The sequence below is a fragment of the Trachurus japonicus genome, chromosome 3, assembly GCF_045865225.1.
Source record: "Trachurus japonicus isolate A0001 chromosome 3, Traja_1.0".
In the NCBI taxonomy this organism is placed as follows: Eukaryota; Metazoa; Chordata; class Actinopteri; order Carangiformes; family Carangidae; genus Trachurus; species Trachurus japonicus.
The window spans coordinates 39,937,322-40,053,817 of record NC_140909.1 but is presented as its reverse complement, the minus strand read 5'-3'; the positions used below and the strand labels follow the sequence as shown (position 1 = coordinate 40,053,817).

Below are 116,496 nucleotides of genomic sequence, written 5' to 3'. Positions count from 1 at the left end.
CCCTCTCGGCACCTGTTTACACCCCCAGGGGACACGACCGGCCAAGACAGCTGGTTTGTTTTGGAGAAGTGTAGGGCGAGACAGGGCGGATATGGGGGTGCAGGATGGGGGATGGGATTACAGATGGGCCCAAGTAGGTGGGGGGTAGGACATCGTATAGAGTGGGGGCCGTGGGGGCTTCTGTGAGAAGAATTACTGAGCACAAAAGGCACGTCAGCAAGACTGAATGGGCAGTGACCACGTACAATCCGATGGATGATAATGACATTGTGCTGGCCTCAACCTCAGGGGACTTGGTCCTGTGTGTGTGTGTGAGTGTGTGATGTCAGCTGGTGTCCCACTGGAGTAGAAGCAGAGAGATTAAACTGTGGGTCTCTGGTCAGATAAGATAAGAACACAGATGACCCAATGTTTGGCTAGATTTAGGGGAAAACTACACTTGATGGGAAGAATATTTTAAAATGTATAATTTCATAAATCAACTGCTAATTTTAGGAAGCTTCAGGATTGGATAATTTAAAAAATCCACTATTTGCAAACTTTACACAATATTATTTAATACACGCTTCCACATAATTAACTCCAGTGTACCCTATCCAGCGTCTTTGAAAAGTTCCAAAGACTTTGATAGGTTTAATATTTTTCAGTGATTGTAGAAATATTAAGATCCTAAAAGTATCCACTTGTTCTTAAATGATCAAAATACACATTACACAACATACTCCTGTTTTTCTTGGATTAATGCAGTACTAATGTGAAACTACAGTAAGTTCTGTTACATACTGTTTATACTATATATTTACAGTTATTCTTCAACAATGCATCATTTTAAAATTTCCTTTTGTGTGTAAGGAAATAGGTAATCTAATAGGTAAACTTTGGAAACTTTGGTTCTGGGATAAAGTACCTAAAATATGAGGTGAAAAATATATAAAACTTGTAGTTTACACCAGTGGTTCTCAAACTTTTTTAGATTAAGGACCCCTAAACTGACACAAATTAGACCACGGACCCCCCATTGGACAACATTTTGAAACAAACACCAGAAATACACAAATATTTGTTCTGAGACTGAATAACGTTACTTTTTTTAGTCAATGTGTGTTCAAATTAGGGCCAGTGGTGTGACATTTTGAAAAGATTTAGAGAAATTTCTGGAAAAAAAAAGTAATACTTATTGAAAAAATAAAGTGGTAAAATTTCAAGAAAAAGTTCGGGACCCCCTTGAACCCTCTCAAGGACCCCTGGGGGTCCCCGAACCACACTTTGAGAACCACTGGTTTACACAACCACAAAGTGTTGGTAAGCCTTGAGGTCGTCCCAAGTTTCTCTTTTGTCTTTTAGTAACACATTTATATTTTTAAAAAATCCCTTTACAGTTTTTAAGCTTAGTATTTCTTTATATTTGTCAAAATTGCAAATTTTGCATACAGTCTGTGTGTGGGATTATTTGGAGATATCTGATTTATGTGTGAAATGCAAGTGGGTGTTATTTCAGGTATGTTTGTGCACGTGGAGTGTACAGCTCCAGGCAATCAACTTAGGACCATATAAAAGTGTTTTTCCCCGATCTCCTTGGCAATAATGCAGTGACACTGTGTTTTCTTTCTGAGAAAGTCATCAATCGCTCAACAGCTCCTGACAGATCCACTGACTGGTAGAGCACATGTTGTACCGGAGGCCCGACATCATAACTGTCACACACGCACACACACACACGCACTTCCACTTGCAGCCAGCCCCTCCCTTCTCACTTCAGTACTCTACAAATGACACTTTGCCTTCCCTTCTTCTCTCTGTTCCACTTTTGTCTGCACTCTTTTTGGAACTTGTTTCACATCTGTGTACACATTTACCTCTGTAAATGTGTATTACACGTGGCCATTGTTTCCACCAGTTAATCCACTTGAGTAGAGGAAACAATTTGTGTTTCACAAGTCCTCAGTGACAAATCTTTTGAAACTTCAGGCTGTTGCACAACTCACTGTGCTGTGAATAACAGGAAGACAGCTATTTTTCCTCTCGCTTTAATTTGCCTGTCACTCAGCAAAAACCTCAGTGGCAACCTGTATAAATATAAGTCACACGTAAAGCTAGGTTTGAAAATTACAAGTCCTATGTATCAGGTTTTGGATTTACAGTAAGAACTCCTGGGAATGGTTCACTTACTGTAAACGTATATTTGTTATGGAGACAGGTTTACTGTGATGGATCAGAGATCAGCTTGCTCACAGCACACACACATTTCTTCTTACTGCTGGATGAAATATAAGGATGTGGTTTGTTTGTCAACTGATCATATTTGGAAATGAGGTTTTTCTGATGTAGAGTACTGATGTAATTAAACTTGTACCAGCATGGGAACCCAGATTGTGGTATTGGGTGTTAGAATTTAGAACTTATGGTAGATGGGACTTATAGATGGATGGATGGATGGATGGATGGATATTAGTCACCTACAGTATATATTATAGTATAATTACTGGTTTGAACAGGACAGCACAATGGAAGGATGGACACAATGTTCATCTGTTCATCTGCAGAAGGTTTGCACCCTCAGCAGCAGCTCTGAGTTGGTAGAGTATGATTGTCAGATGAGCCACAGTGAGGTCAGAGCAGGCTTCCAGCTGTAAACAGGAACAGCACCTCTACTTCAACCCTAACCCTTGGGCCCCTGGGTCTCTGCCCAGTTGGCCCACTCAGGAATCCATCCTCATGTGTGTGTGTGTGTGTGTGTTTGCCTTTTCAGTTTCCAGCAGAGAGCCAACACAATTTCATGCTCTTTTATGAGAGGGAACACTGACAAATACTGTCTCCTTTGTCCTTTTTGTTGGCCTAAAAGTAGACAAAATTAAATATTTCACAAAAAACTAGTGACATCAGTGGGACCATTATTCTGTCTTGTAGATATTTCCAGAAAACACGACCCTTGACCTTTGTGTCCTCAGTGGTATAGTTGCGGCCACGACTCCAGCGCAGTTTCTGTTTTGATTTTTTTAAGAAGGGTTGAGAGGTTGACCCCCTCCCCCACTTGTGAGCGCCGCAAACCCTTGAGGGGAAATAGGTCAGTGTGCGTGTCCTGTAGTAACAGGCTGGCACCGCAGAGTCATATGTTTGTTGCTCACCAGCACTGTGTGACTCTGCTGATGTGACTTTTCCCTGACACCGTGAGCGCACACGCGAGTGGATCAAACACCAACACATGAGTCAGAGCAGGTAGGTCTACTCTCTTCCCATATATAGTCACGGTGACCATAATCTGCGGCTGCAGTGAAAATCTAAGATCAAGTTTATCTCCACTCGAGGGCCGTGACTCACATTGGGAAACAACAATCCCAGAAGACGAGCCAGTGTTCCTACTATGACTGATTATAAAATACAAGCTTGTCTTACAGCCACTACTGTCATGACTTACCTCTGAGTCATGAGTCACTATAAATGGCTGTTGGTCAATCCCTGTGAGAGCAAATTTCCTGTTGTTAGCATGCCTGCATAATCTCATTGATAGCAGACAGGATATTGAGTTGAGGTCATTCGGTTTGAGATGGTGTGCAAAAGGAAAGTAACACAGAGCGCCGAGCCACATATGTGACCATCATTTGGTATCATTTAATAGCACATGCTCTATCAAAGCACTTGCGCTAAATTGGTTACGGATGTTGATTCAGCTGAATTTATAAATCTGTCAAACAGTGGAGCAACAGCCCAAAGTTTTTTTCTGTTATAATATGCACACCGAACAAAATCCTTCTGACAAATGACTCAACTCAACGTGCCCACTGATGAGCTCACTTCACATAGATTTACTGTAATTAGACAGTCAATGGGAGCTTCTTCTCTGCTATTTTTTTAATTAGTTTATTTGAAAAGGGACTGTGTACATTAATAAAACATTGTAAAAACAATTGTACATGTACCTGAGTTAGCAAAAAGGCTAATTTCCATCGTTAGTCCCTCTGCCTGACGTAACCTTCGTCTTGTGTTAGCTTCCTGCAATCTGGTGTTAAGGTCAGTTTTGACTTAAATCAAAAATAAATACACTAAAAACTTTTTTTTTTCATCCAATTTGTTTTTCTTCTCTACATTGTTAGGCTTCCTTCATATTTTTTGGTGTGGGCCCCTGGGCGTTTTTTTTAGTGTACCCCTTGTCTTCAATGTAACCTTCATCTTGTCAGCTTTCTGCTACCATCTATGGTGTCTTAAATCAGCTGTAAAACACACTAAAACAATTATTTATCATCCCATTTGTTTCTAATCTCTTGGTTACATTGTTAGGCTTCCTTGTTCATGAAAAGGTTGGTTTTGCACAACTCTGATTATTGTTCTTATCGTTATAACCGGGTCTAAATTGACCCACACCTCAAATATCATAATTATAACCAGAGCATTTTAGAATTTTGTGAAAATTATTAATATTTTTTGTTTAAATAGAGGTTCCTGACAAAGTCAAAAAGCCTTGATGCTATAAACAAATTTATGTGGTACATCAGGTTTTTATAAAACCTGAGAATGGATCACTGGTGACCTGAAGACAATATTAAAGGGCATCCTATAAAAAAGTCAGCAACAATAAAATACCACATATAAAAAAGGTAAGACATTCTATACACATTATTATATACACAATTGAAAGACAATAACACACACCCATGATTGCATCATGCTCTTATATACTCTAAAAAAAAATCTGTATCAGTGTTCACATTTTTGTTTGTTAACGAGCCATTTCTTTGTATTGGCATAGTATTCTTCATCATGTTAGAGGAACTCAAACAGCAGCATGAACTAATCGACTGAGGTATGTTTTCAGCTGTCCATCGTCAGGGCCTTTTCACAACTGATGCTAAATTTGCTTCACTGCTGAGCTCTCAGCGCAGCCATTGTAATTATCACCACTTAAACAGGTGTCATACTTAAGAGGAAGTCCTGCTTTTATTTTGAAGTGAGACAGAAACAAACTAAAAAGTGACACAATAATGAGCAAGTACAAGCTCATTATTGAGCTTATTGCTCATTACAGAAAAGAAGCAAATGGTGAGTTAATGTATAGATATGTATAGATCTACAGCGAATACACAAATTATATAAAGCACAAAACAAAGCGTATTCAGTCACTTTTCAGAGTTACATCTTTAAGAAGATCAGAGCTGAGTGACATTTTAACATGCAGGTCCGTCACTGCCTCTTGGGATTTGTGACCTCAGACCTCCTGCAGTACTACTGATTATTTTCTACTATCCACGAAGGTTTTCCTTGATGTTGATTTTGTTTTTTGCATCATCATCTATTTTGACATTCACACAGGCTTTCCTAGCTGATCCAAAGATTTAAGCTGGTAACCACACAGCCTTGAGTCATCTCCACTCCTCTAAACTTCACTTAAACATTAAGTAACTCAAGCCTGTCATTGTATCTTAAGAAACTAACTGTGTAGCTTATGTGTCCATCACAAACCAGTGTGATTGTTCAAATAAAAAATGTCATAAGAATAGAATGATTCCTCTTCACAGTAATGTGTCTCAGTCACCACATGCTTCCTTACTGTAAAAGAAAGAAAGAAAGAAAAAAACATCTGTTTTTCCCTACCCTGCTGAATGTGATCATGTGTCATTTTAAGGTCTTTTGGGGGAAAAAAGGGTAAATATCGCCACCCAGTGGTAAGAGTTCCTCTATGTCTATGACAAGCATTTGCACTTGTTAAATATTCTTCACAGTTGGCATAGAGGAGTGTGTTCTCTAACAAAGTCTTTTGATGAACCAAATTCAATCAATCATTGTAACTTTCATCGTACCAGACAAACAATTAGACTTTATCAATCCCGGTTATGAAATTCATCAACCACTCTGTTTTTCTGAGGGAGATTTACTACTGTGATGAGGCCTGACTACTACAGATTACATGCAATAGTAAATGAATTATGTCTAAAATCATCCTACTATGTGGGATCTGTATGATACTGTCCACTGCACATCGCACTATACAGAACACTAAAGAGGATTTGATCGAGTAAAATTCGTTTTTGAGCCGTAATTGCACATTATATCCGGCATACCAGCCTTCCATTTGCATTTTTATGACAACAAAACCCCTCAGTCTCATAACATATGCATAGAAGATCAAGCATTCGGTCACAGACCATTGCTTTTCTTTGTGGCTGATATAATTTCTCATTCTCCTAAGCCCTATTCACACACCCCTTGACAATATGCAAATAATGTCCCTGGGCTACCATTGTATTGCCACACTTGAACAGTATGAGTGAGAGGAACACTATTGTTGCTCGGGTTGTTATCAAATTCCATGAGCCTTTAAAAATGGCAGCAGCTGATCATAATGTAGAGGCGTAAACAAAGAGATCTATGTAATCTGCCTAATGCTGTTTGGAAATGAGAACATGGAAATGAGATACTCACATTTGTGTCACCGATTTTAGTCCACTCCCATTCTGCAGTGACCGTGAGACACAAACCGGCTTAATGTTTATGAAACATAAAGACGACACATGGCAGGCTAACGTGCTCCGTAATAATCATAATAATTACGTAAGACATTTACAACAGATATCCATGGGGTGAGAAGGTCAGTGTTAGTGTGGGTGTTTGGATGACTGACATAACCTGGAGGTGTGGGCTGTGGACAGACTCAGCAGATGACAAGATCTTCTTCTACATGTTTAGTTTCCTCAGGTCGAACAAGTGTATTGATGAAGTTTAGGCTTTTTACTTGTGAGGGTGTTATTGCACTTACAATAACAATTAATGTAGTTCATGTCAGCTCAGCTAATCTTCATGTTATGTGTTCCTGTCACTGCTCTGCAGCGTGTGTGTGTGTCCTCAGTGAACTGTATCTTAAGCTATAAAAACTGCATCTTATAGCTTCCAGCTGCAGGAATCAGTTCAGTTTCTGTTCAGGTCTGACTGAAGGAGGTTTTTGTATGATGCTTTTTCACTGTGTGACACGAACCGACTGTCGATATGGTGTTCACTCTGACAGTAGTAAACTGCAGCATCTTCAGTCTGGACTCCACTGATGCTCAGAGTGAAGTCAGACTTTGATCCTCTGCCTGTAAAACTGATCTGGAATCCCTGATACTCGAGTGCCAACATTGTAAATAAGCAGTTTAGGACTTTCTCCATCTCTCTGTTGGTACCAGGATAAACGGTGGTAGGTGCCATGAATATAAATGTTCTGACTGACCCTACATGTGATGGTGACAGAGCCTCCCACAGCAGATCTCACTGCTCCAGGCTGAGTCACTGTGACCTGACCTCTGGACCCTGAGGACACAGAGACAGAGACATTAAACAGAGTCCTGGTTTTGTTGGCTTCATCTCAGAGGGACAGATGTTGATGGAGGAGTTGGACTCTCTGGAATTTACCTGTGAAGCAGCAGCAGAGGAGAGTCCAGATGAAGACAGAGATCACAGTCATGTTTCTGATGAGGAGGATTTCTGTGTCTTGTGTTGTCATGAAGGACAGCTGTCAATCACCCAGTCTTCAACTCTCAGGACTATAAACTCTCCCAGAGCACTGGAGCATGGTGCTGCTGATGCAAAGTCACTCTCTATGGAAATCATGTGGCTCCTGCAGGGACTTGGATCAATCTGATCATGCAGATCAATCAGTTGATCAGAGTATTAATCAGGATGTGTAAATAAAATATTTTCATGTAGTTTGGTTTTATGCCTTGGTGCAACTGTTGCTAGTATCTCTAATTACAGGAAAAGGTGTATTGTTCTTAATGAATAAATGTGGAATAAAGACAATTTCAAAGTTTGTTTGTTTCAGAGTCAGAGAGCCGTGTCTCTCTATGGTGAGAGGTTTTTGTACGACGGCTCAATGAGTTTGTATCACTGTGGTGGACGTTCGGTGGAGGAACCAGACTGGATGTTGGAAGTAAGTTCATATTTTTTGTTTTTTCTTTATTAATTTGCGACTCATGCAATTTGTCATGAACAGATTAACTTTTCACATCACAACAGCCCATTTTTATTAGTTGACTGTTTTTCATCATTTAACTGTTTCATTTTTTGAATGTCAAAAGAGTAATTCTGAATGTAATCATTTCAACTTTGAGGACAGCTGAGGTTCAAAATAAAAAAAAATAAAAAATAAAAATAATGTTTTAATGCTGAGATAAGATTCAGTTCAGTGTGACAATCAGAGAGCAGTGAGAGGTTTTTGTACGACGACTCAATGAGTTTGTATCACTGTGGTGGACGTTCGGTGGAGGAACCAGACTGGATGTTGGAAGTAAGTTTCTAAACCAAAACAGACATGCAACATTTAAAATTTAATTAGAAAATTGTTGCTGCACATAAAATGTTTGCAACCCTTCTTTTTACGCGTTCTTGTCACAATGAATTTAAGTTAAACAGGAGAAGAAATCAAACTTCAGTTCTTTGTGAATGTTTCCATTTTTAAGATGAATATAGATTAACTTCATTAAAATTACTTTACACATGCGCCTTTATTAAATGTTAGAAGATGTGTTATCTCTCTATTGTGTTTTATATTGTTTCCAATGGTGTTTGAAATCTAATTGATGTGTGTGTAATGGTTTAATTGCCCAGTGGATGGTTGTCAATTTATTTCATGTGTTTGTGTTTCTGTTTAAACTTAAATCATGTTAAATTAATGTGAAAAGATTTCAGACATTATTACTAAATCTTGGTCTGGTATCTCCAGTGTAGTTTGACATGTTTCAGGTCAAACTGTGTGATGATCGTCTGTCTCTGTGCTGATGTGCATGAGCAACTCCTTAAACAGAAGTGAAACAACGTGTGACTGAGTGACTGGTGGACACACGCTGGCAGTCAAGGTGTTTGCTGTTTGATTGACAGTTGTGTGCTCCCTGGTGTCTCCTAGGTGATACCCGCCCCACCCTGACAGTGCTGCCCCCCTCCACTGAGGAGCTGCAGGAGGGGAGGGCTACGGTCATATGCCTGGCCGATAAGGGCTTCCCCTCAGACTGGAGTCTGGTCTGGCTGGTGGACGGCAGCAGCAGCAGCAGCAGCTGCTGGGAGGAGAGCAGGAGCCCCCTGGTGCTGGGGAGGGACGGCCTCTACAGCTGGAGCAGCACCCTGAGGCTCCCTGCAGACCAGTGGAGGAAGCTGGGCTCTGTGACCTGTGAGGCCACCCAGGGCTCCCAGACTCTGGTCTCAGAGACTCTGAGGAGAGACCAGTGTCCCCAGTTCTGACCTGACTCACTGGGACGCCACAATTGGTTTCACTCTGATACTGCTCTATGTCTGCAACTCTCTCTCTCTCTCTCTCTCTCTCAGACCAGTTTCACATTATTCAGTTCTTACTGGTGTTTTCATTGTTGTTGCTGAAGCCGTTGCTTTAAGACAATAAAGATTATCTTCTTCAAACAGATTAATTCTCATGGATTATTTTACACCAACCACATGTTTTTATAACTGCATATTCAGGCTGGTACAAGTTTGATTAACAAACTATGGAATAAAAAAAAACATTTAATTTAACCACTAAATATTTTAGTCAAACCTGACCAGTTTTGCTTGGTTTAGCCAATGCAGATGGAAACAAGGTGTGAATAGAAGGATGGATGGGTACTATCTGTTCTCTACAGACAGAATCCTTACAAAGTTATTTGTACTTTGCCATTTCTCAAAAAACAATGAATAAATAAATAAAACAGTGCATAAAAGATTCATTAAAACTCAGTGTTGATATTTTGTGGTTTTAAAACAAGTAATCAATATAAGCTCTGATCTAAAACTGAGATAAGAACCATGTTACTTCAACATGTTATTATTTCTGATTCCTATAATAGGATCCTATCATTCTAATGTTTATTTATTTTGGATTAAAATCTACCAAAGATAATACACAGATAACAAAGTGACTGACAAGAAAAGAGAGAAGAGATTTGTGGATTCTAAAGTAAGAGACAATAAAATGATTCCCAATCTTAATCTGATTGTTTTACATGTGGAAAACACCTGAGTTTACGCAGCCTATGTCATCCCAATTTATTGAACTGTGGATTCCAAACAATGAATAATGTTTATTGCACATGTCACAAAGGAGAGTGAGGCCAGAAATATTTTTTGCAAATTTGTTAAAAAGGGTGAGAAATGAAAATGAAGACTTTCTGAGTGTGTAAAAGGATGTCATCAGCATACAGGCTGATTTCATCAAGATAACAAATAAATGTTCCATGTAGATGGATTACAGAAAGTATGAAAGTAGCATTTAAATAAAAGTTTAAGACGACTTCCATGTGTGTGTGTGTGTGTGTGTGTGTGTGTGTGTGTGTGTGTGTGTGTGTCATCTGCAGGAGCTTCCTGCTGCAGCTGTCAGTTCAGTTTCTGTTCATCAGACTGAGGGAGGTTTTTGAACGACGCTTTTTCACTGTGTGGACAGAGATCTGCCATTGATGTTGTGATCACTCTGACAGTAGTAAACTGCAGCATCTTCAGTCTGGACTCCACTGATGCTCAGAGTGAAGTCAGCATTTGATCCTCTGGCTATAAAATGATCTGGAATACCTTCTACTCGAGTGGTTGCAAGATAAACAAGGAGTTTGGGAGTTTCTCCATCTCTCTGTCGGTACCAGGCTAAATAGTTAGAATTATAAACATTCTGACTGACCCTACATGTGATTGTGACAGAGCCTCCCACAGCAGATCTCACTGCTCCAGGCTGAGTCACTGTTACCTGACCTCTGGACCCTGAGGACACAGAGACAGAGACATTAAACAGAGTCCTGGTTTTGTTGGCTTCATCTCAGAGGGACAGATGTTGATGGAGGAGTTGGACTCTCTGGACTTTACCTGTGAAGCAGCAGCAGAGGAGAGTCCAGATGAAGACGGAGATCACAGTCATGTTTCTGATGAGGAGGATTTCTGTGTCTTGTGTTGTCATGAAGGACAGCTGTCAATCACCCAGTCTTCAACTCTCAGGACTATAAACTCTCCCAGAGCACTGGAGCATGGTGCTGCTGATGCAAAGTCACTCTCTATGGAAATCTGAGTGTCCCCAAGAGGCACTTGGATCAATTTGATCATGTTTGTTATCAATCAATAATGTGTTTAATAATGTAGAGTGTGTTCATACTTTTTGTTGGAAAATTACAAAAGATTATTGGCCAAATACAGTATAATACACAGCCTATTAGTTTCATTAGTTTCACAGTGAGAGGTTTTTTTAGACCATGTTTGGTGCAGGAACCAGATGTTGGCAATACTGCAGTCAAATGTTTACTTTCAGTCAACTTACCTGTGTTATATTGTTTGTGAATTGCATATTGTAGTGTAGTTTGACATGTTTCAGATAAAACTGTGTAATGATCGTCTCCATGCCGGTGTGCATTAGAGGCTTCATAAAGGGAAGTGAAACAATGTGTGAGGGAGTGAATGACTGGTGGAGCTGAAACACCATCTGACAGAAACCCCCTCAAAAGACTAAATCAACTCTCACACAGTGAAGGTGTCCAGGTGTGAAGGCCAGGGGCTCATCCCTGAGTCTGCAACATTAAAACAAATTTCAGTCACTCACACTGCAACTTAAAGGGGAATTTCCATTTTTTACAATCTGGATTTATTTCTAGCATAAAATACGGTAATTTACCCACTCGTTCAGACGAAATTAGCTCCAGCTGAGAGCCGCATATCCATATAATGCGAGTCTACAGGGCAGCAGAATGCAGCCTCTAAATAACACAATTATCTGCAGCGAAACTCGTTCATTTCACCAATATTTTGTTATGATACGCTAGTGCTATTCCCCTCTGAGTCCGGGGCCGTGCAGTGCCTGGATGTTGATACATACAGGCGCTGCACGGCTCATTCTGATAATAATAGCCAGAGCTTTAGTAGTAGTTGTTGTGGAGAATCCTGTGGAAGCTGAACTTTGTCCAGCTGCTCATTTTGTTCTGACAGTTCGGAAACACGCAGAAACAAACCATAGTATTAGTAGTAGCAACTTTCAGGCGTTCAGAGATGACATCATCCAGGTCAGAGGTTAGTAGGTCAACCTACAGACCCCGGATGTTGATCACGAACACGTAACTCATCTCATAGCATGGTGAATGTGCAGCTCTGCTCCGCCATTCTAAAAACAGCTTGCACCGACAATTAAAGTTAATGAACCTACTCCTACCTATAGGGATTATGGCAATGGGCCAATTTGCCAAAATGTTGAACTATCCTGTTAAGAAGTGCCCCTTTCACTCCAACAGACCTCAGCCTCCTGAGCAGATATTCTGCTTCAACCCTTTTTATTCAGTGCAGTAGTAGGCTATTATCAGCCCAGTCCAGTTTGTTGTGAACACCCAGGTACTTAAGATGTAACATTGTCCCTTCCCTGAATGTTCACTGGTGAAGGAGATGGGTTTTTAACACCTGTGGAAATCCACCACCAGCTCCTTATTAGTCTTCCCCGCAATGATCTGGCACCAGTCTAGTCTACTTGAAGTCCCCGATCAGTTCTCCGAAGCCTAGACTGTGTCATTATGCACACAAAAACAGCAGAGCCAGAGGAACACATGATGCTGTAGTGTAGGACCATAGGTACCACAGCCCAGGTGAGCTGTGGCTGTGAGTCCAGTCCAGTCCACTAGGCGGCGGTAACACCCCTCTGAGGTGGTTTGTTAGCGCCACAGCAGAAGAAGTGGACTAGACGCTCCAATAGCGGCTAACCAGCTAGCAACACGTCATTCATCCTGCTCTGCGTCATCAGAGATGGCGGATGTAGGAAATAGTCGCCACAACAACAACAGCAGCAACTAGTCAAAGAGACGACACGGTTTGCTGCTCAGCTCGGGACTGTTATCTGGAGTCAGAGATGGACGACGTGGAGATCACCGATGTGGACGAAGCCGGCGTGGAGATGGAGAAACCGCCGCTCAAGAACCAGGACCTCGGTTCCGTCAGCGTGTTTGGTAACGTGACGTGACAACATGAGCTGTGTTTACTGCCCGACCAACATGAAAAACAGAAACACGTCTTTACAGATAGCTACACTTTATGGTTGATTGGTTATGTTTCCACTTTATAGCCTACGTGTGTTTGTGTTAGTAACTACTTCTTCAACCTCATTCTTTCCTGCAGTGTTAAGTGAATTTCCCATGGGCGTAATTTATGGGGGGTTAGGGGGGTTATCAAATTCAGCCTTAAATATACCTAATTGCAGTGAATAGAAATATCTCCATGCTGGTAACGTTATGAATAAATGCTCATTTTTACCATTTTTATTTTATTTGCAAGCAACCAAAAATGTATGATATTTTTAATAACCTGACAATGTGTAGCTGGTTGCTAGTTTGCAAGTGGCTATACAGTAGGTAAGGCTAGGGGAGAATGCCACAGAATCAATGTGGTGGTAGGAATACCTTTTACTACTTTTACTAAAATGGGAATGCCGAAATAAAGAGGTAAATTAGCCTTTCCTTTTATCAAAGTTAAAAATGATTTTGCACTCTTCACCTGCACTAAGATACATAAAGTTACATTCCTTGGAATTAGGCCTACCTGTTGTTGGGTCAATAAATACTTATCTTTGATGAATGAAGAATAACTTTTTACCTGGTTTTCTGTTAGGCTAATTATTAATCTAATCCTAGTTTAATTCATATACATGTGATTTGGGTTATTAATCCCCAAATTATTCAACAATTTACTTTGTTATGAGTGTGATCCTGGCTGTCAACTCCTGAATTATTCATCTGTTTCTATCTTTTATCCCTTCTTCCTCAGTTGGGGAGCTTCTCTCCCAGTATGGCTGGCACCTGCTGGTCGTGACTGTGCTGGTCTACGTGCTCATCCAATACCTGAGCAAGAAGAGATCCAGCAAGAGCGGCAACGCTTCACCGCAGACACAGCAAGGTCAGCACCAGTATTTACCTATACGGTTCCAAAAAAGTGCATGACATCAGATACAGAGCTTGTACCTGTTCACTACTAGGCCACGAGAGAGTAGGAGTTTATCATGTCTATCATAATGACTGGATTCTCCATGGTCACTGGGGAACTTTCAGAGAATAGATGTGTGAATGTTGCTGTGGTCTCTCTCTTAATGGGGAGTTTGGAGTTCTTTCAGGTCTTTGTTAGTAAAATGATGGTAAATATTCCATATACAGGTGCATCTCAGTAAAGTAGAATATGATGGAGGGCAGTCCTCTGCATAATACTGGAGCTACTGAACCAGACAGATTGTTTAAAGACTCAGGAAACCCCTGTAGGTGTTTGGAGTTAATCAGCTGATTAGAGTGCGACATAATTAAGTTACAATAGTGAACTTTTTATTCTCATTGTTTGATTTACTGCGTTTTGGGTTTTCATTAAATGTAATCCATAATCATTACAATTAAAAGAAATAAAGACATGAAATATTTCAGTCTGTTTGTAATGAATCTATTCACAATTTGAATTGAACTACTGAACTTTTCAATGATTCTCTAATTTATTGAGATGCACCTGTAATGACAGTTATCAGTTACTGATACTGTCTGCCAACAGGTTCCTTTGTAACATGACTCAGCCCTCTCTTCAATCAAAATAAAAATTCAAGTCCAGCAATTAGCACTTGGCCATGAGGTTAAAACATGAATGTGAAATAACTTTCTCCAGTTGAACCCAAACAAAGCTCTGATCTTAGTTGTTGGTTCCAAGGCCATGATAAAGTAAATCCTGCCCTCTGCTGGTTCCCTGTCAGATCACCATCAAACCAGACGCTAAGAGTTTTTGCAACAGGGTTGATCTGATCTAAATTTTAAGCAGCACACCACAAAACTTGAACAACATGTTTTTATCATCGCTGAACTATTTCTAAAAATCAGATCTTCCTTTTTTACTCCCAGTACGTTGTAGAATAGATTCTGTGGCACCCTAGCTACATCTTAGACCTCTTAGTTCCCTACTCACCTGAGATCCTGGAGCAGAGGCCCTCTGTCTGTCCCAGGGGCCCAGCCAGCTGAATATAAAAGGGGACAACCTGTTTGTAGTCAGGGCTCTGGAACCACCTGCCAGAGATCAGCCACAACATCAAAACTGGTAACTGGTTTCAAAATGTACAGTAGGCTCCAAAAGACTGAGATAATAGACACTTTCCCACAGGAAACCACTGTTGCAAACACATGTTCTGGGCAGTGTGGGGGCACATATACATATTGTATACAGGCTATATGGATTCACAACATTAAAACTGGTAACTGTTTTTAATGTTGTAGTTTTTTTTTAATGATGTCCAATCAAATTTTAGACACTTGCAAGGAGGAACTGGCTCTCAGTTTGAACTGACAAAGCAAAGGGTCTGAATCATTTTTGCGAATGAGAAGTTTGAGTTAGATTTGGATTAAATTCGCCTTTGTAATGTTTTGGGAGTAGATTGATAGGGAAAATTGTCATTTTATCCATATGGAATTAAACCAACAACACAAAGTGCAGGTGCAGTAAATGTAGAGGTCTGAATACTGAAAGCAACAGAAAATCCATGATCTATTGTGAGAATCTCCATGTGTCATTCAATATTTGTGACACAGCCAGAAACAAACATGGCTGTACATGTCACAGAAAGCAGAAACATGTCACTTCAACTGGAGAACCTCAGCTGACAGGGTCTGCATTGTGATTTCTTGTTAATTAGTGAAGGCTAAATGTAACAATTAATCAATGTTTCTTTGTTTTGTGTGAAGATGCTTTGTTAGTGGCACAAAGACAAGAGGCCATGGAAGCAGCTCGGAGGAAGATGCAAGCCGAGCTGGATGCCAAAGCAGCCATGTTCAGAGAGAAACAGCAACAGGTGCGGACTTGAAACAGAAATGTGTGAAACAAATGAGATGAACCACCCTGCTGTGATGTTTGGTGTGGACTGAGTGTGGGATTCATGTTCTCAACAGCAAGAGGAAGAGAAGAGGAGGCAGAAAATAGAGATGTGGGACAGTATGCAACAGGGGAAGAGTTATAAAGGAGGCCCCAAACTTTCTCAGGTGAGTTTTGTGTTGAGTTATTGGTAACTTTGTCTTTTCAAACTAATTATAATTGAACAGAATTCAAAGTTAATAATCCGCACAGAAGAGAGAAATGAACTCCCAGAAACATGCGTCAACAATCTGTGTTAAATGACACAGATTAATAGAGGTAAAAGTTCAGTACATTCATGTAGTGATACATTTAAGAATCACGATGAGCTAATCCTTTATTTATACAGGGAGTAATGGGCACACACCCAGTTTCCTCGATAAACACATTAGTGTGTAATACAGGAGTCTGTACAGAGTTCATGCTACACACCACCTGAGCAGCTTTTCATACAACAGCAGGACAGATGTGTTCAAAGCTGTTGGCCTGCTGAGGAGGTGGAGGTTTGCAGTGTGCCTGCCCCCCCCCGCAGATCAGCGTCTCGCTCTCTTTTTCTCTCCTCTCGTCAGCTCCAAACTCACCCCTCTGCACCACGATTACCGACTCGTGTCAGAATAACAACAGTCTCAGTACAGAGATCAGTGGCCGCTGCCATCTACCAGTTTTTATTTCACTGATACTGAAAACGTCTGATTTTGTCTTAAAGGGATAGTTCATCCAAAATTGAAATTGCACTCATTATCTACTCACCCTCATGTCGACTAAGGGCTGGGAGAAGTTTCAGAGTCCTCCGTGGCTTCTCTGAGTTACAGGGGGTCTCGACATAGCAGTGCATGTCCATATAACGGTTGCAAATGGATACCAACTGTCTTCGTAACAAAAAGACATACCAGAAAACATCCAAATACCTCCATGCTGCTCGTATGTAATGTCCGTCTTGTATTGAAGCCACAAAATGCGAAATTGTCCCGAAAAAAATTAAATAAGTCTATTTTTCAAGCTTGTTTGTAGCGGAAGCTCCTCTTCCCAGTTCGTCCAAATTTGACGAACTGGGAAAAGGAGATTTGAGAAGCTTCCGCTACAAAACAAGCTTGAAATATAGACTTATTTAATAATTTAAATTAATTATTAAACAATTTCGCATTCCGGGGCTTCAATACAAGACGGACATTACATACGAGCAGCATGGAGGTATTTGGATGTTTTTTGGTGTGTCTTTTTGTTAGGAAGACAGTTGGTATCCATTTACAACCGTTATATGGACATGCACTGCTACGCCGAGACCCCCTGTAACTCAGAGAAGCCACGGATAACTCTGAAACTTCTCCCAGCCCTTAGTCGACATGAGGGTGAGTAGATAATGAGTGAAATTTCAATTTTGGGTGAACTATTCCTTTAAAAAGTATTTTTCCAATAACAGGTCTTGAAAAAGGGAGTTGTCTTATATTCAGGGTCGTCTTATATTCGGGTCAATACCGTACTATGGTATTCCCTGCAATACTGTAAACTGCTAAAAACCCTGAGGCTTTGCTGTTTGAACCTTTTACAGTGTGAACCAGACCAACACAGCTGGATAACATTACATTGTTAAAGTCTCAGTGGGACAGGTTTCTCTAAAAAGCCTTGACTGTGTTCTCTGCAGCAGTAGGAGTATGTGTGTGTCTGTGGTGCTGATGAATGTGTGTCATTGCAGACCAGTGAAGAGGCCAGCTCCTCAACAACAGTGCTGAAACCAAAGACGGAGAAGAAGTCGCTTCGCAGTGCTGGTAAGTGTTTTACATATCAGCTTTAAAACATGTGTTACTACTTCCTGCTTTTTGTTTCTTTAAGTGTATGTTCTCAATTGAAAATTGCTGACATAATATTTGCGACAGTAAGCATAACCAAAGAATTGGATTTACAAGAAATAAGTCTAAAAAATCTGGAAAAGCACAATAGGTCCCCTTTAAAGAGGCTAAACAACAGAACAATGTGAAGATGCCAGGGATTTATTAGTAACATTTAAGGCCCACCGATGCTTCACCTGATGAAGATATGTTTTAGTGTTTTCCCTTTTCGCTGGAACAGCCTGGACTGTGGAGATGTGACACTAACCACTCACTCTAAGTTGATGTTGAATCAACAAATGTGTCTACATTGTAGATACATTTACTCCCACTTCTCCCACAGAGCCATAGGAGCCAAGCTGATTGACATTGCCCTTAAAGCAGGGGACACGCTACATGGTTTTCACAGTCGCTGCCGATTTAGAAAAGACTTGGAGTACACACTAACACAGGGGCTCCCAACCACTGGGCAGGGGACCGGTACCGGGCCGCTGAGAGAGAATGAAAAAATATAAAATCATTTGTTTTGTCTAATTTACACTCATCATTTTATTTGGGAAATTTTTCCACTTCCGGCATCTTCCCAGCACTGTACAATTGACAGGCAGGTCCACAAGTGTAAAAAACACACATCGCTAGCAAAAAACCCCCCCAGATAATTAATCTCTCCTAATGAGATGGTTAAAGTTTGGAGACGGCCAATTGGAGATCATCTTCCTAATAGACACGATCTGTAGGCATCTAAAGATAAGGGAGGAAAATTTATTTGCATTGTTTTATTTTTAATTTTAACTACTACTTTTATCTTTTTTAACAATTACAGCTAAAAGTATTATCAGTAGTATCAATATTTATAATCATTTTCAAATGTTGTTTGATTTCTGGAAAATCATCTCGCAACCCCACTCTCTGTGCCTCACGACAGAGCTTGGAACCATTCCTCACAGTTACCATGTTTCCATCTACATGTTTTTATTCGCATTAAGCAATATTGAAGAAACAGTAAAACTCGATTAAATATCATAAATATTGATAAAAGGTATGGTCGATCTCATCGGATTTTCTCTTGATCGATACAAAGTTTATGGGACACATGCTGATGGAAACAGGTCTGTCGGATAAATGTGACTTGCGTTTATGTATTATGTCAATTTCGCTACGTATTCCAGCTGTTCAAAGACACAGCGGGAGTAAACAAAGAAATATGCAGGTGTACAGGCGCTGCCAATCACAAACCACAGGTGACAGGTCCCTCCGTTGTCTGTAGGATTTAACACACGGTGCATCTGCATCTGTATTAAAACAGTGTTTACACGCCACTGTCTTCTGATGACAGGCAAGTCGCATTATAAGTGCCAGTCTAGAACTTGTGCAATATTTACATTTATTTAGCCTATTGGCTGGCGTGCATATGGCTCAGTGGTTTCCAGGCAACGACTCCAGCTGCTCGTCACACTGGGCCTGTGCGCAGCCTCACCTCAGATAATCAGTAAGAGGAAGGATGGATGTCCTGTGATTTAGTGCAAAAATTAATGGAAATGCGCTATGATATGGGTTCCCAAACTTTTCCAACTCAGGGCCCACTTGACAATCTAAAAAATGTCCGCGGCCCACCTTCATCCCTACATCGACCAAATGGTGTGTTCTCAGAGCTTTTTTTATTTAAATTTAATGATAAAGATTGAGGACTGAACTGAAAGCAGGGGGCATGTAGGAAGCTCCACAGTCACTATGGTAACACAGCTGATGCTGCCAGTTGGAGGAGCATCCTGACTAAATCCTGAATAACAGAGAGGCTTCAGTTTGGGAGCATGACATGAGTTCACTTTTATGTTCACTCAGAGTGAGACGGGCCTATTTGGTTTGATTTACATTGTTGTTGTTTTCCTATAACTCTCCAGAAACACAATTCTGTCCATTTCATTTTAAAGAATATTAATATTTTATTTTAATCATATTTTTTTATTCTAATATTTTCATTATAAAGATGTTCATGCCTCTCTGTTCAATGTTAGACTGCATTAGTTAGGACTAGGCTACCTGCAGTGAGAGGGATAGGCAGCTGTACATCTACTACATCTGTTATTTTGGTAAAATGGGATTTCCCTCTATGGATCTTGATGAATATTTAGCTTTTTTACTCTTAAAGTTTTATTGCTCTGACTCACAGTTCACGTCAGCTCAGGTGATCAGCAGGTTGTTGTTTCACTGCTCCGAGGCTCCCGTGTGTGTGTGTGTGTGTGTGTGTGTGTCTTTGTACAGCACTGACACAGACACACACACTGTAACCCTGCATCTACAAGAGCCTGTTCTTCACGCCGTAGACCAGTCAACATGAGACGTGTTACCGCAGAATAAACGACACGAGCAGCTCCGTGTTTCCACAGTCAAGTTTTTTACTCCACTTTCTTACCGAAGTATCATCACGTTGCTCTGACTGCAGTCTGCTCCTCACAGCAGCAGACAAGCTGGCCTCACTGGCCTGCTGCTCCACTGGACACTCAACTCTCTGCCTCCGACACTAATGAAAGTAGGCCTAGCCTACGGTACTTTGCTGGGTCTCCGGTTCGAGGCTTCAAACACGACCCGACACAGGCGAACGGACCGGGTCGGACTGAACCGCTCCAAACGTTCACCGTCACTTTAGCTGCCACTTCTAGTTTCCACTTCTAGTTGCTCCACTTCCACTCTTTTCCAACTTTCACTGTTTCCTTCTTCACTTTAGCTTTAGCTGCTGCAGCTCAAACGACAGCGTTCACACTGGGTTAGGGTTAGGGTTAGGTCCACCAGGGTTACGAGACAGAGTTGTTTTCGAGGTAAATGCAGAGACTGCTTGCTGAAAAACTGCCCCCGACAAGAACGTGCATCAGTGGTTTTGCATGAATTTACCTCTAAAACAACTCTGTCTGGTAACGTTCTGTTATTATCTCATAGCGTGGTGAATGTGCAGGTCACAACTTGTCCACCAGAGCGTTTTGGAGTTGTTGGATTGTGTATTTGATGAGTTTGATGAGGGAAACCAAGAAATCCCACTAGCCTCCGTAGCTCTGAGCAGCTCACGGCTCTGCTCCACCGTTCTAAAAATAGCTTGCACCGACAACTAAAGGTAATGAACCTACTGCTATGACTATAGGGATTATGGCAATGGGCCAATTTGCCAAAATGTTGAACTATCCCTTTAAATTGCAAGAAAACAATTCGACACATATGATCACAAACAGCACATGACGTCATCACACACTGTTTTTTATTAGATTTAAAGGTCTCCGATGGAAACGCAATTGAACCGGCATTCATATTTTTTATCGATCTTGAGATAATTCAATTGACAAGTGGATGGAAACATGGTTAGTGATGTCCTGAACATTCCATCCTTGCACAAAAGTTGCTCCATGTTGGATCAGTTCACAGTCTTAAGTGTGTGTGTGACGTTCATGGGTGGTCTGCATCCTGTTCCTCTGTGTTTTTCAGACTACAATCCCCTGTCTGGAGAGGGAGGAAGTTCCTGCTCCTGGAGACCAGGCAGGAGAGGGCCGTCCTCCGGTGGATGAGGTTAAAGGAGGTCAGAGAGACATCGGTCTGTGTGACCCTTGACCTCTGACCTTTGATGTGCACAAACTGACTGGACCAAGCTGACAATGTCGCCAAGCTCACACTTTACTCTGATTTCTTTCGCTTCATACTTCTTCTGGGTGTTGATCAGTTGTCATTATGAATAGCATACATCCTCTGTTTGATTTCCTGGTGTTCACTCTCAGATTTTATCTTCTGCTGCGTTGTTAAGCATCAAAGGCAATATCATAATCTCGTGAGATTGAAAGCTTGTAATGAAGCCATCCCTGTAAATGGTTCTCCACCACCAGGTTTGGCTGATGAATTTCAGTCAGTGTGTTTTCTCCTGCATTTTAATACATGTACCACCATACATAGCTTCAGAGCTTATATAACTGCAGCAGCTGTAGCTGTCGGGCAGTGGTTAGGTACAAAGAAATGTTACATGTTCTGATTATTGTTCCAACATTTAGATCTACAGACGGTGACAAACTAAAGTAAGACCATGAGTGTAAACTGAGTGGAGGAACAGGCTGACGGTGCCTCCGTCCAGTCAAGGACTGGGTGCTCAATGAATGGTTTGATGAAAATGAACCATCATCAAAACATCCAAAGTGAGTTATCTTTTAGAAGAGTGTGTTCATCCTTCAGTGGAGTTTAGGTACAGTAAAACTGTACCGGCTGCACCTCACTGAGACACTTTATGTTGGCTTTCCTTTAGTTTGTCACCTGGTTCTCATCTAAATGTATGTCCATAGATTTACACACATTTTTATGCAATAAAACACAGATCACCAGAATTGTGTCCTTCATGTTTGTTGTTCAAATATCTTGAATAAGTTTTTGTTATAACATTGAAAATGCTGATTTTTCTTAAAGCTAATAATAATAATATCAAATCAAATCAACTTTATTTATATGGCACTTTTCATACAATGTAACACAAAGTGCCTCACAGAGGATAAAAACAAAACAAAACAATTCAAAACACCGTGAAAACCCCAAACCTCCCACCCCCACAAATATACACACAGATACACAATTACATACACACTCATGCACATACATAGACATACGGACATACATACCCACACACACAAACATACACACACCCACACACATACTGTACACTATCTGTCGCTGAGGAGACATGGCTGGGCACCGAGATCTGAGGTGAGGAAGAAGCTACCTTTGGGGGCCGCGCACACCGAGAGGAATCATGGTCCATGACTGCAGGGGCGCCGACACAGGGACCGCCCCAGCCCAGGCAGACAGGAGGCTCCACACCAAAGTGTAGAGCTATCTAACCATCCGGGCCAGGGCCGTCCACGGGACAGCACTTCCATTGGTGGACCAGAAACAACTCCCGGTGTGGTAGGCCCCCAGGAGGAAACACTGGAAAATCGAGGGACTAAAACAGTAAAATAAGATAAAAGGTATAGAAGCTCAAACTGAAGGAATAAAACAATAGAATGTATAAAATAGGCCATAAATAATGACTAAGATATTGAAATAAAACAATAAAATAATAAAACAGGATAAACTAAACTAAAAATTAATATAAAGTAGAATAATAATAAAAAATGTAAGAACAGGAGTGAGCTTAAAAATTATAAAGAGTTAAACGAGTCAGTTAAAAGCCTGATTAAAAAGATGGGTCTTGAGCCTCTTTTTAAAAACATCAACAGTCTCTGCGGCCCTGATGTTCTCCGGGAGGCTGTTCCACAGTCGGGGGCCATAATAACTGAATGCCGCCTCCCCGTGTGTTCTAGTTCTAACTTGTGGTATTGTTAAAAGGCCAGTGCCTGAGGACCTCAGGGTCCGCGAGGGTTGATAGGGTAAAAGTAATGCAGATAAATAAGAAGGCCCAAGACCATTAAAACACTTAAAAACTAGTAAAAGAACCTTAAAATCAATCCTGAAACGCACGGGGAGCCAATGCAGCGATTTTAAAACAGGTGTAATATGCTCCCGCCCTCTGGTCCTCGTCAGCACCAGGTCAGCACGCGTGCGGCTGAGTTCTGTAATATTTGTAAATTGTACATGCTCTTTTTAGGAAGACCAGAGAGCAGGGCATTACAATAATCTAAACGACAAGAGATAAAAGCATGCATCAGCACCTCTGTGCTGGCCTGAGAGAGAAACGGGCGGACTCTGGCTATATTCTTAAGATGGTAAAAACCTATCTTTGTTATGTTTTTGATGTGTGGAATAAAAGTGAGCTCAGAGTCAAAAATCACGCCCAGATTTTTTACTGATTTTGAGGGTTTAAAATCCTGTAACTTTGGTAAAAGTTTCTCTCTCTGGCCTTCAGGACCAATGACTAAAACCTCTGTTTTGTCCTGGTTGAGCTGTAGGAAGTTTGCTGCCATCCATGACTTGATGTCTAAAATGCAGTTAAAAAGGGCATCAATTGGCCCTGTGTCATCAGGAGACACGGTGATGTACAGTTGCGTATCATCAGCGTAACTATGGAAGCTGATGCCGTGCCTCCTGATGACGTCCCCAAGGGGCAGCATGTACAGATTAAAAAGAGTTGGACCTAAAATTGACCCTTGGGGAACCCCACACTTTATCTAATGGGTTCCTGAGGAACATGTATCCATACTTACAAAGAAACTTCGATCAGTGAGGTAGGATGTGAACCAGTTAAAAACAGTACCAGAGAGGCCGACCAGGTTCCTCAGTCTGTTTAATAAAATGTGATGGTCTACTGTATCGGAGGCGGCGGTTAGATCCAGTAGAACCAAGACTGTAAGTTTATGGTTATCTAAATTACACCTGATGTCATTTAAAATCTTTAAAAGTGCTGTCTCTGTACTGTGGTTCATCCTAAAACCAGACTGATGAGTCTCTAAAATATGTTTTGAGTTTAAAAATTCATTTACTTGATTAAAAACAAGTTTTTCTAAAATTTTACTTAAAAATGGTAAGTTGGATACAGGCCAGTAGTTATTTAAAACATTGGGGTCTAAATCACTCTTCTTCAGAAGGGGCTTCACCACCGCCGTTTTGAAGGAGGTGGGGAAGACACCCGTCTGAAGAGAGCAATTGACCAAATACAGCAGCTGTTCCTCAAAGAACTCATAGAGTGTTTTAAAAAACAGTGTGGGAATTGGATCTAAAAGGCAGGTTGTGGGCTTTACCTGGGAGAAAACTCGACCAAGTGTCCTTGCATCAACCAGGGCAAAACTCTCCAGTGTTTCCTCAGGTAAAAGCAATGATCCAGGTGTTAAAAGCTGTTGGGATAAAAGACTGGATCTGATGTCATTGATTTTTCTTCTGAAGTGGTCTGCAAAATCCTCACAAAGGGCGTTATCTGGTGTCTTGGAGGATCTTTTAAAATTTTTGTTTGTTAAAAGATCGATTGTGGAGAATAAGAATTTGGGGTTATTTTTATGGTCATGGATTAGGTTTTGGAAGTGGGAGATTCTTGCTTGTTTGACTGTGTTATTGTAAATTTTGAGGTGTTGACGTAGTATTTCATAGTGAACTGTCAACTTTGATTTCCTCCATCTCCTTTCAGCACTCCTGCATTCCCTTTTGAGTTTTTTAATTTCTTCAGTTCTCCACGGAGGTGTGGGTCTTGTTTTAATTGTTTTGATAAAAAGTGGAGCCACTGAGTCCAGTGTTGACTTTATTCTATTGTTCAAGTTGTCAGTAAAAGAATCGCAGGGTGCTGATAATAATAAAAAATGTTATTTATAGAGCGCTTTTCACCTGAAGAACAAGTCTCAAAGTGCTTACAATGAAAATTAGAAATAAAATATGAGTAAAAATAGAATAGAAATTAAGTTAAGTTAAAAAAAAAGGGTTAGGGTTAGGTGTAAAAAAAAAAAGAAAAGAAGGCAAACTTAGCCAAACAGAGTGGGAGTCAGGGAAGAGAGAGAGCACAAGTCGGGAAGGTGAGGAAACACTGGACCTTCCTTTAGGAAAAGAGATGAGAAATGATGTCCCACAATTCCTTGCTGCAGCATCAAGACAAATCCTCACTGTATTGAGTTGGTCAGAGCCACATAAATGTAGAAACAACAGAGCAGCTGTTTGATGTTTGAGACCTGATCCAGAACTGATGGAAATCCTCGTCTGATCCACTGTAGCCCAAATCCATGAATACAGATGTGTTCTCTTTAAATGTGTCTAGTTAGGAGCCATCATGGAGGCCAAGCAGCGTGAAATTAGTCATCACTAAATAGTCTCAAATGTCAAATGCACCATTGGCAGAAACTAAACACTTCAAATTTATATCTGAATGTAATTTATTCTGATCTCTTGCTTAGTTCTTTACCTCTATTAAATCCATGTGTGTGTTTTTCTTTCACATGTTCTAAGTGCAGCGATTGTCCTCATGAACTCCTTCACATCCATCCTTGACCTCATCACATTTTCCATCACAGTCGAGGAGAAGTGGTTATAGAGATTATATATAGACTTTTCGACTGCAGCCCATCTGAGCCAATTCCTCCTGCCAACTGAGCTCCACCCATCAGGCTCCTGCAGGGAGGGGTCTGCTTATAAGGGTCATAACACAAACATCTTGTTTTCTTAAGTGCACTAAGCACTCCACAGCTGTGGATCAGTGAAAGACTGTAAAACCACTGATAAGATATGATATGAGATATGATATGATAAATACAGTGAACCTGGACCAACACAGTTGGGTCTCGGCAAAAAGCACCGGTTACAGAGTTTTAATTCTTTGGTAGATTAATTAACAGCAGGTTTGCCTCTGAATCAGAAATACAGTGAGAACAGAAATGATACAGGGTTTTATCCAATTGTGTATTTTAATGCACAGAGTGGGGTGGCCTCAAGTCATTATGATTGATAATAACAGTTAAAACCATTACAGATTCTAATTTTAACAGTCCATCGGTGTCTCTGACTTCAGTCTGGGTGCTTTTACACAGACACGGTTCTGGCTCTGGCTCCATTCTGCAGTCTCAGAACTTTGGTGCTTTCTGGCGAACCAGCCCGCGTTCACACCAGTTTAATCGGAACCAAAGTGGGCATAAATTGTAGCTTTTTTGTTGTCTTTGTAATCCTTTTTCAGTTTTTTTTTCAGTTTTTTAAAGTGAACCCAGCCTTGACCATCTCTTCCCAGAGTTCAAAGATGAGAATGACTTTACTTTATCAAGCCATAAAGGGAAATTCATACAACTTGTTCTTTATTGTTTTGCTTTCTAGCTTTTCTTAAAATTCTGAAGACGCCCAAATCACCATCAAACATTTAATTTCTTTTGCAGACCACTGCAAATTCTTTTTCTCCAGGTCATCAGGCTCTGCCCTCTCCTCCCCCTTACTGCTCATCTTCACAGGCCTAACCCACTGGATGATGTCATGGTTCACAGGAAACAGGCCAACTATTTTTTGGTTCCCCTTGAAGACCAACTTTTCATGTTCAGAACCTGTTATTTTTTCGGTCTGAATGCGCTGGCCGGTGTGAAAGCCCTATCAGTGTTACAGTGGTGCAGTATGTTACTGGAGACCAGTCTGTGCTGGCTCAGTGCTGGTATGAGGAACTGCTAAGCTAACACTTCCTGTGGTCTGGTCACAGTCACTTAACATCTTATCAACATCTTACAACCTCATAAATGAAAACACAGATGTCAGCCATAATCTGATCTTTTTCTGTTACTGATGCTTAGCATGGCAGCAGTGTGTGAGCGTCCGGGGATATGTCTATCATCCAGTGGAGTTAGCAAAATAGATTGTGTTTTGAATTCTCTATTATTAAAAGAGACATATGATCTGTTCTGTCTAATCTTAAGCTCTTCTGTTTCATAAGACAAAGGCTCTGCCCAGTGACAGATGGTATTTGTTTACTTTTTCCCTGTTTCTCTATCCTATTTGTGGCTCTCCGCCCTAAAGCCTTTTTGTTCCTAATGAAGACATAAACCTTTAAAAACAGCTCACAAATACATGTATTGTTTTGAAGCTCATTCATTTCCTAAAACAGTAGATTTTGCTTCAGCAGGAGGAAATATTGCATTTGTGGGGGACTATTTTCAGCAGCCGATTAATCCTCATTTATTCCTCTGGACAATATTTCTGGCAGCAATACGATGTGTGTGGGATCGAGTCAAAATAAACTACAGTGTATGTTTATTTTAATGAACAAACATCTCGCCTAGAGCGACACATTGGCCCATTGCTGTGTTGTAAGTCATTATTGGAGAACAGTAGAAGTCTGGTTCAGGTTTTGGACACATGCACAATACTTGCTTTGTATCTGCTCTTTGATGACAAGAATAAAAAATATGTATCATCACCAATCTCACACTGCTGAAAGCGTGTGCCAGCAGGAAAGCAGACGAGTAGGACCCACCTGTGAGAAATACCTACACACAGTACACATAACACATACTTGGTGTGTATTTACCCTGGTTCTCCTCTGAGTATAACCCACAATTTGTCATGGTTGGCTGCTTCCTAACAGCCCAGGTGCTGATAATTTACTTACTCAGAGCGTCCCTGTTGCTTTGTAGTCTTTGTGACCTGTTACACTTTGCGATCCTCTTATATATCTGTATATCCTCGACAAGTGTACTTTGAATTGTTTTGATTGTACCCTCCTATTTGTCATGGAACTTCTTCCCGGGTTGTTCACCCTGCTATAAAGAAAAACGAGTATGTTAAAGCTCAACTTTAACTTCATCTCTTTGGTTTAGATTCATGTTAAATTCAGTAAAAAAAAAAAATCCTAATACTTACAATCATGTTGCAATCATAATTATTCCACCCCCATTGCATATTACATTGGTTCCCAACCTGGGGTCCAGGCCTCCCTCAGGGGAGCGTCAGAGATTTCAGGGGGTCCACAGAGCTTTGTCTTTTCTGAGGTTGTGAAGTTATCAATATTATATCTGTGCATATTGAAATTTTAAAATCCCAATAACACACCCAATTGGATAATCAAAATCATGTATAAACAAAGAGAATAGGAACAAAAACCTACAACCTACCTGCCCATAGGGACATGATAACAATTATGACACAACAAAGGAAAATGGACAGAAATATAAAATAAAAATAAATAAAATAAAACATAATAGGATAGAATAAGATAGATTCAGAATGGATTCAAACTGTATATGGGGCTCCTCATTGTAATTACATACCCTGTCAGGGATCCACCTTTTGTCAACAGTTTACTTTTGCAAATAAAAGTTTGTATCACATTATGGTTGGTTGAATAGCAAAAATTTCAGCTGTTTGCAATGAACAAATTACACAAGAACAGTTTAAATAGTTAAATAAAACTAATATTACAAGCCTTTTATCCAAATGTCTACACAAAATGCCACTTTTGATGAATACTGCAGTCTCAAAATAATTCAACAACCTGAGTAGAATTCCTCATAAGAGCTCACATTTGCAAATACTGTAAAAATGTGAACTCAAGCACATCTGATGCAACTAATCAAGGGCTTTATTAATTGAGACAGGACACCACACTCAGAAATACCTGGACTGTGGACAGCGACGTTTGATGATTATTAGAAATATGGCTAAGTCAACAGAATTGCCCAAAAAGTTCAGAGAAGAGATCAGTGCCTTGCACAAATAGAGTAAATGATTGAGAGAGATAGCAATGGCACTTAGGGTGACATCAGGTAAATTGGGCCATCAGGTAAAATGAGCCAGTTAAGGTTTGAGCCTCCTAGCTTTTTAAGTTTTAACAGGCAATGGCTGTAAATGATTTCAAATTGTTGCTACAACTGTACTTGACAAAAAACAATTGATTTGAGTGGTCTCTGGTTGTTGTTGTGGGTGGGACAATGCTTTATATCCAGCCTGCTGAGGAGAAGTGTGCGAAAAGTGGCCTGGCAAACAAATTTCACTTGAAACTGATAAGGTTGATAACTCCGTAAAAAAACAGATCTACAATAAAAAATGTGATTTATAATACATATTGTGATTCCCCCCATTGGATAGAATGCAAAATTCTTGCTAAGCTTACTTATTTTTAATTTAAATGCATTTTTTGTGGGTGGCTCAATTTACCTTAATGCATCATGGTAAATTGAGCCATGCATTTCAGCTAAAATGGGCCACAAACAAAACACAGTCTCACACTGAAGTTACACAGAGATTGAGGCTGCAAAACATGTTCAAAGTTAGATATATATCCAAGGTTGGTCAGTGCCACTCATGGTGCCATTAGCACTGTGGGGGAAAAAATGGCATCTATAATGCCACACACACACATACACACACAGTAAAAGAGCCTATAACATAGTCAGTTAACAAAGAGCATAGCAACAACATGATCATGCAATTTTAAAATGCATTTTAAGATTAAAAAATGTCTTCAACCTCTTATGTATTCACTGTTAATGTTAAGTTTAGTGTTGTAGTTTAGTAGTAGTGTCAATTAATTATTAAAATTTAAATGATTTCTGCTAAAATTACTGTGTTGTTCTCTCTTGGCCCAATTTAACTGAACGGCTGGCCCATTTTACCTGAACCTTCATCGTACCTCGAGAGGGAATATCCCGATACTTTAACTCTCATAATTCCAAAATAATTATACTTTTTAATTTTTTTTTCACACAGAAACATTTAAGAGACCTATGTCGATTTTTAAAAATATCAATGGATTTCATGCATAGCGTTTTTGATGGTCTTATTAATCGTTTACCAAAAAGTGGCCCATTTTACCTGACTTCACCCTAGAGATAGGCAGTTTGAGGCGAAATTTGCAAGTTCAAAGTTAGAGGAACAGTGGCTATACCTGGAGGTGGCAGAAAGAGGAAGCTGTCAACGGCTGCCACCAGAATTCTGAGGAGGCAGGTGGTCAAAAATTGTCAAGTGACTGCAAAAGATCTGCAGCAAGACTTGGTGGCAGCAGGCACTGAGGTTTCAGTTTGTACAGTAAGTAAATGCTGAAGAGCTCCATGCCCAAACTCCAAGATGTACACCACTACTGACCCAAAAGCACAAGAAATGTCGGTTCCAGTTTTCTCAAAAGCATATAAATAAGCCAAGCAGGTTTTGGGAGTTTGTTCTGTGGAACAATGAAACACAACTGCAACTTTTCGGGCCTATGGATCAGCAGTATGTCTGGAGGAGGAAGAATGAGGCATGCGAATGAGCACCCGCCTACAGTTACTGTAGGCGGGTGCTCAACGCACCATGCTTTAGGGTACTGTACCCTAAAGCATGGTGGGTCTTTGATGCTCTGGGGCTGCTTTGCTTCCTCTGGACCTGGAAACCTGCAGCATGTGGAGGGCAAGATGCATATCAGGAAATCCTAAGAAAACGTCATGCCTTGCCGTCTGCAATGAAGCTGAAGCTTAGGCGCCATTAGACCGTCCAACAGGACAATGATCTCAAGCATACCTGAAAGTCCACCAAGGCTTGGTTTCAGAAGACCTGGAAGATACTAGAGTGGCCGTCACAGTCGCCTGACTTCAACCCTATAGACAACCTCTGGTGGGATTTGAAAAAGATAGTTGAAGCATGCAAATCCAAGGATAGTCAACTAGAGGCTATTGCCTATGAGGAATGGGCTAAGATTCCTCAGAAACGCTGCCAGAAGCTGGTGTCTGGCTATGCATCATGTTTGCAGCAGGTCATAACAGCAAAAGAGTGATCTAAGTAGCTACAAAAGATGCTTGTAATGAAGGGTTGAAATAATTTTGATACTGCAGTAGTCATTAAAAGTAGCATTTTGTGTTGAAATCGGATTAAATCGTTGTATTATTAGTTTTCTGTAATTAGGCTACTGAAACTGTTCTTGTAAAATTTGTTTGTTGCAAGCAGCTGAATTATTTTAGATTTTGCACATAAACCTAATATGCAATGACGGTTTAATGATTTTTATTGCAACTGTATATTCATCCAGGTGTTAAATGAATAAGGTTTTATATGCACTTGTGGGGACACAAAACAGGTCAAGACAGGGGGTCTATGGGTGAGTCATAAAAAGATAAAAAGTGTTAACGTCAAGATGAAAACCACGCGAGGGAGCTCGAGACCAGAGAGCTGGGTGAGAGACGTGCTGCGTTCGCGAACCTTCAACCTGGAAATACTTTGTTGTGACGTTTTCTATCATGTAACACAAAAGTACTATTTTGATCTATTTGTATAAATAAGTGTAACATTGGCGTAACAATAACAGTAGTAATAATAACTGTTAATAATTAAAACATTGGCATCATAAATATATATTTTTGTCCAAAGAACTTTGATGGAAAAAGACAAATGGAAATGCATGTTCAACTACAAACAATGCAAAATGCAGCTTTAATATTAGTGGTATGATTATCATTGTTATTTGTTGCCTTTGTGTTTGTTATGTTATTGAAAGAGCTTTAATAATTGTCACAGACAGCAGCTCAAGTTATGCACTGAAACTCCAGTATTCGGTGGTCCTGTGCAGCGGAATTTTCCCAGATCACGTGAACGCCGCATAGTTAAGTCCAATGGCTCGAAGGGATTCATCCAGCCAGCCAGTCAGATCGCTGCTACGGAAATTCCGTTGGGTCAAATCAATGTGAAAGCCTTCGCGAACACCCCTCTCGATGTCTGACATCCTTCCAATGGCGAGATAATGGCGAAAATGTGTCCGCTGTTCAAGGCAAAGAGAGGAGGTGCTGCATTTGTCGACTGGCGTTGAAGTTTTGCCGATGGTCTGTCGCGACGGACAGTTTGATGAGCGAAGGGAAAGCGACGGAGAAAACGGTTCAGGTGGCGGCTTCAAGGAGACTGCTGTGATGCTACGTAGGCAACTGGAAGAAAAGGGCTTTTCTACCATGAGAGAGTGTGTGTGAGCCCAGTTTGCTGGAGACACGGGAGCTCTACCGATTCGTTTTTTTTGTTTTGTTTGTTTGTTGTTGTTGTTTTAGTTTCATTTTTATTTTGTTTATTTGTTTGCTTTCCGTCGTTCAGGATACAGTGAAGATACGCGGCGGTTCTGGTGAAGTTTTGGGGAATGGCAGGTCGAAGCCGAAGAGCATGGTTTAGTGTTCTGCTGGGACTGGTTGTCGGGTTCACCCTGGCTTCCAGACTCATTTTACCCAAGGCAACCGAGTTGAAGAAAGCCGGACAGAAACGAAAAGCTAACCCCGCCGGCTGCGGCTTGAACGGGGGTCTGAGGAAGGAATACGGCGGAGTGTTATGGCCACCGCAAGATAACGGTTCGCCGGTGACCGAGAAACCCGGCTCCCGGTCCAGCAATTTCCTCTTCGTCGGCGTCATGACTGCCCAGAAGTACCTGAACAGCCGAGCCGTGGCGGCGTACAGGTATGTGATGTGTCGGTGATGAATGTCGGGTTTTTTTTTTCCTCTTTTTTTTTTTTTTCACCCATCTCTCTATGGAAGGTAACGGTCCGCCAATCTGAATTTAAAGCGGCAGCACTTTAGACGTGGCTTTCATTATAATTGTACCTGGAAGGGCATCGGGTAAAACACTGTTATTAGGTCGCCAGCTAGCAGCAGTGATTTCTAACACTGGCCCACAGTGACTGCTGCCTGCCTGCCTGCCTGCCACCCAGCTCACAGCCTCTACGTCGTGCTTTACGAGTTGATGTGCTGAAATGAGCAGAACAGCCCAGTGGTTTGTTTAAATCTCAAGTCAAACGTTAGCTATGTGCTGTAAAATCCTCATTAAAACCCATGAAGGTCTAGCCTCCCTTTTGAGTAGTTTTAAGTTGGGTGAAATAATGTCATTCCACTGTCATAAACATTATGCATTATCATGGAAGCCATACTGTATGATGTTAACACACAGTGAGGCTCCACAAATCCATCAAATGGAAAGATGTTGGCTGACCAACAGTACAAAACCTATAGTATCAGCTACAGCTGCATTGATTTATTTTCTCCTCAATGACAAATTTCTTTACTGTAGTGTTTTCCCCTCTGCTCTAGTTTAGTATTAATTCTTTGACCTGTGTTTAGCTGGATGGGATGAGTGTAAGAGGTTAACCAGGGCTACTTGAAGTGTCACATCTGTTCCAGTGTGCACAACGGTGATATATTGGTTCTGCTGGTGCTGCTATGAGGACTTACAGATCTACCCAGAGCTCGGCTTCTCATCTCAGGAGCTGCCTGGTGGAATCACATCAGAGGTCAGACTGACTGATGGGGTTTCCTCTCTGCAGTCACATTCAGTCAGAACCTGGTGTGTTTCTAGAGAGAGGCATCCTCTGGACATGTCACGACACCGCAGACAGGTCATTAATGACTCCTGGACTGGTGATAGATGTTCAAACTCCGGAAATAAACTGTTGCCTTCCTCAAAATAAATCACAATACAACTTAGAGAAGCCAAGACCTGCAGCGTGTCCATATTCCTTCCTGTGTGAAGTAGAGTTTTAATAAGTCTCTCCAGCTTTATAAAGGTGGTGGAGGATCAAAACAAACTGAGCGTATTGTTTAATCTGGAGCTGGAGTATCTGATAACCGGAGCTTTTTGATCTCTGTTGTTTATGGAGGTTAGGATAAATGTGATTTCACAAAATTAAAAATAATCAGAACAGAAGTGAAATAGTTTTTTTAATGCAGGTATAGTGTAGAAAATGAAAAAACAGTACAAAATCTTTAAAGGGTTCTACAAGTTTGAATTTAAGGATGTCAACAAGTCCATTGATGTACAGTAGAGTGCTGTCAAGTGAAGGGCTTTCCGTTGGGAGTCCAGCGATTAAATGTCAATATTTAACACTCTATTTGAAGTTGTAACATATCCATAAAATACATGTGTCCTTCTACTGTGGTCAGGTTCACTGTGAAGTTTTGCTCAGCACATAGGGTAATGATAGGATCTGATTATAGATACAATCGCCCAGCACTACCATTAACCCCTACCTAAAGTAGTTTTTATTGATATCGCATAGAGTAAGTCAGTGGCTCTCAAACTTTTTTACATCAACGACCCCTAAATTGACACACGGACCCCCCATTGGACAACATTTTGAAACAAACATCAGAAATATACAAATATTTGTTCTGAGACTGAAAAACTTTTTTAGTCAATGTACGTTCAAATTAGGGCCAGTGGTGTGAATTTTTGGAAAGATTTAGAGAAATTTCTGGAAAAAATGAAAAATTGGTAAATGGTAAAATTTTGAGAAAAAGTTGGGGACCCCCTTTAACCCTCTTAGGGACCCCTGGGGGTCCCCGGACCCCACTTTGAGAACCACTGCAGTATGTATTGTAACCACCACCACCTGCAGTGAATTGTAACAGCAACAACACTGGCAGAATGTATTCAGTGTGACACTGATGGAGGACTGCAGCTGCTGCACACAGGCTGCTGGAGTGATGCAGCCTGTGTGTGTACAGGAGGTTTCACTCCTCACCCATAGAGAGATGAGTGTCCACTGCTTTTGGGTGAAATATGAATCAACTAGACACTATATACTATGATACAACCTCAGGACCCTGCTCGGCTTATGTGAAAGTTAAATTTAATCAGCTGTGCATGTCATTATCCAGAATTTACGACTGCGCTCTGTCCTCACTGCACTGTCACATGCACATGACTGCCTGAGCATCCCCATGTCTGTGACTGCTTTGTGTTATTGCATTTTTTTATTGCAGGTCGTCACATGCTACAGATAATACCACACATCTGACCTTTTGCTGACTCCATTTGTGTGTGTGTGTGTGTGTTTACAGGACGTGGGCACAGACAATCCCAGGTCACGTGGAGTTCTTCTCCAGCGAGGGCTCCGACACCTCCATACCCATTCCCATAGTGGCTCTCAGGAACGTGGACGACTCGTACCCGCCCCAGAAGAAGTCCTTCATGATGCTCAAGTACATGCACGACCACTATCTGGACCGGTACGAGTGGTTCATGAGGGCCGACGACGACGTCTACATCAAGAGCGAGAAGCTGGAGGGCTTCCTGCGCAGCCTCAACAGCAGCGAGGCCATCTTCCTGGGCCAGACGGGCATGGGGGCCCGGGACGAGCTGGGGAAACTGGCCCTGGAGCCGGGGGAAAACTTCTGCATGGGGGGGCCGGGGGTCATCATGAGCCGCGAAGTCCTCAAGAGGATGGTGCCCCACATCCGAGAGTGTCTGCAGGAGATGTACACCACCCATGAAGACGTGGAGGTCGGCCGCTGTGTCCGGAGGTTTGCTGGGGTCCAGTGCGTGTGGTCTTATGAGGTAATTCTGTTTTTATACCATATTTTTATATCTCATTGACTCCAAAACGCACATTTCGGGGACACGGGGTCCAAACACGTTTAAGATTTTTGATGAAATTTCCAACATTCTGCTGCAGCATTTTTAGCCATTTGAGCACTTCTCAATAACAGCTTGAGGCAGACCTGAAAACAAGAGCCCAGTTTTGTTGATGTTGTGTATAATCTGCTGATTATAACACTGGCTAGGATCAAATGTGACACTGATATTCTTGGCTGTTAGTGTTTCAGAAATCACACATTTGCTTAGAGTCGATGTTTCCTGATTAAATCGTCTATGACAGGCCAGATCAATGAACAGCATCTCAGTCTTATCAGAATTTAGGAGGAGGGAATCAATTGTTGTCCAATTTGTGCCTCAGGTGGCACGGTGGTTAGCAGTGTTACCTCTCAGCCTCTGGGTTTGATTCCCAGTGCATGTTTTTGCATGTTGTGCCCCATGTTGCCTGGGATTGGTTCCATCCCCTGTGACACTGCACGGATAAATGGTCTAGACTATGGATTAATGACTGGATGGATGACAGGCCTCTAATGTCATTATCTGAGAATCACCAAGCAAGTCTTATCATCAGGAAGTTATCACATGAATGTGTCATTTATCTCTGATGTGTAATAAAAAGAGGAGGAAAACTGGGCCAAGAACAGAGCCATGAAGTACTCCACTCTTACATCAGAACAAGTGTTACTATAGAAAACACACAGTGTAAATTAATCTGATCGTCTGCGCTGTCGACATATTAACTAACCTGGTGAACTCCCAGCCAACACTACTATGAACCCAGCTCAATAGTAGGAGCAGTCTTCAGAAAGAACGCCACTTTCCAACAAAAGCAAATCCCTGTCCCAAACAGTGACAAGGCAGCAAGACGTTCAGTAAGGTTGGACGTTGAAGGACAATAGCACAGCTCCAGAAGATTGTCCTTGGACTGCAGTACATCTACTTTTATTTAAAGCTGTGGTCAGGTGTACCACTCCGTTTGTCTGCTGACATCCACAGCGGAGTGATCAGTGGTCAGCCTCCTCTTTAGTCATTATTTACAGTGCATTTTGCGTGGGATATTTGTTTGTCCTTTTGAGTGGGACAACAGATCAAAGACGGTTTGAATCACACTGTAACACAGTGCTCCAGAATAACGTTTTTTTACTAGTAGGAGCACCCTGGCCCCTAACTTAAAATTGTAGGAGCACTTGCAGAAAATTGAGGGATTCATGCTGTAATTATTCACATTTTCTTTTCATTCATGATCCTCACACACATTGGCCTGTCACCTGTAACGACAGATACCAGAGTCTTTGAGTTGTCTCTCTACGTTTTACCAGTGTTAAAAGAAAAAAAAACACCTGCAAATTTACTGGTTGCACAGTCTGAGCAGCTATCGATCACCATTAGATCACAGTGCCACCGTCTGTGTGTGTGTCGGCCACGACCTGCGGGCTGACCTCTGACTGAGTCACGTTTACAGAATAGCATTCCACCGGCTGGCATGCTGTCTGATGTTTACATGACAAGGTTTCGCTTTGTTTGAATTGCGACACTTGCGCCATAGAAAATATATATATAAATCTCATTAAATACACAACGCTCATTGCTTAACAATTACAATTACAAACACAAACATGAAGTTCAAATATTGTAAATCTGAATCTAGTATCTAGTATAATATTAGTTAAGGGTGGAAAAAGCCTAAAATGGCATGTGTCCAATATTTCACAGAGCAAAGTGGTGTGAATGTGAGAAAGGAGCGCTCGCACAAAGTCTCTTCCTCATTGGGAGGTTTCTCTGTAGTTAGTGTGTATGGATGCACGGTGCCAGCTGGAGTTTATGGCGATCGGCGGTCGTCGAGAGTGTTGTCATCGTTGGCCATGTCCATAACCTGCTGGCCAAATAATGAAAAAGATACAGTTAACCTAATTAGCCCACCACAGCTGCCCCGTAGTAGAGTCAGAAAGGAAGAAATGCAGCGGCAGCCTTATTGTCAGTTTTGCTTGTGTGTGTGTGTGTGTGCGTGTGTTTGCCCTATTTGACTATTTCCTCAAACCTGTTTTTTGACATGTCTAGACTCGGCTGTGCCACACAGCCCAGTTGCTCATATACATGACTTCCCTTTGATTCAGGGCCTTTTCAAAGCAACGTGGATTACACGGTAATGTGGGGGTTTAATGACATGTCTGAATGAGCTACACTTTCCCCATGGTTGATTGCTTTTTTTTTCCCCATGGGGAGCCGGCAGGGGCTACGGGAGTGTATCAAGATAAATGGGATATTATATTTTGATTTAATTTTGCACTTAACATTACCAGTATTGATCATATAGAGTAAAGAAGGGTATTTCAGCCAATATGCATCAGAGCTGTGCTTGTTTGGGGGGCGTGGCAGTAAAGCCACAATGATAGGGGAAACACAGAGGTGCTAGGAGAACTGTGAATGAATGAGTCACCGTGCTCGCAGCATGTGTGTGCTCTGTCAGATGAGAAGAGGAACTGTAGAGATGCACACTCTGCCTTGAGTTTACATGCAGGTGAGCTGGAATACACAATCACATATGCTGTAAATCCATCCAGGGATGGTACAGGAACTTGTAAAAATGAAACACGGAGCTGCCATCGCTTGTATCGGAGGAGAGGCAGACGGATGAGGCCGGGCAGCTATATCGCACCCACACAGCACATCACCAGCCCGTTAGCCCGTTAGCCTCCACATCACAGCAGTCAGACAAAGAGGTCTGACTCTTGAAATCTGAACTCCATCTCAGATTACGACCTCTGGTTCTGTCAACGTGTTCTCAGTTTCTGCTTTTGCTTCACATGTTGTTTGCATGAAGGGGTTCCTGTCTGGCAGCTTAGTCGAAAAGTACTTTTTATTTCCGCCACAGCAGCTCAGGAAGTCTCAGACATTCAACAGGAAACTAGGCCAAACTTTTTTTTTTCTTTTTGTCTTCTAAATAATCAATTAATTAGAATATCATTACACTTTTTTACTACAACTCAGAATCATTAAACTGAATGTGTTGTTAGAAATATTGAGTAATAACTTCCAAAATGTATTAGATTTAAGTGCTGACAAAGACTAGACAATGTGTGAAGCCTGTTCTAAGAAATGAAGGTATATGGACTCATTTAGGTTTTTCTTTTTTATTTATCTTTATTTTTCCAACTCTATTTATTGATTTTCCTCATTTTGAATATAAAACATAACAGTAATACAGACACCATACACATTTATAAATAGACAGATGATTATTCATCTTTTTTTTTATAACTAAATCTCCTTCATCCTTCTCTACAAACAAGAGGACAGTTTATAAGCTTGTGTGCTGCCGGGTGAGGTTGTCGTTGGGCCTCTGTGGAACACAGGTGATGGAGTGTGAAACCTGACTGAGCGAAATCACAAGTATTCAGTGTCATGTATTTTAACCTAGAACATTTTTTAGCTCAGTGTGGTTCAGGTAATGTTTGGAAGAGACATTGTCAGTGAACGTGAGGAACATCTTCAGAAGCGGGATCAGTAGAGGGTGGCGGGTTTGCCACAGAGTGACTGTAAAAGCCCCATCTTTTTTTCTTTTTTTTATTTGTTGCCATGGTAGCCACGTCCCACTGTAATGATGGAAAGTAGTTGAGGAATAAAATGTGTTTAAAATGAGAGCAGCAGCTTGACAGAGAGACACACCGACAGGTTCCTTTGGTTCTGTAATCGAAGTTCGGTCGATACCCCGCAGGTTGACCGTGGTCTCTCCCAGCATGCACTGGGTCCAGAGGCGTAAAGAGAGAGCTGAGGATGTAATGGGGTGAAACTACTCCCAGTAATCCTCTCTGACATCAAATGGTGGGCAGGTCTCTGTTTCACCCAGTTTGTAACTCCCTGAAATTGACAATTCGCACCCGTCTCATGCTGTGATGGGCTGGCTGTGGACCTCTCAGTCACTTCTTACACCATTGTTTGTGGCACTTTTGTGTGTGCGTGTAATTGAGTCCAACACTTTGGCTGATTCCTAGTCTGTAAATGTGTGCTGCTGTCCCCATTTCTAAATGATATCACCTTTCCTTCCTTTACAACGGCTGGTTTATCTCCAGCTTTGAGGCCTTGAAGATGAAGAGTTACAGGTTCAGGCACAACCGCTTCTGATGTCCAACATGGTTTTACAAACTGGTTTTGACAGAGGATTAACCAGCGACCAGTCAGGGTGTTTAAAGCAGATGGTGTCAACTAATGCAATACGACCACTTATGACCAGTGACTGACTGAAAGAGGGTTGGTCAAGGAACTGAGTTTCAGTGTTTGACCAGTGCAGTCTGACTTCTGTGATCAGGTTTCATTTTTGGAATTAAAACAGGATAATGTAGAATACAATCATCTTCTCTTCTATGGGTTGATAACACATTACATTCAGGAAGTTCTGATTTGTTTATGTTAAACACTGATTGTTGCTGCTTACATGAATTAAACTACAATCTGAATAAATTACTGTATCGTTAATTGATCAAATTTACAATTATACACATCAATCTAGACAAAAATACGTACAAATTCTCAGAAATCTGTAAATTACAAATGCATTCTGACCCTAAATTCAGCTCCTTGTTGAACCCTGTTTGGCAGCAGAGTTCAGTCTTCCCGGGCAAGTCTCTACAAGCCTTTGCACACCTGGATTTGGGAAGTTCATCCCATTCTTCTTGACAGATCCTCTCAACCTCTGGCGGACTGGCTGGGAAGCGCCTGTGAACTGCCGTCCCCCAGACCCCTCCACAAATGTTGCATGGGTTTTAATTCAGGGCTCAAGAACTTGGTCCAGTGTTGTCTTGACTTCTTGCTTCAGGTCACATTGGTGTGCTGAGTGTGAGCAGAGTCTCTGTATCTGGCTCCATGGATCATTCCTTCAGAGCCTGTCAGTCCCTGTTGCTGATAAACCCAATATTCATGCCGTGATGTGTACACTACCATTCCTCACTATAGGGACAGACGGCGCTAGCCAGGTGATGAGCAGCGCCTATTGCGAATTCATGAAGTCATAGTTCTGCCCTGAGGGCTTCATTTTTGTTTCATCAGATCACAGAATGTTTTCCCTCACGCTAGGCGGTCTTTAAATGTTGTTTGGCAAGAGTGGATTGATGTTTCACTTACGTTTTCGTCGCCATTAAGGCGTGACATCATGACAGAACCACTGAGTCGCTCTGTAGATCACATTGCGTTGCATCTGATCACACCTCTGCTCTTCATTATGAGCTTTTCAAGACAATCAAACCTCATCTCTGATCATGGAACCAAGATACAGTACATCATTGTCGGTGCAAGCTGTTTTTCGATCGGCGGGGCAGAGATATGAGCTGCTCAGCTAACACCATGCAGGCATATTTCCGCCTTTCCCTCATCAAAGTCATCAAATACACGATCCAACAACTCCAAAACACTCTTGATGACAAGACCTGCACATTCACCACGCTATGAGATAATAATGGAATGTTATGAGACAGAGTTGTTTTAGAGGTAAATACAGTACGTAACCGAAACTACATTTCAGACACGGCTGCTGGGCAGAGTGACTTCAAAAGCGCAAGTAGTTCAGAGTATTTGCTTCATGTGTCGTAATGTTACATAATCATACGTTATTATCTCATAGTGTGGTGAATGTGCAGGTCACAACTTCTCCACGAGAGTGTTTTGGAGTTGTTGGATTGTGTATTTAGTTTGATAAGGGAAACGTGAAAGTACCGTGCAACTCGCGTCTCTGCCCCGCCAATCTCATAACAGCTTGCACTGACAATTAAAGGTAACAAACCTACTCCTAAAACTATAGGGATTATGGCAACAGGCAAATTTGCCAAAATGTTGAAATATCCCTTTAACTTTGGAGTAAAGGTGGGAAGAAATGTTTTATGTTGTAATTGATCATCAACAACCATGTGGAGCATCCTCCATTGTTTTGACAACATACCTGCATGCTGCAGTCACATTCACAGTCCACATTGATTTTTGTAGGCGTGAGGACCTTGGACCCTGCAGGGCAGATTCACACAGGAGCAACGTGTCTTGTCTACAGACATGATGACATGTGAACAGTGTTTCCCTGTGGATTTCCTAGTTTCTCCTAGATTTTTTTTTCTTTTGTACGGTAATAGTTTTTTCAGGTTTCAGGTTTTTGTTTTCTGGAGGCCTAGTCATGCTTTCTAATGCTAGACCAGTGCACAGGAAGTCAGCCGCCCACACTCGAGAGCAAAGCCTCAACATGCTCCGGTCTCTGTGACTCCCCCGCCCGGCCCTGTCACTCTCTCTGTCACAGTTGAGATGTGGGAAGCCACTGGTTCTTAAAATATACTCTCCATTGTAAATTCTGACTGCACTGTTTCTTACAGTAGCAACATACAGTAACAACACAGGACACACTAACAACACTGTTGGATATGTCCTCGCCTTCAGTTTTGTCAAGTCATGATTTCTCCATTTGATATAATCACCACGAACCTGAACGACCTTTATGGAGAAGAAGCCAGTCAGAGAAATGAAATACATCGTCATAGTTACTGAATTCATTAAAGAGTGGTCCAGAATCTGAAAGTGATTTAATGTTGGTATGAAGCTTCCCGCTATCTGCACATCACACAGAAATGCACATTGGGAGTTTTGTGAGGGCTTCAGAAAGTATTCAGACCCTTTCTCCTTTTTCCACAGCAAATTGGTTTGTAGATTTAACTGATTGATGATTAATTCAATCTCAGCAAAGGCTGACTTTTGCACATGGGATGGCTGCCTAGCCCATACCATAGTCTGATGTAGAAATCCCTAGAAATGTAACTACAGTTTTGTAGTTATGGATCTCAGTGGACTGACAGACAGTGGTTAGGAGGAAGAATGTGGACTAGTTGGCTGGTTATGTCTTTAATCAAGAAGACAGTACTCCAGCAGCATCACACCTATGGTATGGGGGCACATCATATTTAGCATATGAATGAGAGAGAGAGAGAAAGAGTTGTGAGTGTGTGTGCAACTGTTGCAGTCATGTGGTCATATCATACATTACTGTGGCATGCAAATTTAAGCTAGCATGTTACTACATTAATGGGAAAACAAGTCAAATATCTTCTTGTCGATCACCGATATCGTCATCCATTAGTGCAACACTATAATATAGGTGCTCACAGCCGTAAGTGGCCACTTGCAAAGGCTACAGCAAAGTCTCTGTGAAATGATTTCTTATTAGGCCACTTATTGACCATTTTATCGCTGATACTAATCCATCTGAAGTTCCCATATTTATTGATGAACTCAATGTATTTACTAGACTGTACAGATGATATTCTTTCACTGGTCTATAACCAACTTCAACAGTTTTAGCATCATAGTTGTTCCACATGTTTCTTTTTATGTTTTTATTACTGCTTGTAGATAATTAGAGGATTAATGGTTGCTCCCCATGTCGGTGGACTGTGTGTGTGCGTGTGTGTGCGTGTGTGTCTGCGCTACCGTGGAGGAACTGGCCCGACATGTGGTGATGATCCTTGTGTATTTTCAGACGCTGGCGGCCTTCGCTCCGTGTGCCTCTCCTCCGTCTCTCTGCGGCGCGCTAAAAGTCGGCCCCCGCCAGCGAGGCCCGACGAGCAAATAAATGTTTACACCCAGAGATTCAGAAAATAAACAGGAATGGAAAGCTTGAGTGCTGAATTAGCATGAATTACAGCGCTGCAGCATGAAGCGCAGGGTGTGTGTGGCTGCTGCAGCCGTCAGCCGGAATGCAGGATTGTCACAATTTATTTATTTATTTATTTTTGTGTGTGTGAATAAGGTAGAGGTTTCAGCGATGACTGAAACCTGTCTTCATTCCTACTTTCATACAGGGCTCCACTCCAGACTAACTTTTTATTTTTTTTATTTATTTTTTTTACAAAGTGCACGGGTCCTCCATATTGAAAAATTTGAAAAAGTGTTGAAAACTTGCTTCCCCTCTCATAGAACACGTCACCCTGTGGGGGGGGGGGCTGTTACTTTAGTTGACTAATCATTCCTGGACTCTTCCCCTCCCACACACATTAATGGACTCATTTCCTCCTTGTTCTTGGAAGAAAAAAGTTGGTTAATTTGCAGGTTGTAAAGAAAATACACACATTCCACATTTTCTGTTTTTTATCTGTTATCACATAGACTTTCTCTTTGTCTAAGTATTTTTGGGCTTTTATGCCTTTAATTGAAAGGATAGTCAGAGAGAGACAGGAATAGGGGAGACGGAGAGGGGGAATGACATGCAGCAACATGCTGCCGGGGGATTCGAACCAGGACTATAGTGAGGACTATAGCTTCAGTAAATGGGTCGCCTGCTCTACCCAGTGAGCTATACGACTTAGAGCTTGTCTTGGTGTTTTGCACATACAGCAGCACACTGGTGTGACCAGGTTGCCAGCTGTGGACCCCCTCATCAGATACACACCATACTGCTGCCTGCCACTATATATTTCAATATCATGTCTGAATTATTATCTGAGGCAAAGCTTTCATGTCAAAGACCAAATGACAAATGATGAGGTCAGACATGTCTGGAGTGAATGCTGTGTGAGGCTAGCACAGCATTACATCGTCTGAGTACATTTCCTGAACGGCCTTTTAAGAGTGTGGTATTAGATGTATCACTTAATTACCGTCTCTTAGTCCAGAAAGTAAGTGAATTTATATTAATAAACCATAAAACACTCTAGATGACTCAGTTGCTTTCATTTGATCAGCCAATGAAAATGTTGCTCCAGTCACAGTGACTCTGCAGTCTGCCATGCCTCACAGTAAATTGGTAAGTGTACCATCACTTCATAGTGAAATGAATACTTGATATAATTAGTTGCTAGTGACTAATGCTGATTAAACTGATCATTAGCTGCAGCCTTATTATAACCCAGAATATTTTACATGCACTACAGATACCAGACCACACCAAACCATCTTTTTTTTGTTTTTTTAAACCTGCAGTTACAGGTCAGTGTAAATGCACACACACAGAAATGTGTTATGGGCAATTGTACATCACACAGGCTTTCCCGTTGGGATGATCCTACGTCTGTTCTGATAGGAGGCTGCTTCCACACCAGATTAACAGTATTAAATAGCTATACAGATGTGTTTGTGTGATGCCAGTTTACACGCAGGCCGTCGGTGTTAACATGTCGCTCCTGGAGACAGGACGGACGATGTGAAGCCAGAGTCAAACTCCAGCGGGTGCATAGGAGAATGTAGAAACGTCCGTCAGACTGAAACATGAATCAGTGGAGTTGTGGTGTGTTGTGCGTCTTACCAGGTTCAGAGGTGATGGAGTCTGTCTGGTTATGAACAACAATCGGTGTAATTGGTCTAATCAGACTCACTCCATCCGCTCCGCCTTCACAGCGGTGGTCACCTCCGCTGTGATGTGGCGTGTCTTTGCTGCCAGATGTTTTTTTGTGATCAACTTTTTTTAATTTCATTTGTTTTAGAAATGACAGAACATACATACAAATCATTATCAAAATGTTACATAAAAACGTACAAACAACAAAACCCCTCAACAAACTAATAAAGGAATAAAGAGGAAGAGGAATAAAAAAGCAGCCAGATGTTGTCATCAGCTGGAGTGTGTTCCAGTCCGGCTCAGACACCATCAGCCAGTTTACAGAAGTAATGACAAGTTTTGTAACAGCCCTGGACTGATGAGTTGTTTCCTTACCGCAAACCATGGACTGATGGATCCATTCATCTGGGCATGTTGCTGCTCATCCCTCAGACCTTAAACTCAGACAGCAGACCTGCTCTACAGGTCCAGATAGGTTACGTCTATCATCATTATCTTAATTATTATTATTACCACAGTGACCTTTAGTGCTGCCTCCTCCACATCACTCCATACGAAGAGAAATATGCACATGTGATACACAAATCAATGTAAGTCTAACTGCTGATGGAAAAAAAAAAAGTATATATATATTTATTTTGAACATGTAAAACAAGGCACAATTTCAGTTTGTTTCTTCATGTTAATAACATTAACAAGCTGAAGTACCAAAAGCATAATCATACTCGAAAAAGAGTGAGAAGAAGAGCTGTGTTGCTGTATTGAATCCCACCCTTTTCCACAAATCATAAAAAGATCGATTACTTGTCCCACTTCATTAATTGCCCTTCGTTCCATTGTTAGAATAAAAGAGAAAATGAAAAAAGATAAGGTAAATAAAGATTTAAAAAAGTAAGTACTTGTAGTTGAGCTTTTCAGCATCTTCCCTGTACCGCTCCAGAGTTATGTTTTTGTACTTGCTTTAATTCATTCTTTAGACTGTTCCATAGTTTCACCCCATGTGGACACGCAGAAACTTTTCTTGTTGTTCTTACTTTTGCTTTCGTGAAGTAAAACAATCCCCGTGAGTTATATTTTCCTTCCCTCTGACTGAACATGCTCTGAATGTTTCCTGGTAACTGATTATTTTTTTGCTTTGAACATGATTTTTGCTGTTTGATCCCTGAGTTTTAGTATCCTTGATTGTAAAAACAGTAGATGTGTATGGTCCCTGTAGCCAGCTGTTTTTATTATCCTGGTGGCTCTTTTCTGTAGAATGTATAGAGATTATAGTGAATTCCTGTAATTGTGATAAAAATCTAAAATAAAGAGCCCAAGCATCCAGCCCAGCCTACCTGAACCTCCTGTGAGGTGAGCGGTAGCCCTGCTTTGCTCAGCGGCACTGCGGACCGTTCCATCAGCAGCAGCACCCTGCATGCCAAGCTGAAAAACAAGCTCCAACAGAGCTAATGGGAATCACAAGGCTGCATTGCTGAGAGCTATGGGTCCACTTCCTAATCCTAATTTCTCCTGAGTGGCCTGCAGGCCTGCCAAACCTGCGGCCCGACCCACTCGCTGCGCACGTGCGGCATGTGCTCTCGTTCTGCCAACAACAGCACCATTGTATTCTTGCCTTAATAACGCTTTTCTTCAGGACTAACCGCTTTCCCATTTCTCCCCTTCTATCTCATTCCAATGCGAACACACTAATTGGCTTCCACAGTCATGTTCACATTACTTTATAAATAGTCAAAAAAAAAATAAAAAATTGTCTGTTGCCATGTCCACATGAGTACATTTTCATTTTAAGATGTAAACAAACTCCATGTGAACTGGCCTCCTTTCAGAATATCACACCTGAATACACACACATAGCCTACACCATAATGATTTCTGTGTACTGAGCCAGTGGGAACTGGAAGCGGATTGTTGTCACTCTGCAGGTGATTAGTTGCAGAAATAACCATGAACGGGCCAATAGCAATGACAGTTGTAGCATTAAACAACAACTATAAGCAGTAGAGGTGTTATCATCATTATTGAGTTGTCATAATGGATATGTGCAGTGGATTCTAAGTGGATAGAAAACACAACATCTGAGGCACTAGAAATCTAAAAAGTTGAAGTGATGATTTCAGTCACTGCATGGATGTAATGTCGCACCAGTAAAATAATCATTTAAGCACACACTATTTTTTTTAACACAATTTATTATTAAAATAGATTTATCAAGATATTTTATTGGTATTTTTGCCTTTAATTGACAGGAAAGTGAGGAAAGGGGACTGGGGGAATGACACGCAGTACAGTTCGGCATAGTCGGGAATCAATCCGACGATTGCCGTTGGGACGTGCTCTTAACCACTCAAACACTGAGCGCCCCGTTTATAGTAGATGCCTTATATGGAGTTATCTTTTTAGGGAGAGTTTGTATAAGATGATACAGGGACATCTGAATATTCCCATTTAATGTGTTGATATATGAACTGGTGTGTGTGTATGTGCTTGTTGGTGTGTGTGTGTGTGTGTGTGAGTGACCACATTCTCTCCAGAGAGTGATGTAGATAGAGGTGGAGTAGGCAAACTCACCTTTGTGTGTCTGTTTAAAGAGGACAGTGTCACCAGGCAGTTTATTTCTCACTGCATCAAAAACAAAGCTTTGGATATTTGCTCGTTTTGTTATTTGGAATTATTTTTCTTATTCTCATTTATCTTCAGGAGCAGTAGTTTGATGTTTTCTGTAATCAGAACATGCGTGCACATTTGCATGAATGCTCCTTAACCTTAACTTAATTTTTTATACCTGGTTACCCTGATTGACTAATGCTTTCAGGCTGAATCAGTGATGGTTGGCATGAAGGAAAACAGCAGTGTGCCCCCCCCCGCCCCCCCATTCAGACTGGCTGCCCAGACATGATGGCGTTTCCCGCAACCACAGTTGAAACTTGCTTGATTAAGACGGGTTCATTTAATGTTTTGGCTTGTTTTCCCCCAAACGGCTTTTATTCCCAACATGTTCATCACGCCCTGGTAGGAGCTTGCATAAGAGGATCACAACACGCAGCATGACGAAGCACTCTGGAGCCGGAAGGCAGCCTGCGGTCCAGTCCACCAGGCACATCACAGCTCCGTCTCCCAGCCATTAGCCTGGCCCCGGGCCCTGAAACTAACCACGCCAGGTTTTACTGAAATATGGAGTCCGTTTTGGCCGCTGAGTTAAAAAAAAAAAAAAAGCATGTTTTTGTGGAGTCAGCACCATTCAGCGCTACCAAGTGAATCCCAGTAGGGTCTGGCACATTGGAAAGTATGACCTTGAAAGCAGACACTACATCAGCAGGAGCTGTGGCTCTGGAATCACAATGTAGACCAGGTTCCCAACATCCTGCAAAGATTCAAGGATTAATAAAACATTTATGAACTTGTTCTAATCCCCCACATGAGTGCTGAGTTGGGTTTAGGGCCATATACATATAAACCTCCAACTGGCCTCAGATCTTTCACAGCAGCATCATTAAAGTTTGATGCGTCTGTCACAAACCTGCTCTAAGTGACCATCTGCCTCGCTCGGCAGCTCCTGCCTCACGTCCACCTGGCTGCTCTCAGACCAGCGCTGATGAGTCATAATGTGTCATTTTAGAATCTTCCCAGTTAGTCGTCTAGTAGTTACCCTTTTCATTTCTATTCCTACACCTGTTTTGAAAACCCCTATCAGATCCAAACAGTGATGGTGCAGTTTTCTTTTACTTCAAGATGATTAACGATGATGTAATTGAAGAGTCATTTGATCGCTCCACTGCATGATTACAGCACATACAGTGGTCTCTACTGCTGCGCTATATCAGCTCATTTTGTATAAAAATATATTGCCAAGACTTTTAGAATTTATTTAGTTTATTACAGATGCTGATCAGTTAATTGAACCATTAATAGCTTTTACCCTTCGATGCCAAACTAAACCGGGGAGGAGCAACAAACTTGAACAACCATTACCTCGCTGAACATGTCCAATGTCAAGACGTCGGCGAAGGTACTAGTGCCACCCCCCCTTACCTTGTCTAAAGCCTGGTACACACACAAAGATGATCCGGCTTATTTTGGCCCGATTATTTTATGACTGTTAAGATGATCCTACAAGATTCTCCTGTGGTGTGAGGGGTGTTAAGAGTCAAATTCTCCCGACAACTGGCTTGAAAACGGTCGGGGCCGACAATCGTAAATATTAAACATGTTCAATATTTCTTCATACTTATCTGGGTTTGGTCTTATCTGAAGTTATTTGGGTTAATTATTTTGTATGCGTTACTCTACCTAGCTACAATCTCCTGGAAATTATTTGGTAACATAATGGCATACACATTCAGATAAATGAAAACAAACGATTAATTGCATCATTTATTTATCTAATTACTTTTTTACTGAGAAGTCTGGAAATTAGGGTCTGGAAAAAGTGTGGAGTTTTGAAATTTCAAATGTTTAGGGACCCTGTGATTATCAATCAATCTTCCAAATAAGTCGATATTGAGAAAGAATCATTAGTTCCAGCTCTGTTTTTGTCCACCCGCATCTCCAGTGGGTTACGGTCCACTCTCACAGGATCATTACACTCAGCAACATGAAGCCAGGACTTCTCTCTGGCCTTCAGTACAGCATAGAAGGCAGCAGCCAGTGGAACACCACACACGGCCCTCTGAAGCTCCGCTCAGTAAGAAAGGCATAAGTTTCGCCAGGATCAGTGTAGACAGAGTCGGCCTCCTACCGTCGGAGTGTCTGCCCGAAGTCTGCGTCTCACCCCCGCGGGTCGCCCTCTCCGCCTTCGTCTTTGCTGACTCCTCTGCTACATTCCCTTGGCAGCTCCACAAATACATTGTTATGATCGTCCTCCTCCGTCTCTACACCAGTCAGCGAGCCGGTCAGAGCCAGCAGCAACAGGTGGACAGCAAACATCAGTCAACACAGATTTAGTACACACATCTATGATATACCTGATATACTTCAGATTTGATCAAGTTAATGAAACCGGAGGTAGAGAAGTCTAGCAGCTGATTGGACAATGGAATGCCTTCCATAGATAAGACAGATACATTTATTACAGACTGTAGGTCCAGTTAAGAATAAATACAAAAAGGAAAAAACAAAACAAACAAGAAACAAAAAAAACAGGGTGAAGTTGGTTAGTGTGGGATGTTTTTTTTTTATTATTATTTATTGTACTGCAGTGAATGGAAGGTGGGGACATTGACTGGGGCCTGGCCTGGTTTATAGCCCGGTCCAAAGTAGGTTATCAGATCAGCCTGGTGCTACTTTGATTATGTCCGTTTCATTGTGGAGGGTATCTGGTTCGCAAAGTGTTGAATGAGTGCGTGTTAGTGTCTGTTGTGCTGTTGTTTCCCTGGAGCTGAGGCAGAACCCACACGAGCATCAACAGAAACAAGACCCTGCGTCCCCTGTGAAAATGCTCTATTCAATTATATAATCAGTGAATGGTGAAAATAAAGCACACTGCTTCCTGCATGCTCTTTTTCCTTTTTTTTTTTCTTCCAAAGCTCTGGTCTCCCACTGTCTATTTGATGTGGCACAGTGCAACATGGGGATATGTTTTGAACAGATGAAAGCATTAGCAGCTGTCACTGGGCCTCTCTCTAGACCAACTTGTATGAGCAAATGAGTTCTTCAGTGTAGCAGTGGAAGAAAATATCGATACTAATATTTTGTATCAATATTCAAAAGCACTGTGTTGATATTTTATTAACATTTTACATTCACGTCGGTGGTTCATTTAAAACTCTGACTGCAGGTTGGCAGCTGTCATTCAACCATCGACTCCTCCGCTCCGACAGAACAATGAGCTCTCAGAGAGTACAGATCTGTGGCTCAAGCTCAAGCGTTAGCGAATTTAGCACAGTCCAAAAAAAAGGAAAAAAAATGGAATATACAGTATCATCTTGCTTATAGTATCACAATATATCATATTGTTGCCCTGTATGTAGCGTATCGCCATATCCCTGCCTCATGTTACCTGTAGTGATTATTCCTACTCATCATTCCTGCTTGATGCAGTTTGGAAGTGACAGTTAAATCGAATGAAACAAAACACAAGTTAGACAAGCCTAATGCCAAATTAATATTCTGCTCATCTTATCGTCAACAGACATGCCAATTTGCTTTGAGTTCTTTTTTTTTTTTTTTTAGATATCTTTTGGCACGGCAACTTAAATAGTTTAAAAGCCATTAGGAAACTTCTCCTGCTCTGACAGCTGCCTCAGGGTCTTTGTGCTGGTCCCTGTTCAGTTAAACCTCGCCTGCTTTAGGTGATGAGATTCTCTCACAGAGCTCCCCTGTCTGATCTCTCGTAGCGTTAGGAGAAATATTTTATCAATGCCCCTTATTGGTCCCGTACTTGATCAATATTTCATGTTAACACATTTTGTGCAAGTATAGATAGATGCTTTGTTCATACCAACCCCTGGGAAATGATTGTGATACAGCAGCTTTCACATTAGTGCAAAGAGAGAATAAGAAGAATGAAATAGAAACAGTTTGAATAAGAATACATCTACAAATCTATAATAAAAGAAATCTATAAAAGAAATCTATAATAAAATATCCATCTAAAATATCATGGTGCAATGATGCAGGAAGTGTCAGTCCAGTGTGTTCTCTATATTGGACAAGGATGAACCATTATCAAGTGTGTAGTGATCATGGCCCCTCCCACTGATGCTACGTGAGCCACGGCTGAAAGTGGTGTTGTTTGTTATTCGGTTGCACTCTACCTGCAGGTTCAACACACGTAACAATCCGTTTAGCTGTTGCCACACTTGGACTGGACGTAGGGACAGATCCCATGTGGCCAGCAGGACGTAAACACATCCATGAAGGGTTTTTACCTCTCACCTCTGTGTGCCTGTCATTCAGTGCTGGGTTGGCAATGACACTTGAATGCATCAGGCTGTGAGGTGTGTTGATTGTTACCATGCTGAAGCATAAAAGGGGCAGGATCACACGATATCTCACAAGCACACCTACCTTTTTAACCTTTTACTTTTTGTAGGCGTATTTAATTATTTCCTTACTCATCTATATATATCTATTTTTGAACTTAGTTTTTACTCAAATGACAGCACAGTCAGGTGGGTGTAGTCAGGATTTTCTTTCACTGCTTGTTGTAAGTGTACACAATAACTATGCATGTGACAAATAAAGTATATTCTGGTTTTGAAGGCTGCTACTAATGATTATTTTCATTATCAATTAATCTGCCGATTATTTACACCATTAATCGATTAGTTGTTTGGTCAATAAAATGTTAAGAAATGTTGAAAAGTGTCAGTAAGTGTTTGCCAAACCACAAGATGACGTCCTCAGATGTCTTGTTCTGTCCAAAAACCAAAGAGAGACTCAATTTATCATCATAAAAGAACAAAGAAACCAGAAATATTCACATTTAAGAAGCTAAAATGTGAGAATTTAGACTTTTTTTCTTAATAAGATCATCAAAATAGTCGACAATTAATTTAATAATCGATTATTGTGCGATTAATCAATTACTGTTGCAGCTCATCAGTGATTGTACGGCCTGTATGGTTTTGGTGCTTCAGTTTAGAGCAGACAAACCTTATAGATAGATGTGGAGTCGGTGCGGGGATCAGAGTATGGAAATGTGTTTGCATGAGGCGCATTATGTCTGGTTCTTCTTGAAAAGCCTTTCTCCAGGCCAGTTCCTTAATCCCAGGCTGAGGTTAACCCCGCTGGGCAAGCCTGCCTGGCTCAGTGGCTTCAGCCAGAGAGAGAGAGGGAAAGAGAGAGGGACAGAGCTGCAGAGCGGAGCCAGGCTCCTCCTCTCTGTCCAGCCCACTGCCAGTTCATGCTTCTTCTTGCTATCTTTTTTCTTTTTTTTTTTACACCACCTCCCTTTTTTCCTCTCTAATTGTATGCTTACCAACTCTGCCAGCCCTGGTGAAGTAGAATACTGGAATTTTTTCTCCTTTCTCGTCCCCATTCACACAAAACCTCGATTTTTCACATCTTTTATGTGTTAAACTGGTTTAAAGGTGTAGGTGAAGGGATACAGCACAGTACCTCATTAATACTGCCAGAAAAAAAAACTAAGTATAAATGCAACCAAGATATAATTATGATATGAATTAAAATAGAACTAGGAGAATATTAAAGACATGTTCTATCCAGATGTTATCACTGGATCAGTTAGTAGTCTGCGACAGTGACAGGCAGTCATTAATTTCACTACTCGCAGCACTACCAAATATTCTCCTCTTCATTTTCAGCCTCAAAGCTGCTTCATCAGCCACCGAGTCCGTCTGTCACTCATCCATCTTCAGGTGCCCGGCGGCTGGGCCGCGTTAAGAAGAACAGATATCCAGGAATATCAGACAGGTTTCGGGTGATTGAGGATAGCTAAATGTGGCTAATTGTGAAAGAATCTGTTCTAATCATATCTGATGTGGCACACATGGAATGAGGAGCGAGTGAATGGAGCCTTTGTCCCGTCTGCAGCTGTGCACCGTCAGAGACACTTCAGCTTCTCATAGAGGAGATGATTTCAGAGCACATTGAGTGAATGTTGCCCATCCATGAGATTTAATATTAAATATTGAACCCAATCTTCTGCAGCAGTGTTTAAACAACTCTTACTTTTTCACACTTTCCCCCTCAGATCTTTGTCCCTGTCCTGTGCGACCGTCTACTTTCTCCCCCTCCTCCTACCCCTTTTTTTTGCATCTCTTGTACCCGGCAGCTTTCTCCTCTTTCCTGTCTGCTTGGCCAAAGCTGCTGGCATTTACTGGCACTCTAAAGCTCTCTAAAGCTCTGCCACTGTAGGCCTTAGTCATGCTCCTGGCCTCCTCCTCCTCCTCCTCCTCTTCCTCCTCCTCCTCTTCTCATAACATTCTTCTTCCTCCCTCATTCGACTCTGACAAAGCTTGGACAAGAATGAAACCATAGGGTAAACAGTGACCGCCGTGAAATCGAGGAGAATTGTAGAGAATGTTAGGACGAAAAAAAAAAAATCATATCATCCTGACTCTGGACAGTCCATAGAGTCACACAGCAGGGACGGTCCAGGTCCAGGTCCAGGTCCAGGTCCAGGTCCAGGCCCAGCGTGGCGAGGAGGTTTTTCTCTTCACAGTATGTCCACGGTTAGCCCAGGGCCAATTTGATCAAGCCATTCTGGTAAATGGGCTTGTTAAAGGCCTGGCCAGCAGCCCAGTGGGAGGACCAGCCTCTCTCTGCCATCTGCTGACTGCAGAGTCATCCTCTGCCCAGAACCAGGTGGCCCCGCTCTCCCCCTTTTTCCCCCTGCATTCAAAGAGAAGACGCGATGCAGACAAGTGAAGCCGCCAGTAGACGGATGGATTTTTCTAAAACTCTTAACTGATGAGGCCGGGTAATTCTTTCACAATGTTTTTGTTATTGGTCACCAAAGCATTGAGTGTTGGAAACCTGTAGTGTAAAAGCACATCTTTGCAGTGTCATCTTTCCTCTTTCTAAAAAAAATGTGGACTTGGATGTTTATCCAGAAATTGCTCCACAGACTAGTGGTGACCATCACCGTCGCCAGTCTGTACTGTAGACGTGTGATCACAGACAGAACTGCAGTGCTGTTATTTTTCATAATCATCATGTCACCCACTGTGGCTCACTGATGTGTTTAACCTAAATCATGCTTTTAGTGCACAACACATCAGAAGAACCTTCTTTTTCTTTCAGTTGATTGAAATTTTGCTGCTCTAGGAAATGAACTGATTTTCAGTTTAAAGTATAAACTCTAGATCGATTCCTTCTGGCCGCAGTCTTTTACTTTGTGGATCTCACAGTGAAAATAGAAAGATACGTTTGATGTGACTGTAGACAGAGAGCTGCTCAGGTGTGCTGCTGAGCTGCCGGCCGTGGGTGGATCAGCAGGTCGGATGTTTGCGGAGGAGGCTGAAGCAGACATGAGGTGTCAGACGCTGCCGTAGATGAGTGATGCTCTATCTTGACTCAGCAGCAGGCTCTTCATCCCACCTTCTTAGACTGTTGATTGCAGACATGGTCAGACAAGAAAGGATTTTATTTACTTTTTAACTTTTAATTATGTGTTTATTTTCACAGGGACAGTGCACACTAATTGACTAATTCAGAAGCTAGTTTCCAACTGGAGTTCCTCTGCAAGGTCTTAACTGCCAACCTGTAATAAAACAACCTTTCATGCGTTACATACTACAAATTACATGGTGCATCACAAAAATAATACTACCCAAAAGCACATATGTCACTTAAATAGAAACATATCGGTGCACATAAAATAGAGTCACATAGGGGTGTAGCACATAAAAGCAGGTAGCATGCAAAAGATCAACATCAACATGTTTTAAATTTTACTTGACAAAATGACAATACAAAACAAACAAACCAATTTTAAAGAAACAAACAAAAAATAGTGCAAACAAAACAAGAAGAAATAAATATTTGAAGGATTACTTCAGCATTTAACATCATAAGATCAAGAGATATGTGCACACTCTGCTAGCACTGAACTCGTATTGTACTGTGTAACTTTATAATGATGTGTAGCATTTTTCCCACCAGAAACACATGGCTTCACAGTGTTTTTTTTTTATTACATAGATTCATATTAGTTCTTGAGCTTTAAATATAAATATTCAACCTCTGTGAATTATTTTATGTGATATTTAAAGGCTGCAGCTTTAAATATTAATACAAGATTTTCTACTCGTTAGCATTTTCAGTGTGTTGGCGTTCTCTTTCATGTGACTCTGATCCTAAGCTCAGCCCAGATTGCCTGTGTTCATATCTGACCGATCCATTTCTTCCGATTTGACAAATCACTGCTGTCATTTTAAAGCCAATCATTATTTTCTTGTAGAAATATGTGCAGATTGGCTCAGCGGGCAGTTATCTCCCTGTGTTGGTGTTTAGCGGAGGATTAGCCCATTCAGTTTGGTTAATTGGGCTGAGCAGTTTGTCAGCGTGCGGTTGGCTCGGCCTGGCTGCCATTATTCCTCATTATGTGTTTCTGTGTCGGTCTTTTAATGTCGGAGGCATTAACACAACTAAAACAATATGGAGCCAAAGCTATACGGAGCGCCCCGCGGAGAGCTGAACCACGTCTGCAAAAGGTTCCGACCAAACCCAAACTAATGAATCAACCTGAATTTCTCCTGCAGCTGCTCAGCCAGCACTTTTGCTCATTTATAGCTCGTTGATAGTTACTGTTGGGTCACACAGAGGTTTTGCACAAAACCACTAACAACTCTGCAAAAGCTCTGAAATACACGTAAAGCAAATAATGAATCTCAGATTTTTCAATGTAAAAGTATATTAGAATAAGAGGAAAACTCAGTCAGCAGTTGATTTTTTTTTTTTTTTTTTCCACTTTTGTTGACTGATCACAGCTACAGTGTTAAAAGTTATTAGGTTGGAAGATGTAGGTATTACTGCATCTCTTACATCACTCCTCCTTGAGGGGGATTTACAATAAACCTGCTGCAAATGACAGTCAGATGGAATTTTTTTTTTTCTTTGGAGGGATGTTTACTAAGAATCTAACTGAGCCTGGTGCCGTTTAATGTGATTTGCATGAAATACCACTAAATCAGATTGATGTTGACACACACATGTTGTGAATGCCTGGAGAGGAAAGACAAACAGAAGATCTCTCTTGCTGCTGAGTTTAGAGGACACGTGGTTCACCTGGTGTTCAACAAGACGACCAGAGAGTGGTAGATAGTTTTTTAAATCCTCATTCTCCTCTTCCCATATTTTCCTGCACCATCTTGAAAGAATTTAAGAATCTTTGGTCGGTGTTCGTCTCAGTAGCTATGTTTCCATCTGCTTGTCAAGGGAATTATCTGAAGATCACTAAAAATATTAATGTGAATAAAGCCGGTGGGTAACACTTCATAATAGGGCTGGGCGATATGGCAAAAAACGTTATCACGATATGTTTTTCCATATTGATCGATTCTCGATATCGTCTCGATATGTATTTTTTGCTGCCGCTGCCAGTTCAAGCAGCATCCTGACTGAATCCTGAAGAAACCAGAGAATGTGTTCAGTTTGGGAGGATGACATGAGTTCACTTTAATGTTCATTAAGGGTGGAACAGTTCAATAATCCACAGTTTGATTTGATTTACATTGTTGTTGCTGTTGTTTTCTGTTGTCTTTTTTCTACCATACATCAGCTCTAAAATGTGTCAATCATGAGGCTTTAGTCTTTCTAGTTATTTGAACAGGTTGTAGACAAATATTTAGCTATTTAGCTGCTCTGACACCAGGCTTTATGCCGAGCCCACTCTGATGAATCCAGGTGTGTCTGACTCTGACCTCAGTAGTCACAACAACTGTCAGACACACCTGGATTCATCAGTTTGTCCAATAATGTAAGACAGGAAGGAAAGGAGCCTGTTTGAGCTCAGGAAGTAGTGGAGCTGTGCATAAAGCCTATTTATTGATCTGACTCGGTAACCACGAGCGCAGTTCACGTCAACTCAGGTGATCTGCAGGTTGTTGTTTCACTTCACCGCTCCGACGCGACGCTCCGTGTGTGTGTGCGCGCGGCGCTGACAGAGAGAGAGGGAGGGAGAGAGGCTGTCGGCGCATACTGTGAGTGGATTTGACTCCGCGCGCACTGTCCGCGGACTTTTGCGGTTTCATAGGCAAGCATACAGTATCACATTTGAAACAGATTGAGTCCGCGCGGTCATAAAAATTGAGCTTTGCACGGAAGGGACCGGCGGACGCCCGCTTTGGGTCCTCGTCTGCCTCGAGTGCGCGCGGACATCCGCGGAGTCAAATACGCATAGCTAGCGCATGTTCTTCACACTGTACATGAGCAAACAGACATGTTACCGCAGAATAAACGTCACAAGCAGCTCCGTGTTTCCTCCACTTTCTGACCGTGGTAGGCTATCATCAGGTTGCTCTGACTCCACACTGACAGGCTTCTTTAGCCGGGACAGACGAACTGATGCTCCACACGTTCACAATCGCTTCAGTTGCCATCGGCTCCACCTCCACTCATTTCCTCCCTCTTTTACAACTTTCACTTTATCACAGCTTGGGATCAATAAAGTATATCTATCTATCTATCTATCCATCTTATCCTTCCTCCCTTTAGCTGCAGCAGCTCAAACAAGCTCTGCATGCTCAGGACAGGAGGCGGAGTATCAGACGGAAGTGTGGCCGGCTGCTGTCGCGCATATTTACTTTCATGTGATATCGAGGAATAGGGCCATAGCTTATTATCGAAATCGTTCAAAGATTTATCGCGATCCCGTATCGAGATCGTTATATCGCCCAGCCCTACTTCATAATAAGTACACACTAATAAGCATTGGTTAAGCATTAACGCATGAATACTCATTAGTATGTAGTTTATAAACAGTTAGTGCTTATCAATGATGAGTAAAATTTTTTAACTGTTTATAAACTACATACCAACGAGTATTTTTGTGTTATAAATGAAGAATTCAGTATCTATTAATGCTTAACTAATGCTTAATTGTGTTATACAGTGTTACCGGCCGATTAAAGTGTGTTTCCATCTAAGAGCTTTAAATTGAATACACATTTTATGCGTAATGATGCCACATGCTGTTTTGTGATCAAATTGGTGGACCGGACACCTTACACCATTTCCACTTCCATTCATTTTTGCATATGGCAAAACCGAATGCGCGTAAGCCAAGTGTGACGAGCCGCTGGAGTCGTTGCCTGGAAACCACTGAGCGATACAAACGGTAGCCAAGTTGATTTAACTTTTAGCAAACATGGAACACATCCACCAACAAATGGTAAATACTACACAAATTAAAGTGCCAACTAATGGTGACATACCAAGCTATCATCAACGGAACGTTGCGAGATGGAGTTATTTTCGAGGCAAATGCAGAGACGCATCAGCTGTTTTGCATGAATTTACCTCTAAAACAACTCTGTCTGGTAACGCTCCATTATTATCTCATATAGCGTGGTGAATGTGCAGGTCACAATTTGTCCACCAGAGCGTTTTGGAGTTGTTGGATTGTGTATTTGATGAGTTTGATGAGGGAAACCATGAAATCCCATGAGCCTCCGTAGTGTAGCTCTGAGCAGTCTGCGGCTCTGCTCCGCTGTTCTAAAAATAGCTTGCACCGACAATTAAAGGGCCCATATTATGCAAAATCCACTTTCTACAGGTTTTGTAGTGGTCCTATGTGTTCCCGTGGCCTTTCTATGACGCCTGGAGGTGAAAAAAGTCTGTTCACTCCCTTAATTGATTTCTACACTTTTTTGAGATCGTGTCTCCAAACGGGCGAATTGGAAGTGCTGGCAGACTTGACGTCAGGATGCGCTGAACTCAAGTGACTCCACCTCCCGGTACTTCCTTATACTCCCCCTGGGCCAGTCTGGAAAAACGTGAGCTCCGCCCGCGGACACTTTTCCGGTACAGAGACCCCCCCGACCCCCCCCCCCACACACATGCCCTTCCCCCCCCCCCCCCCCCCCGTCCGTCATTTGACATGAAGATGCGGTAGATACGGGAGGAGCGGTCGGTACCGCGGCCGCCAGATGATCCTTTTGAATCATTGACTGAAAAACAGCCGCCTGTCATTAAAAATGAAATCGCGGATCAGAGAATATTGGGATGATACCGCTTCTCCTCTCCCGGCGCAAAACCACCTCAATATTCTCATCAGTCCATACAACAGTGCACAGTTTGTGCTGCGCTCCTCAGTTTCACTTGTTTTTTTTATTTGACAGTTTCACACAGAACTTTCTGATGGTAGTAGGAGTCTCTCCATGTTTCTCCTTCTGCCAGATGCCAGTCTCAGAATTTTTTTTCTTTTTTTTTTCGGAAATCAATGCCCGACCCCTGTCCCAATGTCAACACTGGCACATGTACCTGTAGTGCAAACCACACCCTCTCCCCGTGACAGGTGTGGAGTGGACGTGGTTTACACATCTTATTTGCATTTGAAGGTGCAGACACAGAAATGGCTCGTTCGCAGGAGAGCTCTGGAGAGCCACTTTTAGATTACTGAGATGTAGAGCTGCAGATTGATTTGGGGACAATACACTAGGAATACTATATGGTTGGACAACTTAGAACCATGTGAAATAGTTGAAAAACAGCATAATATGGGACCTTTAAAGGAAACAAACCTACTCCTAAGACTGTAGGGGTTATGGCAATGGGCCAATTTGCCAAAATGTTGAACTATCCCTTTAATCAAATTTTACTGTTGCCATAAGGCATTTTTAATTCTATATAACTTAATGTGCATAAAAGCGTGCAGATGGAAACATACTGAGTGTCGTAGTCAACTCCTCTACACAGTCCCAGTACTGTCTGGCTTTTATTTCACACATTTCCTGTTTCCCAGAGGTGTTAAGGTTTTGAAATAGCGACATAATACATAGTGTTGGCCGATGCCCTGCTAAGGCTGAGAGAGTTACACATTAAATGTCAAAGGCATTGATATCCTTTAAAACACTCATTCATAGCAAACTCCCAGGCTACTTTGACCTAAAACTCAGCCTTTGTGTTGTTTGTCATCAGAGCAGTGGGAATACGTCCACCCAGAGGAAGATGATTATCAGTCATCTCAGATGAGCCTCGGCCAAATTTGGGGCTCAAGTCAGACACTTCCAAGCCCATGTCAGATTAGGGCAAAATATCATCTGGATTAGAGCCCATTAATCTGAATACACATGACCTTCATGTCATCCACAGTGACAGAGTGACAGGTCAAACAGGCTCACCCAAATGGCTACAGCTGCTCTCTCTCCCTCCCTCTCTCTCTCCTTATATGTGTGAGTGTGAGTGTATGTATGTGTATGCGTGTGTGATTACACATCTGGCGCCACATAGAAGCGAGTGAATGTGTCATCAATTGAAGTAGTTGCGAGTTGATTCGTGAATGTGGTGGGGGTCCACATCGCCTCAGGCCTGGTGTGTGTATATGTGTGTGTGTGTGTGTCCTTCAATCAGTGTCCAGGCAGGGGGTCCTGGGCAGGTTTGGACAGCAGTCAGCAGATCTGAGAGCCATTGTTCTCTGCTCTCCTTCAGATTTTCCTCCTTAGGGCTAGTCTCTTTTCAGTCAGTTTTTTTTTCCTTTCAGTTTGTTTTGACCTCCAGCTCCACCAGTTGAAATCTTAGCAGACCGTGTGTCTACCTTCACCTCAACTCAACTTACTAACTTCAAAATGATCACCAACGTCATGTTTAATTCTCTTCTTTCAACACCTTACTTTGTTAAAAATACACAATACGTTCACAAAATCCTTCAAATACTGCCTGGGCACTTAACAGCTGTATAAAAAACCTTCCCATTCTACTTGAATGGAAAAGTGGTCACCCTCTGTATTAAAGCCCTCTTGCTCTGAAACCTCAGGAGCACATGTTCTCCTCAGCAGAAGTCCACATCACACGGTGGAACTGCAGCTCCTATAAAAACAGCTTAGTAACCCAGATTCTTTAACGGCTTCCACATGATGCAGTTGCATGTTGTTTGTGAGTGGCCTGACGGGCAGTTTTACATGTGCAAGCATTTAAAATGCACTGTCTTATGGCAAGCGGATTTAACATTTAAAATCTAAGTTTGACTATCCGGAATTAACATTGTAGATATCAACAACGTCTTTCTGACTTGTCGTAATTACATTTTGATTAGTTGGATTTTTCATTCAAGATATCTGTAATTCAGTTTGAGATCACAGTTTGAGATGTCTTCAACGTCATTTTGACTTGTCATAATTCCAGTTCAAGATATCTACAACGTCATTTCCCCTAGTCAAAACTTAATTTAAGATTAAGACCTGAAAAGGGACATGTAGATATCTTTAATTGAGGTGAATTAAAGATATCTTGAACTGGAATTATGACTAGTCAGAATCAAATTGTAGATATCTCAAACTGGTATTAGTATTAGTCGTAATTCAGTTACAGACGTCCATAATTCACATGCCGGATATCTGCAACTGAATTAGATATCTGTAATGACAAACCCCATACACATGAATGGCAAAAGTGACATCATTTGTCCTAGGAAGAACGTAGTTGTGGATATCTAAAATATTCTTTTTGACGAGGCAAAACTGAATTACAGAAATCTGCAACACATATCCAGTCTGGCTTTTAAATGTTAAAATGGTTTGCCATGATACTGTCTCTTACTGTTGAATATGAAGTGATGCAGTCCTCTTGATTTACACCAGCAGCAGGATCACTGGAGTGTTGCCGCTTCTTGAGATCCTCACTGAGGGAAGTGAGGTTAATCTTGGCGGTTTTTGTAATTGTTTCATTTATATTTCATTTGCCACTCATCTTTCTTACTCTTGTTGGATAATGTGGTGTAGAATGTCTGCTGTGGTTCTGTCAGTCAGTTTGTTTGGAGGATGAACAGGAAGGTGCATCGTACGTGGAATGTAAAATATGTTAGTGGCTCCAGCAAAGGTGTCTCAGGTAGTTGTGATGTACCTCAGTGACTTTTACATAACAACCACAACAACGTTTGTACAAGGTCTGACTTCTAAACATGCAGATGGAGAGAGGTATGTTTAAGAGACAGTCAGCACCTACACATAAACAATGTGGAGGGTTGAGTTTTAAATAGTCAAGATCTGACTCAGATCTAAAAGTTAACAGTGGAAAAAAAACTAAAGTGATACACAGCAATATACTTTACATCCACCATGTGAACAAAGAAGAATAAAATCAAGTCCCAAACTAACGCCATAAATCATTCGATGTTTGTGTAGGTGTGAAAATGTTTTAGTGGATTTCTGTGGGAAAAGCGGGTGAACACCCCTCACACCCACAGCAATCCTATGTCAAGTACGTTTTACCAGCCGTCAGTGATGAAGTTTGTGAGAGAATGAACACAATCCTCTTCTAGGGACGGGTACGGACACTTTTTATTGATAAGTTCCACTGGTATTGGTTGAGCCCTCTGAAAATGAAAGATTCAAGAAAACTGATTTTCAGTTTATTATTGCAACAAGATTTTCCAACATATTTGATCTCACCACCTCCATTTCTGATAAAGACATTCTTCTTTGATGCGCTGACAAAAATCCAAGTGCAGTGCAGCACCATGCATAGTGACAGAACTGAGAGAACTTGTGTGCCAGCAGTCTGAACTGAACATGTTTGAAAGTAATTAAATACAGCACATATAGCAATAAATGTATTTCTTTCTGTGTTTCTTTTAAAGCAGGGGTCTCAAACTCAAATGAGCTGGGGGCCACTGCTGGCACTGTCATCTCAGTGGAGGGCCATTAAAGTTTTCAAGACGAATATAAAAAAAAATCACAAATATTTCTGAAAACGGGGTCTATTTTCAAATATTGTACGATAATTAGGGCTGTCAAACGATTAAAATTTTAATCCTTTAATTTCCTGAGTTAATCACATAGTATTTTTCTTTTTTGCTTGAAATACCAGCAAGATGAATGGAAAGCATAAGAAACATCCAGATCTGGACGTTTCTTATGCTTTCCAAATACTTGGTATTATCAGCTGTCAGAGAGAGAGAGCAGCCTCGTTTGGTGACAAGAAGAACAAGTTCTCTAGTGTAGGAACATGAGGAGAAAAAACACAAGTTTTCTGCATCATAAGACCCCCCCCCCCCTCCCACACGCACACACACACCACCCCCCTCCACCCCTCCCTCCCTCACCAGGCTGAATGAATGGGAGATTGGGGAAAAAAAAAAAAACTTGCTAGTCGAAGCGGCAGCTCTACGTCGCGCACAACCACAACAACGGCAACAACAGCAACATGTTGCAGTGGATTATCACTGTTTGTGTATGAGACACCGGGACCACGGGGCAGAGCGACTCCTCACAGTACAAATGTACGATGGTCGGTGTGACGACTCCTCAGTCCATGAGTTTCATGTCTCAGACTGGATCATGTGAATCCAGCTGCAGAAATATCCGGGGGACAGGAGCGTTGCGCTAACCGTAGTAACTCACACACACAGACACACACACTGCCTACCTGTGATCACGTCTGGAGAAGGCAGCTTCTCTGTTTCCCCAAACTACGAGCGGCCCGAGGTTAGCGCATTAATTGCGCATTAAAAAAAAATAGGGCCGTTAAAAGCATTTTGCATTAAGGCATTAACTTTGACAGCCTTTCCTACTTTTCACGTCAAGACGCGGGCCAGATGTGGGGGGGCCGCGGGCCGGATGTGGCCCCCGGGCCGGGAGTTTGAGACCCCTGTTTTAAAGAATAACAAAAAGTTTGATAAAATGTACCATTAAAGTACTGGATCATTAAGCTGGTTTTGTAGTGTTAAAACATTCCTCTGTCTGAATGGCATCACTTTGACAGAGGTGATGCTGCATGTTCCATATTGAAGGATGGAGGAAGTTGCAGCACTGTCTGGTCGTCTCTTCCTCCTCATCTTCAGAGCAGCTCTCTGCCCACCACAGGAACTGCTGCTTGTCTACCCAGCAGATAAACCAGACTTAAGCTCTGCTGCTGACGTTGGCCTACATTAGGGGCTGTGCACTGACCAGTAAGCCATAATCTTTATCCATCCATGCTAGGATGCAGTTGCCTGTCTCTGTGTCAGTCCACTCCCCGGTTCTGTCTCTCTGAGCAGATTTCTCCGGTCTGAAACAGAATTTGAAGAAACAACATCTATTTAATTGCTGTGTTGACAGAGTAGTATGCAAATGCAGAACACAACCGAAATACAGACACACCCCTCCACACCCCCAAAAGTCGTAGGATCGCCTCGCTAAAGCAACGGTGCAATGGTGGAATGTAGAGCATCTCACACAGTGTGGAAGTGGACACATCAAATTGTGACCCATTGGCTCTGTGAAACACAGCACAGTTAATGTTACCCCCCCCCCAGCCCCAAGACCCCGTAAAGCAGAAACATACCTTTCATGCCTTTCAACTCTCTGAGGTCTCTCCATCATTGTTGAGACAAATCCTGGTTGTCAAAACATCCATGGAAGTTTTTACCGGCCCCCCTGTATGTGTGTGTCTGTAATTCACATAAAATCCAACGGTACCACATTTTGGTACCTGAACGCACCCTTGTGTCTGTGAGATAGACGGTGGGTTTGGGTTTTAATTTCCAGACCCTTTAGGAGCTCTACTGTCTGTGAACAGCTCCTCCTCTCCCTGCACACTCTGAAGTTTTAAACAGAGATCCCACTGTTGCATGAAATAAGACCTCCCATTAAGCCAATAAATAATGATTAAAAAAAAAAATTAAAACCGAACTGGGTATCGGTACCGTATTGGTTTAAATGTGAAAGCTACCCATCCCTAGTCCAGTTAATATTCCACACAGTTTGCCAGTGATGGGACAGTGGACTGCTCTGACTCCTGTCCTTTGTGATACTTTAATTGGCACTATCTGTTAACAGTTAGCTGACAATGAGGATACATTCATTGAATTTACTCCACTGTCAATGGCCCTCTTCACACCCCATCACTACACGCACAGTTAGTTCACAGAGTGTGAAAGACTCTGTTTATCTTTTCTTTGTGTCTGTTAATCCCCAACACACCAAAAATGAAACTTCGTTTTGCTCCGTCTCTCTTTCATTGTGGTTATTTATTTAGAGGGGATTTTCTCTCATTCATAAATCATTGTGCTGTTGGAGGCTTGTGTTCAACAGCCAAACTTACAAAACCAGAGGTGCATGTTATAATGCCCCATGTAATACAAAACATTTCCGTCTTCTCCGAATGCTTCATTCCAACGTATCTTTTCCACATTCCCAACGTTTTGATGTATGAACATCATGGAAGGACATAACTGGGGGCACGAGCAAATTACAGGCCACAGGGAGCCTGACGTCAGCGACCACAACATCAGGAAGAAAGTGTTTCTGTCGTTGCTGCGGTGGAGGGAAGGCAACATCACACACCAGTGGATAGCGTTTGTGTTTTTTGGATGTCGTACAGCGGAACAAGGCATTTCTGACTGGACTTTACATTTCACAAGACCAGAAGGTTCAGTAACCACCAGCCTGCCATGACTGTCAGCTAGGCTGCTACTGATGGACCGACCGGCAGCTCCATTCAGGAACCCAACTGTGAGTAAAAGCTTTTCTTTGTGGTGTATTATCATCAGCCTATATATAATTGACTCTATTTTAGCTGTGCTTGCAGACATGATAGCTTGTTAAAGGGATATTTCAACATTTTGGCAAATTTGCCTATTGCCATAATCCCTATAGTTTTAGGAGTAGTTTAGTTACCTTTAATTGTCAGTGCAAGGTGTTTTGAGATCAGCGGGGCAGAGACGCAAGATACTCAGCTAACGCAACAGAGGCTCATGGTGTTTCTACGTTTCCCTCATCAAACTAAATACACAATCCAACAACTCCAAAACACTCTCGCGGACAAGTTGTGACCTGCACATTCACCACGCTATGAAATAATAATGGAACGTTACATGACAGAGTTGTTTTCAAGGTAAATACATAACCGGAACTACATTCCCGACACGGCTGCTCGGCAGAGTGACTTCAAAAGCAAAAGTAGTTCCGAGTATTTGCTTCGTGTGTCATAATGTTACATGATTATTACTTCATAGCGTGGTGAATGTGCAGGTCACAACTTGTCCACGTGAACGTTTTGGAGTTGTTGGATTGTGTATTTAGTTTGAGGGAAACATAGGAATACCATGAACCTCCATTGCGTGACCTGAGCAGCTTGCGTCTCTGCTCCGCCGATCTAAAAACAGCTTGCACCGACAATTAAAGGTAATGAACCTACTGCTATGACTATAGGGATTATGGCAATAGGCAAATTTGCCAAAATGTTGAAATATCCCTATAATAGCTCACTTTTGAATCTTGAGTCTTTTCAGAGGCCGGTCCCATTCACACTAGGGATGCACGATAACATTTTTTTGAAACCGATACCGATAACCGATAACTTTCTGCTTCCGAAGACCGATACCGATAACCGATAACATAGCCTACTTGGAGATTAAAAAAAGACTAGTGAGGACCTAACATATATCATGACATCAATACTATAAACAAACCAAAAACAGTTTTGACTCTTTAAATGAAGATATTCTATTAACAAGCCTTTCAAACATTTGCTAAAAGATATCAGACAAAACTATTTGATATCTCAAATGAACATCTATTTAAATAAGCTGCATTACTTATTGATATAACAAATACTCTAGAACTGATGCAAATACTTTGCATTATTTTATTTTATTATTTTACTCATTTAAAATAAATACAAAGTGGGAAAAGTGCATCCCACAAGTTAAAAAAGCTTGGCTGGTTCCATACAAATGAATAACTTTTCAGAGAGGGGGAGAGAGAGACACATGCAACGGATGTGCACTCACTCCACCCATAAAAGACGTGCTAACCAACCCGCCAAGTGGTTGTTAACCTCTTGGCGAAGACGTTAGCATCGTCGCCTCCGGTGCGGGAGGTCGTGGGATTGAACCCCACCTAGGGCAGGCCGTGAGAAACACAACGCAGAGGGCCAGATATGACATCGGCTACACACACACAGACAGACAGACAGGGTGTCTGTGTGAGAGGGCGTGGGGGGGGGTGCAGGGGTGTGTGTGTGTGTGTGTGTGGTTGAGGGGGAGAGAGAGGGAGAGTGTGTCTGTGTGTTTGTGTCCCGGTGGCTTCTTACAGTTAGCTTTATGTTGCTAGCGTCGTTAGCATCGTCCTCGTAGCTTTAAAAACTCTGTCGGAGCGACGGTCATGTTTCAGGTGTCTGACCAGGTTTGCTCGCGCTATTTTTCCCTCCTCGTGGAGCTTCCTTGGAACATTTATTACAGATATCCAGCGAACTGTCTTCTTTATTACCCGTCCCACATTAGCGCCGTCATGTTGTGTTTACAAACCCAGTACGCACGTTGTGCTGCGTTCACGTGTTGACAGAAGTTCCCTGTTCCCGTTTTGCGAGCTGTTCTTCAGACCTTTTTATGTTCATATAATATCGGACCGATAACTATCGTGCATCCCTAATTCACACTGTAACATAAGCTCACATCAAGTGATTTTCATTGTAGCAGTGCAGCTCTGACATCAGTGAGATCTCTGGTGTGTTAGGCTGTCTGCCTGAATTTGTTATGTGGTTAACAGAATGTTAGTGTTGTTTCAGCAAACTCAAAACAACAAATTCTTACCAGTGTTGTAACAGTTGCAGATATTTGATCTGGGTGCTGATGAGGAATGGAGGATGAGGTTCGTCAGTGATATCAAACGGTTCATTTCAAAGAACCGCTGACGAGCTTCACATGAAAGCTAGATGTGACCCACTTTTTCCCCCCACATCCCCGTCACTCTCAGCCGCGCTGTCGAGCCACGAGGAACTATGTGTATACAATATATGTGAACTGATTAATGTAATGTTGACAAGACCTCTTTGTTTGGAGAAGCGGCTGCAGCTAGAGAAACTGACAGTAGTCTTCGTACGTCACTGCATCAGAGCGGGGCCTGAGCATTACAGCATGGTACTGGTGTGTATGACACCAAACCAACCCCCTGCCAGCAGTGTGTGTCTGTACACTGGGTGCAGAGAAAGAACATGTTGATAGGTAAAGATTAGTTGAAAACATGGATCAAAGTGCAGCACATACAAAACATGTAACATAAGAAATATAATAATAAAAAGACGAGGGCAAGTGTTTTATAGAACTCTATCATGGGAATTAAATCTGATATAGGCAAGGCAATCTTTTTTTGTATAGCCCATTTTTACAAACAGTTTGTCTCAACGGGCTTTACATGGAATCACAGCAACATCCTCTGCCCTTAGACCCTCACATCCACTGAGGAAAAACTGTATTTTAAATTTTGTTCACTTCCAGTGTTGAGGTCTAGGATTGAGAGTTGGATAAAATAAAGATATTTATATATCATAACATAAACCAGATCAGATAGAAATATAATAAGTGGAAAGCTTTGAATGTCAGTGTTAAGATTTTAATGTCAGTGAGCAGGCCTCTTTGTTGGATCAGTGGTTCTGTTTTTTATCTTGGTTCCTTCCTGTCATTCTGCAGCACTATGATCACCATACACCCTGGTAAATAGATGATTCTCCTTCATTGAAGACCAAATGTACCCAGGCTACCCTAATGACTGTATGACGTACCACTACCACTGAGTTGTGTTTTGCAGACTGATCTGCAAGCTCCTGATGACAATAATGTTCCTGAACCCACCAGATGCTCGTCGCGATATCAGAGACAAGTCATTGCTGGGTAGGACAACACATCAGGAGGGTTTGGTCATCCTGAAGAGAGCTCCATCTACCCACATGGAAGGACTCCGGCCCAGACAGGGTTGCAGCAGGAGCCCCGAGGCCGGTCCATTCACCGTGCTCGATGCACCATGGCACCCATCACAGTCAATCATAGTGGTGTTGTTAAGCCTCCAGCATCCAATTAGAGGAGATTACACTCTAAGAGCCTTACAATGACCATGCAGGTCTACACCATGTGTTTCCTCCTCATACGTGGATCACGGAGGAGCTGGCACTGATACCAATTCATGTTCAAATGACCACAGCCTTTCACCTGCATGCCATATGTTGCTGTGTACAGGAGATTTAATGTGGTTATTTGAGGGCATGTACCAGCTAAAAACTGCACTTTTTCATTGGGATTTTTTTGTAAGAACAATAAGACGACTTAATGTGATGTATAATTAGGCTACATACTGTAAAATATGTATTATTTTGAGTGCTTGATCTGAAACAGTTCATCCGCACAGTAAAGGGTTTCCAACAAGACTTTTTTCTGATCCTGTCTCTTTTATTGAATAATTAAGATCAGATTTATTTGCCATGAAATGCATTACGGAGGTAAAATACTGACATAAAACATAAAAACATGAAAAGAAAGCAGGTTTAACTCGGTGAAAAACAGACAAAACAAACGGGTACAAACGGGTGGTCTTACTAAATAGGCAAGTGTCAGAGTTTATCACTAGAATGGATAGCTTTATTGCTCAAAATGTTCCTTTGTAACACAACTCGTATCTAACGGACGATCAAACAAGGGGTTCCTATTCTGAACTTTACTAATGGGTGAATTAGTTACAAAACCACTCAGACCCTCTGTTGCTCTTTTTTTTAGACTAGCCCTAGACCCAAGTCAGAGAAAGATGTTGGTGAATGAGGTGCAGATAATATAGCTCATTTAAAGCAGAAGTAAGCGATCCGGTCGTTTTGGCTAATGCTGCGTTCCAGGCCGGCTTTTGAAACCGTAAATTACAGCTTCAAGTCACAACTTACGACTTTGTAGCGTTCCAGGCAACCCACTCGTGTTTTTCCGACCTGTTTTACCGGTGAAAGTGCACTATAACGGCCACTCGTAACTTCCGACCCGTGAACTCGTACCAGATCGAACTGGTACAACTTCACAGGTCGGAAAAACACGAGTTACGAGTTGCCTTGAACGCACCATAACAGTCCTCGTCCCTACGTCACCACATTCACGGCGTCCCTTGGCTGCACACACAGCCCTGCATGCCGTTCTCTCTCCTCATTGGATAAAAACTGTAGGATACGAGAAATGTTTTCTCCTCGGCTTACAGCAGAGCAGAGTGACTGACAGACCCGTGTTTCGGTCCAAACACTCTATGTAAGTGATTGCTGTCGGAAGATATAACTATTTAAGACTTATATTAACACAATATCACTTACTTCTGCTTTAAGAGGCATTAGATGCATTTATTTGGTCTAAAAACATACCAGAGGAGGCCCAATGTCAGGATGTGACCCTCACTGTAATAGTTTAACCCCTGGTGTATTATTAGGTTGTTTAAACTATACAATCCAAGAGTGTGTTTCCTTTCTCTAAGGCTTTGTCACACAGCCATACTATACTAGTACAAGTCAGCCATGATCTGCTCTCCACACTGACAACCACGTGATAATGTGGATAAGCTGGAGAGCTGCTGGTAGCAGTTACTATGTCACTAATAGGAGTAAAACGGCTTCATGTTGCCAGAGTACTTTTCTCTGTTTGGCTGAATGGATTTAATGATGGCGCCATTAGTTAGTTGGATAGGATCACATATCTGGTCTGCTCTTAAGGAGGCCAACGCTCAATGGATTTGGCTGATTAACTTTTGAATCAAGGTGATTGGCTGCAGTTTGACAGAGGTCATGATACCTGGTTGATCATCTGAACAGTGAACAGTCTATGGGGTTAGATTTGTCTCATTAATACCTACAGAGGGAGATCTACAAATATTCCTTCATTTGCATGTGTCCATCCACAAATACAAATTTCTATTTTTTTAAACTTGTATTTTGTTTTTTACAAATAGATGTGTATTTGTAAATATATAATTAAATATTAAAATATATGTGTGTGTGATTGGTGATCCACAAATGCTGAATCACACTTCACAAACACAATTTTCAGTTTTACAAATCATATATTTACAAATACAGAATATATGTGCAAATACACAACTATTTGTAAAAACCAAAATACAAGTTACAAATTTGAAATTTATATTTGTGAATAGCAGAACACGTGTACAAATCAATATATAGTATTTGTTGAGTAAGTATTAATGAGACAAATCTAACCCCATAACAGTCTGGCTCTTGGGAAAAGAAAGTTTTTTTCTCAGTCTTGCACTTTGAGTAGCTCCACTGTCGTTTCATCATTGTTGCTGTCTAAACTTTCATAAACTGTTGTGAGCCTGTTTAAATATTATTGATGTTCTGTCATAATCCGTAGTCTGGACTGAGTGAAATAATCAATCAAAGCCATGACTGTGTGTTTCCACATTTAACTGCCTCGTAAACACAGATTCAATTTGTGGAGATGGGAGGGTTGGGGCTAAATAAACCGCAAATGTTCTAAGTACAGAGGCAGAGAGGGAGATGGTCAGCATTAGCACAACCGCTAACACTACCAGCAAATTAACAAACAATGTAAACAAATAAAGGATGTCAACAGACTCCTCATCTGAATCTGGGTCTGACTGAGGCTCAGACATGTGGCTGAAACATCTTGATGCTCTCTGTCTTCACCTGAAGCAAGCAGGTGGTGTGCAGGGCTTCAAGTCTGTTCCAGAGTAGATGTGCTTTAGATCCAAATTTCACTTTTAAATTTCTTACATCTTTGAGCTTTTTATGTGTGAAAACCATGTCAAAACCGATCACAGAAGAGGAGTTTCCAACATGAGGAACTTTAATACAAACCCGTCGTCTTCTATACTGCAGTACAGCAGAGCCTGAAGCCTCCTGGAGTATTGTTCACTTAGACAAACCACATGATAGTGTGTGTAAGAAAAGAAGTCATTGCCAAACACAGATCGAATGCTCCTGACTAAACCAATTCATGAGAGAATCTACTCAGAAGTGAAGTCTATGAATCCTGACCCTGCTCTACCGTAGAGACACAAGCTAACTCGGTTAGTGCTGCTGACCGACACGAATACCAGTTGTGCTGTCACACAAACCAAATACACACCTCAAATTTCACCGGGTGGCAGGTCAACAGTATTACGTTCTACACTGGCACGGCTGACTAACACACAGGTAGAAAGTGTATCACACTTAATAGATATGCTACTCAAGAATAATGAAGTTACTGCTCAGTTAGGAAAGATACATAGAAGACCATGTAACAGTGACGTAACTGACCATCTAAGAGCCCGTGCACACAGATACGGCTTAATGAATGCGCACACGTTTCTATTATGTCTGTGTCGTGTAGACAGAAGTGGTGTTTTCAGGTGGTGGAAATGGTATTTTTTGTAAACGGGTCCCAGAGTGGGAAAATCTGAAAACGCCGCCCCAGCGTTTTCGTGTAGACAGCCAAAACAGATCTATTGTGAAACGATGATGTCATACCCCCCCACCACTCTAACCTGTAAGCTGAGCCACACCACTAGACGTATACAGTCTAAAGGTCAAAGGTCAAAGGTTACTTTATTTATATCCTTGTTTGCGGTGAATCAGCCTTAATATTTACATTTACAACATTTACAAACAGCACAGGACATAACAGGACATACATATGAAATGACAACAGTGCTTTCGTGTGGACAAGGCCTGAAACAGAAAGCACAATTACCCACTGATTAAAGCACTAGTGAGGTCACAACACCATTTATAAAAACCTATTGAAAAGACAACATATCCAACCAGCTGAAGGTGAAGTCGGGGAATCCCCACCCTCCAGTTCACACACACCTTTAAAGTGTGTTAAGCCTGTAGTTGTAGCCTGTAGGTGTTGCCGGCTCCGGCCAGACGTTAGCACGCACGACAGGAGCTAATTCTGTTAGCACTGACAGACGCTGACTGACACTGCTCCCGGTGGTGCCGTCACCCAAACCAAATACAGACCTCAGGTTCAAGTGGGTGGCAGGTCAACAGTGCTAAATCCTTGCCTGGCACAACTTGACTATATCCCTCAGTCAAGGAGGGAGAGTCACACACACTCACAGGAAGAGTATGGACTTGGCGAAGAGGAGCTGACTGGGGATCTTGATAAACAAACACACAGTGGATATAGTGGCCATGCGTTTTCTCTGACAGCAGCAACAGAGCCAGGGTGTGGTCCAGCTGGGTCTTGTGAGGATAAAAATCTCCTGTCACCACACACTGTCTGTGCACAGATGTTTAAACCATCCTTGACTTTAAAGGAATGAAGCCTGAGAGATGCTAGGACCTTGGAGTACCACCAGCCACATACTTCACTAACAAAGTTGTGATTGGCATTTGTTGGTTTTCTCTATTTGAGGGTCTGATTTGTACTTATATTATACATATTGCCCAATAGAGAATGCATTGCTAACCAGAAACACAAGATACCAGTATGGGAGACAGGAGGTTCACTGAATTTAGTTATAAGTCTCCATCAAAATGTGGCATTCGCTTGTCATAAATGGATCTTTTTTTCCCCTCGGGTGTGCCTAAAAGGGATAGTTCAACATTTTGGCAAATTGGCCCCGTGCCATAATCCCTATAATTTTAGGAGTAGGTTTGTTACCTTTAATTGTCGGTGCAAGCTATTTTTTAGAACGGCAGAGCAGAGCCGTGAGCTGCTCAGAACTACGCTATGGAGGCTAATGGGATTTCTTGGTTTCCCTCATCAAACTCATCAAATACACAGTGGAGAGGAGAAATAATTTCCCACAATTCCTTGCTGCAGCATCACATCCTACTGTAGTTTGACCTGGTCAGAGCCACGTAAATGTAGAAACAACAGAGTAGCTGTTTGATGTTCGTGTCGTGACCTGATCCATAACTGATGGAAATCCTTGTCAGAAATCTATACAGATTTATTTTCCTTAGATGTGTCCAGTTAAGAGTCGTCATGGAGACCAAGCAGAGTAAATGTATACATTATCATCATCATCATCATAACTAAATACTAAAGCATGTATATCCATGTCGTTTCAGTAAATCCCCTCCCACTATGGAATGCATGGATTATTATTTTCTCTGTACATTCTTTTCTTTCATGTCGCCGTTCACATCATCTCATTTCAACATTAAAGTCTGTTTCTGTGGTTAGTAAAGGAACTCATTTATCGTTGCAGTGTAATCATAAAATTAGTTTAAAAAAGAAATAAAGTCCAAATTCAGTCAGATTCTCTGATGAAGATTATTTTGACTCTTCAGCTGCAGCTCATGAATCTCACTACATATTTATTGGCAACTTGATGCGATCACAATCGGTTGACCCGTGTTAAATCATTTGTAGTTCTGAAGAGTTGCACCATTGTTCCTTCCTCGTGGTGTATGTGGGCACAGATGGCATCAGTTTCCCTTCCCAGAGTAGCCAGTCACATCCCAGGTGGGAAACCCCCAAGAACATCAGCATGTCCAGAGTGCAGGTAATCAATGTCAGGGATAGATTTGCTCATGAATGTCTGAGAAAACTGGATTTGCTTGGGGACCTGTAAAAAGGCTTCATGTCCTTGCATGTCAGAGTGCTTCTGACGTACTTCTGATGGATTCTTCAGAGTGGTTTGTTTGATTCACCATTAAATGAATTAGCACACCACTTTAGTCAGTGTTGGACTCCTTTAGATCAACAGATTAATACTACAGACGAGTGCTGCCTGAGATGCAGTTAATATTGTTATATGTGATCTATTTTGAGCCTTGACTATTTTTAATCTTCAAAAAATTGGCATTTTAATGCAGCAGAGCAGAGCTTGAAAAGTGCTGCACGTGACGAGGCACATGTATGCAGATAGTGACCAAACTAGATCACAGTGGAGTTGGAGCCCATTTATCACAAATCATTACTGAATGTATCCTGGTTCTCTACATTGATAATGAAGCTGTAGGGCCTTTTTTTTACACTGCCACTCCAAATTTTTTAGCACATCCAGATTCTAGTTAGATTTTTTTTTGACAGTCTGAACAGCCAAAAGCCACATGCCTGATCCAAACCGCAAACAGAGGTGATTTCAGGGGACGGAGTTTAGCTCAGTTGGTAGAGCACCCGCCCCATGTGTTGAGGCTGCAGTCCTCGCTGCAGACGGCCCCGGTTCGAGTCCCGCGTCGGACGGCCCTATCCTGCATGTCATTCCCCCCATCTCTGCCTCCCATTTCCTGTCACACTCTCAACTGTCCTATCAAATAAAGGCATGAAAAGCCAAAAAATATACTTAAAAAAAAAAAACAAACAAAAAAAACAGAGGTGATTTCAAATGTGATTCTGATCGGATTTGTACAGATCCATTTCGGTTTGAAGTCTCAACGGCTCAAACAGGATTTCGAAGTGTCTTAATTCAAGGCCTGTTAAACGACCGACAGCTGTTTAAGAAGTTGTAGTACAAATCATGCGGACCATCAGCTCTTTCATCTGCAAATTTGAGCGCCACATTGCATCAAATGTCAAATGTCCCACCACACGATCCCACCAGGCAATCGCTGGTCTGCCTGCACCAAATGCCACGTTCCACTGCAGCGTAGTGTGGCAAACTCTGTTACCATAGAATCAATGTGGATAGGGGTGTCAGTCTTCTCCCCAAATCAGATTTGAATTGCTAATGCTTCTATATTCAAATTTTTTATGTTTTTTTTGTTGTTTTTTTTTATGTTTTTTTAGCTAATTTAATATATATACTTAATGGACATTGAAACACAGCTGATCCATGATCGGCATACAAGTGGTCCGCAGATCAATCAATTTAAAAAAAAGAAAAAAAAAAGATGTGCGTGTAGTGTGGGAACATGTAGCCACACTACCCCAGCCGAATGAACCGTCAATTAAAAAAAACTCTGCTCGTAAATTTGAAGCTGCAGCTCTATGTCACACACAACAACAACATTTTTTGTTCTATTTACCCCGAACGTCGCAACGCACGCTGTTAATTTTGCGTTGTTGTGGAAAGGCACACGTTGGAACCTCAGTTTCCACCTTTCAAATGTTCTCATTTTTAAAAGAATTTGAATCCAGCCCTAACACACACGGATCAGATCTGATCACTTGCAATATATAATGTGTTCTGTCAGTCAGTAGGATCAGATTCTGATCAGATTTGCAAATAAACATGATTTGGGCTGCAGTCTGAACAAGGCTTTGATGTTAATGCTACAATTTCACATCCATTTTCAACTCAATAAGTGCTCTGTGCATTTATACATGGTTATGGTGGTTGATTATCATTTTCTACGCATCAGACATATTACACACCGATACCAGATACAGTAAAAGGAAGCTGCCATCCTCAGGGCGAGTCCTGAGCTCCATCAGAGCTGTTGGGGCCTCCTCTGGAGAAAAAAACCTCCCACACGGGTTTATTATTACACTTTGCAGTTTTTTTGGAGTAATGGCATTACTGTGTTCAGAGAAGCGTATCCATGTACTAATGAAAATCCTCAGTGGATTTATTTGTCCAGGTTCTTTTACCAAAGTTTAATTTGTCTCTCAGTATGAAGTTTGACCAGAATAACAAAACTGCTGACATTGACACAACATGTAAAACCATAGATTTCACAAATGGGAAACCAAATGTGTGACTGGAATATTAAACCATACTTACATAGTGGTTTAAATCAGGTGAAGTGTACACAGTGTGATCTCTGTTTATTAAATAGTCCAGAAGAGAAAATTGATTTGTGTGTGTGTGTTGTTTGTCATCGTAGAACACGTGTTTTCATTGAAAATAAGACGCCCTGGATGATTTTGGCTCAATCCCAGATCGTTTCAGCTCCTAGAAGCAGCGTGTGCTGAGAAGTGAAGGTCACACTATTCAGATAGATGCCCTCAGTGTGTCCAGATTGGGAAAAAAAATGTATGTTACAGAGGTTGAGAGTGTAAGGTGTGTGTTCATGCATATGCACTCGAAGAAGGAATTCCTTGCTCCCGATGCAGAGTGCCATGTGTGGCTTTGGGATTAGAAAGCGGCCTTTGTCTACGAGCTGCAGCAGGTTGGAGCTGGGTGCAGGGCTCAGGTTGCTGCTGGAGGAATGACCGGGGTGGGGTGGGGTGGGGAGTGGGGAGTGGGGTGTGTGGGGGTGAGGATGCCTCAGAGAGAGAGAGGCAGGGATCAGGGCCCAGAGACAGGAGGACGATTGTCCTCAGGCAGGCCTCAAAGGTGCCATGTGAAGTTTTTCCCCATCATTCAATCAATACCACATTCATTTGTAGATGTCGGTGTAATTACTGTTTACAGATGAAACCATCATCAAGCATCTGAGAATGAGGAATCTTTTTAAGTGATACAGAGATATGATTTTATCAGAACTTCTGCATTCAACTTATTAGGAGTCTGGAAAAAATCGATATTGCGATATTTTGCATGACAATATTGAATCTATCTGAACAGACTAAGAGGTTTATCTTATTAGAAAAAAACGAATGTTAAAGCAGGGTGTCCGCGGGGTTTTAAAAAGTATTAAAAAGTGATAAATCAAAAAAGCTAAATTTAATGGCCTTAAAAAGTGATAAATTTGGTCCAAAGGTATTAATTTTAAAGAATAGGTATTATTTTTTTTCTTTTGGACAATGACTGGTTTTATTTTGATGAAATAGGCTTAATAAAATAAATAAAGCATTACTTGCTTGCGCCGCTACTTCAAAAAAAAAAAGGAATGATATTGACGTCATATCAATTCATTGGCCGCTAGAAATCTAAAATCGTCTTCGCGCGCATAGTTGTCAGGCGGATAGAAGTGCTAGTGAATCTCTTCGGATTTTAGCGTGTGGCAAAACGTTTCGAATATGGGAAAATGCAAGTTTGCAGAAGACTTAAATTGAGATGACAGGCGCCTTGATGTAGCCTATGTGTGTGTCAATGTAGATGCACGTCACGCGCCGCACATCCGATGTGCTCTTTTTTCATGCATTCGCGGCTCACAGCTCCATGAACCTTCTACCGCCAGCCCGGTGTTTAGTCGGACCGGGTCCGGGTCTGCTCCGTTTGAAAGGGCAGGAAGCCCTGAAGCGCTACAGATACAGACACCTGCAGCAGCTGCAGCTTCTACTGAGAGCTGAGGTCAGATGGAACGCACGTGAGACACAGACCGACGGTGCAGATGTGCGGACATTGTTGAAACTTTTCACACTGATGTAAAAAAAAAACATATATATGGCCTACCACTGTGTTCTGTGACGGTAGAGACAGAACCAGGTATTTATTTAAAGAGTTAGTGAGGTGAGTTGGGTGAGGGAGGGAGGTGAGGAAGGAAGACGGAGCGAGGCAAACTGGGTGAGGGAGGGAGGGAGGGAGGGAGGTGGAGTGAGGTGAGTGAGTGGGGGGGGGGGGGGGGGATGAATTATGGATGATGCCCTGTTGTGCAACCGAGTCTCCTGGGTAATGGTAATGATGTAAGTAAGTGTTGGATGATAAAATCTATGTACATGTCATAAAATCTTTCTGATTGATACTTGGTGCAACTCGATGTCGTGGTGGTATTAAAAAAAATCTGATGGTAGTGAAAAAAGGTATTAAATGGTAGTAAATTGACTCAAAGATTTGTGTATATACCCTGTAAAGGGATAGTTCAACATTTTGGCAGATTGGCACACTGCCATAATCGCTATAGTCATAGCAGTAGGTTCGTTACCTTTAATTGTCGGTGCAAGCTATTTTTAGAACGGCCGAGCCGAGTGGCAAGCTCGAAAACAACTCTGTCTTGTAACGTTCCGTTATTATCTCATAGCGTGGTGAATGTGCAGGTCACAACTTGTCCACCAGAGCGCTTTGGAGTTGTTGGATTGTGTATTTGATGAGTTTGATGAGGGAAACCAAGAAATCCCATTAGCTCTGAGCAGCTCACGTCTCTGCTCCGCCGTTCTAAAAATAGCTTGCACTGACAATTAAAGGTAACAAACCTACTGCTATGACTATAGGCATTATGGCAATGGGCCAATTTGCCAAAATATTGAACTATCCCTTTAACAAAGTTTTCATTTGGAGATAGCAAGCTAATAAACCACAATTTAGCAACATATTGCAATATTTTTAATATCACAATAATATTGTATCATAATAATATCGTATTGCAGTGCCTCTGGTGATTCCCATCCCTACAACTTGTAAGTCATCTTTCTTCAGTTTTGCGCCTCAGAGGACTTCACTTCACCTCACTGATGATGATTGAGAAAGGGCGACAAAACATAATCATTTATTCCATTAATCGGTTGGTTGTTTAATCGTTAACCACGATGATTCATGACTGGCAGCGCTTATTTCTTCTTGTTTGCCAATAAATATTGAGAAAATATCACATATTACTGATGGGCGTCTGCATTCCTTTGCTAAATCTAGTGGCACGGTTCACATTTCTGTCGAATATACTCTTCTCAGTGCAGATTTTTAGTTATTCTCGTAGCCTGGGTCACAGGGGATATGAGGCGCAACCATGAAGAATAAATTATAGTTGGTTGTGTTGAATTTCTCACAGTGCTTCAATGCACCCATCTCCACAACACTCCACTGCAGTCAGAACTGTACAACAAGCAGTTTAATGTGCACACACTCATCATAATCATCAGAATTAACCCGTGGCTCTGCGTAATCGGGGTTGACAGAAAACATTATCACATTAATAAGACTGAGATCAGATCAGCAGTTGTAAACCAAAATGATAGACTCTAACTGTTAATTACAGATCTGGTAAGAATCAAGTCTTCGTCTTTATGTGGCTGACTTTCACACCACAGTCAGAATAAAAGCAAATCTTGAAGAAAAAGTTTATGGTTTCAGTAAGCAGGTTGCGCCTTCAACCTAATACACTGAGAGAAGTATTAGAGAACATAAATGTGCAGAGCTGTCAACCTTCACCAAACAGGCGAGCAACAAATCACATAACACTCAGTCATTCTTGGCACCAAAGCCTGCGATACACCACTGGCTCAGCATATAAAAGAGGACCCGAACATCTTGAGTTTGCTATCCTCCAGAAACATCTGCAAATGTTGAGCCATGCCTCGCGAAGAATAGCTCTGAGACTCCCGATAGAGAACTGCTGATTTGCACAGGGTCATTCCAATGAGTTTAGATATCGATCACACAAATTGTCCATAAATGGAGACTATTTAGTACCAGTGCTCCTCTCCCTTAAAAAGTGGGGGCCAGGCCAAGATGACTCCAAAGGCACAGCGCAGAATCCTCAATGAGGTGGAGAAAAACCTCAGAGGACCAGCTAAAGGCTTAAAGGAATCAATGGAGCCGGTCAACATCCCCGTTCATGAGTCTGTCATATGCAAATTATTCATGGCAGGGTGAGAAAACAATCCCTGAAGTGGGCCAGAGAGCAGCTTTGCACTCCACAAAACAAACTGCTGGTAAAATGTTTTTTGGGCTGATGGAAGTGAGGCTGGGCTGAACACTGGATATGGACAGGAAGGTGTGATCCCAGCAGTCTGGGCCTGGACAGCTTGTCATCAGAGGGGAAGATACACTTCATTTAGAGAGGATGAAGTTTATCAGAGTAGCAAAGTCAGGGCGGCTGCTGACGCTCTGTGAAAGCAGCAGGAGTCAGATCTCGTTGTAGGTCCACATGGCTACATTTTCAATCTAAAACTCATCACCTTTGCTGCGTTTCCTCCTCCATCCACGTGACTCCAGCTCTGAAAAGGAAGCGCTTTGGAAACACCAATTTAAACATGGATTTTGCTCTTGCTCTCTGATTGGCTCTTATCGACCTCAACTACCAGTGGGTACCCCGTTTACACCTGGCATTAACATGCGTTTTCAGTGATGGGATTGCAGTCAGATAGTGCTTGACCATATGAAAGTACAGGTGTAAATGCACCCAAGACACTTTGAGGATGGATTGTGATCCGATCGGCCAAACCACCTCTGAAGGTGATCAGGGACGCATTGTGCCCACATTGAACACAAGTGTAAACGGTAATGCATCCTGTATCTGCATACAACTATGCGGGTGGAAATACGTCATTGCGCGTTACGGCTTCCAAAACCAACCAGCCTGGTGGATAGCAACGGTCAGCACCAGAAGCTATGTGTACAATAGCGCAACTTCACGGATAGCTACCATTTTCACTTCACTTTTCACTTCATGCCAGATGTAAATGCTATCCGGTCAAATTATATCCAGATACAATCTGGATACGAGACAAAGAGGACATAGGCACTTTTTGAAGGCTCTCTAAATTTGGGTGTTTGTCTTGCCTTTCTGCCCCCAAAATGTGAGAATTGACTAAACAAATCTGTAATGTTCAGGCTCCCTAGGTTGAAATCCATGTGGTTTTATGAGCTGTTCCCTCAGATGTCTTCCAGTGATGTAACTAGCTTTCGAATTTGCATAACCCCACCCCTACCTGGTACCGGTAGAAGGGGCGGGGCAAGCAGTGGTTCATTTGCATTTAAAGGGACATACACTGAAACCAGCCGTTCTGAACAGGGCTGTTTTGAGAGGATGAAAAGAGCTGTGATGTTTGATCCTTGGGGGATTTTGACCAAAGCATGTCACAGACATGTCTTTAAGACACCTGGGAACTATTTTAATTTGTGGAAAAGGGACAGAATATGTCTCCTTTAAAACCAGGTGTAAACGGGGTATGTGTTTGAGCGGTTGCCCTGTTACCATCCAATTTATTCTATATTTTCACTCTGTAGCTCTTTGCTGCTCCTCCTTCACCTACTCTTCCTGTTTACACCAGCGCACACATTCCTAGTGTACGCGATTGCTCAGGTATGTCAGGTCTCAGGTGTGGGAGTCCAGACGCAGATCATCTCTGACAAACTGATAACACAAACACACACACACACACACACACACACAAACACTGAGTTACGTTTCAATTCTCCTGAATGTTGTGTAGCTGCTGGGGGGGATTTGAGGTTATTGCTGCACCCATGTCCTCCAGCAGCACTCTGAATGTTAAACAGGTGACACCAACAAAGACACAAAATAATGATAATAGTTTTTTGTGTCAGTGCATTGTGCTTGTATAGGTACTTGTAGTGTCTTGGGGGGGTGACAGCCGTTCTATTGATTTACAGTTGTTTGCGGGTTGCGTGTGACCTTTTTGGATGAAGATCACAATTTATAGCCAATTATAGTAGAAAACCAGGTTGTTTCAAAAGTTTCACACATTGTATATTTCCAAATTCACCAGTCTGCAGTGTGTGGGGGTAACGAGCAGGAAGTGGTGTCCATTTCAGCAGGTCAGTCTGTACTAAATAATCAGCTGTCAGCACCATGCAGTATTCGTTACCGGCCGGTCCAGACGGTTACCGCGGCGTTGACGTGTTTTTCCGTAGTAGCACTGCGCAGATTGATTGGATTGTTAGACGACGACAAAGCCCTGAGGTCGGCGTGAGGCTGGCAGCGCCCGCCCAGTGTCTCCGGGGGCCAAGGACGGAGGAAGAAAGCCACTTGGAAACACATTAGGTCCACACAGGACTCTGACTGCGCTGACTGAATTCTGTCCCTGATGTCGTCGCCTCAGTCTGGCTGCTCCTGAGTAGGTAATTCATCATCCCACAGTGGAGCGTACACGTGCTGCTGACTCAGGCGCAGGCGGTGCCCAGCTGTAGAAGGCCGAGGACGTCCTGCTGCTGCTGCTGCTGCTGCTGCGGCTGCTGCTCGATTCATTTCATTTCATTTCATTTCATTCATTTATTTCTGGTGGTCATTTTCACCTAGGTGGGGGTCTCGGCGTCTCGGATCGACCCGCAGCTCTTTGTGGTAGCGTGACCTTTATAGAGGCATCAGCTCTATAGCATATCTTCACTTCAATTACCCACGTGTCAATGGAGGCTTCTGTTCAATAATGCAGCTGGACAGGACAAGAAGACGCTCCTCAGGCTGCCTGTCTTCACGTCCTCCGCTCAGACAGTTAGGAAAGAAGGCAGCTTGTCTAAACAGGCAGAAGAATGATATGCCCTATTTTTTTTTCTTCAGCGCTCTGAAATGACATCTATCATGCACATTCCCGCACTTCACAAATTAACTCCTGCCACTTCCTCAGCGAGCTCGGCTCGTTGCTCTCCAACCTGTGCAGCCAGTCGAGGAATGATTCGTTTTTTCCATCTCCTCACTCCTCTCTCTCTCTCTCTCTCTCTCTCTCTCTCTCTCTCTCTCTCTTTCTCTCTCTCTCTCTGTCACTGTCTGCTTTCCTCAGCGGAAATAGTCGTCTCACCAAATCCACAGGTTGTGATGAGGCAAATCCTCAAACCCAACACTTGAGCTTGTTTCAGAATCCAAGGCGTCCTGGCCTCGCGCCTTTTTCTTCTTTTTATCCTCCACTGTGTGGAGAGAGAGAAAGAGAGAGACATCCAGCCTAGCAGCCAGTTAGTAGCAGTATCAGTGGCCTCACTCTCACTGACCTGTTGTTACTAGAGCTCCAGAGAGAAGCCTGAGAGAGGAGATGGAAAACTACATGAGTTTTTGCCTCCTAAAACCACAAACATATCTTATGGATCAGCACTCCAGATAAAACACAAGGGAAATGTAAAACATGAAGCTTTAATTGATCTTGACAAGAAGCAGTGACAGGCCAGCACTCCAAATTTCATTAATTTCATGCTACTTCCACATGTCCACATTTTCATTTTAGAAACTCATATGTTTTGCCACATTTTCTTCTCCGTCCATACGACTCCAGAGTGGTTTAGAAATGCTGCAGCTGACCTGGTTTTAGTTTTGAAAACTCCGGGGGTCCGCTGTCGTCTCAATGGCGAAACAGAGACCTTTAGAAATGATGACGTAGATGGCCCTCTCTCTGATTGGTCCCCTCGACTGTGGTGAAAACAACACGATAATGCCGTCTCTGCTTCAGCTATTGTCCAGTTCAGTTCTGTATTTTTAACTCTGCAGCTCCCCGCTGCTCCTCGTTCAGAGGATTTATTGCAACTAATCAGCTGCAGAGACGATCTGCTTCCTGTTTACACCGTCTTGCGGATTACAGCTTTTCTTCTAAAATGCTGTTTCCGAATGAAAACGGGCTCATGTGGATGTAACCTTCATTTCAAACCGAGGTAGCAGGGGATGATGTATGACTGTGAGAGTTTTAGTTAATTTTTAAGAGACGTTGTGCAATGACATTAATCATTTGCAGAAAATGAAGAGATGCACCAGATTTACCTCACAGCTAATCTGCATAAAAATACACAGAAGACACAGACCACAAACTACTATAAGGGAAAGCCTGATACATAGAACACAACTAGACAATAGACAGCATAGAGACGATACAAAAACACAGTTTCCACATTTAAAAAGACCAAGTCAAGTGCAATGCATTGGAGAAAGGTGTACCCTATCCTATATGGTCAATGGAAAGAAAAGCGAAGTCATACATGATACAAAATACACTAAAACATTTAACATTCACAAGTTCCTGTTTCAAAAGGAAAATAAAATAATTCCATAGATTGAATGCAGTAAAAGGTACTAAGATACATTTTTTACGAGACTAACTGAGTAACAAGTGTCCTGCTTTTAAGATTGCAGGCAACTTTGGTTCTCCTGTAGCCATTGTTTTAAATTATAAGAGAAAGTTTATTCTGCTTTTCAGGGTTTCTGGCAGCTTGTTCTATTGGCTGTCCATGAAAAGACAGATTGCGCAAATGAGGAGTGTCACATGGGAATAATTCAGTCACCCCTGGAAACCCATCTTGAGTCTCTTGTTGTCAGCTCGGATCGGAGCTGTACAACATTTTTTTAAAGGGGGAGGGGCTGCGTTGTATATTATCTTATGAGCCAGTCGAATATTACAAGATTTGATTGGGTTGTCAAAACTCAAAAACTTATATTTAAAGAGTATATTGTAGTGATGGTGATGGTAATGGCTTGGTTTCCTGTCTAAAGTCTTCAGGGATATTTGTTGTCATTTACTGTGTGTACTTAGTAGTAGTAGTAGTATCAATATGTAGTCCTTATTTTTGTCTGCCCTTCCTCTGCTGCTGTTTTTAATATTTAGGAGGGGATTCAAATCAAGTTTGAAGTAGGATCACATCCAAGTCAAAGACAAATGTTTTCTTTTCTTTTTTTTTTGCTGTGGAATCAACTCTCTGGCCAAGTCATATGTGTCAAGTTAAGTGATCCTCCTCCAGCTGTGATTGATGTGATGAAATGTGGCATGTGCAACTCTCCCTGCTGCTCTCTACATGGCTATCAAGTCCAATGTGGTGGTTCTAATCTCCTAATCTGTGGTGGATGTTAACGCCGTCGGTTATTTTGGTGAATAGACTATAGCAGGTGTGTATGTGTTGATCAGCACGCGTGTGCGAAGGTGAATTCGGTACAAGATGTCACTTTCTCAGTGAGTGGTTTGAGAAGCGAGCGTGTGTCCCCGGGGAGGTGGGGGAGGTGGGGGGGTGGGGGTGGGGGGGGGGGGCGTCTTCTCTGACTAATCTGCTCCGTACTGAGACACTTTTTTTTTTTTAATGAGACCTAGTAGAGATGAGTATGATTGCCATGGGAGAAGTGGCCTCTTTTCTAAGGAGGGTACAGCAACAAATCCACTGACAGATTCTGAACTGCTGCCGTCAGGGAGGAGAGTTGTTGCCTCTGAAGGAGAAGCCTCGTAGACAACGACTGCTATCTTTAGAAAAAGGCGCAACACAACTGCTAATCCATTTGGATGGGATGTTAGAATATACTACTGTGGCTGGGACTCCAAATAAAAACCCTGTGCAGCTGGTCCTTTAAGGCAGAGACTGAAACTCCCCTTTCATTAGCTGCCAGTGCCCTCCTTTCTCCTGCAGCTAGCCGGCCTCTTCCTGTATTACATTATTACCCCTATCTATTGGCTAAGGCCCGGGTTATCATTTTGGTTCTGAAACCACAAGTGAAAAACAGACATGCATTATACCCCAACACCCCCCTCCCCCCTCCCTCCCTCTCTCTCTGTGGCAGAGGTTTGATGGAATTCATGCCTAATATCAAATGATTCAACTTTAGAGGCTAATTGCTGTAATATGTCTTTTTCTTTTTGAATGAGCAAGTTAAATGGACTCCTGCTGGAAACACTCACACACACACACACACACACACACAATGCTACTGAGAACTAGGCTGGCATGCCGCACGTCACCTCAGGCCAGTCTGTTTCAGTGGCTGGTCACATATTGAGTCTCCTCTCGCGTGTCTCCTCCTGAGAGCCATTTCACACTGATGCATCGCCGCCATTCATCATTCTCTCGCTGAGAAAAAAAAAAATCAAGCAGAAAGTCATATGATACTGACTCTGAGTGCCAAATGGAACCAGACCTGAACCATTTGTGTGACATTATACTTGAAGCTCCACCATGGCTGAATAGCCAGAGCTGCTGCTGTTAGCTGGAGGAAACCGAGTGCAGTGGGTTATTCAGTGGGAAGCTAATCAGGGTGCAGGATCCTAAAAACCAACTTAGGTGGTGTTTCTTATTGTGTAATTTCAAAATAAAACATCAACCACATGATGTGTTTGCATCTTCAATGGATTGAGATTTTGTACTTTGGATTGGACTTGTTATTTTAGTATTTGTACTATTTTGTGTATTTGGACTTTAGTTCATATTCTTTTAAAGGAGACATATTCTGCCCCCTTTCCACAAATTAGTAAATAGTTCCCAGGTGTCTTAAAGACATGTCTGTGACATGCTTTGGTCAGAATCCCCCAAGGATCAAACATCACAGCTCTTTTCATCCTCTCTAAACAGCCCTGTTCAGAACGGCTGGTTTCAGTGTCTGTCCCTTTAAATGCAAATGAACCACTGCTTGCCCTGCCCCACCCCTTCTACTGGTACCAGGTAGGGGTGGGGTTATGCAAATTCAAAACCTAGTTACTAGTTAGTAGGACCCAAATAAATGTTAAAGAGCCTTCAAAAAATGGTATTTCCATAATATGTCCCCTTTAATATCTCTTTTGTAAAAGCATTGTCATGTTATTTAGAAGATGTTCCACTTTTTGAAATGTTGTTTTATTATGTTTTGTTTCCAAAATAATAGCAGAAGCAGCGATAGAAGTAAAAGCACATATAGCATATAAAATAGATGTCATCTTATCAAAGTGCAGGATTAGGATGAGAAGGAGAAAAGAGCAGTTTTATCTTTTCTGAATGATGCTCAGTTATGCAACACGGGGACTCCGGTCGTGTTCTAGACACATCTCAAGGAGACCTGAAGCACAGATGATGCACAGCACGACTGTAAATGAGAGCTGTGTTTATGAATTTGCAAAAACTCTAGAAACATATTTTAACTTTTGTCATTATGCAAGTGCAGATTGACAGTCCATTTATTCTTTAAAGTCAAATTAAATGTACAATATTGTGCATTGAAATGTGCAGGAAGTGAATGGATCTTGTGTCTTATATTACAGTTATTGATAGAGATCCAACTCAATGACAGAATAATATCTTGACGGGAGGACGACTGTGTACATTTTTCTTTAGATTTTCACAAATGGATGTTGTTTCACTAAACAGTTTAACAAAATATCGTCTAATTTAGCAGTTTCATGAGCAGCTGATGAGTCGAAGTGTATCCTCTCCATCTGTTAAGGTACATTTCCATGACAGACTTTGTTTGAATGAGCTGAAAGAGAGTGGATATTGGACTCCCATTCATCAAGTTGGACAGAAACCCATTTCAAATGAATAATAACGTTGGATGTGTAAACAAGGAAGTGTTTGCTAATAGGTGTTGCACTCACAGTTTGTTTGTGTTGGTCCCTACGAGGCCCAAAAAAAGAGTAATTGCAGGCTTGAGTTGTACTGTACAGTGGAGAAGTGTTGATGCCTGTGATGATCGGCTTGGATGCATTTTGTTTCAACAAGGATCAAAACTTGTGCTCATCGTTGTCAAGCCGACTGCTCAGTGTTTGAGCTGTGGTGGGTGGAGCCCCGTGAACGGCACCGTGTCACATCTGTAGTATTTGAGACTGTGCGTCTGCCACCATTGCTACTTAGTGGTGGACTGGACACACAGGTCATCAGGTACATGTGGTAATTTCAGAGAGGGAGGGAGGGTTACACTGGAACAGTCCTTGTGCTCCACGTCTAAAGGTAAACACTGGGATAGGGCTGTCACCACCATGAGGTTTTAGTTGATGATGATTGCGATTAACGATTTAAATGTCTTTTTCTGATCATTTTATGCCATTATTATAGTAAAGGCCTAAACATATCATACACCTACTGTACACCTTATGAAGAAGAAAAACCATTTATTGGCTTTGCAGCTATATCCATGATGCTAATGTCAACACAAGCTCATTAAAATGTGTTTCTCAAATATTAGAAATTAAGCCCTGGAGATTATTCTCCACTCATGTGCCATTAAACCATAGAAGAAGAATATTTATGAAGAGAACTGGTCAGAATGGCTCGCCTATGTGTTAACTGTAAGACCTGATTTCATATAGATGGCAAAGATAAGGTCAAAACCTTTAATAGAAAATGTTTTTCTCTATTTCCAAGCAGCATCTTAATGTTTTTATGTATGATGTGCTTATGTTGACTCTGCTGTTTTACTTAATGCCCAAATCTCCCCTTGTCATGTTATGTTACAGTGTATGTTTTGTACCCAGTTGGTGCATATGTGTATTACTAAAAGAAATCGAATTAAAAGTAAACTAAAAAAGCCGGTGTAATGTGATGATGTCATTAAAAGAGGACCAGTCCAACCTCAAACGGTGGAAAATGAGGAGGAAGCAGTGATTTCTGTTGGTGTTGTCCATCTGTTTTTATACAGATGAATGGAAACAGTTTTAATCATTATGCAAAACGACTCCGGTCAGCTCAAACGATCGCAATCAGGCGATTATGTAACAATTGTAACAGGCCTAACTGGGGCCGCACATCATGTAGTTTGATCCAGCTCGATTTCAGTCACTGAGCCGTGCCCCGGTAACAGAGTAAGAGCAGAGAGGAGGAAGTGCAGAAGATAAGAGACAGGACGTGTGTTTACACATCTACTGAGCTGATCAACAGCCATGTTAATGAAAAATGTGTACAGTAGGCTTTGCGATTTATTTACTGTGGGTGTTGAATGTTTCCTCTGAGAACAATAAGAGGCTTCTTTCTCTTGAGCCCCGGCTAATGCACTTGCTGGCACCGCGCGGGCTTCCTCCGACAACACTATTTCATTAGGAAGTGTGAGACCTCATTACAGTCAGTGATCCGTCGGTGCTTGTTTACTGTGCTGCTGCTGCTGTTGTGGCTGTGACTCTGATCATACCGCGGCCACTTTGAAGGAGGATGTGGATGAAGCTCATTAGGCCGTGGAGCCGGTGATCCTGTGTCACGGTCTCATAGAAACTGCTGAGACCTGTTGTCTGAATTTCACAAACCATGCAAAGCCAGCGATGATTCATTCATTGTTTTTCCTTTTCTTTTTGTCTCATGGCACCTGATGATGCAGTGGGTGATTATGTTTGTTCTAAGAATCAAGCTGCAGCACCATCTGTGTGTGTTGTAGTGTTGATTCTTTTAATCCAGTGACTACAGGGTTCGTACGCAAGTAGGGAAAGTATTGAATTTGATGTTATATATTTCCAGGGTTGGAAAAAAGTATGAAAAATGGAAACAATTGGATGGAAATATATTTATCTTAAAGGGATAGTTCAACATTTTGGCAAATTGGCCCATTGCCATAATCCCTATAGTCTAGCATTGTTGGTGCAAACTGTTTTTAGAACGGCGGAGCAGAGCCACGAGCTGCTCATAGCTATGCTACAGTGGCTAATGGAATTTCTTGGTTTCCCTATTCAAACTCATCAAATTCACAATCCAACAACTCCAAAACGCTCTAATGGACAAGTTGTGACCTGCACATTCACCACACTATGAGATAATAACGGAACATTACCAGACAGAGTTGTTTTAGAGGTAAATACAGAGACTGCTTGCCGAAAAACTGCCCCCGACGGGAACGCGCATCAGCGGTTTTGCATGAATTTACCTCAAAACAACTCTGTCATGTAAAGTTCCATTATTATCTCATAGCGTGGTGAATGAGCAGCTCGCGGCTCTGCTCTGCTGTTCTAAAAATATCTTGCACTGACAATTAAAAGTAACAACCTACTAAAACTATAGGGATTATGGCAATGGGCGATTTGCCAAAATGTTGAACTATCCCTTTAACACTTATCTGGGTTTGGTCTTATCTGAAGTTATTTGGGTTAATTATTTTGTATGCGTTATTGTACCTAGCTACAATCTCCTGGAAATGATTTGGTGACATAATGGCATACACATTCAGAATAATGAAAAAACGATTAATTGCATATTTTACTGTATTTACATGATACACATCACAAATTATTAGAATTTTTTTTACTGAGAAGTCTGAAAATGAGGGTCTGGAAAAAAGTGTGGAATTGTGAAATTTCAAATGTGTAGGAACCCTGTGTCTAGTTATGCACATCTATGCAGTTGCGGTTTAACTTTTGTTTACTCTGTTGTTGTCTCCACACTCTGCTGTACCAACCAGCAGCCAGGCCAGTGTGCTAGCACTCCATCCGTAAACGCCTCCCCTCCCCCTGCCCTGCCGACGGCTTTCGGCTTTGAAACAGGGGAACTGTGTCAGGCCGTTTCTGTAACTTTCCAAACCCAGTGGTCCAACATTCCCACCCTCTGCTGCCACGAGTGACCAGCTGTGCAGAGGTGAGAGAGGAGCCGGGCTTTGACACAACTGTTTCTTTCAGTCGTGAATCCCCCCACTCCTCACAACGGAACGTCTGCCTCGTCTTTGTCGTAACAACGCTGACACTTACAGTGGTTTGAGTCTGATCCAGTGTTTGTAGTTTTACTAGGATGCTTCAAAACTCTTGAGTCTGGACGGACGGGTCGGGGATTCTCCTCCAGCTCTGGAACTCTCACACGGATGATGTGTGCTCAGTGGACCTGGCACTTTTTGACTTTATCTTGGCCACTTGCCAAAACATAGACTGTAATTAGATTGTATCAAGCTAACGAGGCTAACAACTAATGAGCCGACCCATTTGGGTGTACCAGACCGGAGCGAGTCACGTACCGAATGTTCTGTACCATTGCACCTGCTGCGTGTTGTGTGTGTGTGCGTGTTGTGTGGTGAATGGGCTCTTTAGTTGGCATCATCAAGATAGTACAAAGCTCTGCAAATCCAGTTAGTGGTAGTACCATCCACCCCCCACCCCCCCACTTCACCCCCTCACCCCACAGGCGTACTTAAGTGCTGCCAGGCAACCTGCTGCCCTTCACCTGGGCTCTGATGTAATAGCGTTCAGAGGGATTATATGACTGACAGCCCTACGTTTACATGCTGCTGACTCCGCGCTGTGATTGGCCAGCTGTGCCGAGGTAAGAGCGGGAGCCAGGAATTGTGTTGTCACATGACGCGTCTGATTCCTGACATGGTCAGACAGCGTGTGAACGTAAACTGGTCCTTACCCCACACTGCCACTGTGGGGACATCTCCGTCTCTGTGGGTGCTTTCAGACACACACATTTCTGGTTCTGGTTCTGGTTCTGGTTCTGGTTCTGGAGTCTCAGAACCTCTGTGTTTTCTGGTGAACCAGCAGAGTTCACACCAGTTTAAGTGGAACCAAAGTGGGAGGACGTTACAGTGGCAACATATTTGCTTTTTTATTGTTTCAGTAAATCCTTCTTCAGTTTATTTTAAGTTTATGAATTATTTGTTCTGATGTTGGAGTGACCCCAGCCTTGACCATCAGTTTCTTCACTTTCCCAGAGTTCAAAGATTAGAATTAATTTACTTTATTAAGCCCCAAAAGGAAATTCATACAACTTGTTCGTTCTTGTTCTGCTTTCTAGCTTTTCTTGAAATTCTGTCCATGCCCAAATCACCACCAAACATTTAGTTTCCTCAACCAAGTTGTCAGTCTCTGCCCTCTACTCCTCCTTCCTGCTCACCTTCACAGGCTAGAATAAGACACGCCCACTGATGATATCACAGTTCCCAGGAACGAACCAACTATTTTTGGTTTTCTTGAGAAACAATTTTCAGGTTTCAGAACCCGTTTCTGTCTGAACGCACCAGCCGGTTCAAAACTGGGTTCAGGAACCCGATTGTCATCTGCACTAGCTTTACCCTGCCTGTCTTTTGCACTGTTTTATCTATTTATTTAATCATCTCTATTTCTTACACTCTGATGTCCAGGTGAATAACTGCCTGTGTGTGTTTTTTTTAATTGCCCCTTGGGGATAAATAAAGTTTTATTGAATTGAATTTCAGTTCACAGGCCAGGACTTGATGCTTCAGCCTGGTGGTAGAAATCTAAGATAGCAGCTGCTGCTGCTGCTGCTGCTGCTGCTGCTGCTGCTGCTGCTGCTGCTGCTGCTGCTGCTTGTGTCAGTGGTGACATCTGGACCGTGACCCATAACCATCAGTGAGCAGCTGTTGCCCCGTTTACCTGGGGGTCAGGCAGCCATGCTGTCGGTGGGATCAAACAGAGGCAGGGTTGTAATTAGTCCCTCATTCCCACCATCTCCTCCTGGGTAGGCCACAGGGCTGGAGGGAGGGAGTGGGGTGGAGTGGTGGTGACTGATGCATGTTTTGAGCTCCACAGCTGAACTCCCCAAACAGTCCTGGACCTTGAGAGCCTGCTGCAACACCTCAACCTTCACCAGGCTTTTTTCTCCCTCCCTTGTCATCACCCACCAATTCCTCTGCTGCTGTCGTACGAGGCGGCACGCTGTCACCCGGACGTCGGGTCACAGGAACAGCTTTGTGTTTGTTGCTTCCTTTCAGCTTGACCAGCTGTGAATGTGTAAGCACATCGCAGACACTGTTGAACATCATTAGGAACGGAGAGATAAATATTTTACGCTCAATAAGACAGTGGAATCTCTAAGACAGCAGGTCTTATAAACATGTGGTCCAAAGACTGATGTGCTCTGCACGAGCAGCCTGTTCCTCAGACTTCCTGCTGATGAAGTCAGAGCCTCAGTCGGCAGCTCTCTGGTCTTTTCGGGGTTTCTGTATCATGCTTATTTATTAGCAAACCAGTTTTCCATTGTTTATGCAAACACAGTGGAAACGTGAAACTCTCTGCTTCTGTCATAGGAGAGGATTTGAGCTTCACAGTGGAAACATGACTCGAGGAACAATTTATGCTTGATTTGCAGGATGAAATGATTAAATATTCTTGTAATTAAGTTCTTAAAGGTCCAGTGTGTAAAATGGAGGGAAAACTGTGATATCTAGTGTTCAGATTCTAGATTGCAGCACTCGCTCGCACTCACCCTTCCCATCGGCAAAGTGACAGTGGCCTCCGAGGACAAAAAAACCTGTTTACCACAACTGGGAGTATTTCAGGAGCATGGAGCGAAGAGGTGAAGATCTAAACCATTTTATGATATGTCTGCCGTTTCCTCCTCCTCCTTCTTCCCTTCCACCTTCTTCTTTGTTGGTTTATTTATGAACGCAAAACTCGTGAAACGTGCTCTCTGGTTGGCTGGATTTTCCGTTCGGACTGCTGTACAAACATGGCGGCGCAAGATGGCGACACTCTCTAAAGCAAGACCCTTGCCATATAAGAATAATAAACCAAACAACTTTTCTTTTATAGTGATTATACACTTATACAAATATATTCATTGGTAGTAGATTCAGATTTTGCAAATAAACCTTGCCAATTTTTACACACTGGACCTTTAAGCCTTTTATCAGGTATAGTCGAAGTCCATGCGGCACATCACATTTTTGCATACTGTACTGTACCTTTTTTTTAAAGTGCATAGCACAGAAAAATACTCAAACTTCAAATGTCTATCAGAGCTCCAGACTGACCCTAAATGGTGGCATTTTGCCCCTAAAAAAGTACATTTTTCATTTACTTGCACATGTGCAACCAGTAGATTTGCCAGGTTTTTCTTTTAACACTGGTGAAACGTAGAAGGGACGACTCAAAGTATCTGGTATTTGTCATTACAGGTGGCAGGCCAAGGATCATGAATGAAAAGGACATTTGAATATTTGCTTAGCAAGGCAATGTGCCCCTCAATTTTCTGCTTGTGCTCCTCTAATTTGAAGTTAGGGGCCACAGTGCTCCTAGTAAAAAAAGTCAGTCCGGAGCCCTGTTTAATGAAAGCACTTGTTTCAGGCTCTACATCACCATGTTGCACAGTGAAAGAACATTTGCAACATTAGTAAGCAGGGCAATAAAATGTAATGCACTCCAATATGCAACCTCAGGGATGGATTAGTGCACGTAGCGAGTAGGTGCCTGCTTTGACCAGCGTTAATGATTAAATGACTTAATAAACGCCTCTGCAAATATAATAAAAATAATAGTTAACTTTCTCCTCTTCCCTTTCTCTTCTCTTTTTTCTATTTCAGTAAAGGCTCATAAACTTTCCTGGGTAAAGACAGAAGAGCTGTCTCCCACACCAAATGATCCGCTATTTAATAAAAACTTCTACCAATGAGATTCTGTCAGAGGAAGAATTCATCACATAAGTTTGGAGTTTGTGACTCACAGATGAGATACGTGTTCTAACGTTAATGGCTCTGTGCTGATTGCACTGGCATGTCTTTCTCAAAATGAGTCTGTCTTAATGAGACTCTTCCCTGACAGGACTCCTCTGGTACTGTAGCTGGGTGAATAATGACTGTTGTCTTTGAAAAGCCTAAGAGGAAGCAGCTCGATGGAAAAGCAAAAAAAAAAAAAAAACTGTCTGACTTGAACACTAATTCAGTTCCCGTTTAGTCAGCGTTGGTTTCTCTTTAACCATGAACTTGCTGATCTTTCCCTGGCTTCCACCGGGCACTTGTAGTTGACTGAACTGAACCATGCCTTAAACATCGTTAGCCGGCACAGTTTCCGTGAACTCCCTCACCGATGATGAGGTTTGTTTGGGGTGGAGGGGATTGTTTAGGGCAGGGACCGAGGTGCAGATTATAGTTCACATAAACATCTTCACTTTCTTTCATTGATGTGTGAGTAGAAACACTTGTCACCAAACTTTTTCTACACCCACGTCCCAGTTCCTGTTCTTTCTCCAGCTTCCTTGGGCGGCGCACTCTAAATGCTAGCTCCACGGACCACCAGGGCTCCGCAAGTATGCTGCTGCCCACCACACAGCTATAATTACCTTCAACAATAAAAAAAGAGAAAAATTTGACCAATATTGGGCCGTTTTTCCCTTTGCTTTTATGGAAGGTTTTAATTTAGCCCTCTCCTTTGATGTCAGAAAGCAGCTCATGCTGCGGAGCCGCCCATGGTCAGCCTCTCTTCAGGCAGACAGACATTAGTGACGCATCCGTTGGCCGTCGCCTTCTCCTTAAAGTGACGCGCTGCTGCCACGGGAACTCATCCCTCCTCATCCACATCACACCTGGTCAGAGATTGATATTCCAAATTGTATTATGTGTATATCCAAATGTATTCCAGATACATACAGTACTGTGGAAAAGTAACCCTAACCCCTATAAGTAAAATTAAGATGCTTTCAAACATAAAGCCATAAATAGTCTTTATTAAAGAGACCGTTTGCTTTTGGTTATAAAAGAGTCTCATATTAATGTGGATGAATCTACGTTACCCACTTGTTAATGGGTTTTGTCTTTATAATTATTTTGTTATTATTATTTAGTGGTCGACTCGCCCAGCATTTCCTAGTTTCCTGGTTTCCTGGACGCTGCCCGGCGGGTCATGGGAATAACGCCGCCGGATCACTAGTTGGCATCGTTTATGGTCGGAACTACGACGGCATCTGATCATCTTCCAACCTCCGACTTCCTTTTTTTTCGACTTTCGTTCTTGATTAATGAAAACATTCTTGGCAGATGCTTTTGCTTTCCTCCGTCTTGCGCCGGTCCAATTTCACTGGGTGCGCAAAGGCTCATGGGAAATGTAGTGTAAAAACACTTCCGCTTTCTGAAAAGTCCACGTAGTCACTTTAATGGATTAACTTCATCCAAAGCTCAGTCAACAGAAGAAACCTAAATCAGATCATTATTTAATGTGACCGCACTTTGTCTTTCAAACAGCTCCAGTTCTCCTTTACACACACACAGTTCTTCCAGGTTCTTGACTGGCAGCTTGTTGAAGCCTCTTGGAGAACTTAGTTGTTGTGTGGACTGAGGCTGTCTGAGTGTCTTCTGTCTCTTCATGTGATCCCAGAGTGAGGACTCTGTGGGGGGTTGTACCATATGTAGAAGGACTCAGTTTCTTATTTTCAATTCAAATAGCTATTTTTGACATTGGCTGTAATGGTTGGGTCATTGTCTTGCTGCAGAATAAACGTGGGACCAACAGAGGCCTCTATTGCATAATGGATAAGAATCTAAACATCTGAAGTGCCTACTTTCTTTCTTTCTTAAACTTTTGCACAGTAGTGTATATTGTCTGAATTGCTCATAGTGGTGTAAAAGGTCACAGAGGAGCAGAATAAGAGGAGACACCAAAGTGAGTCACTCATCACATCTAAAACCTACTTTCCCCACACTCTCACCAAACGCCTTGTTGGGGTCTGGTCTGACTTCCTGGAAATATCGACATCAATAAGTTCTTTAATCCCGCCCACCTGCACCCTGGACCGTGACCTCACCGCCCCCTGTGAGCTTGACACGCCCCCACAACACACAAAGAAATAAACACTGTAAGAGCTGCAACAGCAGATCAACTCGCTCACTCTCACCCACCAGCTGGTATGATTGGCTCATAACAGTACACACCAGAATCGTTGCATTATAAAGCAGGGAGTGAGATCTGATCACAAGTGATCATGTGTAGGCATATGCAGGCTTTAAAGGGCCCTGAGCTCTGTCAGGGGGCAGTGTCTGATGTACAGAAGAAGAAACACAATGTCTTTTTGGAACCTGGAAGGCTCTAAATCTATTTTAACAGACACCAGGAATGAAAAGATGAGCAGAGAAACAGGCCACAACGGTCTGTCTTTAATCTGAGATACGGTGTGATTCATGAAGCTCTTTCAAAGCGTTCATCATGATAAAAAGACGTGTGTCGGTTCGAAGGCCGGCTGGAGGGAATGGGCTGATTGTGGCCTCTCCTGGTAGTGCACTGGTATTTTTTTCAAGAGGAAGGAGGGATTGAGAGAGAGGAAGACGTGGTATCCGTCTATTACTGTGCCAGAGGACGGTCTAGAACATGCTCATCCCGTTGGCCCGCTGCCCCTCTGTCACACGACACTGATTTGTGCTCTGCAGGCCTCCAAGTCCTCAGGATTCCTGCTCGCGACCTGGAGACGGGCTTTCACCACGGCGACCTGCTCTCCATCCTCTCACTGTCACCACACCAGTTTGTTCTCCCTCTATCTCTCCCCTGAGTGTTTGTACAGGGTAGAGTTTCATCCCGGGGCATGGAGAAGGGGGTCAGAGGCTTTTTTTTGTCATGTTTTCTTGAATACAAGATGAAAGGCTGTTTGAGTTTGTTTGGTTCTTGGTGTATGTGTCAGAGTGAAGGAGGCTCAAATATGGTCCTTTACTAGTCCAGTGGGAAAATATTCAGCTAACAGGACAGTACAGAAGAAATTAGAATATCAAATACTAAAAATCTGAAAAAAAAGAATGCTGATAGAAATAAGAAACAGTTGTTTTATTATTATATTTTTGAGTTTCAACATAAACTGTTTTGTTTATTTCCAAAGCATCACATCAGGTTAAGATGTGGGAATGACGTGACTCCAGAGAAATGCAAACATGTGACAGTCTGACAGATCACAGATCAGCCTCCAGGTTAGATAGAATAGCTGATAACGATCAGCTCTGATCACACCTGCTTTGTGATCAGATCCCACTTCCTGCTCTATGTGGAAGTAAACACACAGCTGGTCTGAGTGATCAAGATCATTGAATGTGACTTGGGTGTGTTGACAGCTGACCTTAGAGCAGCTGATCTCTGTGATTGATCATCTGGTTGATATCAGGTCTGAGCAAGTTGTTGGAGAAGGAAGTTAAAGTGTTTGTTCAACTAGTCTGTTGTAAACATCCGCCACAGTTTCCTCTTAGTAACTTCTAATAAACCAGAGTTATCAGTCGGGTGTATTTATTGCAAACTGATTTGTTTGTGTAATCACCCGTCAGCGATGATGAATATTCAGGGAACTCTGTGGGAGCAACATAATTGGACAAACATCACAGTGGCTGTGTGTTATCTAGTGAAGCAATACGTGTAGTTCTGCTTTTGCCTTGTGTAAGGTCCTTGTGGTTTTTACTGTCGTCTCTCTGTCTATATTGAAGCAGCTTCACATGTCTCATTTTTTTTATTGTGCAATACAAGTGACAAACATAAAGCAAACATAAAGACATGACACAGCACAAGACAAGAAAGACATGACACTGCAACGCAGCCAGAAAAAAACAAAAGTAGAGAGTTAAATCAGATAAATTGTGATGAAGAGAATAAGTGAATAAATGAGCAAATAAAAAAGAATAAACATAAGCAGCCAATGATAAATCAATCAATTTTTCCCTTTCCCTTCACACGTCTCCTGCACTTTGAGCTGACGGCTCGCCGTGCAACAGCCACACTCACCATCGCTCTCAGTGCTCTCAGTGAGTGTGTATGCGTTTTCATGGGGCTGCTCCGTTTTCAGAAAGTCAAGTTCCAACAGATATAAACTGGCATGAAGACATCGGCGTGTCCCTGTGTTCTGGCTTCCTTTTGATGCATGACACTGTGGATATGCTTTGTGTCACATGCTCAGCTGGATGCCTTCCACAGGGCGGGGGTGATACCAGGGAAGAAATGGTTTGAGCGACAAGGAATCAAGTGTTTGTACCTGATCTAAACCGCCACACTCAACGCTGACTGTCATAGAGAAGGTAACATTTCAGAAATAGATTTCAGCATTGCTCTGGTTAGAGCACAGACTATATGAGCATACTAAGTACAGAGCAGAAGATGGCACTTGACCAGTTCCTGTTACCTAAGCATGAAATGACCCAATAAAATAAGTTTTACACATGAAAAATGATTGTGTAAAATAATAATTATGATTTAAAAAAAAGAGTTTATACCGGGGCCGCTTCCTCACCTTCCCCCAGCTGACCAATCACGATGTGAGATGGGCTGTAGTGTTGGATCGTCGGTGTCAGGAGTTATTCAAGCATCTGACAGGAGCGTCTGGAAGAGCCCATTAGTCTGTTGACTCTGGAGATCAGGTGCAGTTCATGTAAGATTTTAATCGTGCCGTCTCCACATGACCCCCAGGTTTTTTCAGACTCTGGTGTCAGAGCTGCTGCTGCATCAGGTCAGATCTTCACTTATTAGAAAAGGAGACAGACACAGTGAAGACAGTGAGTGTCTCATGGTGAGTGAGAGGAGCCCAGTTGACCTGGATGGAGCCAGGTTTCTTCTGAGTTCAGAGGGGGCTGTCATTAACCTGTTTGTAAAAAGAGACTGGATGGACATGTCGGTGTCGGTGTGTGACCTCATGTCTTCAAAAACACTGTTGAAACGAATACAGTGCGCAGTCTTTTGTAGATTTAACTGACGCATGTGGTGCAGCAGTGTCAGACCCACTGTTCCTCTAATGGCCCTTTGTTGTCACATTAAACACATGACTAAGCATCTTTAGTTCATGGCAGCATGTCTAAGTACAGTTACTTAGATCTACATTTACATCTATCTATCTATCTATCTATCTATCTATCTATCTATCTATCTATCTATCTATCTATCTATCTATCTATCTATCTATCTATCTATCTATCTATATCTATCTATCTATCTATCTATCTATCTATCTATCTATCTATCTATCTATCTGTCTATCTATCTATCTATCTATCTATCTATCTATCTGTCTATAGCTGTAAGTCAGTACTCAGCTGTATGAAGATCTATAATGAGTTCTTCCTGCCACAGTTCGCTCTACAGTGGAAAGATATGACCTCACTGTACATCACCGTGTTACCTCTTGTGTTACTCGAGTCCAACAAACCTTCAAAATTACCAAACTGTGATGTTCAAGATGTCTGACATCACAAAAACATCAAGTATTGAACCTGCATCAGAATCATCAGTCCACCTCTGATGTGGCGTGGGGATCAGCAGAGAGCAAATCTTCAGCTGTTTAAGCTCCAATTTGTGACCAGTAGCTCATTATAAATTCAGGTAACAAGTCTATTTTACTAATTAAGATGGACTTGCAACAGATACAGTCACTCTTTTTATCTGAGGGCATGGAGGAGGAATGAACAGACCTCACCTCAGGTTACTTGTGTTTATCTCAAACTCATAACATGACTTCAAGTCACGTCTGAGAGAAATTAAGGATTCCTCAGATCTCTGACCCAACTTCACGGTTCAGATTCTGTGAGAACATTAGGAAGATCTTTTCTTTTTCTTTTTTTTAATCTTGACTCTATTCTGTAATTGAGTTATGTAAGCCCACTGAGTTATGATGCATATCCTCCGTCCCTCCCTGGGAGCCAGAGCTGGAGAGGACATCTGGTCCGAGGGACCGGCTGTGGGGAACAAAGGGCCTTTTCTGCTCCCTGTCACCTGGCTCTGTCCCACTCTCCGTGGACACAAACCACAGCTCATATTTCTTCTTCTTTATCAGCACTGGAGTAATAAGAGCTCATCATGTCTGATGATAATGGGGTCAATCAAAGTGATCGTCTTCTTCACAGATATAGGTTGGGTAATTCCCTGAAACAACTAATCAGTGCAGTTTTAAATAAATATTGTTTATTCATTTATTTGGCTCTCCTTTAATCTAAGTAGCTACTCCTCAGTGAGTCCATGCAGCAATTAAACATTACATCAGAGTTCAAAACAATAATATGAATTTAAAATCAATAAAAAAGAAATAAAAAAATCAGCAGCTCAAACGTACGGGTAGAAAAAGTCATGAATAAATAGGTATTGAAAGAGTTAAAAGGACAATAATAAATATATATATTATAATAATAATACAGTAGTACATTTTATTATACAGTATATTTCTTTTATTTATAAAGACATTTTACACTTTAAAAATCACAAGATAGAGCAGAGTCAAAATGAAATAAAATTTAAAAACAGCAATAAAACATAAAACACACAAAATTATACATTAAAAGCTCATTAATAAATATAAATATATACTTCTTTAGGAAACATCAAAACAATCTACACAATTTAAATAAGAGTAGTCTATTACTAATATATTATACTATTATTAAAAGTCCTGTGAATGAAATATAATATTGCATCAGCTCTACTAACATTGCATAAAACATTAACCAAACAGGAGCAAATGCATTTGCATGTGTGTGTTCTTTTTGTTGAGGTAATGAAGAAACGTGTTTCAGTGGGTTTGCGGCACACTGGGATCAGATGTGCGAGGCTTTGGATACACACACACACACACACACACACACACACACACACATGCACTCGTTAGTGGAACACATGAAGTGCTGGTTGGGGTTGTCTATAAAAGTCTGTGCTGACTCAGTAGCCACAAAGTCTGAAATCATCGCAGCAGTCACATTAACTGGCACAGCAAAGTGTGTTTTATCGGTGTAAATGTACAAAATGTTCTGTGTCATAAATCCATCGGTGGATGTATTCTAAAGGAATGATGTTAATTGATTAAATTAGTTAAATTACAAGCAGCTGGAGTGCGAGGTACAAGTCATGGGGCTTGATTTTCTGCGCTAAACTTTAGCAGCTTGATAAACAAAGGCCCAGAGGTTTGGTGTTGTGGAAACAGTGGTGCTGCAGGAGGAAGAGGAGGAGGAGGAGGAGGAGGAGGATGGTGGGGAGGGGGTTACCAGTACTCAGTGGCCTGGTCTGGATTTCTACAGCTGGTCTCTGATTCGGGGATCTCCGCCAGTGTGTTGAGTCATCAGGACCAGCAGCGATCCAGCAGGACTGCAGAGTCAAGGAAATCAACAGTAAATCCAACTGTGACAGGTTTTACACACTGACGTGAGATAAGGAATGTTTTCCTCTTTCAGCATGAGTGACTTTGCATCAAAATTTAACTCTTGTGTGCTGTGTGTCCGCAGTCCAGGGCTGTCTGCGGTCACAACAACCGACAGCGGAAGCACCGAACGGGGAAAAAAATGCATGTGTGTGTGGACGAATGCAGCTCACAGTATAGCAGCAGCAGCAGCAGCAGCAGCAGCGTTGCATAATTTCACACGGAGCGTCCGTGATCGGCCTCGGGTTGCGCTGCACAGATCTGACGGGAACATGTCAGCGCTTGCATCACGTCCCTGTGGGCGTTTCTCCAGAACAACACGCCGCCGCTGTGTTCTGGGAAAGAGCTTTGACAAGATAAGCATCTGTCAGTGTGTTTGTTTTTTTCTATAATTCAGTATCAATGTTTATTGTAAGTGAACAACTGACAAAACAGGGTTTTTTCCTGCTTGTCATGAGGTGGAACGTGTGTGGATTTGCATCAGCACCTGCACCTTCAAATACTTTTTACAGCCCAACACATCAACTCTATATAGTGCAGGGCTAAACTAAACTGAGCCTCTGGCCACGGACCCCTGGTGCAAACGTCCGGTGTCCCCCCGGCAGCTTCACTGTTTTAGTGAATTGTGATGAATTTTCAAAAAGACACTAGTGAAATTATTGTGTAAAAATAAGATCAACAGATGAAGTGAATCCTGATCCGTCTCTCTCTGCCCCGGCCTCTCCATCACACCTGTCACAGATTTGCTTGCATCTTGTCAGTCATATCAATTATCATCATCATGACTTGTTTCCTTCAGGAAAGCTGCAGCTCTTCTGCAGTTGTGGCAGCACCTGTCCTGATGGACGACGCAGATTATATGCAGCACTGCCATCCGTCCACCGCTAATACACTGCCCGTAGTTAAGAGCCTCCCATTGGATAATTACTGCATGGATGATTATGTTTCAGTTGGCAACAAGATATTTAACCCTAACTGATGCAGTCTCATTTCTTAAACAACCATGCTGGAAGACACATCCTGTGGTCGTGGAAAAGATGTTAATCTGTTTCGGGGTCAACGGTCAAATTATTGGCATCAAGAAAATAAAACAAGCAAATACAGACTGCTTGCCGAAAAACTGCCCTCTGCGGTTTTGCATTAATTTACCCCAAAAACAACACGCTATGAGATAATACCATTCTGTTATTATCTCATAGCGTGGTGAATTTGCAGGTCACAACTTGTCCACCAGAGCGTTTTGGAGTTGTTGGATTGTGTATTTGATGAGTTTGATGAGAGAAACCAAGAAATCCCATTAGCCTCCGTAGCGTAGCTCTGAGTAGCTCGCGGCTCTGTTCCACCATTCTAAAAAATAGCTTGCGTCGACAATTAAAGGTAACGAACCTACTCCTAAAACTATAGGGATTACGGCAATGGGCCAATTTGCCAAAATGTTGAACTATCCCTTTAAGAACTGCATTATTACATGTGGCCAGGGACAACGGATGAAAATTAGCCTTACTGGCTAACTCTGGCTCACTTGCAGTTTTTTTAATTCTGTTGATCAGTGTTGCACTGTCCCTGTCAAATAAACCAATAAATTAAATTAGATTAAAAACTGGAAGGATAGTGGGAAACCATCATCTTCAAGGAGAATGTGGTCAGAAAAAAATGTTGAATCATTGTGAGGGGCGATCACTTAAACATTTGGTGAAATCCAGATTGTTGTTACATTGCAGAAGCTTATCGAAACGATACCACAACGAATGCTTGCCGTAATCACTTTTTTTTGGACGGGCAATGTAGTATTTCCATGGCAATGGCCATTAGAGATTGTTGTGACTTGGAGGTGAAAATGGAAGATGTTGTCAGTTGTTGCAGTCTGTGGTCCTGTATCTACTGAATCTCTCCTGTCACCTGAGGCTTTTCTATGTTTAATAGACATTATTGAACTGCATTCCTCTGTCATTAAAATGATTAGACATTGAAGACTTTCTGCACTGTGTAGTCACAGGAGTGCCACACAAAAAAGAATCTGTAAAAGTAAATAAAACAATTATAAGTGCTTTTTCTGCCATCTTGCTGTTTATATATTCACACTCATTTATGTATTCATTTGTTTATTCTTTTGTTCATTCCTGTTTGTATTTCCACATTTATTTTTTTTAATTCTTTTACATATTTATTCATTTTTTACGGCGCTCCTATGACTTCACGCTGCACAACTCACAGATACTTAAGCGAGTCCAGATGCACCAGATCTATTGTTCCCTATTGTTTGAGTCGCTGGATGTCACTGGGAATAATTTAGACAGAAATATAAATACATTTTGTAGTTGAACACAAACAGAACATGAAATAGCAGCTGGGATAGTTCAGAAGTAAATAAAGTCTGTAATTGGTTTGTGCGAAAGCCGCACGGTTTCAGACCAATGATTTTTACATGAGGCTTTACACAGAATCAGCAAGAATGTACAAACCGTGACTCTTTATTCCCAGTCATTTTCTTTTATTCCCATGGAAATCTCGAACCCTCCCTCCCGGAGATTTACACTTTATCAGCGCTCATAAATTGTCTCTTAGTTCACACTCAGTCATCTTTAACTGGAAGATTGCAGAGGATATAATTCTCTCACTTTGTTTGTAGTTGCTGAGAAAAAGATGAACATCATCATGTGTCAGAATCGAAACGCCTGCGACGCTCCTGCGTGTTGGAACACATGGAGCTCCAAACTTCCTCAAGTCACCCACGGTGCGCCGTGTCAGATCTGCTGTGCGTGTAAAAACGCAGTCCCCGCTCATTCACTGTGTTTTCACCGCACGTAAACATACAGTAAGGCAGAACCCAGCACGTCGTTCACAGGTGTAGGAGGAAGCAGACACAAAAGGAGAGGGAGAGCCTTCGGTTAGGGTTAGGCCTCTTTTATGATTACTGCTGCTGACATGGATTAGAGTGCTGCTAAAGGCCAGTGGAGGACTGTGACTGGATTCCCTGTTTGGGCCTGTGTAATATATGGATGCAGCGATAAGGCTTTTTCAGTCCCAATGCCAATACCCGATACCAATCTGATGCTACTGTTGAAATAAGTTTCAAGTTTCAACTTTATTTATTTAAGAAATGGGACAATGCATATTAATGAAATAAAACAAATTAAATTAAAAAAAAATAAAATATGAAAAGAAATTGTAGTTGTATGGCTAATTTCCATCTTTTGTCCCATAGACAGGTAGATGTAAGATGGGAAGAGAAGAGAGGAAGGACAATAAATTACAAAGCTTTCCAACAACAACCACAATAACAATAACAGAATGCACAACAATAGACTATAAGTTTGGGATGACACATGATAACTAGCTCAATGTTAAAATTCTATTGTGAACATGGATTGTATAGTAAAGTACTCATTTGTATTGCAGGAGTGTCCATATAAAGTGCTAGATTGTTGGGCAAAAGTGCCTGTATAACATTATGTAGGCTACCGCTGTATTCTATTGCAGGATCCCCGGCCGTTATAAAGTGCAAAATTATACAGTGAAGTGCTGATTCGTATTGCAGGGATGCCCATAATAATAATAGACTGTATGTGGAGGACAGTGAAGGCATCACGCTATACTTTCCTAACTTTGTAAAACGTGTGTGCTCTGTGGTTGTTATCGACCAGCACGGGTCACAAACATAGAACTGAAGTGAATAGATCAGCGTCATGGATCCAGATCTAGCTATTTAGCTATCTGGGCCGATATCGATCTTAACATTGGATCAGTTACATCCCTAGAATAATACCAGGCTGGGTGATGAGGGAGGAGCTTATATAACTAGTGTATGTTGTTCAACTCAGTCACTCCAGTTGCTCTCACAAGCTTTTCTCTACCACAGAACAGAGATGAGAGTTTGTGTTGACTGGCATCCCATCATCTCTCCAGTCTTTGTGTACAGTCTTTCCCCTTAGTGGAAAATTGCCGTGACATAAGACTTCCAAATATTAGTTTGGTTGACTTCACATCATCATACCAAGACTGTTGACAGGCCGACACTCGGATTCACACTGAGCTCAACTGCTGCTGGCTTTTATGCACCAGGAGCTCACTACACTACAGAGCTTTTTAAGAGATAAACTTGTTTTAGATTTTTAACCTCTGAACTCTTAACTTTAGTTTTTTCCTGTTGTTTAAATTTGACATATTTTGTTTGACTGGCTTTTATCTACTTGGGTTCATCCCTCAAGATAAACAGAAAAATAAAGAATTCTCAACAGGGATTTAGGCCGTGCTCCCCAAACTGTAACAATACTAAAAGCATTTTAGTATTGTGTGCCATGAAGCATCTGCAGGATTTAACCTGGTGATCTGATATCTCCAGTTTTTTTTCTCATCTTTTAGACAGTGATGGAGATGGAGATATTAATCTATAACTGTAGATTATTTTCTTACTGATGGTATGTGTGGCGCCAGGGCCCACAGTCATATCATGTATTGGATGTTCACTATTTCAGAGCTCTGACTGTCACCAACAGAAACTCCAAACTTCCTGTCAGAACCTTTCAGAATTAAAGCTCACAGTAGCTTGAAGTAAAACCTTGCCTTGCTTGTATTATCCCTGTGGGTAACTGACTGTGGGACCACTGGTCTGAATCAGCAGCTGTCTGCGGTCGGTACCAGCGTCACACACACCGGCAGTCGGCAGGTTAGACGGCTAATATTGATGAAGTCATTCGGTGTCATGACGCTGTTGTTGGTACGACCACATCCCATCACAGAGATCAATACCAGACCTATTGTTGAGCTGTCTTATGTGTAAGAAGCTTTTCACAGAGTTGAGAAATTAGTTTGGACAGACCGCCCTCGTTTTCAGAAGGACCAATTACAGCAGTATAATGCTGTCTCCAATTAGATTTGCATGGCCCTCTCGGAGGCAGGCACTGCCATTGTCCTGCAGATTAAACCCAGCCAGAGTGGCAGCCATGCCGCTGCGCTGCTCTCACCTACTGCTCCGGCTCCAGCTCAGCCTCGGGCTCGGGCAGCATACTTCCCAGCATCACGTGGGATTTTTAAACGTATTTACAAACAAGCACACGTGCACACAGTCTGTTGTTCTGACGGATGGCTGCTCTGCACTTTAAATAACTTTATATAACTTTTCTGCTCTTGATGTTCAGTTTTATCTTTTTGCACAAGAAAAGACATAATGAGGATATCCATCAATGTTTCACTGGAACTTTTTAAGATGCACTTTCATAAAGTTAGAGGACTGAGAAAGAATCAAAAGCAGCAGCACAGACTCTGATCATTTGGCTTAAATCACTACATTCAACTCTTGAGCGTATTTAGTTAACAGCCTGTAAGTGTCTTTCAGATGTCCTGCTTTCTGTTCATTTGTATCCCTTAAGCCCAAGTGGATGACATCACTATGACATCATCATGCGTTATTTGTCAGATTTGACGAATGTCCCCCAGAGCCAAGGACACTTAACAACCATGTTGTATAATGAGAGGGAGAGTTCCTTCACTGGGACATGAGAGAGTGGGCTAATGACAACTTTATGACATTTGAAGAAGTCTGAGTTGTGGACCTCAGGGCTTCACTGCTTCTGTCTCTGCTCCACACGTGATGTCATTTAACACAGTGTCTTTTTGAGACGAGGAAAAAAACTCAACAGTTGCAAGAAAAAGTGTGTGAACCCTTTGGAATTCCCTAGTTTTCTGCATGAATTGCTTTGCTTTCCATTGCAGACCTGAAGTTTGCCACTCCACAACACGAATGGGAAAATGTTTTGTGGACTGATTAAGCTAAGATTTCATTTTTAGTATTTTTTTAATTTATTTATTTGGTTGTTGTTTTTTTGTACGTATGGTGTAAAAATGTCTCTGCATAACAACATGTAAACATCATCTCAAAGGTGAAGTACAGTGGAGGAGCATCATGGTTTGGGGCTTTGCTGCCTCAGGGCCTGGACAGTTTTCCATCATCCAGAGTTCATCAAGGCTTCCTACAGGATGATGTCAGGGTGGCTGTCCACCAGCGATCTAGATCATCTAGAGTAGCGAGTAGAGTGGCCCAGTCAGAGCCAGACCTGAATCCAGTAGGGATACTATGGAATGACCTCCAGAGAGCCATTCACACCAGACATCCTATAATAACATGGCTGAGCTGAAGCAGTTCTGTCAAGACCAATGGTCCAGAATTCATCCTGAGTGTGCTCAACAACCACTTATTAAATCCAAGGGTTCACTTTCTTTTTCCACCTGCACTGTGAATGTTTAATGGATATGTTCAATAAAGACAAGACATATTATTATTGTTTGAGTGGTATTAGGTTAAGCACATTGTGTTTGTTTATACTTGTGACTTAGATGTAGATCAGATCACATTTAATGACCAATTAATGCAGGAAACTGAGATATTCCAAAGGGCTCACATACTTTTTCTTGCCACTGTATACATAAACTGATTGAACTGTTCTGTGTTTGTATTTGCTATACTCCTATATTCTCATATAAGAAGAAGAATATATATGTGATGATAATAAGGCTGACATATATGGCAACATCACTCGGTGTATGTGTCATAGATGTGTAATCATATGCAATAAGCAGCCGTGCTTCTCTGTGCTGTGTTTTTTGTTTTGGTTTTTTTTGGATCTCTTGAGCGTTTCCAGACTGAAGAGTGATTCTCTGCAGAGAATCAATTTCAAGGCATTAGCCTGTGTGAATGCAGCAGTGTGTTTGTTTAGGTTGTGAACCCCTGCAGGATAAATGGCATCATTTCAGCAGTGTGGAGTCGCAGCGTGGGCTCAGGCTGCCTTCACTGGTCTGGCATCTCCCTCCACTTGAGATAACTCTGCCCTCTCTCATTGACTGTGTTATTGGTTTGATAACACCATCTCTCTGGCTCCGCTTTGATTATCCTGTTTGTATTGACTCACTTTGAATGTGTGGGTTACGTAACGGGGCGGTGGAGACGTTTCCAAGATGAAGACGGATGTAGATCCGCATCTGGGGGGGGGGGGGGGTCTTCACAGTGTAAAGAGTTAACACAGCACGTTTAAAATGAGTTGTGTAAGCAGCTTCTGCTTCTCATCCAGAGTCTGACCTGAAACACAAAAGGTTTCAGCTTCCAGTGGGAACTTGTGACTTACCTTTGTCTCCACGGCGTCGGAGAACTGCTTTAGTCGATGGGATGCGAGGTTAACGGCTGTAAAGAAATCGCACTAATGAGTCGTGAGTTGCAACCGTGACCACAAGAAGTGGAGGTCAGATAATTAGGAAGCGGGCTAATGATGGTGAAGCCACAGGAGAGAGACATAAACATCCTGAGCGATTGGCTGTCAGCTGATGACCAGCGGTGTTAACCTGCTGGATACAGTCTGGGCCCCCAGCATCTCTCTCTACTGAGCTACCTGGAAAAACACTGGTTGGTTCAACATCAACCTTTGTCCCATGAATAACATCAGTGACAGCGGCTGAACCGAACTGAACGCCTTCAGATTCTGATGTTTATCAATTTAAGATGTTTATATGATAAATTAATGATAATAATATTTCATGCATAATATCCTGGCTGTTAACTGAGCTGAGATGAGACGAGATAAATCTCTGTTTGTCCGACAGAGGGAAAATTCTCAGTATTACAGCACCAAAGTGGACGGAGCAGAAAATAACCAGGTGCTAAAAATGTGATAGTTTATGAAACTAATGTAAAACTAAGTAGTTATAGGAACACAAAAAATGCAAAATAAAAATAGAGACAATAATACATTATGCACAGTCATGATATTACTCACCTCTGTGTCTAATCTCAGGAGTAGGAAGCTCTTTGTGTATGCAGGTATTCACAAATCATAAAGATTGATAACATACAGTGGAGGAAGAGATTAAAAAAAAACTCAGAGAGCTAATGTGAAGCCTCCACCTATAGGTAATTTAAAAATGTAAAGAAATGCACAGTGTCACTGTGACCTTTGCCATGAGAAAGTCACAGAACAACCCCCATCACAGAAAAACATTGTGTGTTCCCTCTCTCTGCACAAATAATACCAGATAATGTGTCGTACTCATCCAATTAAAACTGATTAAAAGAATCGCAAGTGCAATTTCCTGCATCATCCCAGAGCACAACAACAAGAAGCACTGTGTGTGGACTCTCCCAGCAGACTATGAAGGAGAAGACTGAGCCAGAGTTTCTTTTAACACCAATAACACTGCTGTGGCTCCATCCTCAGAGATAAACATGAAATAGATAATGAACTAAATCAATTCTTTTTTAAATAGTTTAGAAGTATAGTATAGTAAGCCGGTAAAACGTGGGTCAGGTAAACAATACGAAATCGCCATGACAACATATTGTCACGTGTATTGTTTTGCCTCTTGCTGACGGACCACTTGTTTACATAGAGGCTTGTTTATGCCGTGTCGTCCGTCTGCCCAATTTCACGTGAATGCAGCATGAAAAATATGATTGAGTTGCTTGCGATATACAACCGCAACGCTAGATGGGAGTAATTCCTACACAATGTACCTTCAAATGCTAAATAATAATACACAAAGTACCTAAAAAACAAGTTAAAGTGAAAGTGCTGCCTCTTGTACACAGGCATTGTTTTGTGTTTTGAGGGGAAGCTTTCTGAGTGGTTGCTCATGCAGCATCCTGGTGCTCACACCCCTCACCTCTGAAGGCAGCGCTGGGCTCAGGACTTCCATTAAGGACAAGGTTACAGTGTGTTGTGATTGGCAGGCCGCCCTCTTTTAGGTGCAGAGGAGCACAGGTTAAAGCCGTGGAAAAGCAAAGAGCTGCCCTGGCAGTTCCTGTGATCGTATTCAGCTTCAGGTATCGTTTTCCGTAGCTCTCAGGCACGTCCTGTCTCACCCCCCCGCCCCATCCCCCCAGTGCGGCCTTTTTCCCCCCGGGGATCAGGCCTGTGGGCCACATTCCAGAGCCTTCCTCTCAAATTAGACTCTCTGGGCGCTGCAGCCGTTCCGATGCGCCCTTCACCGAGAGGCGACAACACAGACCCTGCCTTCTTGACCGCGGCTGAGATCCTGCCAGAGGCTGCAAAACAGCTGTCCCACTGTTCACACTTTTAGCCTCCTGCAATTTGAGGAACAGTAGGTTTGTAAAGCTCCGGCAGGTCTGCAGTAAACACTCTGCCACTTACTGGACTGTGCAGTGCGTGTGTGTGTGTGTGTGTGTGCGTGTGTGTGTGTTGTGCTGTGCAAGGCCCGGAGGCCCTTCGACCGCAGCGTGCATCACAGAATACAGGAGAACACATGCACATGAACGGCCTGGTGCAGGGGGTTCGCTTAGAGATAAAAACCAATAACTGATCTAACAGCACAATGTGAAGAGGGGAACGACACATTAATATGCACACGGTGTGAATGCAGCCTTAATTTGTTTATTTATTATTTAATTCACAGACAAATGAGCACCAGACTTAATCTCTTTATTGACAGAAACCATTGAAGTAGGTTTACACACCACTGGGCTAATTAATAGCTACCTGGAGCCTTTGTATCTGATTCTAAAGAGCCTTTTACAATAAGCTGGCTCACAGCCCTGTGTCGTCCTCCATCCTCTTACCTCCCCTCCTCCGCCGCCAACAGAGAGAGCAGGAGGGACGACGACAACTTGACTCACTCTCACACAGACTCAACTGTCATGTACAGATATTAGCCCGATACAGAGAAAATACAGCTTCAGTGTGTGTGTGTGTGTGTGTGTGTGTGTGTGTGTGGAGCTGCAGCAACTCACCCACACCCTCTTGTAAACTGGCAGGGAGGAGGAGGGGGAGAAAGGGCAAAAACCCCCCTTTAGATTCTGAGTTTGGAGTGGCAGTGAAAGCACCGTATTATTGGACCTAATTATAGTATTGGTTTGTTAGAGTGACCATGACAGTAATTAAATGTTGTAACACATCAGCTGACAGCTGGACAGACATCACTGTGTCTGATATGATCTGAAGAACATGTGGTGTAAACAGGATGATAGCTACGGTACATCCTGTATCATCCTGTATCCAGAATATAGGAGGATGTATTATCATGATTTGTAGTTTTATATGTATATTTTGAATGAAGCAATTCAACACAACAATTTCTTTCATGGATTAATAAAATATTTTGGATTCTGAGTTTTTGACATTTCCTGGAAGCATCTTTCTCAGCGCCATCGCTGCTCTGAACGCTCAGATCTACTAGTTGCTGCCACCAATTTCACCTACACACTGCACTTTATGATGACACTACTATTTACTACTACTACTAGTCACTTTTCTGAATGTGTATGGTATACGTTCTCATGTTTTTAAACATGTTGTCTTTTGTCTTATTGTCTTTTAAAGGGATATAGTAGTAGGTTCAATACTTTTAATTGTCGGTGCAAGCTGTTAGATTGGCGGGGCAGAGACGTGAGCTGCTCAGCTAATGCAATGGAGGCATATGGTATTTCCGGCTTTCCGGCATCAAACTCATCAAATACACAATCCAACAAATCCAAAGCGCTCTGGTGGACAAGTTGTGACCTGCACATTCACCACGCTATGAGATAATAACGTAACATTACGAGACAGAGTTGTTTGCGAGGCAAATGCAACTTGGCATCTTTGTCCATGAGAGTGTTTTGGAGTTGTTGGATTGTGTATTTAGTTTGATGAAGGAAACATAGAAATGATGTGCAGCTTGCATCTTTACCCCGCCAATCGAAAAACAGCTTGTACCGACAATTAAAGGTAACGAACCTACCCCTAAGGCTATAGGGATTATGGTAATGGCCAAATTTGCCTAACTGTTGAAATATCCCCGTAAGCACCAAGTTATACCCCTAATTTTGTCCATACAATGACAATAAAGGATTTCTGATTTCTGCTTCTGAAGTAAAGCAGCAGGTCACCTGTCGCTCATCTCTTTGCCTTTGTTTGCATTTTGATTGGAATAAAAATGTGATAATGAAGATGAAGATGCAGGTTCTAGTGGCGCTAACACGGGTTCTCCTTCTGTCTCCACAGATGCAGCAGCTGTTTTACGAGAACTACGAGCCCAACAAGAAGGGCTACATCCGAGATCTCCACAACAGCAAGATCCACCGGGCCATCACCCTCCACCCCAACAAGAACCCGCCCTACCAGTACCGTCTGCACAGCTACATGCTCAGCCGCAAGATCGCCGACCTGCGCCACAGGACCATCGAGCTCCACCGGGAGATCGTCCAGATGGGGCGCTACGGGGCGGCCGAGCCCAGCCGGGACGACCTGCAGCTGGGAATGCCGCCCTCGTTCATGCGCTTCCACCCGCGGCAGAGGGAGGAGGTCCTGGAGTGGGAGTTCCTCACGGGAAAGTACCTGTTCTCGTCCAACGACGGTCAGCCGCCTCGCCGCGGGATGGACTCCTCCCAGAGGCAAGCCCTGGACGACATCATCATGCAGGTGATGGAGATGATCAACGCCAACGCCAAGACGCGGGGCCGCGTCATCGATTTCAAAGAAATCCAGTACGGCTACCGGAGGGTCAACCCTCTATACGGGGCCGAGTACGTGCTAGATCTGCTGCTGCTGTACAAGAAGCACAAAGGAAAGACCATGACGGTTCCCGTGAGGAGGCACGCCTACCTGCAGCAGACCTTCAGCCAGATCCAGTTCAGAGAGGAGGAGGAGATGGACGCTCGAGCTCTGGCCAGCCACATCAACAAGGAGTCGGACTCGCTCTCGTTCCTGTCCAACTCCCTGAAGATGCTGGTTCCCTTCAAGCTGGCCACCTCGGGGCAGGACCAGCGGGAACCCAAGGAGAAGAAAGTCAACATCCTGGTCCCCCTGTCGGGACGCTACGACATCTTCGTGCGCTTCATGGCCAACTTCGAGCGAGTGTGCCTGATCCCCAACCAGAACGTTAAGCTCGTGATCCTGCTCTTCAGCACGGACAACAACACGGAGCAGGTGAAGCAGGTGGAGCTCATGAGGGAGTACCACCTGAAGTATCCCCGGGCGGAGATGGAGATAAAGCCCGTGGCCGGCTCCTTCTCCAGGGCTCTGGCTCTGGAGGTGGGCTCCTTGCACTTCTCCAACGACTCCCTGCTCTTCTACTGCGACGTGGACCTGCTCTTCACCAGTGACTTCCTCAAGCGATGTCGGAGCAACACCGCCCTCGGGGAGCAGACCTACTTCCCCATCATCTTCAGCCAGTACGACCCCAAAGTGGTGTACGCCGGGAAGGTCCCCAGCAACAACCACTACGTCTTCACCTCCAAGACGGGCCTGTGGAGGAACTACGGCTTCGGGATCGTGTGCGTCTACAAGGGAGACCTGGTCCAGGCCGGAGGCTTCGACACCTCCATACAGGGGTGGGGACTGGAGGACGTGGACCTTTTTAATAAATTTGTCCAGTCGGGGATTAAGTTGTTCAGAAGTACAGACACGGGGATAGTGCACGTCCACCACCCGGTCGTATGCGATCCCAACCTGGAGGCCAAGCAGTATAAGATGTGCCTGGGCTCCAAAGCCTCGTCGCACGGCTCCACCCAGCAGCTGGCCGAGCTCTGGCTGGAGAAGAACGACCTCAGCTTCAGGAGACTGGCCAGCAATAACGGCTCAGTCAGGACGGTGTGAGCAGGGGGGGCCGGGCTGCAGACTTGTCACACTGAACCCTGAACCCTCTCCGTTTTGCTCATTTCCTCCTCTTAGTGGTGTTTTCACTACCTAATTTATTTTTTACTGAAATGAAAGACTTCACATGGATATCTCTTGAAAACAATTTTTTTTAAATAAAAGAAAACATACAGAAACGCCACGACGAACAAATTCACAGACAGTCTCTGGGCCCTTGTACATGTTTTGATCGATGACAAGAAGGAATATTAACCGGTGTTCTGGTGCGAGGCTGATACATGTTACCTGTCGGGGCGGTGGGGTGTGGGTGGGGGTGGGGGGGGCAGGGGTTACTCACGTGTACCTCAGTGACGTACACCGCCATGGCCCTTAAGTATTCCATTTGTCTCGTACGCAGAAAACAGACAAACGCACGTCCACGTACTCTCAGACCAGCAGTGCTCGAGAACATAACTCAACTATTGATTGTGAATGTTTACAACAGAAACACTTCATCAATGAAAACTCCAATGATAGCTATCTGAGTGAGTCCTGAGGGCCGTTCCATCTGATTTATCTTTTGATTTTTACAGTGGTTTTACTTTTTTTTTTTTTTTTCCCAGTTCGCTTTTATGGTTTTGGTAAATACGACATAACACTGTTACTGTTGTCTTTTTTTTTTTTTTTTTTTTTTGTATTTTTCTTTTATTATTAATTTCTGTGAACCCAACTGCTGGATTTGATATCTGCAATTCATCTTTTGCTGTCTAATTTATTGAATTTGCAGGCTCCATTTTCTACTCTCTTGACTGTTTAAATATGTATATTGGAAAGATTGTGTAACCATGTCAGTTGTGGGATAGTTTTCATGTTTTCTTAAACTCATTATCACCAAAGAGTTTTGCACAGTCTGCTTTAGGTATCATGTTGCCTGCCTGCGAGTGTGTGTGTGTGCTAATGAATGTGTGAATGTGTGTGTGTGTGTGTGTGTGTGTGTGTGTGTGTGTAGGTGGCTGGGTGTTGTTTTTGCAGGTACAAACATGAAACTGGCTGTATAATGGAGAGTAAACACAAAAGCTCTATGTATCTATCCCGGGCCTTTCTGATGGTTCTGGGGGGTGAAGCAGGAACCAGTCTGGCCTTTTTTATTCCAGTGGGTTGAAATGGGAGCAGCGCTCTGGTCGGCCGGCTCAAGTCACACATTGCTGTCTCTTTCTATAAAATCCTGTCATGTATGTTGAAATGATAATAATAAAAAAAAAAGAAAAGTGTTGTGGCTGGTCCCAGTCTACAGAGGTGTGGCTTCAGCTGTGATGTGACAACCCACGTCGTCCGGCCCTGTGTTACAGGTTTGAGGGCGAAACATTTTCTCATGGCAGACATCACTGAATCACTGTCCTGTTCCGGCCCGTGTGGCTCAGCGGCAGGTACTGCACGTCGTAGCACTCCATCGGGATTCATAGACTGATGCAACAGGATCAGCGAGTGTGCTGTCATCATAGTTTTGTTGTTTTGTTTGTTTTTTTAAATTTTCTTTTACTTTTGTAATATTTTTTTCTTTCAACTCTGTCCAACTGGGCAATGTTTTCTATTTAAAAACAAAATAAAATGGGGGGAAAAGGATGTAACTGCTGCTGTTGTGCTGTTTTTCCCACTTTGTGATGACGTACACACACACACACGCACACACACACACACACACACACACACACACACACACACACACACGTACTCAATGAAGATGAGCTGCTCCACCGACACATTGCAGTAGGCTACGTATTCTCATTCCCACCTGTCACTCAAAAAGGCCACGCCCTCAATCAGGAGTGATCTGAAGAAATAATTTGAACATTTTAACTTGGGAGCTCTGTGACCCTGTTCACACCTGGTAGTAACATCTGTCTCAGGTGATCCACTCAGTGTTCAGCTCTAAGGTCAGGTGTGAACACATGCAGATCTGATCACTCAGACCACATTCAGAGGTGGTCTGGATCTCGGAAGTCCACACAGTGAACACAGTTGTGTCACACTGAAGGTCCATCTATAT

At 42.3% G+C, this 116,496-nt stretch overlaps 2 protein-coding genes and 1 pseudogene across 3 annotated transcripts; all 3 read left to right on the top strand.

Moving 5' to 3' along the window:
• Nucleotides 1-7,611: 7,611 nt before the first annotated feature.
• On the top strand, nucleotides 7,612-9,364 carry LOC146990397 (Ig kappa-b4 chain C region pseudogene; annotated as a pseudogene). The gene is made up of 3 exons (XR_015035619.1): nucleotides 7,612-7,635; nucleotides 8,203-8,254; nucleotides 8,870-9,364. The product of XR_015035619.1 is annotated as an Ig kappa-b4 chain C region pseudogene (transcript).
• A 3,337-nt stretch (nucleotides 9,365-12,701) lies between these two features.
• selenos (selenoprotein S) lies at nucleotides 12,702-22,030 on the top strand. Its single transcript, XM_085772677.1, has 6 exons — nucleotides 12,702-12,911; nucleotides 13,726-13,854; nucleotides 15,663-15,769; nucleotides 15,867-15,956; nucleotides 17,522-17,594; nucleotides 21,126-22,030. The coding sequence occupies exons 1-6, from the start codon at nucleotides 12,815-12,817 to the stop codon at nucleotides 21,209-21,211; spliced, it is 582 nt and encodes a 193-aa protein (XP_085628803.1). The 5' UTR covers nucleotides 12,702-12,814; the 3' UTR covers nucleotides 21,212-22,030.
• A 9,643-nt stretch (nucleotides 22,031-31,673) lies between these two features.
• chsy1 (chondroitin sulfate synthase 1) lies at nucleotides 31,674-116,070 on the top strand. Its single transcript, XM_085772646.1, has 3 exons — nucleotides 31,674-32,456; nucleotides 34,833-35,328; nucleotides 112,878-116,070. Exons 1-3 carry the CDS (start codon nucleotides 32,146-32,148, stop codon nucleotides 114,468-114,470), a joined length of 2,400 nt encoding a protein of 799 aa, XP_085628772.1. The 5' UTR covers nucleotides 31,674-32,145; the 3' UTR covers nucleotides 114,471-116,070.
• The last annotated feature ends 426 nt before the right edge of the window (nucleotides 116,071-116,496 follow it).

Bases quoted from the DNA above. Each gene is read 5' to 3' on its own strand.
- chsy1 (XM_085772646.1), top strand. From the start codon at position 32,146: ATGGCAGGTCGAAGCCGAAGAGCATGGTTTAGTGTTCTGCTGGGACTG. The intron at 32,457-34,832 runs GTATGTGATGTG...GTGTGTTTACAG, and splicing joins CGAGCCGTGGCGGCGTACAG to GACGTGGGCACAGACAATCC. The intron at 35,329-112,877 runs GTAATTCTGTTT...CTGTCTCCACAG, and splicing joins AGTGCGTGTGGTCTTATGAG to ATGCAGCAGCTGTTTTACGA.